This window comes from Periophthalmus magnuspinnatus, chromosome 24, assembly GCF_009829125.3.
Source record: "Periophthalmus magnuspinnatus isolate fPerMag1 chromosome 24, fPerMag1.2.pri, whole genome shotgun sequence".
NCBI classification, from domain to species: Eukaryota; Metazoa; Chordata; class Actinopteri; order Gobiiformes; family Gobiidae; genus Periophthalmus; species Periophthalmus magnuspinnatus.
The window spans coordinates 17,720,435-17,838,304 of NC_047149.1; the positions used below are offsets into that span (position 1 = coordinate 17,720,435).

A 117,870-nucleotide genomic window follows, 5' to 3' on the forward strand; every position below is an offset into this window, starting at 1 on the left:
ATCACTGTTTATGTGACTGTAAGTACAAAGGTCACAGAGTAGAATTAAACATATTAACCTGTGGGAGAGACTATTGATCCACAAGAAAAAAAACCTTAATACTAGTGCAGGCAAAAATATAGCATTTAAAGACTTTTCCATACAGTTATTAGTGTTACAGATGGGACAAAAATGGAACCACTTTACTCACTATACTGCAATAATTAGCCTCAGCAAAGATAATTTCATTTTGTGTCACACTATTTTTGCCTTTGTTAAAACGACTCAAGATTTAAATGATATAAAAACGATGAGGGAGTGAACTACTTGATTAAGGGGTTATTGTTATGAGCTATGGTATTAATTAAGTCGTTTCAAGCCTGAATCTTTCTTAATTCTTTAGGGGTTCAAGCGGACGATCATATCAGCTGGCAAGATACACCAACGTCTGTACTTTATCAGGAGATTAAGGTTGTTTGGAGTCAGACAAAATATAATGTTGATGTTCTATAGAGCTAGTATAGAGTCTGTGCTTAAGTATGGAACGGTCAGCTGGTTTGGAAACCTGACTGTCAGATCCTCACACTGGTAAAAGTGGCTGGTAACATAATGAGTGTGTTTAATCGGACTGGACCACACCATCTTTGAACAGTCAGTTGTGAGACAGGAATAACACAGGTATAAAAACGTGTTCATGTCCCAGTCCATAAAACTGAATAACGCCATGGGCTGATTGTGTGGATGTGTGATTATATATTGCCTAATTCTTTTTGTTTTTTGTAAGTTAAATTTGACCATGTGGAGATGGAAATAAATGAAAACCTGAGACCTGAAAACCTAATGCAATATTTGCTAATCATGACTGAAGTCTTTGTTCATGTTTTTTAAGGCTATTAAACGTCAAGTGTGACTCGATTCAAAAAAGTATCTACAACAGTGAAAATAAAGTATATGACATTACCAAACAATAGCAAAATATGAAAGAAAAGTGCAATGGATTAAATAAAATATCTGTAAAAGTCAGTAAAAAGTTGGATTTTATGTATGTATATTAATCACACATTACCAATGGTGGAACATAAGAAAGTAAAAGTAGTAAAGTAACGTACTTAAGTAAAAAAAAAAGAAAAAAAAAAGGTATCTGTACCTGTATCTGTACCCCCCCTCCCCCCACCCCACCCCACCCGCACGCACACACACACACACACACACACACACACACACACACTTCATCTCTCAAAATCAATACATTTGTAGCTTTATAAAACCTCAAAATCTGTGCATAAAACTTTTACTTTTTACTCTATAAGTACATTGTTAAAGGGGTGCTTTAATACTTGTACTTTTACTTAAGTGTATTTTTCATGTGATACTTTTACGTGAGTTGTTTTGTTTTTTTTGTTTTTTTTCTATGTGTACTTTTACTTAACTAACGAAACTGAATACTTCTTCCACCACTGCACATTACAGAGTATGATCACTAAGCTGCACCATCCCAATTCCAATTTTACAGTTTGTAGTTGTATGGCACTAGAATAATCAAACCTCACTGTATTCTTCCCTGATATAGTTCTTAGTAAAGTCCTTATCGTGTGTACGGGGGGCTGTCATTCTGCCTGTCGGATGGTAGATCAGACCGAGAGCCAGACGAGAGCCGGAGGTATAATGAGAATGAGAGCGCTAAAGGACAGCGGTCACACCTGACAGGAGCCGGAACAGTCTGACAGAAACCGTACTGGTGTGAAAAAGATAGTAGAATCATAAAGAATTATATGTATGCGGACCACTCAAATGCAGGATTTCGTATTGGTGCGTTCACACTTATCTCTGTTGGGTCCTGCTTTAAGCCCACTTTAGTCCTCATGCTGGACCTGATTTGGTTCTGTTCTTGTGCCATAGCCCTGGCTTAGTTCTGGCCAGGACAAGTTCACAATTTAGTTACAGTTTAGTCCCAATTTTGATGTTGTGTGTGTGTGTGCAAGTCTGAACACACCCAATAACTGCATTGACGTAGATTGGCTTTGAGCAACATATAATTCCTTAGTAATTACAATAAATTAACTTATTTTCATAGTTTATGTTGTGTTCTTTAAGAGAGAGATAGTGAGAAGTAGAAAGCTAAAGGACAGCGGTCAACCCTGACTGGTCCCTTTGAAAAATCTGATCGAAACAACATTTTTAATCTACTGTTTGTTCATTTCGAAGTTATTTTAAATGCTTAATTAATAAGGCTAATTGAAGAGTAAATCTTAAGACGTGTAAATGAATTATACATGTGGACTTTTGAAATTAATAGTCTAGATTTTTGGTATTGCCATTATCTTATTAACATTCTTTTTGTTGCATTCTTAAATATAATACAGAAAAGTGACATAGTGCACCTTTAACTAGTCCTATATGGTTTAAGTATAACTGGCGTCTGCATTGATTGTTTTTAACCATTTGACAGAGGCACAGATGGGACCAGTTAATGTGTATTCATTGACCTAAGGCTAAACATGTTTTTCCACATAATGAATCCATATCTTCCTTATTGTTGCGTCCTGGTTCAACCTCTGAGATATTGTCATGTTTAAGTGATGTGGTCAGGTCCTGAGGGGAGCGGCCATCTTGTTTACGTGTTGTGTAGATTGACTGGTGATGGAGGGGCAGTGTCTTTGAACTCCCCTCTGCTTGTCACTTGGACCTATCATTAATGCATCCGTCTGCCACTCTGCAAAGACGTCATGGTGTCTGCTGATCAGACTGAGTTATACAATGGTGGAAAAGCCAGTGCACTCTGTGGGTTTCTCTTTAGATGTGTCTTGCGTACGTAGCTTCTTGACGTGCGTTTCATACAGAAGACATTTTTACATAATTACAGGCTGACCAGACCAATGACGACTGATTGATTAGATTCACAATGTGTAACTTATTCTAGACACTAAAATCAAGTAATGCATGTTGTAATAACTGCTGTGTTGAGCTGTTGTATCCTAGACTATGTGACTATTACACATTTAATATGTGTAACATGTACAATACTGCAATGTGGATCAGAAATATTTATCCAAAGAAAATTAAAAAAAAATAGCAGCTGTAGTAGCAGCAGTAGTAGCAGTAGTAATAGCAATAGTAGTAGTAGTAGTAGCTGTAGTAATAACAGTAGCAGAAGTAAGCTAGTTCAGAAGATCTTGGTTTAGCTTGGAAGAAAATAGGGTATTTAATGAGACAGACAGTGTTTGTAGTGCTGAAGCGTGTTGTGATTTACAGTGAACACTATTTACAATATTTACAGTTGTACACCATTGATGGTATTGAGTTTGTAAATGAACAAGAGTTCAGTGAGTTTAGTTTTTATTCTGAATGCACCAGTTCATATAATCCACAGTGTCCAAGACCAGCGAAGTTCATTAGGTTTGCATAAACTGAAAATAAATGTCCTGTTACGTTAAAATAATATTACTCACTTTGAAAAATAAGTACATGTATGTATGTGAGAAAAATGTATTTGTATTTGTCACTGAGGAAGTGCCCTGAGTGTGGTGGTCAGTTTAGTATCACTGATGGTCCTTACATATGGAGTTACTGTTAATAATACACTCTCACTCAAGTTTATTAATGCAGCAGCATTAATGACCTTTCCCAGCAAAAGAAAATCACATGACCATTTCACATTGCGCTACACTGCACTCCAGGTAAACATTAAATTCTGGAATTTCTGAAAAAAATAAAATAAAATCTAATAAAAATATCTGAAAATGTTTGAAAAGTTCCTGCAAGTTTATGTGAGTCACATATTTATATGCTCACAATAATCTGATTATTATCAGATTTCTGGAATTGTGCGCTTTTTAAAATGACATGGAAACCACAAATTCTGATGCTTAAGCACATCAGATTTTGTGGTTTATGCGTCCTTTCAATAATCACACAATAATCTGATTTTGAGTGTGCATGCAACCACAGCCACTGTTTCTCTTTTTTACAAGGAGTGATCCTTTGACACACTGCACAGCACACACTTACATAAATAATCTGATCTATTATCAGCATCAATATAAAAAAGTGTAGCCTACCGTTTCTCAAAATATGTTACATAACAGTAATGTGCCTGACAACTAAAGTAAAGCAAAGCTCCTCAGTTTAAGTGTTCAAACTCTCTCCTAAGTCTGAGTGTGTTGTCATGGACATATAGATTAAAAGTGTCATGTTAACTGGTGTCTATATGTGTGTCCACCTCCTGCTGTTCTTCATGTCTTCTCTCTCTCTACCTCAGCGGGCCCCCAGGAAGCACAGCTAAATAAAGCAATCATTTCACCCCATAATATATGCACTGCTAATGCTAAGGCACTCAGCCATTTGTACAGGAATTAAACATGTTCTCGATTCAAAATTAATTACGTGGTAAAATGAGTGCAGTTGTTTTCCTGGTAAATCCTCTCTGACCTATACGTGTTGAGTAGAAGATAAATGAATACAGGGCTGACAGGGAGAAGAAATCGCCCTGGACTTTTCAGTCTGGACCGGCCCCCTGATCACAGCAATTTAGAAAACAAACAAACAAATAAACAAAAACATAAATAAAACATGACATTTTTAATGTCAGTTAAAGACTAAACTTACTATTGTAATGTGTGTGCATCATTTGATTATAACTGTTGAGATCCAAAACAGATTTTTAGATTGTTTTAGTAATATTATGTTATTGTTGTGACAAAGTCTTTTCTGTGGCAGTAGACAGACTACAGAACAGCCTCCCTCAGCTTGTCAGATCCTCTCAGTCTGTACTGCAGTTTAAGACTAAAAACTAGATAGGCAGGATATCTTTGTGTTTTATAGTTTTATTGTTCTTTGCCTATATCTGTTTTTCTTGCCTTTTGTGTGAAGCACTTTGGGCAGTTTTAGTTGTATTTGAAATGTGTTATATAAATAAAATTGAACTGAAGTGAATATTGTAGCTGGCATGTATTTGTTGCACAGATCCTACTGCTTTTGGCTATTCTTAATAAGCAAGTGTTATTAATTGTAATTAAATGTTGTCGTTTTTTTAAATTATGATGATTGGTAGAAATTAAAACAAATACTATATAAAATAAATAAGTTTAACAGGTCCTCCTGTAGGACCCTGAGTGTGCTTGTTGTGCCTCTGGATACTCAGAGCACACTGTCATTGTCAGAGTACAGCAGTGGACAGCAGTGGACAGCAGTGGTCTGAAGTGGTCCCTAAACATCCTTTTTCAATGAGCTAAACATAACCAGAATAACATGAATGTGTTCTGTCGATGTAAAATAAAAACTGACGTGAAGAGTGAAGAGTGTAGAATGCTTTTATGGGCTTGGAAACATTCCTAGTGTTCACAAAATGCCTTGATTACAGCGTTATTTCAGTGAACAGGCTCAATACCAACAGTAACTCTGAGCACGCTCACATCAGCCTGCCCCTGTCGGCTCTGGGTGATGAAGGACTGGGCCAGGACCACATTCGGGCAAGGGGCTGTGTGTGAACTCATGGTAGAGAGTAAACAGCCACGGAAAGCTGAATAAGAGCGGGCCACTTAAGCCATTCTCAGGTCCCATAGTGACTGGCCCAGAAAGCCTCAGTCCACCACAAACACTGTGGGAGCAAATGACCATAAAAGTGCAGAAATATCACTTTAAAACCTGATTGCAAAGTTGTTGTTTTTTGTTTTTTTTTCTAATCATTTAAAAATATTTCCATTATAGATTCTATTTTCTAATAATGCATATCTTTGAAACATTAATTATGATATATTTCTCCCGCCTTTAATCTGGACTTTACTTTGTAGATCACCAGCGCACATCTTAAAGGAGACATATTATGCAAAATCAGTGTGCTTTTAAGCATTTCTCATGACATTACTCATTGATTGATTAATGCATGTTAATATAATCCTGTATTGAGCTGCGCTGGAGGCTTTAGTGCTCAGGAAATTAATGTGTGCAGATGTACATGCAAATAACATAATCTTAATCTTAATAATTTTATATATTCACATATAATCTTTCACAGTATGACATAAAACTCCTAAGCATGTTTTTAAGTTTCTATTTCCACAGGATGCATTTGACGTGACAGCTCTAGAAAGTTACATACTGTATCTTTAAGCATTTTTGCCCCGTAAAATAAACTCCAGCTCTCAGATCCCAAAATTCTTTTGCAATCACAGGTTTGCTGGTGATCAGGTGCAGAAGGTGAACACTGTACTTGTGTATGGCTGCTCTGATGTGATGAGCTGCAGTTATTCTGAGCCACATTAGACATAGAGCAGATTATAGTGGTCAGACCTCGCTCCCTCTGATTGGTCTGTGCCTATGGGGACTCCAGCAGCACTGTCATTTCCACTGATGGAGACGATGGAGTCTGGCCTTTGAGGTGCAGTTTTTGACCTGTTCTGTGACATTTTGGTCAGAAATTGTTTTGTTACTTTTGTCTGTTTTATTAGAGAATAAACTGGAAACAAATGACTAAATGGTACTGAATAGAAACGAGATATAAAATCACAAAATGCCAATCTTAATGCATCACTTAAGCGCACATAATGTAAGTAAACAGAGACAACTTTGATTTAGGGATTAGCTCAGATGGAAGAGCAATACCAGTTCTAACCAACGTCATCGCTGTGTCCATGAGCAAGGAACCTTTCCTGAGTACGAATGTGAGAAAGTGGACAAATGGGACAGATTCGTTCAAAACGCCATTGCACGGAAAGACAAAGAGCCATTCAAAGCTATTTTAAAGGAGTTAAAAATCCAAGGCATTATTTATATGTTTGATTTGGATCCAGACCAACATGAGTGAAATTAGCAACTCAGCTATTTCCACCGCTCACTGGTTTGGACGTTCTTCACACCTCCCACCATTTCTGCTTGAGGATCGGTTTTACGTAACTTTTTCCCTCGGAGCAAGTGTCAGTTTTGTGTGGGACAGCTGCCATACTGTTCCTGACTGGAAAGAACAGGGCTTGAATAAAACATTATTAGTGACACGGGGCAGTCTAAATAATAATGTAAGCTAGCACGGAGGGCGAGAGATATGCTAATGTTGTGGTTGGGAGACAGTATGAGGGAGGACAGTAGCTCTGTTGGTAGAATGTTTGTCCACTGGTCTGAAGGTTGGCGGTTCAAATCCTGCTCTCGACGTAAACATCATCGGTGGTGTGCTTCCACCTGCTACAGATGAATGCTGGTGTTGTGTCCTTAGGCAAGACACCCATCCCAGACAATCCATCTCTGTGTGAAAGGATGATGTAAAGAGCTTTGACTGCCTTGAAGGTAGAAAAGCACAACTAAAGAAGCAAGACCATTTTTACTTAACTGCGTGAAGAAAACAGGTACGGCTCCTTTAACTAGTCGTTTTAGTGCAAATAAACGATCACAAACAGTGCAGCCATGTTGTGTCCATTTATTTTGACTGTAACTAGCTTCAGTGATATAACTATTACATGATGTCCAACTTTTTTTCTTTTTTTTTTTTAACCTAAGGCAAATTTTGGTCATGCAGACAGCACACTATTGAATAAACCATAGCCACACCTAATGGAGGACCTTGTCCTTTGCATTGCATCACACCAACTTATTCCCAGAGTTACACAGTAGGTTCTGCAACTCTACGGCTCCATACATTATTTAGTTCTGAGAGAGGAGGGTCCGTGCAGTTTTACAGATAACACACCTCCACAGAAAAGTAAGTAAGTAAGTAAGTAAGTAAGTACCACAAACGCAAAATTTCAAAAAATTTCTGCTTTTGTCCATGGAGATACTATTACTTTGCTTTGAGTGTTCCACAGTATAGTATAACTATATTGCTGTATTGAATTCGTTCAATTACAGGGGTAAAAGAAAACAGAAACTTGTGGTCTCACTTCTCCACAGATCTGGGTCTGTAGAACGCTATAGGAAAAGGGATAACATCTCCAGACAAACAGAAAAGTTACATATAGCATCTTTGAATCAGGTTACCCATTTTATATTGGAGACAATTTTGACATTGGGTTAACTGATTGCATTTTCATTCTGTAGGTTCTTCGGGATCAATTAAAAACATAATTACTGTAAACAACCTTTCAGAATGTTTTATTTTTAATTTTTTAATTTAACCTTTATTTAACCAGAAAAGTCCCATTGAGATTACTTATCTCTTTTTCAGGGGAGTCCTGGCCAAGACAGCAGCACAGTTACATTACACACATACATTTCAACACATCATAAAATGGATTCTTAAAAGCAATTACAAATCATAGACTAGATTTCCAAACCTTTCAACATAGATTTAAACTGAACTATTGAAGTCAGTTCTTGTAATTTCAAGAGTTTTTTTTAAATTATTCCACGTTGAAGGCGCAGAATATTGAAATGCCACTTTACCAGTCTTTATGCGGACACTTGGGACAGAAAGAAGCATGCAGTTTTGTGATCACAGAGCATAATGTCCATCTGTTTTATGTTGAATATACGTGCTGAGATATGGAGGGAGCAGACCCATAATCCCTTTATAAATGAACATGTACCAGTGATTTATCCTGCGAGTGTCCAGTGCTACCCAACCAACACGTGTGTAGAGTTCCCAGTAGTGTGTCCGAGGCTTACAGTTTGTGATAAATCGCAGAGAGGCGTGGTAAACGGAGTCCAGCAATTTTAGTGCTTGGGTTGGGGCATTCATACAAATAACATCTACATAATCTAGAATGGGTAAAAACATTGCTGCAACAAGAGAAACATAACTTGTTCCTAAAATAAAAGCCAATTTTCAGTCTTAGCTTTTTAATCAGTTGTTCAATGTGTGTTTTAAAAGAAAGACGCATCATTTAAAATACCTAAGTATTTAAATGATTTAACTGCTTCCATTTTTGTCCCTTGAAGAGTAACAACAGTAGGAATGTTCTGAGAATTACTCTTTGTCTTTGTGAATAGCACTAGTTTGGTCTTGTCTGCATTTAAAGAGAGGTCTAATTGTAAGAAAGTGTGCTGAACAATATTAAAAGCATTTTGAAATGAAACAACACTGGTGGCAAGAGTTCTGGAAAAACAGCATAGAAGTGATAATTTGTATCAATGAGATCTTGGCCAAGATCATTAATATAAATAGAAAATAGGAGTGGCCCCAAGACAGACCCTTGCGGCACTCCTTTTGTCACAGAGAGAGTATCAGAGCACATATCATCTGATTTAGTACACTGAGATCTATCTGTGAGATGGTTGCAAATCCTTCCAATTGCTGCAGCAGATAGTGTTATATTGATCAACATCTGTTTAAGTATATTGTGATTCACAGAATCAAATGCTTTTGACAAATCAATGAATAGCGAGGCACAGTGTTGTTAATCTACAGTGGTAAAATAGATGCCATGTAAAAGTCCTGAAATATTACAGGCTCTTTTGAAATGGACCAATCAGTGCTTAGTTTTTTAGTAAGTGGTTTATGTCGAGACCTGTACTGGATCCGCCAACCTTCAGATCAGTGGACAAACACCATGTTACGCCGCTTGGCCTCCAGCTCCTCCTACAGACAGATATGTGTTGTTCCTTCTGCTGATCTGTCTCCATATGCAACTTTGAATCCTGCCATTGGTGTACTCCTCGCAAGCTGGCATCTGATTGGCACCTGGGCCTTGAGTGCAATTGTGTCACGATCCCTGTTTGTCTTGTCCTTTTTTTTGTTCTTTCTCCCCTCCCTTCTGTGTCTGAGCCTGGAGCTGAGGCAGAGATCTTGGCTCCTTCTGTGCACACCTGGAGCACACCTACAATCAGCTGCACCAGGGGAGGATAAGAGGAGCCAGGACCTGACACTCGAGCCAGATCGCCTGCGTACCTTTGTGGTACTCCCTGCTTGGCTCAGCTCCTGTTTTTTTTTTCACTCTTTGACTTTGCTAAACTGGAAACTTTTGCTCCTCACCAGATTCCGCTCCCTGGACCCTCTCAGCTCTCCCGCCTCCGTCCCTGCTCTTCTCTACCGGTACTGTCTGTCCTGCCTCAGACTCTGCTACTCACGCTCTACCCTTGGACCACGGCAAACACCCCGCTCCCGACTGACCCTCTGATCTACCATCATTTTTGCACTCTTGTAAATAAACACTGTGAAAACCTTCCCAGAGTTCTGTCTTTTTGGTCCCTCCTGTCAGATGTTACGACAGATTGGTGCGACGTCCCAGAGCCTGGCCACTCCTGGGTTTCCACCTGCGGCTGCCACCCCCTGCCACCTACACCTATGAAACTTTAAACCCTGCCAAATCCAGAAACCTATAATACTTTGAATTAGTTTTGAGACTGTTTTGATCTTTTACAGTTTACCTTGCAACACTTTTCAACTCATTGAGGCTTCTTTTGTTATTTTAGTTTGCTGTGTAATTCTATTTACAATTGTAACACTCTCATTTACTTCATAGTTAAAAGAGATGCTTATTATTTACCTTTTTACATCCAGGGTCGTGTTACTTCCTTTCTACCCTAGGAACAGTTGGTAACACCACACAAACACCAACTCAGCTGCTGCTTGCTGCCCCTGATGGTTAAAATGAGGCCACTGTGCGCTATTAGCATGCTAGACTATGATGGCAGAACTCCGCCCCTTGCTACTGAAAACTGTGAAAATTGCATATAAATTCAACCAGCAAATAATTAGAACGCTAGAAAAGTGAGGAATAACTTTGAACGGCTTAAACTTGGGGATAAAGAAATATGCTTCAATTCAAAACTGCAACACTGCAAAAAAATGCATTTTCATGAGTTAAATCTTGAATTCTGGACAGCAGTTTTAATTTCAAAGTCTGGACTAGCGAAGATTTATTTCTTTGAAGGAAATAGATTATTACACTTATTTCAAAACGACTTGTTTCAGTTGGACATTACGTTTTATTTCTGGCCAAATTCTTTGCCGATTTTTAGGAACCTGTAGCCTACCTGATTGTTCTGTAGTTTGAAATTAAAGAATAAAGTACTGAAATCCAGACCAAAATGTGAAAATCAAACCATTTTAAACAAGATAATAGATAATAGATAATCCATTTTTGCAGCGGATTCGAGGCAAATCAAGTTTTAACAAGCCTAGTACTGAAAACCCAAAATGAACTTTAACTTTTACCAGCACCCATTTTTTTCAGCTGAAGGAACTCTTTGTAAAACCCATCTACAGCGACAAAATAACAGACACTATGGGATTGGTGCGACAGCCTTATCAAAGCGCACTCCTGGCCCATTGTGCTCACACATTTGGCACTAACAGAGAGCAGTGGGCCAGGAGGAAGATATTTTAATTAAACACGTCGCTTGCATCACTCAGACTGTCCCTAATGCACCCTGAAATCTCACTGGTGGCCCATCTCACAGAACATCTCCATGGCCCCTCTAAGTAATACAGAGACTTATTGATCCGCTTTAAAAATATCACCTCGTTTGGTTGATGAGAACAGTTTTATTCAGTAAGGTAAAACATATGTGCATGCTTCTTTCCTGTTATTTTGAGTATTATTATTTTGTTGTGCAAGTTTATCAAGCTGTCTCAGTTAAAACTACATTACCTGATTTTCAAACCTTGAAAGAAGGAAGTAGGCCAAGTATCTACTAATAATCTACCAAACTCATCTTTTTTCAAATGTGAGGTTAGTTAATCAGATATACTTATGGCTCTATACTTCTGGGTTTGCTAATGCTACATATTCAAGTCTTAGATGCAAACAGCATCCAGTGATCCAATTTTACAAAATACTGCATTACATAAAGGTACATTTATTTATTATTGACTCAGATAAACTATAAAGTTGGTGTGGTTTCTGTTTTTTGCTTTAGTAAAACACTTTTGCAGGTTTATGTGGAAGCTGTATGGAAGTATATGTATATATGTATATACATACACATTTGAATCACATATAAGTGCAGAATAGTTTTCCTTGTAGCTGCAGCAAGAGGACTTTTGATTGCGCTTAATAAGAGCGTCTGTTACAACCGCCATCATAATAACAGCCAATAATTTAATAACATCTAATAACGTAATAATTTTGGCCAATTTGCTTCAAGGTGAAAGGTCATTGATGTTCATTTTTTATTCACTGGCAATTATAATACATTCATAAAATACTAATATATATTTCTCCAGTCTCAGTTGTGATCGTGTTCCGTATTCCTGATTTTTAAGGTCTTTATTTTAAAAAGTTTGCAGAGGTCTAAAGTAGTACCTTCTGATTTTGAAGCCTCCTAATCACCACAATTATCACTTTTCACACAAGTCATCAGGACTCTAAAACTCTAAAAACTCACCTGTTCAATCTGGCATTTCCCCTGTGATTTTCACCTACATTTTACTGTTCTGCATCTAAAAGACATTTTGGACAACTACACATAAAGTCAGAAACAGCCTCACACACAGTATTTGACAATAAACTGGTGGCACAGAAAACAAACACAAGTGGATTTAACCCTGTCCATTTTGGAGACCCAGCTCGATGACCTTTATTGACCTCTGTGGAGTGATCTTAAAGCTTAACGAAGAGCGAAACAAATCGACCCCAGTCCAATCAATGGCCCTTGGTTATATAAAGCTTTATTAAATAAACACTCATCTGTTGCCTCGACAACCACATGACACGCACTCACCTTTTAAAAATCCTTTACTATCCTTTTGAATGAGACAGTATAGAAAATGTAATGTTTTAAGTTAAAAGTGCACTATGTAACTTTTCTGGTAGATGGTCTAGCGCCACCTGCGTGTCTATATCTCCATGGAGACCCGTAACTTGGCGATCAGGCAAGTTACAGGTCAGATCTGTGGAGGAGTGACTTGGCTCACACTAAGAATGCATGCTTTTCCAAGGTATGGTTGAGCAATTCAAAACCCCAGTAAGTTAATTATTTGCAGGATGCACATGTGTAAAAGCAAATAAATACAGTTATAAGTGTAGTGCATACACAACACCAGCAGAGGGTGCAAGAACTCCACCTACTGATACTCACAAGAGTGAAGCATGTTTGAATCAGGAAATAAATAAGAGCTGTAAGCGCTGAAAGCATGATTTTTGTTTTATTTGTTTTACTCTTAAACCTTGTGTTGAATACTGTGAGTTACAAACACTGAGGTAAACTTGTTTCTCAGTAAGAACAGACAGACAGACTTATTTTAATATTTCTACACTGGAACCTGCTACTTCGGTTACACGACACAGCTCTTCATCTTCAGGTTGACACAAGGCCTAGTAATACATCTTTTCAGTGACTGGAGGCACCTTTTAGTAACATATTCTATCTTAATGTAAACAGCAAACTGTATATCCATTTAGGACCTTCATGGACAGCTATAAGTACTGGAAAAACACTCTTGAAACACAACGCATGTGCCTGCTGTCTGTAACTTCATTCACCTGATCAGATAAACTTTTTTCAACTCTCTACCTGCTCTGCAATCTCTTCCTTCACAATTACAAACACTGAAGTTTCAGGTTTATTTCAGATCCAAAAGTAGCACACAACTGGTAAGCAGCTCAACTGTTTATTGTCCAGGCTAGTAATCAGGTAAATGTGGTAAGTATCAGGCTGAGGAGGTCCAGAGATGCAGGTAGGTATTGGGCTGGCAGACAGGTTAGAGGTTGGAGGTTGAACACAGGATAAAGCAACTGTAGTACAAAACCCTCTGAAACAGTTAACTTTGCTGCGCCAAAAAACATCTACTAACTCAAAAAGCATCAACAACAAACTGGCGGGGACTGGATAAAAAATAAAATAAAATTCTTATCCTGCAGATAATGAAGGACACTGGACCCAGGTGAGGTGCGTCAGCCGTCAGATCAGGTCAACCGACACCCAGGTGGGACGAGAGACGGACAACACAGAAAAGATGGAGAGACAACAGGCGAAACAGCAGAGTGGAGGGTCCTGACATGAAGTTTGTCAGCTGCTTAATGAAGGAGAGTGTTAAAATGATCAGACGATATAGCAGTTACCATGGCAACACCCCATACACAGATAGTAATGTGTGATCTGGAAAAAACAAATGAAGCTACTGCACAATGGCTTTGGTTGAGGTATTTTTTGTCCAAAATGTCTAAATGTCCCTTTTGATTTCACGGTGTATTGTTAATATTTGGAACATCCTGTCTCTGTGGAAAAAAACGATATAAATGATGCGTCCAACAATAAAATTTACTTATTAGCTTAAAAAAAAGACCACACACGAAAGCATTTTAACCACAATGACCTGAAAAACGAAATAAAGTTCTATTAATGTGGTCATAAAGCACATGTTTCAAATGATAAATAAGCTAAAATAAATTATGGATATTGTTTGGTGCTCAAAAGTACCTTGAAATGTTAAACAGTGGGACTTAAAGGAATATCTGCGGTTGAATTCATGTGCAGCAAACGTGCCTCTACTGTGACTTGAGAATCACTGTCATAGATAAAACTGTGGCTTATATATATATTACAAATACAATACAGCACTTTTTCACTTTTGATTGGTTTAAAACGTGCAGTTGCGTGCAGTTGTGGTACATTATTGGTGTAAAATTACATAATATACCATCAAGCCCCATTCATAATTATTCATGACAATAATAGATATGGTATAGTTTGGGTACTTCGATTTATCATACTGCTGCTGGAAATGGAAGGAGCCAAGAGCCGTCCAATCAGAAGCCAGGATTCAGAGCACACAGCTGCATTGACTATTTTCAAGGAGAAATGAGAAGGAGTGAGGTGTTTCTCTACTGCCACCAACTGGACAATGTAGGAAGCAGACAATTAATCGATTATGTTTTTCATATCAACTTATATGGTAAAAAATAAATAAATAAATTAAATAAGACGAAAAATTTGAGCAATCTGACTAAACCAAAGAAAGAAATGAATGAACCAAGGAAAAAGCATTTTACTTGATTTAGTACTAATGGCCCCTTGAGCAAGACACCCAACCTCAACTGCTCTGCGGAAAGTCATGTTATTTTATCCCACAAAACATCTGTTAAATAGGAAATGATGAAATGGAAAAAAGATGGTAGATAAGTCCTATAAATACATGTGAGCATAATACGGTTGTGTGTTATAGACCAATGATGGTTGTGTTGATTCTGCTCCTGGCTCTGCCCCTGAGTCTGAGTTTAGAAGGTAAGTCTCACTGACACATTATCATGAATAATGCAAGAACAAAATGTTACCTAACAGGAAACCTACTGAGCTATATATTAAACAAAGTAGCAAGGGTCTTTTGATATGTGAGGATAATTTCTTTTTTTTATTTTATTTTAATATTGATTTGTTGAAATCATGTGAACACATTCAAACAGGTGATTTACAGCATGTTTAGAAAAACTAAGGACAGTGTGCCTTTGATCACATTTTTGTTAACGGTAACAGATAGAAAAGTTAAAAGTGCATTATTTCTGACTGATGTAAGTGATTTCCCGGTTTTGTGGAGTTTAACATAAATTTAAAGTAGACATATATAAGTTGCAGAGAGCTAGATAATGAGAGACAATTGAGGCGTTTGAAGTGGCACTTGATAATCATGAATGGAATGAGGTCTATTGAAGATACAAATGATTCCTGTAATGCATTTCTTGACACATTTATGTTATTGTATGAGTATTATTGTCCAATGAGGAGAGTCAAAGTTAAACATAAAAGTGGACATAATCCATGGACGACAAAAGGTCTGGAAAAAAACAAGTGGAAAGAAAAATCTGTTATATAAAAAAACAAAACAACCAACCAAGGAAAATTTAAACAAGTACAAACTGTATAGAAATCGACTAACTACAATTTGCAATGCAAATGTTTAAAACAAATATCAGGGCAACTTGGTCTATACTTAAGGGGGTGACTGATCAGCCTAAACATTAATACAAATAATGAAAAATGATGCAATGTAACTGACAACTGCTAATGAATGTAATACTCTTTTGTTCATGTGGTGGCAAACTTAACAAATCAAATACAACAAACCCGTCTGACATATTAGAAGTGGTCAGAAAAGGGTGGTCAGAGCAAGAGATCTACAGATTGTCACAATATTGATGTGTCAGTGATCAAGGAGGTCATTAAATGTGTAGTTAAGCCTTTAACTTACATCTGCAACAGTTCTATAAACTTCATTCATTCACTCATTCAAAGGGCATTTTTGTCATAGTGGCACTGATTAAAAAAATAAACTTTTATGAGATTTCTTTTGTAGATTACTCATATAATGCATTTTTTTTTTTTTATCATGTAATGTTTTCATATAAAAATAAGACATTTTAAGTGTAAAAATTGCCAAAATTGACCATATGGCCATAAATCTGAAAAATGGATAGAGCCATGTTTTGATTTCTTCCTTTATTTTGTTGATATATTAAATACACAAAAAAAAAAATCCAGAGGAGATAGAGATATCAAAAAATCCTGCAGTATGATCCGTCAAAATTTTAAGTGCATGATTGTAAAGTTTGGTGTATGTGAGTGGGACAGGTGCACCTTAGGCCCCTGTGGGAGATGCAAAATGAAGACGGGCTTTGAAGTTAAAATGTCCATTTAAATCTATGGATGCAAGCTGATTAAATGAAAAAATTAAACATCTTTAGGGACAGAATAAACAAACAATAAAAGCAGTTTGAGTGTGTGGACTTAATGTAGATTTTTGAATGTCAAAACTGTTCTTTAGTAGCACTCTTATCAAACTCACCAGATCAATGCAATGAGCTGGTGCCAATTATGACAAACTAGTCAGTCTACAGTTGCTATTTTAGATGTATAGCTAACCTTACGTCCATCTCCCTAGTAAAATAATATTGGCATATCCTTGTCATTAATCATTTCAGACACAATATCTGACACAGTCAGTGTGCTAGTCTTTTCTCCTCACATCAGCTGTGTGTGTTTTACAGACTCTTTGAACATGCGCCTGGTGGGTGGAGCCAGCCGGTGTGATGGAGATCTGCAGGTCAAATACTTGGACCAGTGGACAGATGTGGCATTCTCCGAGTTTGTTCTGATTACAGCAAATGTAATTTGTCATTATTTGACCTGTGGCACTGTAGTGTCTCATGAGAGAAGGTCCAATGATACTCATTTGGCAGTGCAGCTTAACCCATACTGTCCCAACTCCAGATACAAAACAATATCTCACTGTGTAGAGGCTGTCAATGTGTCCACCCAATATTACTTTAGAACCACTTGCTCAGGTAACACACTGTCCGACTTCAATGCTGCTTCTTTTAATCATTGAATGCAATAAAGTGTGCTGTGTCCAGAGTCCGTGAGCCTGGCTTTGGGTCCCACAAAGTGCACTGGATCACTGGAGTTCTCTTTGAACAACACCTGGAGTTGGGTCTGTGAGGAGGACTTTGACCTGAAGGATGCAGAGGTGGCCTGCAGGGAGTTGGGCTGTGGAGTTCCTCTTGTCCTCCAGGGGGCATTCTATGACCCCAAGTATGTGATAACGAGGCACGTGTTCCAGTGTAAGGGCCATGAGTCTCTTCTGTCGGACTGTCCCAGGTCCACTCCAGCTGAGAGCAACTGCCAATCTAGAAAAAATGTAGTGTTGCTCTGTTCAGGTAAAAACACCATGTATATCATGTTCTTTTTTTTCCTTCTATTCTTTTATCCTTATTCTGGACGTTGCCGTGGGCACCACCATCGTCATTCAGGTTGCATTATTTTTATAGGTTTGCTGAGCTTTAAGCCATGGTAGAATGTTGTTACCTTATCAAAAAAAAACAAAACAAAACAAATGATTCTAGTGAAGGTGTATGGACTTTAAAAACACAGTAGAGCACCTTCTGTATTACAACATCACATCACATGATGAAATGGAGTGTTTTCTGTTAGCGAGAAGTACTCCTAAATACACACACTTTGCGTTTGTTTTAAACATGCGTGAAAGAAACAAAACACAACTCCGGATATTTTTTTTGACTAGGAAACATTATAACATAGATCAGAAAACAGCATAATATGGGCTCTTGGGTGGGGTAGAATAAGGTGAATAACTTTGTGTTGTATGTCCACAGAACCAGTGAGGTTGGAGGGGGGCTCTAGTGCTTGTACTGGGACAGTGCAGGCCAGACATAGAGGCCTGTGGAGACCTGTGGCAGTCAGTCATTATGGACTCCCGTTGGTTGCAAAGGTTGTGTGTCCTCTCCTGAACTGTGGCTCTGTTGTGTCATTTAAATTCAACCATTTCTTTCAGTATAAACCTGTTTGGGCTGTGCCATTTCGCTGTATAGAACAAACAAAAGACCTTAGACAGTGCATCTTTGCAACTGCCGTCTCCCGTTTAAGCGCAGTCTATGTGGAGTGCTCAGGTAATGTCATAATGGCCGGAATGATGATGCAAATACGGATTTATTGTTAATTTGGGATGTTTTTCAGGAAAACACAATCTGCATCTGTTATGGTCGGTCCCTGCTATTGTGATCATCATTATTGCAGTTATCCTAGTGATTTTCTGCAAAAGAAAGACGTCTTCATTGAATGGTTTTATAATCTACAACTTCCTATTTGCTTAACACCACAATGAGTCTAAATTGGGCAATGTTTTCTTTTTAGCTCCAGGACAGAACATTATGACAGAACATTACCGACCAATTAACCCTGAGGTGAGCACATAAAAATATAACGCTCCATTCACACATATTCACACATAGTACCGAGACAATCACTGGGTACAAAATGACAGAAATCTCATTCTATTCACACGCAGCAGTTGCAGATCATTGCCGGGTCTGCTTTGTTCACACATGACCTGGTTTTTGGCTCGTTATTCACTCAAAAGCTTTTCTTGAATATTCTTGATACTTTGCCGGAAAATTGCCAGATCAATAATCCAGAGAAATCAGGTCTGGCTTTGTTTTCTGGGTAAATTCTCTGGTTACAGTGTGAATGGGGCTATGTTTCCATTATAAAATGTATGGACACTGACATAAATCTATAATATGAATCTTTTGTCAGAACGTGATGTGCGACAATGCTTCTGAAGACCGCATCTACCAGAGCCTTGGGAAGGACGCCGTGGACCACGAGTATGTCCAGCTACGCCCACAACCCCATTACTCAAAACATGAATAAATAAATGCAACACAATATGATCTATATCTAAAATAAATGCTCTTATTTCTTTCAAGTGCAGACAAATGAGTGAGATGTGTTGAATGGAAAGTTACACTGAAATAACACACTTTGGAGGTTAGAAATTTGGCCTTGACGTAGTAATGGAGAGGCTGTTGGTTCTGTCTGTATCCAAATTAGGAGTGTTGCCAGGGCAATTAACCATTTAAAGCAAAATATTTATTTTTTTTAAGGTGGGAAAAAGTCCCCAAAATGTTGCATATAACAGGAACCTGAAACCCATGAATAGTGGAGCTCGGGCAGCAGAGGTTCAGAACATGTTGTAGTCTGTATCTGTTTAATAATGATAAACCTAAAAAACCTAATAAAGTCATTTTGTAAACTTAAACATTGTTCTGCATGTGTGACTTTTAATGTTAACCAACAAATGAACCATAAAAAGCTGAAACGTTGACGTGGTATCTTTGATTATAATTGAACCATGTGAATATTTGTCCATTTTTAATTTGTTTATTATGTTTATTATCTTTATTTACTTTACCGTGTCTAGCAGTGTGGATAAATGTGTTTTGTTTTGGGTTTTTTTGTTGTTGTTTTTTAATAAAGTTATCTTATGGCATCTTATGATTTATGACACTGCATATATTTCCAGTTACCATTAAGATAATTTATACTGCTCTACTTCAGTTAATGACTTATACTCAAGGACACACTTTTTGTTTTATTATTTTGATTTGTTTATTTGATTACTTTGTTCCACCTGACACGTGCGTTGTGAGTTTTCTTGTGTCCCATCAGCTCAGAGTTATTTTGGGGCTCAGCTGTCCTCAGGACCCTCCCCCATTTAGTCCCTGTCCCTCTGTCAGTCCTCCGCTCTCCTCTGAAACGGTAAGACCCTTTTACAAGCCTCAAACTAAACTGAAAAACTTCTATAGCCACAATTCTAACCTTACACCTATAGTTTCATTTCTACCATTTAGCAATTTTCAATCCATTTTCCTCAAAAATATTTGAAATGAATATTTGTTTGTTTAGTTTATTTGTTTCATTCAGTTCTTTATCATAAATGATTATTACCTGCTGTATTTTGTATATACTTGTATGTACATGTTGAATTTAAACAGACATGTGTCGGCGGATGGTGAGATTTCAAAATGGCCGCTCTTGCTCAATGGTCTTGCTATAAATATTCTGCCATGTCACAGAACGACATGTCTGTCAGGTTTAGGAGCTTATTAGAGCTTTTGAATTGGCTTTATATGATTTATGACTGTATGTCCCTGGATGGCCTCAATATAAAGAGTGTAGTACATACAGACTCACTGACACAAGATCTGAAGCTGGTTTTATAGCTACATTTTATTTTTAAATTATTATTTTTTACTTTCATTTGCAGTGTTTTACTTTGTGTTTGATGTCACAATATTTATTTGTATGCAATGCTCCATACACAGCTGTGTTTCCAATGCTATTATACTACAGCATCTACAGGTTTTCAGCAAAAAAAAAAAAAAAAAACGAAAAAAAAAACAACAAAAACCTATGATCTACTTAAGACATCTGAAAGACTGGTCAAACATATACTCTTGTGTGTGGATCATTTGCAGTTAACTAATAAATAAACAGGCTTTCTTGTTTTAAATTAACTTAAAGAAAATGCTCCTTTGTTAAAGTATATGTGCTATATGTGCTGTTTGTGAGGAGTACTCATAAACACTGTTTGTAAACACTAAGTTACTGTATACTGAAGTATTTTGACCTTTCATTCAGATTTGATTTCCTCTTGTTTATGTTGATCCTGAGATCACGGGTCAATGGGTGGAGCTTAACTAGTCTTTATGGGGTCTCCTTACCGCATCAGCAGGGGTTGATATTTTGACACTATCAGGTACAGTACTGGCATGGATGGGTGGGGGTGCTGAGTTCCAGCTTGGCCTTATATGGGACTCCCAGAATAGTCCTGTGTGGCAGCTGTGGGTGAGGGCTGCAGGCTGTTCTTCACAGGGTAATTATAACTGATACAAGAGAGCGGCACGGCAGCTCTGAGCGGATCAACAAGACACAATATGGCTACCAGAGAAGGTTTTTCAACAAGCATACTGTGTCAGTGTTTGACTCAAGTACATAAAACACTGGAAAAAATAAATAATAAATACACTTTTTTATATAGTTGCTGTTCTAGCTATACAGTATGTTTAGTAATTGTATCCATATATGGTACAAGTATTCAGGGAAGTGCAGAACATCATTGGGCAACACTGTATCACATATTCTTTAACCACGTACATATTTAACCCATAAGAATGAATAACATCATGGACTATAACTCACACATCAGCTGCACGCACACAACAGAATTAAACTGGCAAACAGACAAGAATGTTTCCGTTTAGCAGGAGCCAAAGTTTGGCATCAGTCTTTACAATGGACGGTGATACTTGCACCGAATTAACCCCTGGCCACAATAACCCCAATAATAAACTATTATGTGTGAGATAGACCTGAGTAAATAAAAGAGTGATATCCATTAGACGAGTCCATAAAACTGTATTCACCGCAGAGACCGTTCAAAAGGGATGAAGCGTGTGTGGTCCAGCGCTGGTTTGGACGATTATCTTGCTAGAGTTAGCTGTAGTTTGAGGTTCTGCTGTAACTGTTTCATCAGTATCACTTAGTATCATCAGGGAGGAGATAATCACTTCCTTTCTCTAGAATATCAAGATGAATACATATATATGACTACAGCAAGGGCCTTTTCCTATAGCTTGAAAATGAAAGCCACTTAAAGCCATGAGGTTTTCAAATCAACCCTGCATGTGCACATTACATAACTGTGTCCTGATTTGGCTTATAGTTTTAATGATGTTTTACCACAGACTATGGAGACTTCAGTGAAGACAGCTGAAGTGGTGCTTCCTCCGGACGTGACAGAGTGCACCCTGATGGAGGAAGAGGAGACTGCAGCCTGCGCCCCCTACAGTCCCGTGGACGAGTTCAGGAGACGACTGGACGAGATCGTGAGCAGCTACAGCAAAGGCCCCAGCGTCCTCGAGCAACAGGTCTCATTGCGATAGGATACAATGGATCTATTGAACCTCAGCTTCTATTTGTCTCCGTGGAAATGCCATTGATTTGTCTACAGTTTTCTGCAGTATGGCATTGAACTTATTTATCTCCATGGAGACAAGTCGAGTCAGAGCTATGTCTTTTGGCAACTCCCATCAGAAAGGTTGCATGGTTATCTTTAATGAGAGTGCGTTTGATTTAGAAAGATGAGAATGTGACCTGCTGTTGGCTCAGAGTAACTGGGAGTGTTTTACTGCTTCATTTTATGTGCTCAGAAAGTCTAAAAAGTCTTACCCGCTTTCTTATGTCCTCTACGCCTGTATCGTTGTTAAGTTCCGTCTTGAACTTGTAATTTCATGTACGTTTTGTTTGATTCCTCAGACTTGGGTTGAATCAGACATGGATAAAAAGAAGGACGAAGAGGACCACAGCATCACACTGGAAACAGGTGAGAAAAGATTGAAATGAAACTGTTTCGGGGTAGAGAATTGTCCTTCTGTTGGCTCGGATTCAGGACAGATCTAGTTGAATAAACCCTAACAGCTGAGGCAGTTTTCCCCATTGACATAATAACCACAGTTAAACCTGCTTTAGCCCATCACAACTGGTGACATCAGGTTTAACTCACACCAACACTTTGTATACGACAGAATTAGAAGTGATGACCAAAACGTGTTCTGGCAAATATGTAATGAATGTACCCACTCTCTGATATCAAATCCTATATCAAATATAGATTACTGATGCCATTGTGAGTGAGATTTGTGTTCAGCAGGTGTTTTCGTATTCAAAGACACGCCGGACTGGCTCACTTGATCAGATATTAATGCTGTCCTGAAATGATCTCTTCTGTTTAGGCGTCCTGTCCTCAGATACCTATTCACTCTCATATCCACTCACTGCCAAACAGTGACAAGCACTGGGTTGAGTAAATAGTGCAAGAGGCGAGAAGTAGCATAGCACGACTGGTTCTCAAGATTCAATTCTCGGCCTGGTGAAACCTGACAGGGCTTCCGCATAAAATCTCAATGGGACTTTCCTGGGTAAAAGATTAAAACAAAAGGCTCATATCGATGTGTAATGGGCTGATACAGATCATATTAGGTCATATTTGGTCACCAGGATTACATACAGGTAAATTGTCCTTATGTCCAAAGTGTTGCTGTCCTCCCATGTAAAAGAGGCATAACGTAGGATCAGTTGCTTGATTGTTGTCTGTCTGTGTGCCCTCACAGAGATGTCACTAATCCAGCAGAGTCTGAGCCAGCTGTCGTCCCCCGAGGAGAAGCTGCAGGACCTTGTCAAGAAATATGCTGAAATGGTATGAGTGATTCTGGTACTCCGTCCTGTTCTTATCCACAGACCTTTAAACTCACCTGACTGTGTCCAGGCCTCCCTCCGCCGCAGTGATGAGCAGAAGCTATGTCAGCTCCAGCACAGGTTCAGTCGTCTGTTGGATGAGAGGCAGCAGCTGCAAAAGGAGCAGAGGAACAACCTGATGGCCCGCAGCAAACTGGAGACACTGTGCAGAGAGCTGCAGCGCGAGTATGCAGAGCTCAGGGTGAGGACAGGGACAAGTGTGAAGAAGATGTGGGCTGGGGTTGGCCTGTCTGTTTCATGGAGTTTGACATTAAATGTGCCTATGTCCATGGAGACAAGCAAGTAACAACAGGCCAAGTTACAGGTCAGACATCCAGAGTCGAGACCCTGCACCAAAAAAGTTACATAGTGCATGTTTAAAGGAGTCAGATCTGGAACTGGTAAAGTTGAAGATTTTAGGAGTCCATAGAGGGACAGTTTGCAGTAAATGTTCAGGAGATAAAGTCAAGAGAGATCAGATTGAGATGGTTTGTAGGCAGATGGAATGATGTATGCACTGGTTAGAAGACAAAGCTGCCAGACAGAGGACCTAGAGGAAGACCAACAAGGAAATTGAAGAATCTAGTTTGTGATAGGAAGTCAGAGTAAAGTAGACTCTTCGCCCATATTATAACTGATTTGATTTTAGGAGGAGACCATTGAGCGCTGCAGAGAGGATGAGAAGAAGAGGACTGAGATGACAAACCACTTCCAGGAAATGCTGACAGAAATTCAGACCCAGATCGAGCAACACAATGCCCGGAATGACAAACTATGCACAGAAAACAACAACCTGACAGAGAAACTGGAGAGCCTCATGAGCCAGTGTGAGCTCAGGGAGGAGGTGAGAGGACACACTTGGTTTTATAGTGTTGCTGTATTATAGAGTATCTTTACTATCTTATAGTCTTATAGTTTCTTTTAATGAAGTGTCTTCATAACTAAAGATTATACACTGTTTTGTCTTGTTCAGAGTTTGGAGAAGATTAACAAACACCGCGACCTGCAGCAGAAGCTGACGGAGGCCCGACTGGCTCAGTCCAACGCTCTGCTGGTTGAGGCTGAGGAGAAGCACAAGAGAGAGAAGGAATATGTAAGTCACTTTAATATATTACACTATTACCTTAGGGGTACAGTATAGATTCAAGTAAATACAGTAGAAGAAAAGAGGGAGATTTGACGCACTCTGACTTACAATAAATGTCCATTATGTAGGCAAAGTGACAGGCATGTCCACTTTGCAAACTTTGTTGGTTAATGGTCTGTCACTGTCTGGGTGAGTGTTTATCCACCGAAGGTCAGTGGTTTGAATCCTGGTCCCAACATAAGGCATAGTTGTGAAAATGGTCAGATTCTCTGGCCCACAGATTGAGGATTCAAACCAAAAACCATAATATCTTCCATGGAGTCCAGCAGGTGGAGGACCCTCATCAGAAAAGTGCAGCCATAAGATTAAAGCCATATATATTCAATTCATAACTCTAAAACAGCACAAAAATACAATACAAATTCACATAACACACAACAATAAGGCAAAAGATGCTTGTACATGTTTAATTGATTATCTTAACCATATTGATTTCTACAGCACCTTTATTACTTCTCCAATACAAAGTCCATTTAGCAGTGTAATGTTTGGCCCATAGATTGACTGTGTGTCTCTGTCACTAGCTTCTTAGGGAGGCTATTGACAAAACAAAGAAATGCTTCGCTATGAAGGAGCAGGAGCTGTCCATGAAGAAGAAGGTAATCTGCCTCCCTCTCTGTGTTGACTGTGTCTGTGGTCTTTTCTATAGTTACTGGTTCAGGCTGCAGAGTGGAAACTGCAGACCCAAACGCTCAGAGAGCAGGGGACTGTCATGCAAACGCAGGTGAATATGTAAAGAAAACAACAACCATTCAGTTACAATAGTAGAATATGTAGCGTTATTACTGTGAGATTTGTAGCCTACCAAAATATAGAGAAAATGCACCTTAAGATGTTGTATTGTACAAGCTCTATCGAATATTTAAAGACACTTTAGAATGTCTTGTACAGTCTTCATTTTGAAATATAACTTATAAAATATAATTCTGATGAGACCAAAATGCTGTGATAATTATGTGCATATTAAAAGGAAATTCCATCAATTCCACCTTCTGATGCTTTTATTTTGAAGGGTCAGTTATTTGTTGCTTTTGAGTTAATGTTGTTTTTGTTGTCTAGCCTATGAATGCACATTAAACCTATCAAACTAATGCTTTTGGTTTTTTCTAACTCATAGCTTCCTGCTGATATTTAGTATTTATTATTTATTATTTATTTAGTAACACTTTAGCACATAACTTTGTAAATTATATTCTATTTTAAAGTTTCAATACCCTTTCCCTCCGCCCCCTCTGTTAAATGTTAAGTGCAATAAAAGCTAACTCTTGAGTAAAACTTATTGAAATGCATGGGGTTGTCTGAGGAGCAGCTGGAGCCACATCTCCGCTGCTTAAATTCAACATGCTGAATTTTAAGCTTTTTCTGAACTGAAAGTGACCCTGGCTAATTCTAATGCTAATGTGCTTCTCCACAGCTAGCTCTGTATGCTCAGAAGTTTGACGAGTTTCAGGGGACTTTGGCCAAAAGCAATGAGATCTTCCACCGCTTCAAGAAAGAGATGGACACCGTGAGTATTTAGAAAACATAAAAGTTAAACAAATATTTTAGAGCATTTATTAGAGAATTTGCCATTGATGGAAACTTGATTTCAAACATGTTTTTATCCTCACTCCTTTCTGTCACTGTGATATTGCTCCATGACACAGAAACTGACTGGGACAGTGTCATGCAGTTGTTTCCTGATAGTTCTCCAGTCTTTTACTATGTGCTTATTTGTCACTCTTAAAAATGCACCATGACCATGGAAGTAGAATCAAATCTTGAACACTAACCAAAGATGGGTCCATATTGTTTTCATGGCCTGTGCTCATTGGCACGAAATACAAAAAAAAAAAAAAAATCTAGTTGCTAAAGCAGAGCTGGCACAGGAGCAGAGCTGTCACGGGCTGAAACCGGGGTTAGGCTAAATCCATAGACGGTATGTATAAATGGACATAGTTAACCTGCCAGTTGCTGCATTCCAAATATCAAGTGACCATGGGCACACTTCCAGATCTATTGACTCAGGCCTCAATTCACTTTGAATTGAAAAAATGATGCCCCTTTCTCCATAAATACTGCTGTCAGGCTCGTCATTTTGGTCTTAAAATGTTCATATTAGCCCATTCTACTTGAGCCTGGGGTTTTTATTTCACTATTTCGCCCGTAAATCAAGATATGAACATTAATAACAGACCAATGAGGCCCCTTCTTTCACCAAGGTTGCTCCGTTAATATTAGCAACAGATTGACAACATTGATAAGCACCCACTCCCTGCTAAACCAGCGGTGTGGGCAGGAAGTGGTGTTACCTTCAACACTCTCGCTCCTGATTGGGTCTTCGGTTGCTATGATATTATATGGAAATATGGAACTCTGCTCCAAATTCGCCCTAACCACTAAACTCGATGAGCTTCATTTGGCTAGAACCAAATGCTCTGGGTGACGTCACACTCCTAGTGTGTCCCACACTCCACTTAAAGTCTATGGCTAAATCTTACAAAGATAACTTTTACGAGCTTTGAGGATTAAAAAAATAAAAAATAAAATAAATAAATAAAAGTTCATGTTGTGGAAATACAGAAGAATCCTTAAAAAATCCAACCTTTGTGAAAGCTGTGCTCTATGAGAGAATTCTTTCTGGGGAGCTGCAGGCCCGATGGAGCAGCCACAAGTTGATCTCACGTGGGGATGGAGGGGGCGTATCTTATCCATTTTTATTACAGATCCATGACAATGACAAAGAATTTAGTGTCTGGGATTGGGTCAGGTAGCTGGTTTCCCATGATTCTTAGTAACAGTGTGTCTGATTGAATGAATAAGGTGACCCTGTCAGTAGGTTCTGTATTAGTTATTGCCCTAGAAAAGCAATGTCATGTTTTACAGGCCCTTTAAAGTGGACTTATTATCAGTGAGGGGATTTTTGGCTCTTTTATGGGATCCAAATCTATTGGAGCCATTCATTTTAAAGAGCTGTTGAAAAGACTGGCTCTTTTACTATTTATTTATATGACAGAAGCCACAGTGAGAACACATTTTATCTACAAACTAATCACAGAGAGAAATGACAAAGTCTCAGAAACGCTTCAAACTGAGAGTGGGAGTGTGTTTACCTTTTGAAATTATGCATAATCTAAATAAAACATTATACTACCAAATGTGATTTTTGTGCTAAAAGCTCTCCCTCATGCTGCCTTTTCTGTTTCTGTGCTGGTTCTTTTGTTGGTTCAGCATTAATCAGTGTAAAAATGCATAAATTCTAGAAATAAAAAGATTTGGTTTTGTTAAAAAATGAGATCCGATTCTAATAGTTTACATTAGGGAACTGTTCAAAAGAGCCGACTTGCTCCCCTTTTCATTTCCCCTCTCAAAGTTGTATTTAGCATGATTCGTTCAAGATGTAATTGCTCTGATCAACCTCCGTTTTCACCTCTACCGGTACACGCCCACTGCTCTGTACATACATCATTCTCCAATTTTATTTTCTTATTCAGTGATACACATAGGATTCGGCAGCATCGTGTAGCCATTTTTGCACAAATGAAGCTATCCGTCGAAGGTGCTGACAACTTTGCAGCTCTTTATTGTAATGACGTTTACGCAGACATCTTTTATTAAGTCGTTTTAGAGCAATGTTGTGATTTAAATGTCCAAATTGTAACATAATGATCCATGGGGTGTCATAGATTACAACTATATGGTAGACCCAAGCACAATAACTAATAACTCACAATGACTTAACTGGATGTGTGTCTTTTCCTGTGTAGATGTCTGAGAAGATGAAGAAAATGGAGAAAGAGTCTAACCTGTGGAAGACCAGATTTGAGAACTGCAACAAGGCCCTGACAGACATGCTCGAGGAGGTAGGAAACAAACAAGTCATTAGAAGTACAGGCGGAGGAGTCTGGAAGGGAGAGATAGTTACAGTATGTCGAGTTCTTTTCTGTTGAGTGCAGCTCCCGGCTCAAACTCACTCGCCGTATACTTTTCCCTTTACTTAGTGAGTGACAGGTGGATTTAGCCAATGGCAATATTCAGCAATTACGTCTTAAAGGAATTATAAAGCTAAAGTGTACATGAATCCTTATGAAATTAAACTTTTTTTTTGCCTTACACCCACCAATTACAAGAATTACTATGTAACTTTTCTGGTATGAGTTCTGCCTCCCACTTGTCTCCATGGAGATCTTAATGCTTCCCTGGAATGTTCTATAGAATGTCAATTAATTTCTATTTTTTATTTATTCATTTACAATTATCCTTATTGTGAGCAGGCTTGCCTTTCCACAGATCTGACCTGTAACACGGCCAAGTGGTGTCACCTGCTTGTTTCTATTAAAATAGATACGTTTGATGTGATATAGCATAATATACAACATAATAGTGCACCTTTAATTAACACTCTCACTTGTTCAAATAGTATTTTCTCTGTTTCTCATGTTTGTTTGTTTTTTTGTTTGTTTGTTTTTTTATACAGAGAACAGAAAAGGGGAAAGAATACGACTTGTTTGTCTTGAAGATCCAGAAGTTGGAGAAACTGTGCCGCACTCTTCAGGAGGAACGTAAAATCCTCTACGACAAAATCAAAGATGTCCGCAACTCCAACGCCAGCATCCCAGCCAAACTCGGCCTTCCTCCCCCCGAAACAGAGAATATTTTGACCCACGAAGACATCGATGAAATGCAAAGTCAAGACCCAGTACTGACCCAGGACATGGCCCGTCTCAAAGAGGAGCAGGCCAAACTTCAGCTGTTTGCAGATTCCCTGTTTGATAACGACGATGCTGTGGAAGATATGGTCGAAATGGACTTGGGGGAAGACGACAAGATTGCGTCTGCGTTCGCCCAGTTTAAGACCAAAAAGGAGTCAGAAGAAGTTAAAGACGATGTAAAAGAAGAAGTAGAAGCATCAACAACAAAGAAAGAAGAGAAACAAGAGGCTGAAAAATGCCCTCAAGAATCAACACAAAAGGAGAAACCAGAGGAAGACACAAAGGTTCAACAAGACGTAACTGAAGCCGAAACTGAAACTACTCCAGTTCAGGTTACAGAAGAAAAGATCGAGCCACAAAAAGACATAGATCAGACAAAACCCGAACTTACAAAAGTTGAAGAGGTCAAAGCCGAAGAGGTCAAAGTCGAAGAGGTAAAAGCTGATGAGGTCAAAGTTGAGCAGATCAATGTTGAAGAAGTTAAACTTGAAGGCAAAGTTGAAGTTACAGAGAAACCTCACGAAGAAACAGCTTCAAAACCAGCATCCGAAAACTCAAGTGAATCCTCCAAGAAGCAAGTGCCAAAGAAGAAAAAGAAGAGGAACAACAAGACTGCTAGCTAAAACCAGGAAATGTCCCACTGTAGACTCTGTGTGTTGAATCCTTTGCAGTTTTGTGAAGGTTTTATAAGTTAAAGCAGTTTGTCCCAATGGCAAAAGTCACTGAGGACAGACAATGGAGCGACTGTTTTTCACAGTTAAAACGTGTGAGGTGTAAAGAAAGAAACTGTTAGTAAAATATGAAACTTTGCCTAAAAAGCAAAGCACAAAATGTAAAAAAGAAATATAAAGGAGTTTTCAATAATGTTACTTGTCGTGTTGTTATTAAAGCATTAAGTGATATGCATTAGCCTTTACATTCCCATTTTTCTTCTTTTTTTTTTTCTTTTTTTTTAGCAAGAACAAAAGCCCAATAAGTCCAGTAATATCAAATGTCCACTTGATGGCACCATTTCTGCACTAAACCTCTCTTAGAGTTCAAGGTTAAAATGTCTTGCACTACAAAATTACTACCACAAGAGGGCAGCAGTGAAAAACATTTAACCCTCCAAAGTAGTGCTGCAAAACTCATGGAAAAGAACAAGAGAAGGAGCTTTTAAATTAGTTTTGAGAGTACAAAATACTACTACTGTTAATATTTCTTCTCAACTTTTTTTGCACAACATGTATGTATTGAAATAATTGTCATTTTTGTAGGATAAGCTATATGTATTACATCATTGTCTAGTTTCAAAAAGCCCGCAAGTAATCACTTAGTCTGATGACAGATTTAATTAAGCCTTTTAAGTGACACAGAGGAGCTAACAGAGGGAGCAGGAGATGAGTGCTGCTTTAGAGATAAAACCATAGCCGAACAAAAGGACTCTTAACGGCAGATAAGGACTTAATAAAAAGCAGAGAGAGAGAAGGAAGGAAGGTTGAGACTGAAGAGGGCTACAGAATACGACTGAGCTATGACCCCGGGGTGGAGATAAGAGTCCACTTTAAACCAGGAAGAGGGATCAGAGACATTCAAGATGGCCACCGTGTGTGTGCTGATCCACTTCACTTGATAATGACCATGTCTCAATTCGACAGTTACACACTTCGGACTACCGTTCGAAAGGTGCTCCTCCATGTAGTCTCCATCGACCGCAAATGCCATGTCGAAATGGGACAGGCCAACACCATGGAGCATACGTTAAACGCTGTCTGGCCCTTACGTTACATCGCTTAACTTATGTCGCCCTGGAGCTGTGACGGCTGCTGACTAATGAGCTATACGAGTGGTGACTCATGACCTAAATGTGTAAAATGAACTCCGAAATAATTGCAGTTTTCTTTTTAATTCTTTATTATTTCATTGAAGAAGAGTCAAGGTAACATCGTCGCAGATTGAATGAAGTAAGGAATTAATCTTTCCCTTTGAATATCAATAGGCAAATATAATGTTCTAGGTGATTTTTTCCCAATTGTAGCCAGTATTACATAACTTTAAGAAAATGTACCTTGTTTCGCCTGTAGAAGTCACATGCAGTGCATGATGGGATATAGCAGTGCGCGAAGTGTGCTTGAATGCACGCTTCGATCATGTCCGATCTCCATGGAAACGTTGGAAATGCAGGGTGGATGAAATGGGACAGTGTTGGTGAGCCAGAAGTGACGTAAGTGCTCTCCAAATGCAGCCGACAAAGTGTGAAAACGTTGAATTGAGACTCGGCCAATAACCACAGGGGTTGTTGCCAACTAGGGTAAGGCCACAGCTTTCGATAAATCAGTGGAAAAAGAATGGCACGGTGGCAGAGTAGTTAGCATTTCAGCCTAATCTCAGAACTATTAGCAGGAAATATTAGGCAAAAGCATTTCTTTCTTCAATCTTTTAAAATTCAGTTAAAACTATGAATTGTTTATAAATGCAAAGTTGACAAAAATTTACAAAAATGAACCTCTTAATATGTTTTACGATCCTGATGACAATATTAAAACAATTTGCAGTTTGTGCCTTAGTTTAACATTGAGTTGTTTATTTTTCTCAGTATTTCTCTGGTACTGGGGTCTCAGCTAAGCACAAGTAGCATCTCTGTTAGCATTCATCTACTGAGACACATGGAGCTTTGGGCTGCACTGCTAAAAGAAGCTCAAATGACTCACTGTCACCCTCTGCAGGTAACACTGAGGAAGACATAGAGGAATAGCTCTTGCTGATAATTATTAACACAATTATCAGCAGTAAGATAAAGCAGACCTATTATATAAAGTTTACTTAACCATGTTATAGCTGTTTCCTCTCACGATTTACTCATCTGAATTTGTATTTGGAGTGATTTGTGCATATTTTAGTCATCTTTAATCGCTTATTTTCAAGATGCTATTTTGCTGATCAACTCCTGTTTTCACCTCCACTGGCATACTCCCACTGTTCTATACTGACTTTGTTCTCCAATTTTATTTTCTTAATCTGTGGTACACATAGGATTTGGCGATGCTGCGTAATCATTTTGGTATAAATGAAAAAAAATAAAATAATCTGTGGCTATCTATATGGACGGGCTGATAACTTTGTATTTCTTCGTTGTGATGATGTTTACAGCAGCATCAGCTCTCATTGGGCACTGTAGTTTTCTAACATGGAGTCAGCGGACTTGCATCTTTTATTAAGTAATTTTTGGTAAATATTGTGATAAATGCCCAAATTTGAACATGGCCCATGTTTGTCATAGATTATAACTATATAGCAGACATAAGCACAATAGGTGTTTTTTTAAGTGACAGTAAAATATTTAGTTAGTACTTTTTATGATTCTGTTGTGCCAAACTTGTTTTTCATGTCAACATGTTTTGAGCAAACCTGTTCTTTGAAAGTGTCAAATGTAGTTTTGCATATTGAGACATCAAAGGGAATTTGTCCTTAGTCGTCTTTACTCAGAAGATTCTCAGAGGATGTGAAGTCAGCCTAGTACTTTTAGAAATCTGACAGAGCTAATATGATCAAACTGTTTCTACTGCAGACGTGAAACTATCCCTCATGCGAGTATTAAGTCTGAAGGAGTGTTTAAAAAGTCCCTGTTAAAGCCATAGACTGGATATATGAATACTTCTTTATACAGTCTATGGTTAAGGCGCTCTTATGATTCACTCTACATATATTATAGCTGATTATATAAGTTTACAGTAATTATGCCTAAGAAAAACCTTACTGCAGTGTAATGGTCACATTTTTATACAGCACTTTTCCACCTTCAAAGCACTCAAAGCGCTTTACATTAAGGAACCATCCACCCATTCACACACACATCCATCACACCAGTGTACACAGACACTGGGGGTGAGGTGGGTTAAGTGTCTTGCTCAAGGACACAATGACAGCATCCATCTGTGGGAGATGAATCGCACCTCCAACCTTGCCGTAAACATCAACCAATGATGTTTACGTCAAGAGCCAACCTCTGGATCAGTGAACAAACTCTCTACCAACTGAGCTACTGTCACAGATATGTATGTGGGACTATAAAAAAACAGAACCTGCAAAATGAATAAATACAATCATTTAATAGCAAGTGTTGGAAGGCGACAACATCCACACATGTTATGCAATTTATTTACATAATAAAGATGAAAGTATCCAGTTATACTATTTGTCAATGATTCAATACAAGCAAAAACAACAGTAACATCTCCATGGTAACAAGCAGGTTACGGACCTTCCACCAGAAAAGTCACAAAGTGCACCTTTAACATGAAGAGGATGCAGCTTACGGTGTATAGACTTAAGTGAAGGAGGAGGGCATCACCTTATGACATCATGTGGTGGAACAGAGCATCTCCAACCCTTAAATGAAACCTAAGACAACTCCAAGTACGTGTTTCATGAGAGAACATCATTACAAAAAGTTCAAATAAGTCTATTCAGCAGAACACGGGCCCTTTAAAACCCACAAAGTTTACCTCCGAGGACCAAAGCCTCCCTTTGAGCCCGTTTTATGTCCAGTGGGTCCCCTGTAGTCCAAATCCGATGTGCTAACAGTGTGAAAGCAGTGAGTGTGAAAGGTGCTGCAGCAGACGCATTAGTGCTGAGCTTTCCTATCCTTCAGCCTGACTTTGAACGCATCGATCTTCACCTGTTCCTCATTATCCACACTACACTGACTCCGCTGCATTTACACCTTTATACTGTATTACACCTGCCCCATTGCTGTGTAATAGGGGGGAGCTTTAGGAGCCAATAGCTTCCAGATAGGGTTTTTTGATGGATCCCAGAGGAGAGACAGGTAGTAGTATTAAATATGAAATTGCGTATTACTATGGAAAGGAATATAGGCCTGCAGTATACTGATAGCTGGAGGCATGATTGGCAGCGGCACAGTCGACAACATTCGCATTATTTTACATTGCTTTTTTATTATTATGTACATCTTAGAGCAATACCAATATCCATTTGTACTAGCCTTTCATGCTATATCTCTTGGTTCAATAAAATTCAGTGTTTACAATTTTTTTTTTTAACCGAACTCAGCATTCCATATATCTTTTTTTTGTATTCACAGGAGAAGTCATAGCAGTTTTCTTACCTCATATGATGCCTTTTAAGCAGATCTAAAGCTTCCCCTCTTTTATTTCTCCGTTCCCTCCAAGCTGCTTAGAATTCAAACATGCAAGGTTTTTCAAAAAAGTTGCACTGCTTAATAGTAGTAGTAGTAATATCCGAGCACATGATTTGACAAACCTGACTGGACCTGACTGGACTTTGAACCCCCCTCCTTCCTCCTGTACCTCCGCACATCGACAGTAAACCATGGGCCGTTTGCGCGTGACACTTCTCAGATGGGTTTCCAGTGTTAATGTGTGAAAGTGCTGAGTGGACTGAGCGTTTCATGCTCAATTTCCTCCTCGTCTCCTCGTTTCCTTGCTTCCTTATTTCCTTGTTCCCTTTCCTTTAATGAAACCTCAATAAGAGCACGCAGCGGCTTTATCAGTTTTAACCCAATCACGGCTGGACACTATTAATAGTCGGTTAATGGAAAGATTGTGTAGAGTGAAAATGGGCTCTGTATAGTTATTACTGACATATAGGCAACCGCTCCGTCTATATTTTAGGAAAGTGCAACATCTGGATTTAAAAAGACTTTGAAATTGCAAAGAACTATCTAAGTGCCGTTTGACAGCACAATATGTTCCTAAAGTTACACAACATAACTTTTCAGATAAAGAGCCCGACAGCTGGTTGTTACTGCTTGACCTACAATGTTTTGGAGTATAGCATTAAACCAGAGGTGCCCAAACTTTTTTTTTTTTTTTTTTTAAATCAAGGGCCACATCTCAAAACATATTCGAAGCAGAGGCCCACAGACCGGTGATCAATGCAGTGTGGTGCTTTATACACAGCTTTGACAGAGCCGCTGTGTATTAATAAGGCTTAAAACACATTCATTTTAGGTCCGTATCACACCGCAATGTGATGTTTGAGGTTATAGTGGTAGAAATAGTTTGATTTGCTGCTAAAAGTACTGCTTATGATCAACTGGGCCGGTTCAGCAGGACGTCTGAGGGCCAAGAAAAACTGGTCTGAGGGCCGCATTCAGCCCCCGGGCCGTAGTTTGGACACCCCTGCATTAAACGTATACCTAAATCAGAGTCAAGCAGTTGATGCCACTAGGCCGAGTAATGGGTCAGATCTGTGGAGAGGTGAGCCCATTCACAGTAAAATGCATGTTTATTATCAACAGAAATACCTGTAATTGAGTAAATGGAAGATAGATCATTTTAATTAATTAATATTCTATGGATATGAGCAGGTAGCGTGCCCCCCCTCTGTTACATAAGGCACATTTAAAGGGCCCATATTTCTCTATTTTCTGAGCTATGTTATAATGTTGTTTCGTCATCAAAAACATACCTAGACCTTATGTTTTTGATGACTTAACAACATTATAATATGGATTAAAGCTCACAAATGTCCATTTTGTGCAATATAGGGTCTTTAAAATGGGTGATGAAGGTAAAAAAAAAAAAAAAAAAAACATGTACGCAGTATGAAGTATGAAGGCCAATGCACTCACCATGTTAAAAGCAATATGGTCTACTAGTTGCACCTGTATAAAACTGAAGAAGATAATCAAATATAAACCCCCCCGCTGTGACATTTTATCGATAATCACCATTTGGAATAAACAGTCTACAACCAATTTGCCACAGACTCATAATTTGCTGTAACCTGTTTCCCCACTGAAGTAAATTGAACTGTGCTGGTAAAGGGCTGAACTATTTCACAATCAGGGCTGCATCTCCTGCTGCCTCCATTACATAAGGCACAACCTGGAACCATCTCATTCAATTATATCTAATATTAACTTGTTTTTCCTGGAGAGCGATAACCATCTGAAACAAGTGATGCTCCACAAGGCACAGAAACTTCATAAAGAACATGGTAAAAAGTCAGGATTCTCAAACTCAAGATGCATTCTAGCAGATAAATACTCACGTTTCAGGGCTGATTATTTAAAGTGCCTTCCATTCACACATGTTTAACACTCAAACCCTGCATATTTAGACTGAGTTCTTCTCTCAAACTGATAAAAAATACCCTGTTCCACCTTGCGATGTCATGTGGCAATACAGGTAGTCCTCCACTGTGTTTTAAACTCATTTGGATCATTTCAGCTCTGGAAATGCCCATGTCTGTTGAACTAAAGTTAAAAAGAAATCTTGAAAACTTCTGCTTCATGACATCACAAGATAGAACAGAGTATGTTGCACTTTGGACATGTGTGAATGAAACAAAACACAAATCAAGGTATGTTTCTGAGGTGGTAACAACCAGGACCAGGCCTACTCTTTAGGGGGCCCTAAGCAGAATTTGCCATTGGGGCCCTCACCACTTCAGTGCACAATATTCATATTTGACAAAATTAAGACAATCTTAAACAGTTGCAAAAAAGACTGAAAATTATAGAGGCTCACAAAGGACTCACAACAGCAAAAGCCACAAGTATAACAGATTTCTGGTGAATGTGCTCCAGTTAAATAAAGTGGACTTACATTTATCATTTCGAAGAACTGAACATTAAATAATGCATAACATCTAGTAACTTCAAAGAACAGAAGCAAAAACAGGATTTTAGGATCACATTATTTTGATTGTTACTGTTTATTGTCAGGTTTTGGAATCAAAACTGAGTTAGGAGACATATTTGTACAAAATTAACGGAAATTTAGTGTAAATGCGCATATTTCCGCTGTGACTGTGCTGCCTCTTAGTTGAGGCTCACAGCTCATCTCTCAGCTCAGTGCTCTGGTGAGGAGGTGATCATAAAGAAGCACATTAACTGTTCTGCAACTTAAACTCAGCTTTAATCACATGTGACTGTCATATGAATGATAAAAATATTTAGGACTAAAAAGTTTGTCAGTTTCTGTTCTGTTGTAGAAGAACAGGCGCAGAGGCTCGGGAATTGTTCTGTAGATTTTCACTTTACAGTCGGGTTAAAGGCAGCGTACAGCAATATTCAAAGCAGAATCAAATGCAGAGTCCAACAATTTGAGATTACACCAGTGTTTTAAATCATCCTAGAGTGGGTGTTACGCACCCTGTATGAAAGAAGTGTTTGTAAAGAAGTGCGAAATGTGACCTTGGCCAAAATGTAACGTTATGTCTGAGTTTTCTGTGATGACAAGAAATGACACTGTTTTGTGGGAAACAGAACATTTTGTAAGCACTGTAATATATTTGTATATTGTTCACAATAGTATCATGCTAATATTGCTAAGTGGCTCTGGTGATTATTTGCTTGTGCAGTGACTGAACAGACCGAGGTCAGGGCTTTAAAAAGACGTGCAGCATCAACATATTGGTCACAGTGTGACCGTGGTAAAAGTAACAGTCACTGTTATGCTAACAGTTAGCTCGTTAGCAGTTAGCTTGGGGTGCAGTCTGCAAAGACAAAGTGTAAATATTACAGCCAGGTACTTATCTAAATAAATGATATTAAAATTACACCTAAATACATTGATTTCAGCTGAATTTTAAAACAGCCTCAAATAAGTGTTCTAAGATAAAAAAACAAAACAAAAAAAAAAAAAGTCTTTACTATAAAAAATCCTATGAAATTAAATGAATTCGATTTACCTCTAGAATCAAACACCTGTAAAAATAAAAAAAATACAAAATCGGTACTCGGTATCGCACAGCACATTCACAGGTTGTTCTTTAGTTCATCAGATGTAACAGGTTTGTGTCATGATCAGTGTTGATGTGACACAGGAGCAGTGACACTTTAACTACACTCACATCATCTGATGTTTGGAGACAGCCAAAAACAGACAGTGTACAGTGACAGTGACTCACCTGCTGTCCTCATGTCCTGTCTGCAGAATGATCCCCGTCCAGCTTCACTCTTTTGTCCTGCAGGTCTCATGGTGTAAAGTGGGACACATTTCGAGTCTTCTCTGAAAAGTTCTTCTTTCCCCAAAACGATCTTCCTCTGGACTCTTCATGCTTTGTCCTGTACTTTAGATAAACTTAACTTCACTAACCTTTTACTTTGTAAAACACTCATTAAATGTCCCTCTGCTGCCTCAGAGCTCCCAGAGTGCACCTGGAGGGGAGGGGTCCAACATGTAGCTGTCCACACCACTGCCCAACTCAAAAAAATGTAGGCAGAACATATTTAGCTACTGGAAATAAAACTAGTTCTAGAGGGATATGTAGACCAGTATAAACACCGAGCACCATTTAGTTTAAAAAAAAAACTTTAGAAACATTATTTTCAAAATAAATGTATGGGCTCTTGGGGGCCCTCTGGTGGCCTTGGGGCCCTAAGCAGCTGCTTAGTCTGTTTATAGGCTGGACCGGCCCTGGTAACAACATCCCAACATGGTGTGAAGACTCAGTTTTGTGTAATATAGGACCTTTAAATGAAGTTGAAGACCAGGTACACTGCAGTTTTGCTCAAATTATTCCTTTTCCTCCATGTTTAGATCCTTACACTTGTTAATTTATGTTTTGATTTGTTGTATTTTGCCATGCCTTGCCTAATCCTTCCTGTTTCAGCTTATAAATAAATACGGCATTTGTTCATCTAATTATTATTTTGTTCAGGGTAGCACCAGTGGTATATATCATCATGTGTCAAGGTGCAGTTTGTGAAGAAATGTGGAGGAAAAAAGTTGGAAAATACAGGAAGTAGAGGAAGGAATCCCTCGATCTACTATATGTCATGAATACAAAAAGTAGGGTGAATTTACACACAAGGCACACAATTCTCTGACAGTTTAAAGTTGATCAAGATAAAGGTGTTGTCATATATTTGTAAGTTCTAACTTTTATGAAAATTAGAAGAGTTTGGAGCATTGTTAACAGCATGGTTGACTAGAGAAAATAAGGCAAGATTTTAGCAATGTTTTAGTAAAATGTGTAGTCTAACCTGTCACAGAAACATTTACTTATAACCTGTAAAAAACACAATGTAATAAACTATTTCATAATCTTCGATGCATATTCAGTCTTATTTGTAAATAGGGATTCCCCAGAAAATACTCAAACACATTCTCCATGGACAGTTTCTTTATAAAAAGGATTTGATAATTTCCATAGACGTTTTGCATTGAACATGCAAATGAGGAGCAGATGGTCCTTTCACTTCACCAGAATCTTTTACAGACAATACACACGACAGGCAAAGACAACACGTGCAAATCAAAATAACAATAAACCAACGGGAATGACTGTTTCTGAGCTGAACACCAGCCTGAAGACAATACTCAGGGATTAGAATCAGCTAATTGTCTGAGTCACCCACCGCTTTCGTGTATTTACCAGAAAGTGTGACGCAAAAAATCCACAGTCGTTTTGAATTGAATTAAGATACATTAAATTTTGTTAAAATGGCGATTAGTTAGTAGCTGAGAAGGACAATTTAGGTTTACAGTGACACTAGAAAAACAACAAAGTGAAACAAAAGATGTGGAGTTTTGAAAAAAAATACCCAAAAATAGTTTTACATTTATATTATATCATTTGGAGGAACTGTGTCTATGTCTCTTGGCTGTCCCTGCTGTCCCTGCTGTCCCTGCAACTCTGCCCCGAATAAGAAAACGGATGGATGGATTGTATTATTTGCACAATTTTTCTCAATGATGGACAGGTTAAGACCCATAAGCAATGTTTAAAAAAAAATCAAAATGGTGTAATACTAAATCGAAAGAAATTTTAAAACAAAATTTGAAAAAAATGTCACCTCTGTTGTTCCAGTCCCGTAAAGTACAAGCGGATGCACCAGAAAATCAAACTAAGCAAGTGATTTAGTGCTTCAAATGTACTATTACCTGTAGTTTTAAATTTTCCCAGCTTGTGATTGGCTCTTAAACACCTCTCATGTTGTTGATCTAAGTGTGAGTGTGAATGGTTGCAGTTTTGTGGCATGGCTGTTTTCTGTTGCTCGGAGCGACAGTGAGGATCTTGTAGCGTTAAATGAAGTTTAGAGAGTGTGAAGACCAAATCAATACTAGATCAATACTGCTGTCTTTTTCTGTCCCTAAACCAGGACCTGAAGCACTTTTGTGGGATAGAGATGTTTGAGGAAGATAAATATTTTGGGATAGACCTGGCAAAAAGTAGACTGTAGTTGATGTTTTAAGACTTTTCCTTTTACAAATCGTATCTTAATGTTAGCTTTGATCAGCAGTTTGAATGCGCCATAAGCTAGAGCAGATTTAGTTTTAGTGATTGGCCACGAGATAATAAAATTTTATATCAGGAGAAACTGGCCCGTGTTACAACAACAACCACTTAAAAGACCATTTTAAGTTTCCAAAAGCAAAATGTAGACTTGACATTACTTGTTGCCATAGTTACATAAATTTTGATATACTAGCCTTAAAGTTGCACTATGTAACTTTTCTGGTGGAGGGTCAGCAACCTAATCGTCTATGCCACATGTGTCAAACTCAAGGCCCGTGGGCGAAAAATGGCCCGCTACGTCATTTTATGTGGCCCGCGAAAAGGTAAATTTAAATGTATGACTGTCTTAAAATATCAGTTTATCAGGAGAGACACAAGTTGCACAGCCATTTTTTTCATATCTATGCAAATCCCTATGCAATATTTGTAACTTGAGTCAGTAATAAATACAGAAACAGTTAATTAACAAGATTAAAAAGCAGTTGCATATTTTTTTACATTACATTTGGTTACATCTAGTTACATTTATACTGTCTTAGTTACATCTGACCCCATTTTGTTGATGTGGCCCTCTGTGAAAATGAGTTTGACATGATGTTATTGCTTTGCCTGGAATTTTCCACTGTATTGAAGTTTGTATAGGTTAGACATGCTTAATGCCTTACTGTGGAACATGCTAGACAACAACAATATCATCTCCATAGAGCCAAGTTGAGTGACATCCACAAAAGTTAGATTGCGCTCCTTTGAAATAACATAAATAATTTCTGCTGTTGGTCTATACAGTTTCTTAAGAATAAACCAGAAGCATCAGAAATGTCCAGTGGCTTCAAAAGTTTTATAAAAATCACGTTGGCAGAATGTCCAAACTTACACAAAAGTGGACTAAAACTTGTCTAAGCCGTTCACAGTTTTTTGGACATGGTGTGGACATGCGGAGGCTGCTGTAGATCAACTGTCTTTAGTGTGAGTCACTCCAGTCACATTCTGTTGTGTGGGCAGTGAAGCGACATCTGCAATTACACTGTCCAGTCCATTGTGCCATGTTTGGAGTGATCGGGAGTCTAGACATCCCCGGTATTGAAAAAACTTGATTTTTTTTTCAATATATTATCTATCTTGGACAGAGCCATGTTGAAATTTAAAGGGCCCAAATTACACTATTTTCTGATCTGTTATAATGTTGTTTCCTCATCGCAAACAGACCTGGCGTTATGTTTTGTTTCATTCACACATGTTTAACACACAAACCTGCATATTTACAGTAGTTCTTCTCTCAAACAGAAAACACTCTCACTCTGTTCCACCTTGTGATGTCATATGATAATACAGGAAGTGCTTCAGTGTTGTTTTAAACGCAATACACTTTCACTAGAATCATGTGGATTATTTCAGCCGTAGAATTGCCAATCTTCACTGGCCAAAAGGTAAAATGTAGCTGTTAACTTGGAAAATTACCACTTCATGACATCACAAAGTGGACAGAGCATAGTGAGTTTTGGAGATAAACAGACTAATAATAAAAGGTTACTGAAATATGTGTGAATGAAACAAAACAGCATTATAATATGACTTAAACCTCACAAGAGTCAATTTTGTGTAACATAGGCCCGGTCGCCCGCTTGTTTCCACGGACGCTACTGCTCAGCCTGGAATGTTACACAGTATACACAGTATCCATTAAACACATATAAATCAATGGACACACGTGGCACTATCAGGCTAGGTTACATGTAAGATCTGTTAAGAGGCAAGCCTGCTCACAGTAAGAATACATGTTTTTCAATGTTTACATAGACAAACCCAATGCAATACTGTGGAACATTCTGGGCAAATAAATACATCTCCACAGACACAAGCATATGTATCTCTAATGGTTAAATATGGGGTCATAGGTCCAAATATTTATAGAAGGAGGTGTGCATTTCAGTAGGAGCTTTTTTTTTTTTTTTTAAGAAAGTGAATCAACTTCTAAAAATTCAAGTTGAAATGCCAAACTTTGCAAGTCAAATGAAATAAAGTACTTGGATTATTAGCATTTGGAAAAGGGGCTGTTTGCATGAATCTCGCCCACAGTCAAGAACGAGCAGCGAGGGAGAGGATTATTTCTTGTCTGATTAAATATTTTTGGAACCAGATCTCTCTTAATGCTTCTAAAGGCCAAAACATGCTGCTTGTGATATGGCAGGTTTTGCATACATTTCCATCCGTCAGTGTCTTAACGTTTTGACAAAGTTCACAAAGATGGTGTACTTTGTGTTCAGTATTGGATCCCAGTGCCTGTAATTCACATGAACATAATATACACTTTATTTCACGGGCTTTACATGCTTATTGAACCAAATTAAACAGGCCCTCTTACATTTACATTACATTCAGGACATATTATGCTATTTTGAAGCCACATACAACATTTGTGATGAAAAACACTGGAACACTAGCGTCGCTTACACCTTCAGTTATTTATTTATTTAATGATCTTTATTTAACCAGGATAATCCCGTTAAGATTAAGAACCCTGTCCCTGGAGAAAACGTGTTTTTCGTGGTAAAGGGAAACTGAAGCACCTCAAGGAAACATACGCTCGACCCCTAAGACCTTCGTGCTGTGAGGGTCTCGATATTTCCCTTTAGCTGCTCAGAAACAATCATTCCCCTGGTTTTAAACAACAAAACACACATTTAGTTCTCCCTGAAGAGTTTTCACACAACACTTATAAACATTTTGAATTGATGTCTGCTCCTGTCGTACTGTCCAGGTACTGCACAAGGCTTATCTCCGACAAACAGGCTCTCCGAACGCAAGGTATTTTTCAAGTTACACAAAAACAGGTCCTCGGTGTGTTCTCTATTGGCTGCGATCGTTAACATCAGAAAGCACCCAGAGCAGCTTTTCAACCTGCGTATTATAGTGGCAATAGGGATTTTACTGTGGATAATCGTTTCCAAGTTTAATGTAGACTCGTGGATGGCTGAGGGATTGCACAGACGTAGACTTGTATTGAAACTAGAGTTGCACAGTGTGTCGCACGCTAATCAAAATGGCAAGTATAATTAACAAAGGCCGACTTATGAAATTACAAAGGCTGGAATTGTTATGTACTAAAATGCATGGGATAGTTTAGCAGTTCATATACTTAAACTGTGCACTGTGGATACTTATCAGAAAGATCGAAGTTACGCTTTTCGCTCCAAAGTCGTGCAGCTCGAAACTGTTTAGAAAGTCGTACGCAAAATGGACAAGGCACCCCCGCTGACATTCATGTAATCAGGCAAAAGCTAAAACAAAATAAAGCGGATAAAATGTATTGCACAAATAAAAGTCTCCATCTTTGATTTAAATGGACTTGGACTATGAATAACTGAGATTCAGGAGCAGGACCACACCTCAACCTCATCCTTCTTCTGTCTAGCGAAGCACAGCTCACATCAACCACAGCTTTAATTACCCAGAAGCCCTATTTATACAGGCCTATCCCAGGAAAACCATCTTTCAGCCCAAAGACCTCACCATCTACAGAGACCTGAATCGGCTGGGCGTCGCTATCCAGCCTCAACATCCATTCAGATCGTCAATATATAAATTTATCATAGACCGTTGTTTTGATGTGGTCCTTGCTAGTGAACTAAAGGCATTTTGAGTATGGCATTTTCTTTATAAAACCAGCCAACACTGTAGTTCAGACCTCTTAAGGAAAAATAAATAAATAAATAAAACACTGATCTGCCCCGCTGGCTGTAAATTCTAGTCTCCAGTCTCTTGCAGCAGCATCAACTGTCTATTTAATATCTTGAGTTAACATTTTAGAGGGGACTGTATATTTTTCATGGCAGCACTTAGAAATTCTTATGGGCAAATTGTTTTTCTCAGTTTGAAAGGTACAGCAACCAGTGCCAAGAAATAACCCTAATGCCACTGTAAGCCTGTCTGTCCTCATTACCATGGGCCTCTCTTCAAGACATCCACCAATATCAACACAGAACACATTTGAACCACAGCCACAGTCACGGTTCACCTTAAAACGGATTTCTGTCTTTTCTTTGTCTTGGGAATAGAAATCACCATATGCATGTAGCTTTAGCCGTAAGTTTCCTATAGTATCTGCACATTTAGTTAGTCTGTCCATGCTGCCATTTTGCCGTCTTTCTTGGCAACATTCGGAATTGTATACAGTGAATTTTAATAAGATAAAACAAGCGTAATTTCTTCACTGTTCGAAGCGGTCCATGTTGGCCAGTGCGAGAAGTCCATTTTCAAGTTTTTTCCAGTTATAGCATGTATCTTAGCCGGTACATGCTAAGCAGTACAAACACAAATTAGCTTCGGTCCATCTGTTTGACTTATGGACTTTGCTGTTCCATGTTGTCAAGGAGTGTGTCTTTTTTCATAAATTGCAAATTCTTTATGGATCTCCAAACTCCCAAGTAGCTATCACTCGCTTTTTGACCACTAGGGGGTGCATTTTCTCTATGCAGATGTTCCCTTTGCATTTCTAGCATTTCCGTTTCCGTCATAACATTCGAATTCAAACTACCTTCCACATTACCGGTCAACACTTGTCCGTTAGCTAAGTCACTAATTGCTACTTCTCCTTCCGCTTCTATGTTTGCTCCATTAGCATCGCCATTTAGTTGCGGTTTCTCGCTATACGGCTCTCCGGGAAGTCCGCCATCTTTGCCTTCGCCCTCCAAATCTTCGTAAGTACTTTTTTTCTTAGTTTCGAAATATTTGACGATGCAATAAGTTATGGAACCCACTGTGTTGACTACCACGCCGCCGATGAATAGCCGGGTTGGAGCTACGTCGTTGAAAGCTAGCATGCCGACAGTGATGGTCGCGATGCTCTTGACCACGCCCACGAAGCTGGTGGTGACGGCGGAGTTGATGTAGGTGCAGTGCAGAGTGGTGAAGTTCATAGCGCAGCCGATGAAGATGCAGAGGATGAAGATGCAGGTGACGGGGGGGTCCTTCCAGCCCTCGTAGGTCCACATGTGAACCATGTCCAGGGAGAGGATGGCACAGATGAACAGGACCTAAAGTGTCGCAAAAGGAGAAGGAAATATGGTTTAAAAAGTTAGGTTAAATCATCACGTCTGTAAGAATTATAGAGCAATTTCAGGATATGTATGAAACTGGATTAGGGTGACCAGATGTCCTTATTTACCCAGGACAGTCCCAGTTTTGAACCCAGTGTCCCCTGTGCCAGCAGATTTATCCAGAACCATTGATTTGTCCCAGTTTTATACAAGGAATGTCCCAGGCGTCCACATTTTTGACCAAATTGATACTCACCAACATTAAAGTAGAGGATATATTGTTATTTTTTTGGCCAAAATACAGAAAAAAATTGCATAAAAAGTAAAGAAAAGTAGCCCCTGATTTATTTATACAAATCATGCCAATCCGGGTGTGTCCCAGTTTTGAATTTTTTGAAAATCTGGTCACCCTTAACTGGATAAACTATCTTGCACTGCCAATAGAATAATATAATCCTTAGAAATAATTGTCTTTGATATGGTGTTTGGTATGCCAATTTGTGCTTCTACATGTTTATTTTACTTTTCCAAATGGTTAATTGCTATGGCAACTGTCCTAAATGTTTATCATTCTGAAAGCCATGGATAGAGGAAAGCACAAACACACATATACAGTCCATGTTTAATCGCATTTGTAAAGGCGTGATTTCATTTGAAAGCTCGAGTATGTGCAATTACAACAAACTTCTTATATTAATGTTGCCGTGCATGCTAATAATTCACCTTGTGCAAGATAATTACCACTACTGGCCCCAATAATCCTGTCTCAGTTGTTAAATTTGAGTCATTAAATGTTAATCTGTGTAGAAATACATGCAGCTGCAGACCATATTTTAATCACAATACTTGCAAATCCTCATTGTGTTAGCGACAATTTATAATACTGTGTGAATACGACTATAGCATAAACCTTTCGTTGGAATATTTACATACCATTATCGTTGAGTTTGTTTAGTTACATGCACATAAAACTGCTTTTTTTCTTACCGGTGATGCAGTGCAGGCGATGGCGTACTGCGCGGTCAGGGGTCCAAACTCACTGTCCAGACTGGTCTTCTGGATCAGGACCAGGTACGAGGCGTGGATTATTACAGCCAATACCCCAGTGACGTATCCAAATGGATCCCCGGTCAGATCTCCAGCACCTGAGCAGGAAAGAAAGACTTAAACACCTGCAACACCGGTCAAAGAAACTCAAATAAATGCTTTCGAGTTTGTATGTAACACCTCAGATAGATGATAACTTGAGCATAAACATATTTCTTACACTACACACAGCATTCTTCAAAACATCACTAGACTTTAAGCTGATGCTGATGCTTAAAATGATGTTTTTGTGTCACGTTGCACATTAAATTGCTGTTTTCTACTCTCTAATAGTAGGAAACACAACACTGTTCCACCTTATGATGTTATGTGGTAATACAGGAAGTGCCCACTGCGTTTTAAACTCCATACATCTGCACTAGAATCATTGATGATTTCAGCCCTGGATTTGACAGATTCTACTGAACTAAAGGTAAAGTAGTGCTGGAAAACTACCTCTTCGTGACATCACAAGGTGGAACAGAGCATTTAGAGGTTTGGAGATCTAGGCAGATAAATGATAAAGGGTGTGAATGAAACAAAACACAACTCTGGGTATGTTTTTGAGGAGGTAACAGCATTATAACATGACGTAAAGCTCAAAAAGGGTCAATTTTGTGTAATATCGGACCTTTAACTAGTTAGTTAAACATCAGTTCTACATAGTTGGTTACATGTTGGCCTAGTAGATCTATTTTCATACCCAAACCTCTACTTCCTCACTGACCGCAAACATATTTGGTCATTCACTTCTCAAACGGAAACCACCTTACCAGTTTCTTTTAGAGTCACCCTGCTTATCCTCCCTCCTCCATATCTCACATTTCTACAGCACGGGAACAAACAAGATTATCATTTCACAATTTTACAACTTCCTTAGAATTAAAGCGTATCCTCAAATAATTGCCATGTATTACACAAAAAGAAAACCATCCCCATCACCTCCTCTGAGCCATGTGAGGATTATCTAAGCGTAAAATCATATTAGTCTATTTTGATTTTTGTTTATTTATTTGTTTATTGTTGGCTCCGTCTTCGAAAAAACACATTATCCCTACGTGATATCTTCTTCCCATGTCGCCTGAGTAATCCGAGGTGGCTTATAAAGAAGCAAATATTACATCCCTGGTACTGCAGATTATTGGAAAGATCAGCCGTGATAAATGCGTCCATTAGCTCGATACTCAGCATATTTCACAGCTCACGTTTGGAGCCCCCTGCTGCAGCTGGAGAAACACTGCAGCGGAGATTGATTGGGAGGATGAATTATACGTAGGTTTTTGTTTATGACTTGGAGATCATTAGTGTTAATGGAAAGCAGGAATCCGCTGCCAAGAGACGGTGATTAAAGTCAGTGGTAAAAGTGAAACAGAAATGGGGAAGATGCACAGGGAAGAATATAATATACAGATTAAATTTACATATATTATGAGTTGAATGTTTGACGAATCTGGAAAAGGGGTCAGAAGAGTTAACAGTGCAGCTCTGTGGCTAACTGGGTAATGTTTGTTTAGGGTCATTTGGTATCTCCAATCGGATAAAGTTTATATTTAAGGAAAAGCAATTGTCGACTCTATAGCTATAATCTATGACATCTATGGATCATACAGTTATAATTACCACACTTTAAATCACAATATTCATTTAAAACAACTTAATAAAAGAAGCAAATCCACTGAAAAACTGCTTTGCCCAATGGGAACTGACGTTGCCATAAACATCATCACAGCAAAAAGTTGGCACCTCTGATGATTAGCTGCAGATCATGCTAGCGGACAACAGATTTTTTTTTTTCATTTGTACTAAAAGAACCACACAGACGAATACTGCACGTGTCACCGGTAAGAAAATAATATCAGAGAACAAAGTAAGTACAGAGCAGTGGGTGTACAGCTGTAGCGGCCAAAACGGGGATTGATCGGCAATATGGTGTCTGGAAAACAATCGATTTAAGATTACTCAAACATGCACGATTCAAACTTCGGATGAGTAAACGGGGAGGGGAAACAACTATATCATAGCGGAGGGTCAGATCAGTGGAGAGACAATCCCATTCACAGTAAGTATGCGTGTTTTCCAAGGTATTTTTGAGCAATAGGAGTAGATTTTTGAATTTTAACGGCACAAAATCCAGGCAAAGCAATAACATATCTATAAGAGACAAGCAGGTGGCGGACCCCTCATCGTGCGTCTTTAAATGCTGTCATTGCATGTAATCAATCATTCTTAAAGTAGCTGCTCACAGAGATGTTGCCCACAGATGTTTCTTACAGTGTTGCTTGGAAAATAAAGCAAATGGATCCAAATGGACTTGGCCCAGTGCCACAGTAGAAACAAATGTGTCTTCAGGGCTAGTACAAGTGTTCAAACGCTGTAAAAGAAATAGTGATTTGGGAAGGACATCCAGTCTGCAATAGCACGACTAGATCCTACGAATACAAGAACAATCCCATAAAGACACACGAGCTTCAAATCACACAAATATGAAATCTCTATAACTACTGTATTCACAAGGTCACTCAAGTCTCAGGGAAATGCCTCCTCCTGCTTTTTATTGAGTTTATCAGGTGGCTAGCTTTAGGACCTCACTCATTCATGTGTATTTATGAGCTACAAACAAGTAATTATTATTCAAATGCTGTCATAAAATAAATGGATGAAGTTCCAGTTTCAGTAACATCTAAAAACAAACGCTGAATATGTGAGACAGGCCTCTACTTTGTCAATCTTTAAATCCAGGCTCAAAACGGTTCTGTTCTGAAAGGTTTTTACGCTGCGCTCTTGGTAAATACTCACAGGTTTATATCACGCTTTTCCACCTTCCAGTCACTCAAAGTGCTTTACGCAGACACTGACGGTGAGGTGGGTTAAGCATCTTGCCCAAGGACAAAACGACAGTATTCATTTGTGAGAGCTGGAATCGCACCGCCAACATGTGGGTCAGTGACGTTTATGTTGATGTCAAGAGCGGGATTCGAACTAATGACCTTCGGAACAGCGGACAAACACTTTACCAACTGATCTACTGTCGCTTCTTCTCTTTTAAAGTTAATGTTATGATGATTATTTATGTTTTGATTTGATTGGATTGTGATTTTAATGTCTTTCTTTTTCTGTAAAGCGCTTGGTGTACAACTTGTGCTGTACATAACCAGGATATATAGTAACTTACTTATGGTAGAATAGTCAAATAACAGACCTTAACAAACCTTAACGCAAAACTTCACTGTACTTAATGTGAAAATTCCCAACGGCAACCTTGAAGCATAGCAGCATAAAAGCATAAAACAGCCAGTATATATAGTTACCTGCTTATAAACTCTGACTCTGCTTATAAAGTATAATTAACATAATGCAAAAATCATGTTTACCAGCCAGAGCAGCTCCCCCAGTGGTGATGAGCACAGCCACCACCACTCCGACAGACGGGATGCCATTCCGGAGCACACAGACCCCAATGCTGAGTGTGAAGAGGGGCAGGCAGCGCTTAAACACCACGTACATGGGCAGACTGAGGCCACGCAGGGACCACAGCGTCAGGGTGGACTGGAGAGTGGACAGGATGCAAACCGGTGCAAAATCCTACAAGAAGAAGAAGATAATGTGAGATTTAGACGTGCGGTGGCAGAGTGGTTCATGCTCTTGTGTTAGGATTGAAGATATTTATGAATGGTGTGTGTGCTTCTTATGTAAGCGTGAGTTTCATTAAGAGACAAAAATTGGGTTTGGGGTGAAGTTATGACTTTCTAGACTGAAATATGTGCAAGATGAGGACAAGTACAATTAATATTCTGTATGTTTTTTTTTTTTATATGAATAATGTGAATATAGGTTTAATGGAAATACAATACAATCAAAATGGACAATGTTCTGTCTGTTCTGTTTCTCGCCTCAAAGCTGAATCATGTAACAGCTGAAAACCACAAAAATCTGTAAACTCGTAACCACACGCTCTCCAGTCACAAGCTACTCTATTAAAACTTGGAAATCACACAAAAAAATCTTTGTGAAATGAAATTGTCCAACACATTTATTTTCAAATATTGACGCATAAATTCCCGCTTTTCCTTTCCCCATAAACATAATGGAGCGGAGAGAGGCAGTCTGTCAACCTGTCAGTCGCTCAATTAGCCAATCACTCAAGACTTCACTCACTCAATAGACCAATCAGACGGCAGGACACTTGAGCTGATCACCGCCAGTTTGTGATCAGCAAGTCACATTTTCATCCATCAATATCTGTCATCGTCTGAGACCGGTCCACTAAAGGAATCAAATATACTGCAGCCTTAAACCTATAAAACCCCCCGGATTTTATGGCACACTTCAGGCAGAAAGGGATTACACGCAGCTAATAGTGCATTTTAAACTAATGTAAAAAGACAAAGGTGGGTGGAGTGTATTTTAAGGAAATTAGGCAGCAAATGGACTGAAACAGAACAGTTCGAAGACATGTGAATTTGAAAATACATGTTAAATTAATCTAATTAGCCTGTATGAAGGCTATAGTAATATTTTGATGATATTTTGATGATCATGCATAATTTCACAACTGGATGACTTGGTTTGAGGTCAGTAAACTGGAAGACGTTATGATGAAGTAAAAATAGTACATCTGTCTATTTTCCCTGAGTATAACTTTGGGATATGAGGCAAAAATGTAGCTCTAGTGTGGCTCAGACAACTTACTAAGTATCAGGGGACGATGGGGAGCAAAAGCGTCTGTTTTCCCGGGTCCCAGGTTCGTAGGGGCCCAGAACTGAACCCTATTCCTGTTAATTTAAGTTAAAGGGGGCTGCATGTGAGGTTTCTTGTCCCGGGCCCCTAAATTTGTGTCGCCGGGCCTGTGTAGTATTAGATAAATTCAGTTGATTTGTATTGTCTGCTGTTTTTAACATCATAACATGTATAAATACAGATAAATTATTTTAGATGTGGGAGTGTTTTGCACATCAGTTTGCTCTTGTCAGTGCAATACAACAGGAATTGCATTATTACAAATACAACATGGAGCAAAGTTGGAATCAGTAAAGGTGCACGGTGTAACTTTTCTGGATGAGGATCCGCCACCTGCTTGTCACTGTCAAAGTGATAGTGCTTTGGTAAGAATGGATATATATATATATATATATATATATATATATATATATATATATATATATATATATATATATATATATATATATATATATATATATATATATATATATATATATATATATATATATATATATATATATATATTATAATAAAAAAATAAAATAAAATAATAATAATAAATGTAAGATAGAAAGGTTTAATGTCATACTGTGGGGCATCCCAGGTAAAGCTTTAACATCTCCATATAGAGACAAGCAGGTGGTGGTGAACTCTCCTCTAGAAAAGTTACATACTGCACCTTTAAGTTCAGAGCTCGTACCTTGCAGAGTTGGAAGGTGAACGGCGGAACGGAGATCCTCCCCGTTCTCCGGAGCACCGCCAGAGTGATGGCTGCGGTGCTGCTCGTGAGGAACTGGATGAGCGTCAAAAAGCCGAAGTGGTAGTTAGTGATGAGAAACTTCAGGAGGATGTTGAGTGATCCCGAGAACACGCCATGTGCCACGGCCACAGAGATGCCCAACCAGCGGGTCCGCAGTACGTCCATGTTGCGCTCTGTCCCCGCGTGAGTGTGGATGGAACGGAGAGGGTCAGAACGAAGAGATTACGCACGGCTTTTACGCACAGCTGCACAGACGTTTAAGTGATAAAAAGTAAATTCTGCGCACGAGCAAATGTTAAATGATCTGTCGGCATGTTTAGTTTGAGAAAATAAAGGAGGAAAAAACAAAAAGCTGTCTTCATCCACGTTTTAGTGCGATAAACTTTACGTCATAGTTCTTCCACAAAGGCGCTCCAAACTAAACTTCTTTTCTGTATTTGCTTTTAAAACAAGACTCTAATGATACAATCTCAGTTAATAACTTGTCTTTTACGCATTTAAGTCTCGATGTTCCGCTGTGAGGTCCCACATAAAGTAAACGCTCTGAGACACAGGCGCGATGTGAAATATGACATTTTGCCGCAGCGACTGTTGGCCCAAGAGAGAGGGAGAGGGAGAGAGAGGAGGAAGAGAGAGGGAGAGAGAGAAACAGAGAGGGAGAGAGAGGGAGGGAGAGAGGGAGAGCAGGAAGAGAGGGAGAGAGAGGGAGAAAGAGGAGGAAGAGAGGGTGAAAGAGAAACAGAGAGGGAGAGAGGAAAGAGAGGGAGAGAGAGGAGGAAGAGAGAGGGAGAGAGAGAAACAGAGAGGGAGAGAGGAAGAGAGAGAAACAGAGAGGGAGAGAGGGAGAGAGAGGGAGGGAGAGAAACAGAGAGGGAGAGAGGAAAGAGAGGGAGAGAGAGGAGGAAGAGAGAGGGAGAGAGAGAAACAGAGAGGGAGAGAGGAAGAGAGAGAAACAGAGAGGGAGAGAGGGAGAGAGAGGGAGGGAGAGAAACAGAGAGGGAGAGAGAGGGAGGGAGAGAGGGAGAGCAGGAAGAGAGGGAGAGAGAGGGAGAAAGAGGAGGAAGAGAGGGTGAAAGAGAAACAGAGAGGGAGAGAGGAAAGAGAGGGAGAGAGAGGAGGAAGAGAGCAGGGGAGAAAGAGGAGGAAGAGAGCGAGGGAGAAAGAGGAGGAAGAGAGGGAGAAAGAGAAACAGAGAGGGAGGGAGAGAGGGAGAGGAGGAAGGGAGGAAGAGAGGGAGAAAGAGGAGGAAGAGAGGGTGAGAGAGAAACAGAGAGGGAGGGAGAGAGGAAGAGAGGGAGAGAGTGAGGGAGAAAGAGGAGGAAGAGAGGGAGGGAGAGAGAGGAGGAAGAGAGGGAGAGACAGCTAGAGAGAGAGACAAAAGGAGAGAGCTGGAGAGAGGGAGAGAGAGAGAAAGAGGAGGAAGAGAAAGAAAGAGAGAGAGAGAAAGAGGGAGAGAGATATATAGAGAGTGAGAGAGAAAGAAAGGGAGAGAGAAAGAGGAGGAAGCGTAAGAAAGAGGGAGATACAAAGAGAGAGAAAGAGAGGGAGAGAGAAAGAGAGAGATAGAGGAGAGAGAGAGGGAGAGGGAAAGAGAGAGAGAGAGGGAGACAGAGAGAGAGGAAGAGAGAGAGAGAGAGAGAGAGGAGGCGGGGAAGAGGGGGTGGACCCGGGGATGTCGTGAGTGCTGAAATCCCGCGGTTTGGGGGGGTTTCTCTTTGCGTTCACTTCAGTTTAGTTCAGTCGGTGCTATGAGCTAAGGAGCTTTCATGGAAACACAGGAATCTCAGCCAAAATGTAGGCTACAAACACTGCAAGCTATAGTACAACTTCAGACTTTTTAGGTAGGGGTTGAATAAACAAGCGGGTTATTGTGCCTATAGGGCTTTGTTGTGCTAACTTATATATTATGTCTATCAGTTGTGTGCCCTCAGGACCTCGATGGGCATCTGCTTAATCTATGTAGGTGCCTGAGATCTGGGTGGGCGCTGTCAGCATCTCATACTCAGCTTCATTCATAAGGTTCAACAAGCAATCAGACATTCAGATCAGATAGTACAAAAGTAAGCTAGAACAACTTCAAATGAGGAATAATTTGGTGTCATAAGCATCATACATAATGAAGTAGCCACAAAATGTATTTTATGCAAATCCGTTGTGAAAAGGAGAAAATGTATAGTTTGTGTAGGTGTGGTATAGAGTGGAAAAGAATAAGACCCGCTGTGGAAATCAGTGCATAACTAATCGCATTTTCATGTTATAAGAGTTTAAGTTCCTTGAAAATATTGATGTTTTATTGACTTTCACAACTTGAACAGGTCGAGCAAAATGGTTGAAAGGGATAAGAAGTCTTTTAGTATTTTATCTGAAAAGCTTAATAACAGTGAACTTACCTAAATCGATTATTCCCTGACCCCTGCAGCACAGTGCATCCACTTTTCCAGTGTTAATTGATTCCACTGGAGAAACTGATAAAACTCTAATGTGTTTCCAAAGCCTGTGCAAAGATTAAATGAACGAGAGAATGAAATGATAAAGGATTAGGTGATAAAGTTTTTTAATAAAAGATAAAGTAATTTTACAAAAAAGATGCCAGAAAAAATATATATAATAAAGGCATCCTCCAAAGTGGTCTATCGTGCCCATATATGGTCATGTGAGGGACATAGGCGTTATTTTCACACATAACATGAATAACTAAGTCCCCATCATCCCGTTTAGTCAGAGGAACTGACCATAGCTTGAAATCACACAGGAAGAGTGGCTGAACTGCATTTAAAATTAGCACATACAACTGACGCCCAAAAACTCTAATTACAGTAAAGTCAAGTCAAATGCATTTAAAGCACATTTAAAAACAACCACAGCTGCCGAGTGCTGTACAAAGGAAATATAAAGTGCAATTTTACATAACAACTCATGCAAAAACACAACAAAACAATACAATACAAATGCCCCACTCAGCTTGTGTTAAAAGCCTCTGCAAACAAATGAGGTTTCAACAAAGATTATAAACTATTTAAAGAGTGGGCTGTTCCAGAGTTTGGGACCAGCTTCAGCAAAAGTCCAGCCCAGTTTTTAGCCGGGACCTCGGAATATTCAAAATCATCTGGTCTGCTGAAAGTTCTACTGGGAACATGGACAGAAAGAGGCTCAGACAGATACGGAGGGGCCAACGCATGGAGGCATTTAAAAACCATCAACAGAATCTTAAAATCAATCCTGAAGCTGACAGGGAGCCAGGAAAAATGTGCACATATTTCCTGATGCCTGTGAGTATGTGTGCCGCAGCATTTTGGACTAACTGTAAGCAGAGACACACAGAACATTAGAGGCCAAGAAAGACATGCCGATAGCGAACCCCTTTGTTAGGGTTTGTTGTCTCTCGGTTGAGCTCCCTCTCCCCTTGTGTTTGTTCTCTGCAGAGCTGGTGTGTGAGGGAGTTGTGGCTCGATCTCCCTGCAACAGTTGGGCACACCTGCAGCTCATCCAGGATCAGCTGCAATATAAAATCCCACCTGCATCCGCTTAGCCGCCAAAGTATTTCATCTCATGCGGTTGCGCTCTGCTCTGAGAAGTTTAGCATTATTTACTCAGTGCATACTACTAATACTTACCTTCTATCCTGTGCCCTCCATCAACACAGCCGGCAAAACCCTGTAAATCAGGGCTGTCCAAACTACAGCCCAGGGGCCAAACGCAGCCCTCAGACTTATTTTTGTTGGCCCTCATGCCTCCTCCTAAACTGGCTCAATTGATCAGGAAGTTTTTTGGGGTTTTTTTTTACCACAAATTGAAGATATTCTACCTCTATAACCTGAATAACATCACACTGCATTGTGATACAGACCTAAGAATAATCTTCCAAGCTTTATTAAAGGTACAATGTCTGGACAAGTTTGGACACCCCTGCTGTAAATAAACGGTTAAAACTCGCCTCCCTCCGTCTCTGCTTTGGGGTCCATGTTACACTTTTAAAATATTCCAATACATGACTTGCCATATACATTTTTCACATTTTCTCTTTACACATTTATTTTGCTATCTGAAATAAGGGGCGGCTTGAGGGGCACTAGATTTCCGTAGAATAGTCAATGCACCCCCATAGCTCCCTCGAAGGTTTTTGCCCCATAGTACATCCAATCTTGACTAGGAATGTTGTTCATAATGAAACTCCAATAAAAAAGAATTCCATATTAGCTTTTATAAATCACTACAGGGGTTAACTTAACTAAACATGGTAGGATCGAGGGGTAAGCTGCATTGTTAAAAAGCTCTAAATCGACATGTTAAGTGGCAAACCAACATTTAAGACCTTAGCACGACCTTAGCTCCTCCAACAAAAATGTCTGGCGCCGCCCCTGTCTGGAACACGTCTTCTTCAAACATCCAGGAAGTGTCAGTACTGTATTTTGAGCAATGATTTAGCTTTTTTTCATTGAGATGTCAGTGTCCATCCCAGCTGCACAAACGTCCCCAGACAACACCGTATATACTTAAAAGTTCCGTCGTCGGTGGATTGACCGTGGGGACATAAGGAGCGCAGTGCTGGCCTTATCGAGCAAAGACCATTAGCTTCCAATTAACACAGAAATTAAGAGTAGAAACAGTGACGCTTTCCACAAACGGACCGCAAGCAAATTAACACATTCTTTATGTACCACGGATTAGGGTGAGTAATTTCATTTTTAAAGGTAAGGATGAAGAAAGGACTTGCTCTTTTTAAATTAAGGTACAAAGCAATAGATATGTTGAAGGTTAGTTGTAGCTAACTTGTTCAATAATTACTATAACCAAAGCTCGGAAGCCAAACACAAAAGGCACCATAACAGGAACAGCTTAATTTCATACTTTTACATTAGTAACTTTTCAACCTTTAAACCCTATTTGTTGACACTCCCTACTGCTAATGCCTATATAAATATCTTTGAAAAGGTGTTGATGATGGTAATAATAAATACCATACCAAACAGATGTCACATGACCGGCTATGGACCAATCAGATCGCTTCGTGCTGATGATGCCACGTATACCTCCAAGTGCTTCGGAGTAAATCCCAGCTGGAAAACCCCAGTCTCCTTCACATTACATTAGAGCATATTCACAACAGCCCACGTCCCCAGGAAAGGAACATGTTAACAAAAATGTACTGCTTGAAAATGCAAGATATTTTAAATAAGCAGCTCCTGAGGTCAAAATAAGTCAGATATGATAATCAGAAAGTGAGCAGTTCGCATGACAGTTATTGTTAGCGTTACTGTGAAGGCAAAATCTGCTCTAAAAAGCGTTTATAAACTTAACGTGGTGAATGATTAAGATTTTTAGAATGCATGAGGTACAATAAATGGGCAATAACTTTGTACAAAATGAAAGTGCTGTTTTTCACATTTTAAGACAGTAAAAATCAGACCTTTAATAAATAATATAACAATAGCAACAACTGAAACAGAGCGCAATCAAACACATTTTATTTGAAGGCACTGTAATCTGTGTGCTGAAATTAAATGTTTGTCTGACACATGTGTGATATTTAAAGATACTAATGACATTAGTCACAACTGACATTAAATTAGTAATGATAAGCCACATAATATATGAATACTGAAGGAAAACTCACTGTGAAATGAGCATACGAGCTTGACAAACATCTTCTATTCAAGTGATTTAAAGTACATTAGTTAGCTCAGGATTTGAAATTGTCCCCCCAAAGCAATCGTGGATTTTTAATTACAATAGTGGAATCTTAAGTGTTGGTTGTCCATGTCCTAATGTTAAACGCTGACAGCAGGTAGACTGGCAGGTGTGTAGATCTTCACCGTCTCATCCCACGCACAGTCCACCACCTGCAAGAAAAAACAAAAAAAACAAAAATGAAAATTATAACATGACATGCAATTTATGGCTGCTTCTTGGCAAATCAAAAAGCCAATTGTCATGATGCCTGTAGTATCTGTCTCCCTGTGTGCTTTCCCCTCCCTCACCTGTCTGAGCCTGGAGCTGGGCGGAGTTCCTTCTCCTCCCGCATGCACCTGGAGCGCATTAGCGCAATTACCTCGACCTGCTGCCGAGTATTTGAGGGCTCGGCAGAAGGCACTCGGGGCCAGATCGTCTGTTTGTCTTTCCCCCTGCCCCCAGGACCATCTTGGACCAGAGACTCGGTGAGATCGCCCGCATGTCAACATTCCTGCTCTCGCTCGTTCCTGCTCCTGCCTCTGCGCTCCAGCTCCGGTACAGTCACCCCTCTGCCTCCTGGCCTGGCTCCCTCTCTCTGGACTACTCCGGCTCGGCCTGTCCTCGCTCTGGTCCTGGCTTTCCCGTCCCCGCTCTGCACTACGCCCGTCTGGTCTGCCTCCCGCTCCCTGGCTCCCCGTGTGTGTTAAATGAACTATTAAAAGCTGTAATTCACCATTTTGTAAATAAACACAGTCAACTTGCCCCGAGTCTGCACTCCTTGGTCCGCACCCGCACTAGCCGTTACGACACCAATACAGACAATAGGGTGTGTTCATGTTTTGATGTTGTCCTAATATCAGATGGTGGATAAGAGCCCATGGGAGATGTCTGTTTTTGAAAGAAATATCCAAATATAAAAAAATCCACAAACGCTGACTCTTTGACGATTTTTGTTTGAGATTGGCTGCACAAACTTGCTATATTAATCTCACAGTGTTAAATCCATTCAACTGATAACAATCCCACTTTTGGATTTGAATAATGGCACCGCTGTCTGAGGCTGTTGTGCAAAAAATATTTCACTTTTGTTCATTTATCCTGACAGAACTGACAGAGAAGACAATGAACTTTGTGTCAGTTTTTGTTTCATGTGGATAGATTACAAAGAAATGAACCGTGACTCTGCAAACAAATGGGATAACAATTTTGAACTTTTGTAAACTTTTGTAAAAAAAACTAAGAAAGTCTAGCTGTCCACTGAAGTTGAATAGTCAAAATAAATCCAACAAAGTGGACTGGTGTAGAATGGCCCTTTGTTGTAATAGATATGAAACAGTGGAGCTCTGTTTTTGAGGAAAATGACTAAAATTGTCTGCATCTGGATCAACAACCAGAGAGCTCACAAACAAGTCACCCTTTCATTGTTTTTATTTTTTATATTCTACTTTTCATTTCACCTTTTTTGTGTGGCTGTTCCAGTGAGCTCAAATACAGATTTCGTGATCATTTTTTACTGTATTAACTCAATGAGAGGTTAGCTATGTCCGCCAGCAGGCCTTTGGCACACTGAAGAAAATATGGTTGCAAATCTGCGTGACCAAGTAATGCACGATTTCTGTTTTGAACTATGTGTAAGGACAGAATGCAGCAGGGATTGAACTGGCAAACCTTGGGTGAGTGGGTTGTTGCCTCGAGTCATCTTTATGTACATGAAGAGTATTTACCATAGAACTACAGGAATGATTTATATGCAGTGTTAATGTATAGGAAAAAGGTCCATTATGTTATGTTATGCTATATATGAAAAACAATAACAAAAAAAAAAACTTAATCTGCATCAATGTCTATTCTATACATTCAGGATTCATGCTTTAGATACTAATGCTATTCCAAGTACAGGTTGGCCAAATACTGTCTACAAGATAATCGGCACATTATATAGTAGATGCACAGTGTGAGGAGCTGGAGGAAGTGTCTGGGGTGCTGGAAGTCTGGGAATCCCTGCGTAGACTGCTGCCCCCAACCCAGCTCTGAATAAGCGGAAGAAAATGTATGGATGGATGCACAGTGTGAAAACTGATAGGTATAAAGAGATATTTGTGCAGTTTTTGTAGCTAACTTTGCAGTGTCTTTACATTTGTGCAATACTTGGACTTGTCTGTGTAATCCCTCAGTTGTCCAGGTATGATCCTTGACAATATTTGGACCTCAACAAAGGCATTTTTGCACTTTTTGGGCATACTGCAATACTGAAATAGCACATGATTATTGTTACCTTGATAATTACTATATTTCCTTATTGTTAAAACGTCATTTTTGTTGCCAACATTACACTTTAACACTTGTGTCAGAATAATTCCATTTGAACCTACAATGCATCAATACCCCTCCTTTAGGCATCTCATTCTTAACTCTATCCAAAGCACTTCCCCCGATTCTTAGATCTGTCTCACATTTTCAGAGCATCAATCGGATCTTTAAAAACCATATCCGCTCGTGTTTTACGCCTTATTATGTTTGTGACGACTCCATCACGTACGCGTCCGTTTGAAATGGAGAGAAACAAGTGTAGCGTGAGCAAGCTGGAGGGGAGATAAGAGAGAGAAAGCAGCGTGCCGTGCAGCAGATAGACACGTCCCGAACAGGCTTGTCACCAGAACATACCCACATCCCATTTGATTATAGACTACAAAGGCGGCGGAAGGGGGCAGCTGTTTAAGAACCTGCGACAGAAGGTGGGTGGCAGATTACAATGAGGAGGGAATCTGATAGTGAGAACAGTGCAGAGTCCTTAATGTATCTTGTTGTAATACAATAAAACAAAGACAATAAAATTAAGATAAGCCCCACTAATTAAAAAAAAGTATGACAACCCCAGAGTGCCTATATGAGCCTATATAAGCGTAACTATTAGTCCATATTTGACCACCACAGCCTCTTTCACAGTGTTTTACTTGTAACATATATATGGAAAACAAGTGAATTTATTTAATTTATGGCCTTGTCTACAGAAAAAAACTGAAGAGTGAGTTTTGTTTTAGCAGGCCTAATAGCTACTGATGTCAAGAATCGTTAGCGGCTTAGAAAAGGATACAATTATCACAATGAGTCTAATCAAGACGGATGGGCTCAATGAACACTTCTGGATAACCAACAGATTAGAATCTCATTGTCCACCTACATAGATAATCTTCATGATTTGTTCCGCTAATCCTGTTACTCGTGCTATTTAGCAGTAGGGTCTTGTCCCTGTATTATTCATTGCGTTGAATATGACAGCTCTGAAGTACAGCCTGGTTTATCTGCTCTCTGACTGGTTGAGTCAGCTCTTAGATGTTAATTTTGAAAACAACGAACAACTGCAGCCACAGCCCTGGTCCTGTGCTTTTATTGTGGTTAATGTCAGTCTAAACTACAGCTACACAAGTACAGGTCTGAATAATGAAGTTTTATTGTATTTCTAGTCAGAGCAATAAGACAAAACGTTTAAAATAATATCCCGATTTATTTAGAATTGATGGGTTACCTGCTGTTTCACACTTCTGTTGTAAACTTTAAGAACAGGTGTGGAACAAGGTGCTAGATCATAGAAAAGCACAGTGACAGCAGCTACACTTTACAAATGGACTCTTATTGAAATGTCCAGCTTGAAATAACATAACCTCCACAACACCTGAACCCCCAGCTATGTTCCACAATAAAGCAATAAACCTATCAATCTTGCTTGTACTGCTCAAGAATATTTGCATTCACATACATTCGTCTGCACAGATCTGACCTGTTAGTTGGTCTTGTGACATCAACAGCTTGCCTCCATGCAGCTCTTTAATGCAATACTGTGGAAAATTCCAGACAAAGCAATCACATCTCCATGGAGACAAGCAGCTGGCAGACCCTGCTCTAGAAAAATACATAGCGCATCTTAAAAAATAATTAAATATCCACCATTTTATGTATTTTTAATGTATCCAAAAATGACTATAGCATTATTATTGAACTTGACAACCAAATAACAGCCTATTAAAGTAAATAATAAATGCTTAACGTTTCAGGTATAATTTCCCTATATTTAATCTACATAATTAGAAGTAAAGAGTCTTTTAAAGCCAGCATTATATTACTACGCTGCACCTCCTTCATGTGTCCTCTATTACGAGACTTATTAGCGTTTCTAATTGTGCCTGTTTCATCTTGTTCATTAAAGCCCTGCTACAACAGACTTTAAACACTCCTTGTTCCTTTCATTTCCCTTTGGTGCGTACCTTTCTCTTTGCTCTCATCCGCCTTCCTCCAGTTTGGCTCAAAGTTAATTAAAATGGGGCATTCCTCTTCTTTCTATTAGCTGAGTCACTCTATGCTTACTCATGCTGCCTGTGACGTTGTTTAGCCTTGTAGACCTGCTGATTTGGAGATAGAGCCAAACACAAAGTGGACAAAGCAACACTGTGTTTTCAAATGAAGACGTGTACTGTTAAAGCTGAGTGCAGTGACTTCACTAACAGGTGCATTAAAGACCATGTATGTAACATTTTTCCTTGTACTGAATATACTGCCAAATGCAGCCATTTGTTAAATATAATGACCGTTGTATGATTACCGCATCTCATTTTGATTTTTTACCAATAGTGCATATCAGGAACCCAAAAGTATGTGCTAGAAGTTGTTGGTATTGTGTCTATTAAAATTATGACAGACAGAACTGGTTCATTTTTAATGGTTTTTAATGGTGAAAAGTTATTCTTCATTTTCTTTATACATTTGCAAGTGCTTTTCACAACTTTGGCGGCTGTCGCAGTAAAGCTAACAACAACTAGCAGAGTACATTTCTTGATGATGGTAAACACTGGTAAGCGCTTTATGCATTTGTGGACAGGCAAGATGTCTGGGCTTTTCTCTCTGGAGATAACTGGAAATAACAAATTGTTTGTTTCCGCTGTTGTGACGCTTCGACTAATCAGATTAAAATTTGCCATGACGTTCTGTATTTTCCTGAACGCTTTTAGCGAGAGCCGTTCCAGATTGGTAAAAGTGTAAAACTCAGAGCACTACACATCTCAATCTGGTGTGAGCCATGTTAGATCATTTGGGGATGTGGACTTAAATAAGTCTATAGAAAAGCTCTAAGGCCTGAAACAATGGAACCAGCACACACCTATTCAATCAGGTCCCAGAGCACGGTGACTCCATACAAGATAAAAATGCTCACAATAATGGAAGGCAGTGAGTGGTGTCATCATTAGTGCTGAAAACATTCTTTCTCAGACCTCATGACCTCAATTACACTTTTATAGACAAAGCAATTTGACCATAACTACCCCAACATCAGGGCATCAATAGTGCTAATAAGCTGGTTAATAAGACACAGGGACAGAGGGCGAGTATTGAGAACTTTTGGCTTTGAGCTCCTTAGCTTTTAACTAGCACAGCGCAAAAGGATGGAAGGCAACATAATTGTCCTAGCTCTAGTAAGTAATGTACAATAGGGTGCATGGGTGATATTCACAAAAAGAAAAAAATATATGATTGTTGATTGTCTTATCCCAGGATAATGATTTACTCACAATTATAATCTTGTAACTATACTTAATTTTGAAAAAAATATTATTATTATTACAGACAATATAGTCAGTATTGAAATTTTTTGCTTATCTTGAAAACAGCCCTTTCAATATAACTGACATTAAACTATATTTCCCACCTTCACACAAGTCATGTTTATCTTTATTTGCCAAAGAAATATTATTAACCATCTGTGAAAATCTTCATGATTAACATTGGTTTAGTTTCTGCCATCAAATAAATACTTTTAACATCAGTGTATGTCTCATAATACACTTGAATATAAGCTTGTCACAACAAACTGGTAGATGAGATGTGTTAGATGTGTACTGGTTAGAGGGGTAGACTGGAGGTATTGGTGATACTTGGCAGTAGAGCTGCGTCCTTCGGTCCTCCCGCTTTCCGGTTAAAAGTTATTTTGGGACACACCTCAGATAAGAGTTTCCACTGCAGCCTTCAGGGACGTCATGGGGGAGGTGGATTTTCACTGTAACTGGATTTTAGGAAGGCGGCGGAAGCAAGTACACCCCAGAAGGTTTCACAGTGGGGGGGAGAACATCTCAGATTGAGTATCCTACTTCAACAACGTGTACTGATATATTTTAGATAATTGTATAACTAGGTAGTATTTGGGATTTGGTAGAGATCATTGGTAGAAAGTAATAGATTTAGTTAAAGGTGCAGTGTAACTTTTCTGGTGGAGGGGTCTGCACATAAGTATATATGTCCATAGTGACAATCAAGTGACGTCACTAGGTCAAGTTACAGGTCAGATCTGTTGAGAGGCGACCAAATTCATAGTAAGAAAGCTTTTTAAGTATTTCTATCAATTAGAAACACTTGCCATTAAATAAATGCTAAATATAAAAAGGTTAATGGCCCAGGCAAAGCATTGACATCCCCCTGGAGACAAGAAGGAAGATGGTGGATCCTCTAAAAAGTTACACAGTGTATCTTTAAGTTTGTCCCTCACTTTTGTAGAATGTTTCTCCTTAACCTACTTTATCATTGTGTTTGGTTGCTCCAGGACTAAAAATGCTATCGCTTTACTTTCAAAAGCTGTTTGGACCTGGGGTAAGGGAATCTGTTTAAGACAATGGCCTGAAAGTCAAATATGTAATATGACTTTGGTTCCAGTCTGCTGCTTTTTGAGGACATTAGTGAAAAACCCACACCCCAAAAAACTAAAACAATCTAGGTTTGACATGGTTGGTACGGTTTTATGCGATATTGAAAGTAACAGTCCAGATATGTCTCCACAAATGGGTTATAAAACTATGGATAAATCTATGGAAAAAGCTCAAGTGTAGTTTCACACGTGGGAGGCAGTGGTCCCGTCGTCTAAGCATTCGCCTGGGAACAGCAAGGTCGCCAGTTCTAGTGGATGCTGTATAAATGTGGCAAAATGGATCTTACGGACTTACGGTTGATTGCTGTCCAAAATACAGTATTTTACTGTCAAATGACCATATCAAAGCTATGTGTGTGCGGGTAAGGTGTGAGTCTGCAAAAAGAATCTACAAGGAGTCTATTTTCCCAAAACACTGCAGCGGCCCGGAGCAGTTTAAAGGTCATTAGTGTTATCGCAGGAACCCATGTGAAACTGTGCTGCCTTGGCCAAATATACACCACAGCTGACGTAGTTGGTGTAAAAGTCCGTAAGTAACCCTCAAAATATGAGCCAAAAGCACCAGGCATTAAAAGTAACACTGAACTAAACCAATATGACTCAGCCAGAATTGGGGCTGTATGGTTTGAATATTATTATATTACTGAAAAAAAATGTGTCCAGGAGAAATGAAAAAAAAAAAAAAAAAAAAAAGAAAAGAAATATGAACTGTCAAACTACTGCATTTCACATTTGCACAGGGTTTAAACCACAGGGTCTTTATGCAGAATAACACAGAATATTTAGTTGTTTGTGGGGGAAATTCTGATGGTTCAAAAACTGCTGCCTTCGAGTTTTGTTAATTGCATTGGCTTGATTGCAACTGATTTGATTCATTAGATTTATTTTGGTATCTAGCCAAATATCAAATCACCCCGACAAAAACAAAACAATCAACAGAAATAAATAAAAACTAAACAAGGATTTAATCAGGTCTAAATTACAGCTAATCCTTAAAATTGGCATGTTTTCGCAGACATAGCCATAAGAAAGTTTGTGCCGTCTAAATTACCCCATGCAGTGTAGTTACCGTTGAATAACTCAGACTTGACCCTGGCTTTAAGTTCATTTGAAACTTTTCCAAAAACAAAAAAAACAAAAAAATCTGGCACTGATCTGCCAATTGTTGCTGTCCAGAAGGTATACATCCATCTCTGGTTAATGGTACGTTCGGTGGACGGTCAGAAGAAGAGCGTTTGTAGTTAATGGGCTATAACTGCGCAGAGAGCTGTGGATCCCCAGGCTTAAGGCTCATGCTTAACAAACCACTTTATCTGTCTCTGCTGAAAACACTAAACAGTTCAACTGAAGTTTAGAGTTTGGTCAACAACTTGATAGTGGGTAATACTCGATGACCAACCAGAGGGCATTCAGTTCAAATCAAAGTCCAGTCTAGGCCGCCCAGGTTGGAAATAACTGACATAAACCACCAGATAACATGTTTATTTATTTGATTATAGGTTATATTGAATTGAAATGACCTCATTTTCTTTTAATATGTCACATAATAATGCTTCAAATAGGTATTGTGATATTGCAACCTGAATAATGACGATTAGCTCAATTGGTAGGGTTTGTCCACTGATCTGAAGGTTGGTGGTTCAAATTGGTTAAGCTGTTGTTGTGTCCTTGGCAAGACAGTTAACCCTCCTTGTTTCCAGTATTTGTGGTGTATGAATGTGTGCTTTGAGTGCCTTCAAGGTGGAAAAGCGCTATATAAAGATCCTTTACCATATTAGTCAGCTGATCAATCTTGACATCTCTACTCAGTCTACTCATGGTCTATGGCTTGCTGCAAAAGAAAGCTATTGCAAACTCTGGTGTACGAGTCTGCTTAATTACCATGCATCTAGTTCACAACAGATGAAATCAGGCAAAACATATACAACCTTTTTCGAGTGTAACAATAACCACCAGCCTAACACACCCCCATATCCAACTGTGATACACTGTGAATTCTGACAACTTCCCATCGGCGCCACTACTCGCTACGACTACACGAGCTGCTGTTTGTTTAGTCAGACACTTTCCCACACATTTGTCCAGTGACTGAGCTCTGACCCTCCTCCTGAAAAGCAGAGGGACAACACAGATCTGTCCAGAGTCCGAGAGGGAAGTGAACGTGACACGAGTGGCCTTTTCAACCAGAGCCTTTTTAACCCGATGTGTTTGAACGCAGCGTAGTGTGACACTGCGGTGCTGTGTGGGAGATAACCCCAACAAACTGATGGATGGCCTCATTTCAACAGATCCGGCAAAATCTACCACTGATGTAGACCCAGCGCAGAGAGACAAAAATAGAAATAGCCTTATTACGCAAGGAGTCTACTATATTCTTTGTGCAAAACTATAAACTATACAACTCTAAAATCAAAATGGAGGTTGTAAGTCAAATATTTATGTGGACTTGACTTTTCTTTTTACCCTTTTCTTGACTGGGTGTAAATTCACATGGAGCTGTTAAATCTGAACGTGTACCTAAAGTATGTAAACTGTGTAAAAGGTTATGCTACATTGCACATACTGGTGAATTCAAGACTTTCACATAGTTTGGGAGATGACACAATAAGGATAAGTAGCATTTACTATAACGATTTGAATCAAGCATATTTGATACTAGTTCATGTGAGGTTGTTGTCATAAAGAAGATTAAATCAACATGTCTCTGTGGTTTTAAGAAACGCTAATTTGTTTGTCATAGTCACACATAACCACCTCTATCAAAAAACTTGACTTGCCCCCAAACAAGCTTCCACCTCCACCCTCTAAGGAGAAGGAAGCCCCTGGTTTGATCAATGTTCATCCAATGTTTCTCTCCCTGATCTAAATAAAAACACACTCATCATATTGTATTCAGAGTAAGTTGATTCCCTGAGGAGACTCTTGAGTACCTGGTTGGGGATGTGCAGGTTAAAGTCCAGTCCACACACAAACTCTGAGTGATGCTCCAGTGTCTCCAGGAGAGGCTGAGGAAGGCTGAAGTCCCAGAATCTGGAAACACAGACATACAAATGATTAAAGAGATGGAGTGAGCTAAGTATCAAAGTCACATTCTCCTTTTGGGGGAGAAACCAATTCCTCTTCCACATGTGACACGTGTTCACTATTTTAGGCTAAACGTACTGCATAAAGCTCTATCTCTTTTCTTTAATCGTTAGTGAACCAAATTAGCAGGGTATCTTAATCTGAATCCTCACACCGCACTTGAGGACAGTGAGTAAAACCACAAAACATGTTTTCCAGTTGCTTAAGAGAAACAAATGTCAAATTTCAAAATGTAACTTTCCCACACTGCACTGAATGTATTAAGTTGTGTTGCATTCAAGTTAAAAAATTTCATGTTTGACTCACGTTTTTTGAAAGAAATGACGAAGCTAAAATCAACAGTTACAGTTAAACCAGAGTTTTTTCAACTGTGCTGATAGAGAAGACAATGTAGTGCTAGTTTCCTGTAAATAGATGAATGGTTAAAACACAAAGTCCACCAAAGAATTCTGACCTATCCTCCACCTCAATCTAACTTAAAAGAACTTTTAGACTTTACTTTAGACTTTAGACTTTTGTTTTACTGAATCAAACACTGCATTTGTTTCCGTGGCCCCGATTCCCTTCTAACATTGAGAGGTCTAGCTTCCCGTCACGCAGCGGTTTCGATCTGGTTGAGACTTCCTACCAACAGTAAATCAGACTCTTTAATCAGGACCATGAGCTGAGGGACGTCATGTGGCTTTTAACTGTGGGATTATTACTCTACCTCTTAATGCACTGAACACAGCACAGTGACACTAAACTATTCATTTAAACCAGGGTTTCTCTATCAGACCAAACTTCATTACACAGAGCCATGTTTTACTTTGCGCTCTGGAGATGGATGGGCTGGAAAAGACTGGACAGAATGGTTTCCACACACATGTTCTTAGAGGAAGTGAACACAGCAAAAGGGCTACAGTGGATTATAGTTCAGGCGAGGAAATAAATCACATTTTAATCAAAAGTGTGATTCAGTCATGTCTAATCGTCAGTGATATGCTTGGGTCTTTTTAATCAAGAGGTCCACAGCCAATCGTCAGTAAAAGCTTGCGGTTTGGAGTTTGGAGTGATACACTTATTACAAAGTATTTATGTGTTAAATGGCGCTGATTAAAAGTCTTGCTTGTTAATATCCAAAGCTATTGTATTTAGTTTTCAAAAAAATAAAAAAAGGAAATTTTGATCAATATGATCAATTTAGATAATTGTTTTGCCATATTTCCCAACTCTAAATGGACCTCAGTGCTTCAATGGGGAAAATAATGAATTGAATGGACCACATGAACTTCCACATGATGATTCCAAACGGGATTCCAGGAACGGACAAAAACTGCAGATGGCATTTGATTTTCAAAATGCATCTTGGACCAAAATGTACACCAAAACATCAGTCTGTGCAAGTTGAGCTTGTGTTTTGAATCCCAAGTGGTTTGTGAGTGAAACTGGCTCAGTTCCTTGTTGATGAATGGTCTTTAATCTGTGGAGTGCTCTGCTCTTTGCTAATGAAGCTAAACTTGAGCATGACTAAGCACTGGGCGGCTCCTGCAGCTGTAGAAATGATGACTTCAGGCCTTTATATCTTCATTTAGATGAAAAAATATAGAGGCTAACGTTTTATTAGTTAAACTCTTTGTCAAAATGCTGCGTACAACTAAAATCTAGCCATTACAACTTGGCCCGTGTCAACTCTTGCAACCACTCTAATCTATTTGAGGACACGGTATTCACTGCTGCCACCGAGGTTCCGGAAATAATGTTCCCATTAATTTCTTTACTGTTGTTATGCCCTTTGGCAAGTCATTTATGCCCAAAATAAATTGGCTTTCAGTATCGATTTCATGAACATAAACAATACATACTCTGAATTGTTGCATTTAACACGAAAACAACCCAATTTATACCTCCAAAGTCTAACCACTTTCATTGACAGACCAACCAAACCATGACTCGATCTCAATCTGGGTAAAGTTCGATAAATTACCCTGCATCTAACTGAATTTTTTGTAAGATTTTGATGACTATATTGTTCACATTTTAAGGTAACTGCATCTTTAATAAAAACTGTATTTACATTTTACTCAATGAATAACTTACACCACATCTTCTGAATGAAACCAGTGAGAGTTGCCAGTACTAACCAACAAACAGGAGTTGATTTACACCCAACACTTACTCAATACATAATATCTCTGAATGGCTTCCCTCCCCAGGTGTCCATCACTCACTAACTCTGCCCTCTGTACGTGAGTGTGCCTTTTAATACCGGCCTAATGGAGTTGAATAGGGGCTGCAGTGTTCCCACTAAAAATGATTTAATTACATTTGCAGAGTGGATGGGTGTCTGCGTGCGTGCGTTTTGCTGCGTCAGGATTTTTGGCAGAGGTCTGGACCCACGTCAGACCAGAGACCGTGGACCAGGGAAAGACCAGAGCCGAGCCATTAGCTGATTGGCTGCAGCTCGGTGTCGGACGGCTGTAGTTTATTGGCTTGCTCTCATCTCTTTGTCTCTCCATTTCCTTAGATCCTGTCAGTTCTGTATCATCAGGTTTAATTTTAGCATCGGACGTAAGCGGTGTTTCCGTTCATGCTTTTACAGGTATCCTCTGCTTCACCTGTTTCAGTGTATTCTATGGGGTATGACCATCACGCACACCTATTATAGTGAATGTGCTTACATCTATTGCTTATAGTCACAGCTACTAAGTCTAAAGGATGGTACAAGGAAGGTAGGCCTATCATGATAAGTACTATACTGACTTATGGCTCAATACATAACACATGATGGATGGAACAGCATTTTTGACCGTCAATATTTATAATGGGTACTTTTTCTTATACTAGGGAGGACTGTACTATGATTAGATTTGAGCTGAAGAAGGTTGAATAAATAACTTCTATTCCTCATCATAGTGTTTCATTTTACCATCTATTTATTACATTTTGTGTCAGTGGCACAAATTTCTTTCAATGTTATCATTAATTGTCTATAATTTCTTCAGCAATATAACGCACTTCAAAATGTGTTATCGTGACAGATCTAACTACAAGCACACAATAATCTGGAGCAAGTGCTTCCTATCCATCTCAAGGATTCAAGATACAACAGTTATTCCCTAAGCTATTTCAGGGACCCACAAGAAAGTTGACTCTATTTAAAGGAAAAATTTGCTTAATATTGTCCTCTAGTGGCCCTGGCCCTGGACCACACTTTGGAAGTCGCTGCTGTAGAACATAATGGTGGGTGGGATGAAACGCAAAAAAGACAAGATGATTATAGGACCCACGAGAACAATTCAAGATGAGATTTTGACATAACTCCTAATATATAAAGTGTGAAATCCAGTTAGCAGTTTTTATGCATTTTATTTAATATTTTTGTTGTCAGTATTATTATATCACTGTGTTTTGGAACTACAGCTTCTTAAGGAGGTGCAACTCACTAATGCTTAACCCTTTTTTTGTCCAATTCAAGTGTAAACAGGTATAAAAAGAAAAAAAAAAATCAAAGATACAATCACAATCTTGTCTTGTGAGATCTTGTGGCATGAGATCCTGTCCCATCTCTAGTGGCTACAAAAGAAAAATGTCATATACTTTGTTACTTATGTGGCCCAAAATGCACACAAAAGTCTCTGAAAAGTAGTAGCTTCACTTGGAAATGCAAAATGGCTCACAACTGTGCCACTATATCCTTCATGAAGATGTTGCATTAACTCTTTTAAGGTGAATCTAGGAAGTTAAGCTACCAAACGCATGGCCTGTTTTGCTTTAGACTCTTATTACACCTTTTGTGCAATTCCTCAAAACAACTCATTCATAACAAGTTTTCCACTGGTTTTACAAAAGCGTCATGCTGCATAAATACGTCAGCGGATCCTCAGAGCCTTTGAATGTAATGGAAGAACCACACTGGTCAATGGGACACGGGAACAAAAGGCAGGAACGGTAGAAAGGTGAAGTGATGCTAATTACAAACGGATATTAAGCCTGAGCATACACAGAGGACTAGAGTTATCTAAAACAAACATCTAACAGTGTGCACAATGATGGAGGACACAGAGGGAAATGTAATACTACTGAGAAGACCAGGCCCACGACATGTCCGACCACAATGTGATAATTAACTGCAATAAATCAACAGAGATGACATAATTACATTGAGTGTGAGATAAGGTCCATATGTAGATAAAATAAGAAGCTAATCTTAGCCTTGTTAGCAATTTACAAAACAATAGACTGAAATAATTCTATGACCGGATTGAATATAAAATTTTATATATCACACAATTACTTTTATTCACGAATTCATGATTATAATGTTGCATATCCAAGAGGTTCATTCATACTATAAACAATAAACATTTTGCCTCCCCATCTCCATTAAACTTTATGGGCCTATCAAGCTAAAACCCATTAACGGGCTGAAATATAATGCCATTATTAAAAGGTTACCATGGACAATATCAAATGTCAAAGAGCCAAGGTTATGTTGGTAACCATAACAAGGAGACAGTCTGCTAACTGACCACTGACTGAAAGTGTGGCGGGTTGCGGGACTCACCTGGGTCCCGCAACCTGCCACACTGACCTCGGCTGAGTGCGTCTAGGTGAGGCGTGGGTCTGCGGAAAGAAACTACAACATGTCTATTTATCCCAGACACCGCAGCCGTCTGGGTTGGTTTTCAGGTATGTGTGTTACTACGTGAATCTGCGTGAATGTGCATGAAACTGCATTGCCTTGTTCAAATACACACTGCAGCTGTCACAGTTGGTGTAATAGGCAATCTGTAAGTACGAACCGACCCGCCTCGCAATCAGTATAAAGTCGATGTAACAGTCAGTACATCATTGGTTCCATAATATTCCAAATACACTTATGATAAGTTAGATTTGAAATTCTAAATTGTAACTAATAAATGCTTTGGTAGGTATACAATATTATATATGCAACATTTTAAGGACTTTTTTTCATTCGTAACATATTTTGCTTTAAACTTGTTAATTGTTATGTTGTAATTTTTCATCACTCTGAAACCCCTAGATAAATTAGTACCTATATTTAACTCCAATGCTGTCCTGATATCAAAAAAGTCCATCTTTGTTTTGAAAGGGCTTTCAAATTCACAAATGAATCTAAACATGAAGTAATATATGTTATAATAATAATGTTATGTAACAATATCAATACATATAGTTTAAAGTTAACAGACATCAATGAAAGTTTAGCCATTATATTTCCCTGTAATATTAAAAAAAAAAACCCAAAAAAAAACATATAAAATGTAAATATAGCCTTCATGATTCACCATACATGTGATTACTCATATGTTTTGTCTGTTGTTTACCTCAGAGAGTGCACTATTGTGAGTCTTTTGTACGCTGTATCTCCAATCAATGTTCACCTGCTCCCTGTATACACCTGTGTACACCTGCTCACACCTGCGGACTTCCTGCTCCTGGTTCCAAACACAGGACTGCGCTCTCAATGAAAGAGCTGCACGTACAGGTTGCAATGCAAATAAACACGTAGTACAATGAGTGGGTAATGACGACCTGCTATTGAGAGGAAAGGAAAACCCAAATATTGTTCTTTTGATGCTGTGGGGAATCGGAAATGACCGATCCTAATGTAAACATAAATGCTTTTCTTTGCATTGTTTTGGTGTCATTTGATGATAACTACACATTAATTAAATACTTACATAACAGGTTAGGACTTAGGGTATTAATTAAGTAGTTAGTAATCACTCTTAATAAATTAGTTCATTATGAATTAAGTGTTTGTTCTGGCTTTATTAAGGCTATCAAAACTGTTGTTATTCTAAAATGTTACTGTTTTGTGTTCATTTTAAACAGACTCGTATTTTTATTTGTGATGCATTTTTGTTAAACCAGTGTTTTGTATAGAAACTAGCTTTGTCACATAGACTCCGCAGGTGAGGGCACAAGAGAAGATAGACATCAGACTACAAGCTTAAGTCTCATTCATTCATTTTTAAATAAAAGCAAATTACTGTTGGATTTTGATACTGACCCCTCATATTATCATAAGGCTTAAAAAAAATATATATAGTGAATAAATAAATAAATAAATTCATTAAAAAAATTCTCTGGTAAGGCCCATCTTTAAAAAAAAAAAAAAAAAAAAAGTAAAAATGGAAGGTAAAATTTACTGCTGCATTTTACTATACTGATATACTGAATTACTAACGGTTGATTTATGCCTTCAGTTTTGGTATAGTAGTGTTGATGAGTGGTCAAAAATAGTGAGTATTTATTAGAAATCTTAACATGCTCAAAAGCTCAAAAAGTTGCATTTGATTAAAAAACAAAATGCTCCAAATTGACTCCTTCCTTCTTCCTCATCTAACCTGCATTAGACATTTTGTACCAGCCCACATAAGCCGCTCTTCCTCACAGATAGGATTTGATGAAGAGCAGCAGTGCAAATGCTATCAGCGCAGTAATGAACGAGCCTGGTTTATCTCACCGGAGCTAATAAAGAAGATTAAATTAAACACGTTAAGAGCTTAAGAAATTCACCCATCAAGTTTTCAAACTAACCCCCTACGATCACTCACCGAGCAGTCAATCTATCTTCAGTCTTGGTCCATTAACGCTGGAACCACAGGGTGAAAATGACTTTTAGCATATTTAGAAGGCTTACAATAAAGGATGTTATGGCAGTATATATGTTTTCCTCACAGAGTGTGTTTTTAATGTAGTTTTGAGCAATAAAAACACCTGTAAGATTCTGCTTAAAGGACCCATGTTAGGCTGTTTTCTGATCTAATGTTGTTTCGTCACCACAAACATACTCGGAGTTGTGTTTTGTTTCATTCACATGTTTAACACACAAACCCTGCATATTTTAGCTGAGTTCATCTATCAAATAGAAAACATTCTGTTCCACCTTGTGATGTCATGTGGTAATGCAGGAAGTGCTTCTCTGCGTTACATACACCTTCATTATAATAACTAATTAGATCATTTCAGCCATGGAATTGCCAATCTCTAATGAAATAAAGGTAAAATGTAGCTGTTAACTTGAAAACTACAGCTTCATGTCATCACAAGGTGGAAAAGAGCATTTTCAGCTGTGGAGACGTAGACAGACAAATAATAAAGAGTTACTTAAACATCTGTGAGTGAAACAAAACACAACTTGAGGTATGTTTTTTAGGAGATAACATTCTAACATGGCTTAAAGTTCACAAGAGTCAATTTAGCATAATATGGGGCCATTAAAGCAATAGCAGCTCACTGAAACAAGCAGGTGGTGTATCCTCCTCCAGACAAGTTAGTACAGTAATAAACCACATAAGCAAATGTGCAGATGGCAAGTTGGCATTGAATGATCTGCAATAGTTTAACATTGTCTGCTCAAGACTTACCGTAACAAATATTTGCCTTTTCAATGTATGTGTTTTTAACTGCAATATTTACTATTTGATTTTCTTCTGTACAGGTGAACCTTCCTGAGCTAGATAGAGATGGTCAAATAAAGAATGAAGGAAAGGCCATTTCTCAGGGCTTACATCTGTCAGATATGGTAGCACGTTATATGTTGCGATTAGTAAATTATGATGTAAGTATGAGCTTGCAGATCATTTCCACAACATATCTTCAACTGTTAATGTTTTAAAGGCCAGAGAATGCGGGGAAATGTCTGGGAAGTGGGAAGTCCGTATATCTCTTGAAATGCTACAGGCTCTAATTAAAAGGAAGAATGTGAAGCCTCCAGGGACAAAGGAACAGTGGAAATCAGTTCACAGTAGCTGCCAACAGAGCACAGCAGTCACATCATATCACGTCAGTCAAACATATACACTATCATAAACTATTTAGCATAATGTAATTCTTATTGATTTATTGTGACAACAGAGAGTCCAGATCCACAAAGTACGAAGTATGACTGAAACATATATGACAGGTTAGACTACAGGTTTCACCGAAATGTAGTTTACCTGAAAGACTTGAATCCACTTTTAAGAGCTTTTAACCATGTCGTAGATGTTTCCCCTTCTCATTTACCGTCAAAGTTGTTTTTGGAGTGATTTGTGCATGTTTGAGCAATCTTTAATCACTTATTTTCAAGATACCATAGTGCCGATCAATCCCCCTTTTATTTTCTTAATCGATGATACATGAAGGATTCGGCAGCGTCACATAGTCATTTTGGTACAAATAAAAAAAATAAATGTAATTCCACTACCCACTAGTGTGATCTGCAGCTACGCATTGGACGTGCTGACAGCTACACGGCTCTAATGCAGAAGTCAGTGGGCTTCTTTCTTTTATTAAGTCATTTTAGATGAATATTGCGATTTAAAATGTGAAAAATATGAAAATATAATGATTCACGGGTGCCATAGATTAAAACTATACAACACATACAAGCACAATATGGCACCTATTTGCCAGAAAAATGCCTTGTGAATAAATTGTTGCTGCATTTCGGATGGAATTGTACACATTGATGGCATAGATACCTCCTATAATTTTTCACCTTTTTTCTGATGCAAAAAAAATAATAAAAAAAAATCCATGCATTATTTTTTGCCATCTCACGTAAAACTATGCCAAATATTTAACACAGGTAGAATCCCACTAAACAAAATATGCTAATTTTGATTTTATATTGAAAACATTTCCCATTTGTGCCATAACTAAAAAAAAAAAAAAATCACAAATGCATGTGAAATTCGACAGACGACCAGGTGTGTTCACTGCTTCCACAAATGGTTGAAAATATAACAATTGAATAAATCATGCTATAGCTGTAGGTGTTTTAAATGACACAGACACAGAGTGATGGTGGCGGCTGTGTTGACTTTCAGATCTCTCTGCTTCAGGGTTAAGTACATTCTCTTTTTCGCTGCTCAGAACTGGAGCCAATGAATGAACGGATCAATAAAACACACAGTTGGCAGCGGGCCACTCTCCCTCACATCCATCTCAAATGCTTTTTTCCCTTTGGCTTTTGGTCTATGTCGTTTACTCCACGATGCATTCAGGTGCAAGTCGTTAAAAGCATCGTTTGCCTCAGCATTAAACGACGCACGACACTGTGGGTTTACGAGGAAACACAGCTGGATCAGAACAGTCCAAAACATGTTCTGTGAAATTGAAGCTGTTTTGATGACATAGTGAGTGCATTGCAGAACACAAAATAATAACTTTTAATTGTTATTTGTGTCATCTCTGGGGACTCAGTAGTGTTAACGATTAAGTCAATAAACTGAGTTAACATTATAAAAACAGATTTCAGATAGCAATGGGCACCTTCCAATGTTTTTCAGGTACCAGCACATGATCAATACCTCAGTTTTAGAACCGATTCTGTTAATTATTATCAAAAATGTCAAAACAGAACTACATATGTTCATAAATTCCATTATATTGCACAGTATTTGGAGAAAAGCTGTTGTTTTTATGGTTAATGTATACTATAAATTGGAGAACATACAGACAGTTACTAGCGTCACTATACATTTTATAGTGACGCTAGTAACTGTCTGTAGAGCTCTCTCCGGACACACAAAACATATTCTCTCTGCACTAATTTTCAGTTTCAATTCAGAAGTAGTCATATCAGGATCAGATACAGAAGAGAAATATACAAACAGAAACTTCATAATGTTCTACTTTATCTCCTGATGTGTATGGGTTGGGTTGACAAACATATTACTGACTTTATATTCATTTGTGCTGACCATAGACTTTACATATAAACGGCCATAGCTAACCTGCTAGCCGTTGCTTTCCAAATAGGAAGTGAACATGGGTGCTCTTCCGGTTCCCTCGGCTCTGGCTCCAGTTCACTTTACACTGAAAAATGTCACCCTTCTCTCCATAACTATTGCTGTCAGGCTCGTCATTTTGGTGTTAAAATGTACGTATTAACCCGCTCTACATGATCCTGGTGTCTTTATTTCGCTATTGTGTCTGTAAACCAAGATATGAACATTAATAACAGACAAATCAGGCACCTTCTTTCCCCGAGATCACTCCTGCTAGCGTTAGCAACAGGTTTGATTGACAGTGTTGCTAAGCAGAAGGAAGGGGAGTTATCTTCAACAGCCTCGCGCCGAATTGGCTCTTTAGTTGCTATGATACCCGCAGTCAGAATCCAAATTTGCCTGTTTAACCGCTAGCCTCGACGAGCTTCATTTGACTGGAACTGAACGCTATAGGTGACGTCACACTCCCTTAGTCCACTTCTTTATACAGTCTGTGGTGCTGACAGGGAAGACATTGATCTTTGTGCCAGTTTTTGATTAATCTGGATAGATATTAACCATAAACCAGACTCTCGTGAATGCTGTTAAAGTTAATGCTAATCAAAGCCTCTATTTCCAGTCATAAATGTACTTCGGAATAACCTGCGCTTGCTGAAATTAGGTTCCCAAAGCTGTGTCTCGAGGCCTTGACTTACAGTAGCAATTACAGAGAAATGGCCAGGTAATTAATGTATATCCTTCACAAAAATGAATAAAGCTCCATTAACTATACTCCATGAAGCGTGAAGGACAGTCCTGTGTGTTATCATATGGGCAATGGCTCTATATATCTGGCACAGAGATAATCAATTCACTAAAACGGTCTACATTCACACAAATTAAACATATAATTAATAAAAGTATCGTAGAGCTATCTCGCCATGTTACCTTTGAGGAAATCCTTAACTTAGACAATACCAAAAATATAACAAAAATATTTATATTTTACTGTATTTATCAAAGACTAAGCTAAAAGTTTTGCCACAGTTACTACATATTATCTAAGCAGCTCTTAGGTTGTAAATGAGACCAGTGTGTGCCATCTGCATCTAATTATAAAGTTATTGTTGTTGTTTTTTTTTTGTTGTTTTTTTTTTAAATATCCTCAGAGTCAGGACGTGCACTGTCAACATGCTAGTTATTGTTAGCATTACTGTGATTGCAAAACTCCAATCTGTCCTCTGAAATTTGTGAAACGTTCTTATAAATTCATCATGGCAAATAGTGAGGATGGTAGGAATGTGTAAGGTAAGTGAGGACTACCTAGACCTCTGTTTAAAATGAACTAGTTTTGTTTTTCACGATTAAAGACAGAAAAAAAACAGATACAGCACTTTTAACAATCCATCCATCTTTGATACACTTTGATAAAACTAGTTATCTTTTAGATCTGTGGAAGAATCTCCCTCAAAGAGACGCAAAACGATTAAAAAGTGTGGAAATACTGGGGGCATTGGAGCTTGAAATGATCCACATATTAACAGCTTTGAGCTCATCTACAACACACATTATCAGAGGCTGTTCCCTGACAAAGGGACGGGCACTGCTCCATGTACAGATACACAGATGTAGACTGGGGTGAACTTTAATCTCCTCAAAACAAAGGATTCTGACCCGATCTGACCCGAAGATGTAACTGACCAAGAGCAATTATTTAATCTAATTTAATTTTCATTCAGTGTCACATGTCGATAGTGTCTGATGAGAATAACTGTGATTTTTGCCCCTTGTTTTAATCTAAAAAAAAGTCAAGCGTACAGATGGGGCGAGAGTAGCTCATTTGTTAGCGTGTTTGTCCACTGATCCGAAGGTTGACGGTTCGAATCCTGCTCTCAATGTAAAGAGCTTTGAGTGCCCTGACGATGGAAAAGTACTACATAAAACTATATGCTAAATAAAAATGTAACCATCTGACCATATTGTTTGGGTAGTTTTTTTCCCCCCATGTAATTCTTTTATGTTCAGTTAATGTTGACATTTTAAATCGATTAACTTAAAATCCTAGCTATTTGTCTATGGTTCAAAATAAAGTAATTACAAGGGCACAAGCCAACAGTTCATTTTATTTTTTATTTTTTGTGTGTAGTGTAGTTTTTATCCTTCAAAATCTCTTACCTCACAGTAAAGTCGTAGGAGCAGGATCCCAGCACAGTTTTACTGAAGGGAGAAAACTGCAAAAATTCAAAAGAAACATCAAGTTAATTTCGTGGCAAATTAGTAAAATGAGAAGATGGTAATAAAAAAAAATAGTAATAATGACTACTGCTGGTTTAAGTGTTGGTCATTATTATATCAGGAATGGAAGATTTTTAGTAATGTACTGTAAATATATTCAAAAGCACAAACATCCTAACCACATATTTATCCACAGTTATATTCAAAGCAAAAATCAAACAAACATGAAAGCTGAACCAGCCCACCTCCCCCTGCTGAGTCCTGTGTTCTGACGTCTCATTTCTCAGCTGGAGGAGTTCCCTGGTCTTTCAAGATTATGCAAAATCGACTTTTTGAAGCTTTATACCGTGTTAAACATTGCTCCCTAATCAAAAACATGCTTAAAAAGGTTTTATATGCCATCCAAGCATGTTTGAGTAATTGTGTGTTCTCTCCCAGGCCCTATTTGAACCCTCCTTACAGTTAGCAGCACGATTCTGGTCAGAGCTCTCCATGCTCCCACATGACATTTTTTTATAAATACATAAAAGCATGATACAAAACTGTGCACTACAACTTGACAAATTTCATGTGATGTCTTGTGATAGTGCTCTGAAGGGGGAGTGACTTAGTGCGGAAAACAAAGGAAGAGGGGTGTCAAAAACAAAACTAAAGATTATTATTAAGATATTAAACATGTCAATATGTTGGTTTTGGCAAATATAACCTTCTCAAAACAATAAAAGGTAACATGGTGATCTATCTAATATGTGTTAGCGTTTAATACCCCATAGAAGAGGAATACCCCATCTTTCACTAAAACACACACGTTTAAATTCAAAGTGAAATGCATCTCTGAGACAAATGATCTCAGATGTTTTTTGAAGTTTCTGTCCTGCTGAGCTTTACATGAAACTGTGTTGACACAAAAGAAAATCGGGGTTTCAGCGTCTGTTCCTTCCTGAAGACAATCGTTTTTTCATTTTCACCCTTTCTATTGAGATATTTTATGTTTCACCAAATGGGGTGCTATTGTCCTGTTCAGTCTTCTAAGGTTTAGATGAAATAACTGAAGGACAAAATAACATGTTTTTTTTTTTTTTTTTTTAATTGCTCAAACGGACATACTGCAGTCTTAATTTGAACGATCTGTAACTTGACCGGGTGGCATCATCTTCTTGTCTTCATAGAGATAGTTTAAAGGGCCCGTATTACACTGTGTTCTGATTTATCACAAACAGACCTGGAGTTGAGTTTTGTTTCATTCACACATATTTAACCCATAAACCCTGCAAATTTAGGCTGAGTTTTTCTCTCAAACAGAAAACACTCTGTTCCACCTTGTGATGTCATGTGGTAATACAGAGAGTGCTCCAATGTGTTTTAAACTCCACACACCTTCACTGGAATCATTAAGATAATTTAAGCCCTGGAACTGTCAATCTCTACTGGACTAAAGATAAAAGGGAGCTGTTGACTTGAAAACTATCACTTCATGACATCACAAGGTGGAACTGAGCATTTTCAGCTTTGGAAACGTAGACAATCTAATAAGGCAGGATTACTCAAACTAAACAAAACTCCAGGTATGTTTTGATGAGGTAACAACATTATGACATGGCCAAAACCTCACAAGAATCAAATTTGTGTAATGTAGGACCTTTAATGACATAATGGAAAATACAAGCACCTTTAAAATCAACCTACTGCAATTCAGACAAATATTTCTTTCCTTCACTAAGCCTTTGTTCAGCAGCATATTATCAATAAAAACAATATTGTGGTTTATCATAAATTTTCATCGGTGCATAGGTTTTCTCTTATGTCAGTATCGTTTAATTCTACACTCAAAGAAAGAGTGTAGTAGACATCTTAGTTTAACTCAATGTGAGAATGGCCTCTTTAACACTAGATTGCATTGTGTGTGTTTTGTGTGGAGTTTGCAGATCTGTTAAAGCGGTTATCGATTCACTGGAGTAGCACCAAGCTTCAGCTCTAACAGATAAGAATACAGAAAAGAGAGAGGGAGAAGGGAGGAGGGAGGAGGTGGAGTCACCCGAGAAAATCCCTGGTACAATAAGGAGACGTAATGTACTGTATCTGAACCAAATCATTTTCTTTAACTCAAAGTATATATTCTCTATTCTTTCAACTGTTCGCATGGATGCAAGCTCTCAAGAAATGTATATAAGATAAGCTATTTTAGAGTGACAGTGTGAGTGATTGTGATTGGAGAGGTTAGATGAATGGGAGCCAGATTTGCTCAAACTGCCTTAAGAAGACATTATATTTCTTCAAAACAAAAAAACAAAACAAAAAAACAATATATTTTTATTGGTATATTTTGAGAGTATGATAAAAATGTGAATGTCCCCTCAGAGTGGATTATACACAGTATTACATAGTATATGAATGTGGGTGTTGTGTTTTCTTGGCCTCTTGCTGTGGTGTGACATGTGTCTAATCTGTGTAAAGGGCCTGAGCTGCAGACTGCCCCATTAGCTCCATTTAAGGGGGTGTTTTGATGCTGTCATGGCCACTGCCTTGTAGTTCTGCATAAATACGGTTTAAAACCTTTTCTTTCTTCCTTTGTATGTTCAAAATTTACAACCTATATAGATGTGGTATAAATATTATTGAATTCAAGCTCCCATTTTATAAAAAAAAAAGTGCATTATTAAAATATGAATTAAAAGTCCTATATTACACAGAATTGACTCTTGTGAGCTTTAAGCCATTTTAGACTGATACCTCCTCAAACACATATCAGGTTTGAATAATCCAGCATTTTATTTTATGTCCAAAGCTGAAAATGCTCTGTTCCACCTTGTGATGTCATGAAGCAGTAGTTTTCAAGTTTGCAAATACCTTTGTTTTTAATTCAGCAGAGATCGGCAATTCCAGGGCTAAAATCATCTGAATCATTCAAGTGAAGATGTATGGAGTTTAAAAACACAGTGGAGCACTTTGTGTATTACCATGTGACATCATAAGGCGGAGTGTTTTTCACAGAGTGAAGGGGATTTGTGTGTTAAACATGTGTGAATGAACTAAAACAACCTCTGGGTATGTGTTTGATGAGGACACATTATAGTATTAGAAAAAAGCCCTTTAACACATTTGTACATGTTCAGTAGTAGTGGTAGTAGATATGGCCTCTTGGTGTACCTTGAGTCTTCTGATGGCGTAGGTATGTCCCTGTAGTTGGCTCAAAGGTTGACGGACATTTCTCAAATCCCAAATTCGAATGGTGCAGTCGACTGAGCCTGTGGCCAAAAGGTTCTGTACCAAGGGTTAGAGAAAAACAATTCTTTAGTTGCATTTTTGAAAGTAATATATGTATATGTATATGTATATGTATATGTATATGTATATGTATATATATATATATATATATATATATATATGTATATGTATATGTATATGTATATGTATATGTATATATATATGTATATGTATTATATGTACTATAATGCATCCTTCACTACACTTGGATAGGCAATTACATAAGTTAGTGACTTGGAGGTGCTGTATAACCGAACCTTCAATAAAACAACCCTTTATGTAACCATTACAGGTCTTTAAGTGACTGTTACCTGGTCATATTTGCACCAATCACAGCTCAGTATTTCTGTCTTGTGTGCAGGAACAGCCAATCGACAGAGAGCGCTCTTCACGTCCCATATTCTTAGTGTGCCATCACCTGTAAATGAAAAAAAAAAAATTATACATATATATATATATATATATATATATATATATATATATATATATATATATATATATATATATATATATACACACACACACACACACACACACACACACACAGACGGCTTTTAGTTGCAATTAGTTTTTGGGAAATGAAGGTAAAGCAATTTTGGTTGCCATATACCATAAACTTTACAAACACACACACACACTGGGCAAGCGAGAGACTTATTTGACTTGGTAGACATTTCACGAAAATGGTTATTAGAGAGAGAACAATTAAATGAAACAATAATAAAAAACAAAAAGCACATTTATACCACAGAGGCGGTGTTTGATAGTAGCATTAACTCCAGTGTCTACACAAAACTTTCCTCATTTCAGGGGTCAGTTCCTTTGAGTTCCTGCCAACGCACTGCGACACTCATTCAGCCCGACTGCTCCATTCACTGCAGTGGTACCTCCTATAACGTCACTGCATGATATCACTGCTTTTATATTGATTTTAGTGAGTCCATTTACAAACTGATGGGGCTATTTAAGCTCAGACTAAAACAAAATGGTTATGGTTAAATGCACAGAAAGTGCTATTTGGCAACACCTCAGTAAGATGTAAGCAGTATTGGATTGGCAAAAAGGTGCACTAACCTTCTGAGTACATCTTCTAAAATATTAAACTTATCTATATCTCCATGGAAACAAGCAGGCCGAGTTCACCTGTGGAGAGTAGACCCTGCTCACAGTAAAAATCTGTGTTTGTTAAAGGTATATTTCAACACCTGTAATTAAAACTTTTAATTATAAAGCACTTTTCATACAAAAATTGAATGTGCTTTCCAGGTGGCAGCATCTATTCATTTTGAACAAGAAAAGTTGTGAAATTAGACATTATTCTCTTATGAAATTACTTTGACCCAGGTCGCCCTTTAAAAAAAGATTTTGATCTCAATGAGGATTTGTCACCTGGTTAAATAAAAGCTAGGACATAAAGAAATAAAATCATGTCATAGATCTAAAGAAGCACTTCTAAAAATGATTTGTCTGGTTTCTAGCCATTTTTTCTTTTTAAATAAAGTTTGCCTCAAAGGTCAGACCATGATGAAACAATGATTATATGGGTACCATGAAACTTGGATTCATGGATGTATAGTACAAATGATGTGATGTTAGTTACTGTTAGAAGATGCAGATATAAAAGTACAGTTGAGTTTACAGGAGGATTAATGTCAAGAGTAAAGTAAAGGTGATGCAGTTCTGCAGCAGTCACCCACCTCTTCACTCCCACTCTGTTCTGAAGTGATACTTAAACCCATTTAGAGCTGTTTCACTCAAACTCCCTAAAACACTGCAGCGAGAAGAAGGAGGAGGAGGACTGGACCTAACACAAGCACAATCCTGTTACACACAAAACACCAGATGGGAAGCTGCATTACCATTACCATTAATCTTATGTTCTGGTAGTGAATTAAAGTAACGCAAATGTATACAACTTAGACCACCTTGTGACCAGTTACAACGATAACCTCAGTAAATTTTTTTCATTAAACTTGCACTGTTAATTCAACCTAAAAAACCTAGCTCAAGGTCTATAGCTGGTTCCCTGGGCACTGAACTTTGGTTGCCCTCCTCTCCTGACAGGTTGTCCCCATTGTACTGAAGCATGAGCCAATTCATATAGGAAAGAAAACATAGTAATTACAAAAGTTTTACTCTGCCACTGTAGATCCCAAAACAGATTTCAGCTTATTTTCCACAATTCATGATCAATTTGGGTTTGTAATATTTGATTTAAGACCATCTAGGTATAAGCACAGTTGAGGCAAAATAGCAGGAGCGCCCAAAAACCCATTTCCAGCAGGACAAATCGCCTATTGTGCATGTAGATCTTTGTATTAACTTTACCTGCAGAGTATGACTATATTAGAATTTTTCTGCACTTGTGATGAGCTTTGCACGCTCCTCTGCTCCTTCTTTCCTCTCCTCTGTCACCTCCTCTGCTCTGGGAGATCCCTGGTTGCACTTAAACATGAGTTGTGACAGAAAACCTCTTGTATAGCTACACTGTAGCAGGAGGGGATCAGCGGTGAATGTGCTGATCTGGACAGATACAGTTTAACAGAGCGAGACCCTCCCCCTTCCAGCCCGACCCCCAACCACACACACTCATGTTGAGTTTTCATGCTTTTTGGCGACAATAGTTTGACTTTCATGCATTTACTGAAGACTGATAATATATGTACTAGTAACCCAACCTTACTAAACCCTATTTTTAACTTATTTAACCCATATCTGAACTTAAATCATGTTGTTGATCACTAATAAAGGATGCAAGTATAGGTTCCATAGTAAAAGAAAATTTAATTCAGATTGTTTTGGAGCTTTTGAAACTTTTGTTGCTATAGTAAAGGATTTATGTTATGAGGACATAATTTTGTCCCCATAAGGAAGGCTGGTCCCCATGTTGGGTTTCCATGATTCTTATGGTCCCAGCATGCAATACTCAAATAAATAAAAATACACTAATAACATGCAGAGATGATGTTAACTGTACTATACAGATTAGATTTTTACAGTAGGCCTACATGAGAAATATGAACTAGTACAGAGATTCTCAAATTGTGGGATGTGGCCTTCTTCTGCATGGAGATCTTTAGAGTTCTAGTCTGAGTAAGACTCTGGTTTAAATTGACTCAAATATAATTTAGGGTGAAGATTATTCATGTAAGTTCAGTGAACTTGAGCTCTATTTTAGGCTTTAGGCCATGTTTAGACTTCTACAACGTGATATGTTGCTGTTATAAATCTGGTTTAAATCTGGTTGTGCTTGGAAAGTCATCTATTTTTAAAATATCAAAATGTTCTCATTTTTATTTCATTTACCGTGCTCCCTACAGTAGCCTAGCACCTAGTGATATGTGTATATCTATATTTTGTAATGCATTAAGTCTTTCAAGATACACAAAAGACTTTACAGTGCATTATTCATTCCCTGACAGAAACAAGCCAATCTGCGCCATCAGTCCATCTGACCACCACCAACATTCACGCACACACTACATCATACTAGGAAAGGTGGGTGAAGTATCTTGCCTAAGGACACAATGCTCCACTTAAGAACCTGGTATTCCCAGAGGTTTAAGGCCGGCCATACTTAGCTTCTGAAATCTGACGAGGTCGGGTTTGGACAAGCCTGTTTGGCTATAGTTCTTATTTATTGACAACAAATAATGTTTGTGGGCAAATAAAAGCAAAATCTCCAAATATAAGCTACAATACATGTTTTATTCTTGATTGAAAACTAATCCTAACCTAAGGTATTGCAAACATATGAAACAGTTTTCATTTTGATCCTAACATTCATACATATTCACATATGTACAGTTGCACCTATTGTATTGTCACTCTTTTGTATATTTCCCTGTTATCAGTTTGAAACAACACAGGCCTTAGTTAAACAGGATTATGGTTTATGTAATGGGTATTTACTCTGCCTCCAAAGTGTCAACATGATCCCCTGACATAAACACCGAAGCCAGACATGGATTTTGTTTTCTTTACTATATTAAACATGCTCCTAGTGCTCTGAGCTGCCTAAGTTTTTCATTACAGTTGATGGCATCTCTCTACGCTAATCCTTCAGCATTTCAAGGCTCCTTTTCATTTTAAACCATGCTAAAGCAGGTTTTCAAAGGAGAAGCTAGCATGTGAGTGGGAGACAGTGGGTTGAGGCACAAAGACGAAGCATTCGGCCATTTTGGAGATGTTTTCCATGGATCACGAGTCGACATCTTCCTCCTCCACAGCTTATCCACAAAACCATGACCACAAGAGTCAAAGCAAAAGAAAATGTCACTGCAGACCGAAGACGAGCGCGAGGAAGACACAAGAAGCACGACATTACAATGGACTATTATGTGTCGTTACAGAGGAGCGCACAGAGGCTTTTGTCAGTGGAAAGAATGCACCATCAACACTAAAGACTGAAGTGATGCATACAACATACAACAACAGCTAAACTTATAATATTTGTATGGGTGGGTTTCCTACAAGCACTCCGGTTTCCCCTATCAACCCAAAATATGCACAATAGTCTTCAGCAAACGTAATGAGTCCCTGGCAGCACTGAAGGATGTGTCAAATAAACTCTTATCCTTAAAGGTCCTACATTACACATAATGGACTCACGAGTGCTTTAGGCCATGTTATAAACCTCTTACCTCCTCAACAACATAACTGGAGTTGTATCTTGCACTCATTCATGTTTGAGTAATCCGTATTATTAATCCGAAATGTTCTGTTCCACCTTGTGATGTCATGAAGCAGTAGTTTTCATTTAACAGCTACCTTTTACCTTTAGTTCAGTAGAGATGGGCAGTTCCAGGGCTGAAATAATCCAAATAATTCAACTGAACGTGTATGGAGTTTAAAAACACAGTTAAGCACTTCCTGTATTACCACATGACATCACACGGTGTTTTCAGTGTGTGAGAAGAACTCAGCCTAAATATGCACGGTTTGTGTGTTAAATGTGTGAAATAAAAAAGATGTCCAGGTATGTTTTGATGAGGAAACAGTATTATAATATAAATCTGAAAATAGCGTAATATGGGGCCTTACGAGGATAATATTGTTGTTGTGGAACCCGTATCATCTTCAACCTCCACAGGAGACTTAAGGGGAAACTCAGGCTGAGCTGTAACGTCTGCTGGAGGTGTTTCTGATGTGGCATCAGACCAAATTATGAAAAACTACTACTCTGACCGTGAGCGAGAGGAGCGAGGGTGAAGAGGAGAGAGACGGAAGAAGAAAGGAGGAAGAAAGAGGGCGAGAGCGGAGACATGGGAAACCCCGATAAGCTTATCATCCAGGGATGCAACGAAACCTCTGCCTCCACAGCTTCAAAGTGGCCGTAGCTCCTCACGCTAATGTAGCTAATCACGCTAATCACGCTAATGGAGCTAATTCCACGCGTGGCCAGAGGGAACGCTGTTGTGCACTGAGATAAGAGATTCTTCCATGCTCAATAACGTCCACTATTGCCTGTTTAGCCGTACTTTTGATCCAGCTACATAAGATTCAAAGGGCAATGTCAGACATTTGAGGTCCAGCTCCCTTTTCAAAATACTCCACATGGCAATTCTAACAATACCAAATAATACATATAGTATATAGCCTACAATGTTAAATATATTGAAACAAATCAAGTCAAAATGCTTTTTTGTTCAACAGACATGCAAAGATTATTATTTTTTAATTATATTCACCTGTAATTCTCATTGTAACTCAAATTTTTATGTCTAAATACCATTGTCTGCCATACAAAAAAGCTAGAATTCAGTCATCTAAAGTAAAACTAAAACATGCATCACTGAATTGTACAAAACAACCAACACAAGGGATTTGCTGAGTGCTTGTCTTTACTTCACTGTGGTATATTTCATTCCCTTTCTTAACTTATCTGTCACTGCAGGTTCACACTGGGCAGATCCACTGAGGGAAAAAAATATACAAAGTACAAGCTCGAAATCCAGACCTCTCCAGTCTAAACCAGTCAGACTAGTCCAAGTCCAGAGTACTCTATACTAGTGGGACCTACAGCCACAGTACGCAATCACTCATCTGTCACACACAAGCCCCTCCGTCCATAATAACGCCACTGACTTTCACCGCTGCAGGGAGACTGTGTAACTGGCACAGTGATTGGCTGAGGGCAGGTCAGAGGTCACCCAGGGGTCAGCATTGGGAAATAGATGTTCAAAATTGCACTGTTGTCGAATTGTTCACTTTTAATGTTCCATAGACTGTCATTAAACCATCCATCTTCATAGAAACAAGCAGGTGACACAGCCAGGCCAAGTTACAAATCAGATCTGTGGTGAGGCTACCCCACTCACAGGGAGAATGCATGTTTTTTCAACGTATTTTGGGACATTAAAATGTGTGCAATTGAAAACATGCTATATATAATGAGTTATGCAATCCCCAGGCAAAGCAGTAACATGTCCATGGAGACAGGCAGGCAGCGGACGTTCACCTGAAAAGTTATACGGTGCTCTAAATAAACTACATTCTGGTGCAAAATACACCTGCCAATTATCTAAAATTCAATTAGTTTAACATCTTAACAGTTCAAAACTTTTAAGATGTGTGCAAACACCAGCGGAATGAAAACCTGTCTTGAAAATGCTGCCAAGTTCATTAAGCTTTGTTCCATTTCACTAAAACAAACAATAAATTACAGCCAAGGAGATTCTGGACAAACAATGAATACCACCACTGTTGTCTCAGGCACAGAGCAGTGGCATTGTTAAGATAAGGTCAATAAACACTTGTTTATGGCAGGAAATAGAAAAACATTTCAAAGTGTAAACCACTTTCTTTTGTCTTTTTTTTTATGTCTTTCACCTTTTCCTTAACACCCAGTAACTATAAATGCAATGTTTTTTGTTTTTTTTTCTGTACCAAAGGGCAATTACATTTATTTGAAATTATTTGCAGTTTCAAAAGAATGATCGTACAACTTGATGGAGTGAAAACATTAAGTGGACCAACAGCTAAAATGTATATTAATATTTCTATTAATCAATATCATCATCGTTAGACCATTTAGTACTTAATTTAGCTAGTGTCCAAATAGCAAACTTCAGCTCATTTTCATTTAATAAAAAATAAAAATAAAAAATATTGTTTACCTCTAAGTATATTATTGCATTTTTAAGCATATCTTTTTTTAACTTTATGCATGCCCTTATTTGTACTTATTCAGTGTTTTTATGTTGCACTTCATCACCAAAAAAGTTCCTTGTTTGTGAGCTGTGTTCACTGACAATGGCAATAAAAGTCTTCTGATACTGATTCTGGAAATGCAAAAAAAGTTTCTCTATATAACTGAGACATGGAATTAAATGGGTATCTCTGGTCAGAAGTGATCACCATTACATAAAGATTCTGTGGTGTATATTTAGAGAGAGTGCACAAAAAGGAGTATTTAAACTGATATGATGTTTGATCAGTCTGACATGACCCACTGCAGGCGACCTGTGACAGAGAGATGAGGATTCTGCTGCTGGATAGAAAAATAATAAAGAAACTACAATCAATAAACAATTACAGGGGACCACTTCAAATGCATCAGTATGTTTTCTTTCTGGTGTAAAGAAACACGCCACATTTCTTCTTCTTCTTCTTCTGAACACAAGGGCTACTGTAGACCATAACCCACGCCAAAACAAGAGCAAAACAACAGCAGTCTCAACTCAGGTCCCCAAAAACAGAGCTGCAACTGATGAATACAAGTTTCACATCAACTTGTTGTCATAGCAACCACGTATCACATACAAAAGCAGTTACATTAACAACAACACATAAACATTTACAATAACAAACTGTGTCAACACTGAACTAAACACAAAATATCAGATCAATACACTATATATGAATTTTTCTTCTCACATGCAACTATAGAGCTGTAGTCGATTTCTTTTTTTATTTTTTTTTATTTTAACTGAATACAATAACAGGAAATGATAAAGTCATAAATTAGCATAAACTAGTTGGGACAATTGGTTAAGTTTAACAATATGCACCACTTGGGATATAGACATTCTCATAATGCCGAATTGTATAAATAAAGTTGAAACCAGAAGTTACGTACATTATTTAGAAAGACACTCACTGTTCTCACTGTATGTCATGAAATCTAACTACACTTTTCCTGTTTTAGGTAAATTGGGATTAACGAAATTATGTTTATTTGCTAAATGCCAGAATAATGAGGGAAGTTTACATACAGTAAGATGAATATGCCTTTAAAGAGTTTGGGAAAACCCAGATGATGATGTCATGTCTTTGGAAGCTCCTGATAGGTTTATTGACAATAAGAGACCTTGTGAATATGCTGCTGAAGCTGGTAAGAGTGGGTCATTATCGACAGTGAAACGAGTACTACATCAATACAGGCTGAAAGACCACTCTGCCAGGAAGAAGCCATTACTCCAAAAGAAACATAAAAAGACAGATTACAGTTTGCAAATGCAGACAGGGATAAAGACCTTAATTCTTGGAGACATCCCATCCCAACTGTGAAATACGTGGGTATTTCACAGTTGGGATGGGATGTCTCCAAAATTCCAACTGTGAAATACGGGCACGGCAGCATCATGTTGTGGGGTTGTTTCGCTGCAGGAGAGACTGGTGCACTTCACATAGATGACATCATGAGGAAAGAACATTATGTGGCAATAATGAAGCAACATCTCAAGACATAAGCCAGGACGTTAAAGCTTAGATGCAAATTGCTCTTCCAAATGGACAATGACATGAAGCACACTGACAAACTGGTTAGAAAGTCGGTTAAGGAGCACAAAGTCAGTGTTTGGAGAGGTGATCACAAAGCTCTGATCTCAGTCCTACTGAAAATGTAAGGACAGACCTGAAGAGGCATGTGCAAACAAGGTGGCCTAGAAACTTGGCTCAGTTACACCAGCTCTGTCAGGAGGAATGGGCCAAAATTCCTGCCAAATACTGTAAGAAGCTTGTGGAAGGACATCCAAAACACTTGACCCAAGTCATACAGTTTAAAGGCAATGGCACCAAATACCAATGAAATGTATGCAAACTTCTGACTTTGAAAATTGTCAAAACAAATTGTCAAAACAAATGCTTATCTCATTATTCTGGCATTTAGCAAATAGACATAATTTCAGAGAATGTTTAGTCAGACAGGGAGAATAAACAGGGTATGTGTCTTTTTATATAGTGTATGTAAACGTCTGGTTTCAACTATATGTGCTTACTAGTGCAATTCATTGTTTTAAGCACAACAAGGAATATTGACAAATGCATGCCAGGGTTTAAATGTTGTCTTTGTTATATGAGATGCAATGACCGACCACACAACTTTATGAATTCACACAATGGCTAAGATTAGGAAAATATGACAAAATATTGGGACAACCAAAACCAGATTACTGTATTGTTATATGCATAATTTAGTTTAAATCCTAAAACTGCTGAACAGAATCAGCCTTAGTAAATTAAGTTCATGTCTTTTCATGTCCTGTAATGAGAATAAAGGTGTTTTGTTGCCCAAAGCAGAGAGAATTTGCAGATTTCTTAGCACTGGTGGGAAGTCTATAGATAATCAGTGTATGAAAATGATTTTGTGTGTGGGGGTTTTGATAAGTACCTGACGCTGGCTCAGAGCTGACGGCGGAGCAGCTGCGCTTCACTAACCACTTTGGTTTAATTGGTTTGAGAAGAACGGAAATATCTCATCAGATTAACACACAAATCAGTCTCTGTGGTCAGGGCTTCAATTTAGCAGCACGCGATGATAGTGGCTACATACAGATCAATTATACATGCGCACTATGCAGAGCTGTTACCCACACAACTAAATGTCTTCTAATTAGGATTAACATTACAGTTGCCAAGTGAAGTCAAAGTTAGCGTGGTCTATCCAACTTACTCCAACTATTTTCCAAGTCTAAACATACAGATATTAAAGGTCTAATGTTACACAAAACTGACTCATGGCTTTAAACCATGCTATCATGTTGTTACATCCTCAAGTACCCTGAGTTGTGTTTTGTTTCATTCACATGTTTAAGTAATGCTTTATTATTAGTTTGTTTATATCTCTAAAGCTCAGAATGCTCTGTTCCACCTTGTGATGTCATAGTAGTGGTAGTTTTCAAATTAGCGGCTACCTTTTACCTTTTGTTCAAACAAGCGTGAATGAAACCAAACACAAGTCCAGGCAGGTTTGTGATGAGGAAACAACATTATTATAGATCAAAAAATAGCATAATATGGGCCCTTTAAGACTTTTACCTCTTAGTTTAAATTCCAAGGGGTGGATTGATAACCAGCAAAGTGAAATATCATAGAAAATGGAACAAATAAGGCACCTATGAAGAACTGGAATTAGTTTACAAAAATTCATAACTCAAAAAAAAAAAAATGTTTTGGGTGAGTGGGGTTGCCATATCTGATGCCAATAGCAGGATTTCAGATGGCATGATTCAAAAGGCCTATAGAATCCAAAGGAGATAGGGGGACAGTAAAAAGAGGTAAGAAGAGCCCCAACTTCCACTTATAAGATAAAGAAATTGTATTACATATTACTATAGAAGTTCAGTTGTTTCCTAAAGTTGTGTTGCACACTGCTACTCATCTGACAACCCCCCTCCCCAAAAAATGTCTCACCTTTGCTTTTTATAATATGGTCCACTATTCTGTGCTGTGCAACGAGGCTCTAATACAGAAACACACCTATTTGTTGATCTCATTGTGTTTGCTTGTGTCCAGAGCTGGTTCTGGTTAAATAATAGATAGCAGTCGTGCGGCACGATAAACCATAATTATACAGCATTGGATTAGATTCACTGAGCTCCAGTGTAGCCTAGAGCAACACTTTACATCAACTGTCCTCAGTATACCACATCTGATAGGGCTAAATAAATGGTTATCTATTGGCTGTATACAGTGCATCTGCTCTATTAGGGGCGTGCTGGTCGCAGTCATACAGAATTTACATCACAGGATCTCAAACTGTGCAACTGGTGCTCCTTGTGGTACACAGGGCTTTGTAGGTATCCTTAGTCTTTCATATATAGAAAATAATTTAGAGAATTATAACCTAGAATAGTTTAATTTATTTTGTTTAGTGCCACGTTCAATCATGATTTTGTCCTGTTTTATTCCTATTTAGTAAAAGAGAACTTGTAATTTAGGCTAACTTAAACCTGATTTAGTCCTTTTAGGTACAAGTTAAGCCTGGGTTTAGTCTAGTTTTACAAAAGTTACATTTAAATTCTGAATGAAGACTAAGTTTGCAAGATCATCATAAAAACAAATTAATGAAGTTATAGGCAGTCAACACCACCATCTTGTGGCCAGACAACATAAAGACGACGTGTGTATTTCTACTCATTCATAAAATATTGTAAACTGCACACATAGTTTCACTGATTAAAAACATACCTGAAGCAGTGGCAAAGCATCCTGGGATATGAGGTGACCAGATGGAGCTGTAGATGACTCCTTCGTGACCTCTGAGAGTACATAAACACTTCAGGCCAGGGTCCCACTGAATAGCAAAGAGTGTCAAATGTTAATGCAAACTAGCACAAAAGTATTGATTAAAACTGTGAACTAACCACTTTAGCCGTTTGGTCCCAGGATGCAGAAACTATAAGGTTTTCTCCTCTGGTCTGACTCCAGTCTACAGCATATACCTGTATTTTATAGACAATACCATTGCTTGTACTTGTAGGTTAACCAGCAGTCCATAATACTCTACATAACGCTTTGTAATATAGCAAAAACACAACTGATTTCCCTTTTTCCAAATATGGAACATACCTCCTGTGTGTGTTCTTTGGTCACTCTGAGTGGAGCGCTATGATTAGTCGAATCCCAGAGCTGTAAACTTCCATCTCCACCTCCAGCCACTAAAACATGTTCATTAGATTCACTCCAGGACACATCGAACAAACCATCACTCCACTCCCAACTGCAGACATACACAAAAACAATGAAAAAGTTCATTATTAAAAATTGGTGCAGCTTCAACTTGAAAGCAGTATTCATAACATAAGGAAAAACTCAGCTTGGGCTAGCCTAATGTTTCTTGCTGACCAGTCCTGCTGTTAAGTGACATTTGATTGAGAAATATGTTAATATTGTATTTTGAATGTTGAATGTAACAGTTTTCTTGCTCTACCAAATTGTTGAATATGCTGAATTAAACCAATTGAAGCAGAATATCCATGTATTTATTTTTATTATTATTACTAAACCTGAAACTCAGTAATAAAACATTCTTCCGAAAAGTGGCAACTCAAAGTAAAGTGTGCCTTAAACAAGTGTGCCCTGAATGCATCATGAATGAATTGAGAATTACCTTTGCACGAGTGCAGTCCCTGTTGGATTATCCTCCAAGACCAACAGTGTGCCACAACCTGACAGTATATTCACATATGTTACTCCTTCTATTTTATTGTGATACATTATTTATACCTTTGTCCTGCAGACAGATACTGACCTGCTATTCCATAATACTGGGAGGCAGCACAGGCCACTCTGTTTGGGATGAATGGAGAGACTTCAACAGCGTAACCATGACGCGCTGGACTCCGGAAAACCTTCATCATCTTCACAAAAAGAGGCTGCAAGATGTGAATGACATGGACATGGTGTAGAGGAGATATTCATGAATTTAACAATGAGGATACATTAGCAACAATACCAAACCAATGGACAATTTAAAACAAAATATTAATTGATTTGAAATCAACATTTTGCCTGTAAACAGAAAGCTAAACTCGATGAATAACCTCTGACCTTATCGTTCAACGAGACTGAATCTGAATCAATAAAAGTCCAAACTAGTAAATAAAGCTGTATTATGAAACTTTGACATTTGAAGTCAAGCTTTGGAAAAAAGTAGAGATTATCATAGCATCAAGACTGCTAGAAAATCTATCAACATAGTGGATTTATAATGGAACATTGAAGAACAGTGTTAGTTGGGGGAAGCTTGTAGACGAAAAGACAAGATCATATTGTCACTTTACCAGAAAGGCAGGATTGTTCTTAGAAATGAGATGAAATGTCAAATCCGTAACACAACTGCATTAGATACATCTTTAATTTGTTGTTTTAAATGTCTATTTGCAGATTATACACCCTGACATTTTACATTCGTAACCACTTCCGTGTTTTGGTCAGCTGACCTAGGAGACGGCCTGTGATTGGATGTAGGTACCCGAAGCCTCCACTGGAGGGAGACACTGGCCCTGTTTCAAAAAGTAGGCTTAGGCCAGGTTTAGGACAAACTGTATTAGGCAAAATTGACTCTTGAGAGCTTTAAACCATGTTAGAATGTTACCTCATCAGAAACATACACAATGTTTTGTTTTGACTTATTCAGACATGTTTGAGTAATTGTTTATGTTTAGCCTATCTACATCTCCAAAGCTCAAAATGCTCTGTTCCACCTTGTGTTGTCATGAAGCAGTTGTTTTCAAGTTAACAGTTAGCTTTTACCTTTTGCTCAGTAGATATTGGTATTTCCAAGGCTGAAATTATCCAAATGATTTTAGTGAAGGTGTATGGATTTTACAAACACAGTGGAGCAATTTCTGTACTGCCACATGACATCACAAGGTGGTACTGTGTTTTCTGTTTGAGAGAAGAACTCAGCCTAAATATTCAGGGTTTGTGTGTCAAACATGTGTGAATGAAACTAAATAAAACTCCAGATATGTTTTTAATGTGGAAACAACAGTAAAACATAACAGTGTAATATGAGCCTGTTAACAAGAATTTCATTATTTGACTTGCAGTCATTCAAACTTATTTCACTCAAATGGCTAACAAGCCTGATCTTTTATCTTCTTCTGCACTAAAGTGTGTTGGAAAGTGCAAATCATTTGATTCATGGATCATTCTTTATTCAACTTAATTCATGTTCACTTTTCAACATCAACATGGTAATTAGCTAATTAGATTTCAATTCTTTAAATTTTTTAACTTTTTAATCATATTTCAATGTTTGTTTGTTTTTTTGTTTTTTTTTATCTAAGTAGGCTGCAGTAGACCTTTAAAGTAATATTATTTGAATCTTCATTCTAAAAAAAGGATAAACTGATTAAACAACATGCTCCTCCATATTTATTAACCTCATCTACAGTCACATGACTTCCTGTCCCTCTAAGATGGAAGTCTCAATGAATCCTCTTTTATGGGATCTTTTTTTTTTTTTTTTTTTTTTTAACTCTGCTCCAAACTTTTTTAGTGAAAAAAAAACCTGTGTTGTTCATCTCAGGGGAGATTAACCCAGAGTTAATTGAAGTTCCTTTTTGAAAGTACAATCAAGAGAAAGAATATCACATCTTATACTGAGAGCAAAATATAGTCATTTTAAAGTATTGCATTTGACAAAATGAAATTAAAAATGTTTTCAAGAGATAAAAGATCTGGAGGTGGATTGCCTCTAATATCTTCCTATAACATTGACGTCACTCATTCAGTGGAACAAAAGACTCATTACTAGAAAGTAGTCAGGATGTATTTAATCCCAGTTCCCTTTTAAGATGTACCACTGATCATTTACGTACATACAAAAGTTCATAAAACAGTATGTACAGAGATATACATTAGATACAATCCTAACACATTACAGGGCACAGAAACCTGTCTGTGGCAGTGAATTGGCAGATAGTGCACATCATATTAAACTAAAACAATTAAAAAGTAAAACAGTATGCGTGACCTTTTTTATACATTACTTTGTATGCAGTTACAGAGTCTGTGATTATGATTTTGCCACCTGCGGCTTGAGTACACACTTTGCATGTAGGCAATTGAAAAATTATGTATATAAGTAAAGTTATAATAGAGAATTCAATGCCCTACAACAAGGTTAATTCATTTAAATCTATGTTGGGATCTTGTCAGTTATTTGAGTTTGGACATTGTAGTTTAAAAAGGTCAAGATGCTACAGACTCACAGTTGGTAAAAACATTAAAAATAATAACAATAATAATAATCCCATCAGTTCCTGTTGACTTCCTTGGGATAAAATTGATTGTAAGTTGATGCAAATCATTTGTCCTTAATTTACAATGTATGATTTACATGTATGAATTTTGCCTTAAAGTTACCATCTGTAAGTTTCCCTCACCAGGCCTTTGTTCAGGCTCATCGGTGAGCTCTGCTCTTCCTCTGTCAAACCAAAGCAGCAATTTACATAACATCTAGTGGTGATATGTGAGAATGCAACATCGCCAGGTCAGGTAGTCTAATTATGGGTTGTAGCTTTAATGCCCTTACAAGTGTAAATCTAGTCAAGTAGTGTTTGGAGTAGTTGGATAAATGATTTTACAGAAATAAGTAAAGACAATGCAGCATGCAATCTTAAAGCCCCCAAATTAAAACTTAAAAAATCTAATTTATGAATACAAATACAGATAACATTGACATGATGTGTCATCTCTGTGGAAAATATCATAGAAGTTCATTGATAAAAACTTAGCTCTGGTCCCTTACATCTCCATTTAGCAGCCTTTCCCTTTCTTCTTCACTGGTCTGCTCCTCTTCTCCAGCGAGTGAAGCACAACATGGTATTCTGGCCATTATGGGGCGGTGCAGTCCATTGTACAAAGCTGTGCCCAGAAGAAGCACCAGAAAGCCTAGCACCTGTAGTCCGTGGAAGTGCTCCCACCCCAGTGCTAAGCTAACCGCCCAAATGACTAAAGTACGGAGGCTGTCCAGGACCATTCTTGTAGTGGCACTTATTTCTTTGGTGACGCTGATACCCGCAAAGTTGAAGAAAGCGATGCTGACCGTGTTTCCGAGCAGAGCCAAGATGATGAGGGGCTTGTGTCCGATTTGGCAAAAGGCATCCAGGGCGTCTTCCAAAACTTGACGAGGATTGCCCGAAAAGCTCCCAACAGGAATGAAATACATGGGAATGAGCAGGATAGACAGCACAAAGAAGCCAAAAAACCCTGAAACATATGAAGAGAATATTAGAAAGAATGCTATAATTTAGAGTGAAAACATTTTGCCACTCATCCAAGTGGCTTATTCAGTTCTGGTCAGATTGCTGGTGGACCCTGCCTTATATCTGTCTGAAGGGATGAGCTTTTGTTTACAGTTTCTTTTTCTTAGCTAGGTCTACTGAGCTACACGAAGTGTGAACTGAGGCATATTTTGCCTAATTGTTCAGGCCTCTGCTTTCATAGCAAGGCAATGTCCAATAGCAATGTGGCTGAATTGAAGAAGCTCCTTGGATGAGCAGCGAGACATCTTCAGCCAAAAAACATTTTGTCCAGTTGACAGAATATTTCTTTTGCTATGGATCATACCGTACAAGTGAGGGATTACACAGACAGGGTTCTGATATGGCAATAAATCAGCACAATACATTATATCTATAGTATATTCAAAGTATAAATAGTGTAAATAAAATGAAAATGAGATTGTACCTTCAGTGCCCACAGCTCTCAGTGGGTGTACATCATGTTTGTAGACAAATTTTTCTTCTAAAACCATTTGAACAGCAGCTATAATTTGAGCCATGATAATCAACAGGTCACCTGGTCAAAAACAGGAAGAAACAAAGCGACAGGTAAATAAACTATTGTATTAACAAGCAGAGGGACTTTACTGTTAACATGAATCTTTTTTCGACATGCAATTATTAAATTACATGATTATTCTTCACCTGTGATAACATCGCTGAGTTTGTGCGAATCATCCCTGTTGCCACTGACAAAATCGGCAAGCCCCACAATGACCAGACCTAATATGGTGATGAGGATCCCAACCCACTGACTCGTAACCAGCTTCCTGCCCAAAAATGCCACTGACAGCAGCCCGGTGAAGATGATCACAGCTCCCCGGAGCATCTGGAAACTGGACGCACTCGTCATGTTCAGAGCTGAAAGATAGTAATCCGTTATTTAAAGGTGTAAAATGTTCACTGTAGGTATGGGGAATACAGTGGTCCTTCGTTTATCGTGGGGGTTACGTTCTAATAATAACCCTCAACGGGTGAAATCCACGACGTAGTCAGCTTTATTTCTTACAATTATTATATATGTTTTAAGGCACGAAGGTCATTGATTGACAATGGTCTACAGTCCCTTGGCCAATCAAGACGCAGAACACAATGTGTGTTTATCGGCTATAAAAAAAGTATGCAGAATTGCACAAAAAAAATTGTGAAACATCGAAGCCACGAAAGATGAATCGCGTTATAGTGAGGGACAACTGTAGTAGAATATGCAAAAGGTTAGTTAATTCAACATAAATGTGTAATATATACATTTTCTGGTGGTCTACCACCTGGTTGTCTTTTTTGAAATATTATTCCTTTGCCTGGTATGTTACAAAGTATGGCATTAGGTATCACAATAGGAGTGCATATTTTTCCAAAGTTTTTAGCAATTCAAAAAAACACTTCTAGTTACTGAAAGCAATAATATATACATAAAGGCCAGCAGTTAGTGGACTTCTGCTATGTAATTATGTCACACCATAAAATACAATGTTCAATGTTTTTCATTACTTTTTTGGTAAAGATATTGTTGGGGTTATGTTATACTTACCCACATACATGATGGAGGTGGCGGTCATATCACACATGGCTGGAGGGAAAAAGAGCAGAGGGTTGAAGCTCTGGCCTGGGTTCATCTGAGAAATGGGTCTGCGCCGGTCCTGACACAGGAGCAGGTAGAACACGGCCAGACAGCAGAACTCTCCCAGAAACATACCCACTGCCTACACAAGACAAGGGAGACAATCTGCAGGTTATAATAATATCTATTATCTTTAAACAAAAACAAAGTCTGACAAGCCATCATAATCTTAATCACCAGACAAAATGACAAAGGTTTTTTATGCAATACCTGTAAAAATGGATGAGAAAAACTGTGTAGTTCAGCATTTTTTCCACAACCCTTTGCTTCAAACATGTCCGCCCACCTGAAAAAGACATGACAGAAAAATGTGTGCTTAACATATTTTAGAAAGTTATAATGGAAAATACATATATACACAAAACTAGTTATATAAAACCAGTTACAAATGCAAATACAAAAAATGCTTTCACTTTCTCTTGTATTAATAACATGGAATTAACATTTCTTTTTTTTTTTAATTTCTTTGCAAAATGAACCAAGTTCTGTAAATTCTATATGCAATTTTAAAGTCACATTTTTATTTTTATTTTACTGAAGTGCTTATCATTGCATAATTGCATTGGCTTTTATAGACAGTGGTCATGTGAGCCTGTCTGACTCAGAACACTGTTTAAGGGAATGTGCATTTAAAAGTGATGAATCAGCCTCTTCAAAATCACTCAGGAAACTCAAGTAGACTTCTACAAGCACAACTGGATTTAGATGTCCAGCCAATGAGAAACTCTACCTGATTTTGTATAGAGGAACAAGACACAACTTGTACACTCTGACTCACCAGTGCATGTTGCATTTTAAAGTCATTTGAACTTTCAGTTAGACAAACCTCAAGGACTAGGAAACTCTGACATATCAGATTATTGCAGAAGTTAATCAGCTGAATATCAGATTTTACAGCTGTGACGGTGCACTTTAGAGGATGTGGAAGGCAAAAATTTAAATATTTTAAAAACGGTGGCATGCAATGTAAGAAGTGTCATTGTTAGCTGACCACAGAAACAATGTACACAATATTTTAGATGATATCTGGAGAATATGAAGATTTGTAATATGTTTGGCCAAGAAATGTAAGCAAAATACAAGAGTAATGGTGAAAAGCTGTGTAAAAATTAAGAAAGTTGTCTCACATGAAGTGACTTATGCACACAGTTGTGTTACTGCAGTTTCATAAGGTGTATTACCTTGTGTTTCTAGGTGTTGTTTAACTGTAGTAAATGGTGGGATTTGGAGAAATGGTCTTTTTGATATCTCAGTTCTGAAAAGTGTAATTCCTGACAACAAAGGCATTGACTGGAAGAGGCTGCAGAGCTTTCTTGCAGTGATACACTATCTTTAGAATATTTGGGTTGAGATAAGGATTCTTGTTATCTTATTTTCTCTTGAGGAATACCTATCAGACTCTCCTTTAAACCGCCTAAAAGGTACTAGTCTATTGTGCTGCCACTGCCAACGTGTAGCTATATCAATGTGGCTAGTGCTAATGTCCGTGTAACAACTTTGTAACAACCTAAAAACAGTAAATGCATGTTGAATAAGACATAGATTCACTTCTAAAATCAATGCTGGACAATGGCCACGAGTACACATGAAACCCATTTAAGCTAACAACAAAGGCATGACTCTCAAACAGATGTAAACACGTTGAGAAAAAATACTTACTTCGCCGATAAAGTGTTGATAGAGCCGGTTGTTAGCATAAGTCCGGCTAAAAACAGTTGGTAGTTTGTCCAGGCCATGGTTAAAAGTCAGAGTGGGACAAAGGGAGAAGACAGGAGCCGATCCCGGGTGTTTTTGTGAGCTCTGACCCAGGATTGTGCTTAGATTTTGGGGTACTCTCTGCTGTAAATACCACATGACCGCCCGGAGTCAGCTGACTCTGCGTATTGCGTCATCACGGTGCGTAAAAGGCGCGCTGCTTTTTATTTATTATTATTATTATTATTATTATTATTATTATTATTATTATTATTATTATTATTATTATTATTATTATTATTATTATTATTATTTTATTTTTTTTTTGCTTTGTTGTTTGTTTACTTGTTGTTGTTGTTTTAATGGCTGGAGCAAGGGGAAAAATATTCATAAAATAAACATAAAAATCTGGGGAAAAAAATACAATTAAAACATTTAAATGATTAGTTATTTTCTGGGTGTTATTCCTTGTATTTTAAACTATAATCCAAACTTCTCAGAATATGTTGACTAAAGACTCAAAACTGATTGCTTCATTCATATTGATTGGAGAAAATTAATGCATTTTCAAAGATAACCAGCAGAGGGCACCAATAGACAAGATTATGTAGCCTTTAATAAACACCAAGGTTTGACAAAAGATTTGTGAAAGCACATTCGCAGTCAAAATCAAGATACCTAGAGAGATCCTGGCTATAATAATAAATAATTTTCGAACTTGCAACACAGTAGCTCAAATAAATTGCATGTAAAAATAATTAAATAGCCTGTGATTTACAAATATGGCATAACATCAAAATCTGGCCAATGCAGCAAGTGGACTTAAACAGCCACTGTATTTCAGTCTATATTGTAGTGAGTAGTAATATTTGAGTATGAAGAGGGTTGGACTATGTGTGAAGTGTCCATGGGAACCAGCTACAGCTCAACTGGATCAGAGGCAATGAAAAGGTTAACAGAGTAAAGGTGACATGTCTGGTTCAAGCCTAAGGATAATTTGGTTCATCTCCAGCACTGATGAAAATGCAACATGCAATGCAACTGTACTTGTATAACTTATAGAAGAAATTTTGTTCTGACAGTGTCATTTTTATTCTGACTGAGTTTGATTTGATAACTTAAAGATGCACTATGCAGCTTCCTGGTGGGGGTCTTCCAGCTGTTTATTATTATTATTTACTTAATTATTTCTCTTTAGTCTGCCATTAAACATATCTGTGAAGCAATGATTTTACTACGGTATGGGCGTCATTTTAAATAGCCAAAAGCTCTCAGTCAAACCACTTTTTAACAATAACAACCAGTGTAACAAGTCCCAGTGTAGAGCGCTTAATGGAAAGTATGCTATTGTAAATTTAAATCAGTCACTGAGAACAGCCCTGGTTTATTTAGAGCCATCGTTATTTTGATTGAGTGGAAAACTTGCAAATCCCCCATGAATTTGTCATTGTCTGAGTCTGGACTTGGACCTGGTTTGGATTCCTGTTTCCCAAGTATCTCCTTCCATGGAGCAGATCCTCCTCTGAGCCTGGTGCCGTCTTTGAGGAGCAGAATAATTCATGATGGGGCTATGGTGTACACAGATCAGACCCCCTGACATCGCCCTGTTACGTAACACACTTCAAAGATCACCTGCTGACAAATGTAATTAGTTATTAAAATCACTGGGCAATAATCTTATTACTGGAGTGCTTACGTGGCTCTTTCATCGTCCTCAAACAGAGACCAGATTAAACATATATGACAGGGCTTATAATTGCATAATCAAAGCAGATACGAGGATACAAGATTTAATCATTTAAAAGTGTCACCTTTAAACCGACATGCATTTTAATGACGACGTTCTTGAAGAGGTGGCTTTAAAGTCATATGTCAATGTTTGCAGGAGAAAATGCAATATCATGCTTAAAGGTGCACTAAGAAACTTTTATGGTGGTGTGGGACAATCAATATCCTTCTTGTTTCCATGGAGATGTTATTGCTTTTCTGGAAATGTCATGCAATATCACACTAAACAATTTGCATTTAGTAATTTACAGGTATTTTCATTGCCCCAAAACATGCATTCTTACTGTGAGCAGGGTCACCTCTCCGCAGACCTTTATCGTAACCTGGTGGGGTCAAGTTAAATGCCATATGGAACATTTCAGGCTAAGCAGTAACATCTCAGTGAAAAATAAGACACAAGTGATCTAAACTCTCCATCAAAAACAGTGACACATTGAACCTTTAATATTGGTGTCATGCTGGAGAAACATGAATAAAATAAAACAGTTGCACAAATAAAAGTGTGATTTGTTTGAAACGCAGTATATGACTTCAATTTGAGTACTTTATCTTATTGTTCACGTCAAATTAGCATTCAATTTTCATTCAGAAAGATCAATACAACTTGAAATGAAAGTGAATAACTAATAATGTCACTATTATTTGAAATATTTGCGTTTCTTCTCAGAGTAATCATCGCACTACTCATAAAATTTCTGTACATATTGTGCATAGACAAATAGGTCGATGGATTTTGGTGTCGTGCGTCACACTAACAGCCGGTGTCAGTGAAGAAACAGCATTTAACCTCATTAACTCTGAGTTTAAGCTCCAGTAAGTCTACTCTCCAGCCTGACCACCACAATCAGGCTAATTGACTTTCTTTACATGAACCCCTCTGTGTCAACAATATCACCACGCTCATGTTTTTCATACTTATATTGTGCGTTGTGTCTAGGAATAAGTGAATCAGAATACTCCTATTGGTAAAAATGTCCTCATATCTGCTGATTATTTTCTATTTCTAATGTAAATACAGATGTAATGAAGCCAAAGGAGGGATGTACGTTTACACGAGCGTCATAAAAAGTACAACAGATTTTGGAATAGTTTTAACAAAAAGAACTTGGAACTCCACATGCAAATGATTTCTATTTTGTTTTTCAAATATTGATACTGATATCAGCAAATATCCATTTTGGGTCACAACAGCTAGATAAACATTGGTATTGGCTGAGCAAAGCGGACCAATAGAGGATACTTTAATACTTTCACATAGCTCTGTGGTGTTTTCATAGTTTTCTGTGAAGCACTGTGTTTTTGTTGTTGTGCTATAAAAGACTTTATGCACAGCAGCACACTAGCTAGAAAACATAAAAATAAATAACCTATTAACATTTTTAAAAGATTACCCAATTATTTTATATGTACAGTACTTCAGTTTTAATATTTCTATTTATTATTTGTTTTAATGGCCTATTTATTATGCCTCAAAAGCATTAAGTATTAAGGCACAAACATGCCTCTTTCTAAACACAGCAGTGTCGTCAGGTGAACTATTCATTTTATTTGTGTAGTTTTCTGCATGTTGTCAGTGACATCCACCTACAGCTCCCTCTCCACCGCCTCATCTTTAAACATTTATTCATGTTAGCATGACTCAGCAAAAACCTCAGACTAAAACTGGACAGGAAGTAGTGACGCTAACAGTGAGGTTACTGGGTGCTCCTCTCATATGATGGTCATATCACTGTATAATATGAACATTACCTGAGCCCTGTCTGTCAATGACCCTGGAATCACCATAACCTTTGTCTTATCCTGAACACTCTTTACAGTGGAGTTTATACTCCACATACGTCATAGAGGGTTACTATTTGTCCCTCTCATTTAGGCACTAGTCCTCTTTTCTTTCATAACTGCATGTACTCTTTATATCACAATGAAACAGAAGAGCTCATGAACTGCTTGTGGAAAACATATCCAAATAAGTAGAGTAAATTGGGCACTTAATCGTGTAGAGTCCAGGACCAGTCTACTGTTGCTGGTTACAAAACACCATTATATGATACTTGACTAAAGAGCAAAGCTCTTCTGTCCTGTCTCTCATTGTAAACATGTAAATGAGACGACCACAGAGCACACTACATAGTCAAATATTAACATTAAGAGTAGCAGGTCTTTAAACCATGGACCACTTCACTTTTGGGCAAAATAATCAACTATGATGTAACTAAACACAGAATATCATTGACCAAGGACATCCTGGTTTCATTTATTCACAGTTTAACTATTAAAAATATTCTGAAAACACCTATGAGTTGTACAAAACTAGTGGTGGATGAAGTAGTCAATGTTGTTACTTAAGTAAAAGTACAGATACATTGGTAAAAAAGTTACTTAAGTAAAAGTAAAAGTATCACATGAAAAAAGTAAAAGTATTTAAGTGCCCATTTTAAAATGTACTTTAAGAGTGAAAAGTACAAGTATTTCAAGTGTTAAATATAGTGATACTGATTAAAAAATATATACATATTTTGGTCAACTATAGTAATAAAAATCATACAAATATTTATTTTTGTTTGCTCAAAGCTGAAGCTCGATGTCTTGAAAACTTTAGTGAGGATGTTACTACGAACATGATAAAAATAACCCTTCAAATCATATGAAAAATACTTTTTACTTTTCAGTCCTGTTCAAAAAATATAGTGTAGTATAAAGTACATATACCTGCTCTCAAATGTAGTGAAGGAAAAGTCAAACAGTACAATAACTCACTGCATGTACTTTCCCTTCCAACACTGTACAGGTCCATGTAGGACTCACTTGAACAAATTGTAAGTTATGCCATACTTTATTGTAACAAATATTTTTTTTCTCATGCAAAATTGAATCACTTTTTAGTTTTCCCGTTCTCTGTCAGAATCCAATATAATAATGCTGAGAGCCTCAGTTATTTCCTTTACTTATGATGATTCATTCATCTAACTCCAATTTACTCTTAACATGATTAGCTTTGACTATTTCACCGATTCATTTTTCTCTGTATTGCATAGTCTGCTTATTTCTATCATGGAGTAACATTTGTCTGAGCAGAATAACAGTAATTATCAATATGTGACCTCTGGAGTCCATCTTGGTAACTCAGTAAAGGTCTGATATAATCACACTCAATGTAAAAAAGTAAATGTATCCCACTTAAACTTTTCAAAGGTCTGCACAGGTGACAAAGGAATGGCTAATATCAAAGCAAATTTGCACTCATTAGTGAATGTGTATGAAAGAAAGAGTATCTGCATATTTGAAACTCAGTGTTTGTGTGTGTGAATAATTTGGTATGGAAGTGTGTGTGAGCTGAATGTTTTTTAGAAATGTCGTATTTGAATGTGAGATGTGTATGTGGGATGTATTTGATATATGTATCATAGATTTACAAGTTTCTCATCCATCTACATCAAACTTATTTTTACTAAACATCAGCCTGTCCAGGGACTACAGGTGGAAATTAGTATTTATGCTATAACCTGGCACCAGATATCTCCTGTTTTCTAAGGTCAATGTAATGTTGTACACTGTCCCTGTTTCAAATAAAAGCACCAAACCATACCATACCATACCAAACATGGACCTTGGACGAACAATCTCACCTCACTATAGCTTTAGAGCCGAGCAAACTGTCCCTTTTATTCACATCAAACCCTTATTTGCAAGTGTGCCTATAAATGTGATTATAATTTGTTTCATATGACACGTGTGAGTTGGAGCAGATCTCTTTTACGATCAGAAAGTGACGGTAACTTCCCGACTTCCCGACACAGACATGACACTCATTCTTTCCATTACTACTGGAAGTCACAGTTTAAAAGAACATTTGGCTCCGACTCTTGCAGGTTTGACTTACAGCTGGCTCCGAAATACTCCAAAACACATGTGCACTGTTGTGTGTCTAGACCATTGTTCAAGACACTGACTTTTTGAAGATAAGGGTAAATGGAAAATGGGCGCTAAAAGTACTTTACATCAAGGAATCGCACCGCCAAGCTTTATGTCAGTAGCTCTGACCGCTCCCTATCGAGAGTGGGATTCGAACCACTAACCTTCCGACTTGGCTTGCGTTGATGAATATGTTAAAGCTTCACAACACAACCTTACTAGTGTAGGGTCCGCCACCTGCCTGTTTCCATGGCGATACTATTATTTACCTTGGCTTGGAACCATTTGTGGTGGTGTATTTGCAAGCAACTGACACCACCAGGTCAAGTTACAGGTCAAATCCGTGGAGAGGTGTCAGAAAAGTCGCAGAGTGCACCTTTCCGGTCTCCTTAGAAACAGAATGCAGGAGTTAAGTAGTTAGTTTGTGTTTATAATGAGTCATAAAAGTTCATAATTCAATCTTATACAGCTCAAATCTCATTGCAGTACAGAAAAATAACCAAACTTTTCCAGCTACAGCAATGAAAAAGTCTCCATGATAAATACTGACCCCAAAAAAGTATTGTTCCATCTTTTACACTGTATATTGAACAATAAGTCAATAAAGTATTTAGCTTTGAAGGATCAGAAGCCAGTCTGACAATCTGAAATGTGGCTTTGTGACAGTTTTTGCCCCAAGAATGGTGTTTTTATGACAGGTTGGGTGCAGTTGTTCTAGTTGCATTTCTGTCTGTGGGGCTGCGGTCCACTGTATCAGCAGAACGCCCGTCTGTCACCCCACATCATGTATATCAAAGTGTGTGTGTCACTGCTCCTGTCTGCTCATTCAAACCACAGCCCCAACTATGCAACAACAATGTTTCAGTGATTTGACTGATATTGTGTGAGTGATATTTGTTAAAAAGGCCACAAAGGGTGTTCGTATGATTTTTTTTCTCTCCCCTGATTCATGCTGTTGTTATGCAAGAAACCTTATTATTTTTTTATGTGTATATTACTTTTTAAATTATTTTTATGTAATTTTTTATTTAGAAAAAGAAAATACAAAAAGCTCTAAAATCTTGACCATCTCTTGAATTCAAAATTGCAATTTTGATTTGTAATATATATTTTTTTCTGTATTCCTAGAAAAAAATGTACATTAACAATTATTTATTTATATTTATTTATTTATATTTATTTTTTATTTAGAAAAAAAATATAAAAAATATATAAAATAAATTTTTTACCAGCTAACAAAAAACCTCCAACTCAAAACAAGATAATTCTGAATTCAAGACATTTTAACCCTTTCATTTCTCCCCCGATCCAGCGTTTCACACGAGTATCCTCTTGGTGACTCCTGCTGTGTATTTTGGCAAGTCCTATCACTGTGACTCCCTTTGATTTGATACATGCACTACCCTTGGCCGTGGGTAAGTACTATGATTGAAATAGGTCTCATTATGACACAGTGATTTGGCATAGCTCCAGATTCGAGCTCCCATCGAAGGAAGAAGTGCTCAGAGCTTCGGAAATGTTTCTGACTTCACATCGCATCATCGTCAAACTCAGAGAGCACTGGCCCCGTGTCACTGTGCATTAGCTGTCCTGTATTAAAATGGGTGGGAGGCTTGGACCCGCCCCATGTGCCCACCCCCCCTTACCCCCCTCCTCCTCCTCCCATGTTTCTAGGGGCAGTGGAGAGATCCTTGGTGCAAGTTGGATAATCAGAAGAGATAAGACGTGATAGTGTTAGTCTACTCCAGTCAGTGTGTTAATGATGTAAAAAAGTGTGTGATTCAATGAACAGTGAAGCAAATGTGACAATAGTTTTTATGGAGGTAAACGTGTACAGTGGTCCCTCGCTATATCGTGGTTCACCTTTTGCGATTTTTTTTGCGTGTTCTCCTCCGTGCCGTGGCTCTCGTACAGTACAGAATTTACATAAATGGATCGCAGTGTGACTCTTAAGTGCTGTATGTTTGCGAGTTTTCTCCCCGACAAAACCCACAATGTCGATGAAACGTTCTGCGCCGACAAATTTCAGAAACGCTTTGGACGTAAAAAAAAGGCGCCTCTGCAGATACCGCTGGAGCAGAGGCACGTGAACAACAAACTTAAAGTGATTCTCGACGAAGACGGATAAAATATACGAAGGTTTGAACTTTGAGAGTGTTTAAACAAGAGACAAATGTCAGAAAATGCTAATGCCTGTCTGAGAAAAGTGTATAAAGTGTGTGGTGAGGGTTTTTACAGCCTTAAAACATATAGAATAATTGTAAAAAATAAAGCTGACTACTTCACGGATTTGTCTGTTGTGACTACTGTATTAATCATGAACAAGGATGAGTCTTGAGAAGCTTCCAAAATCCGAATCTGAATCTCAAATTTGAATCTGCACAATCTGTGAAACTAGCCTCAGTACTAGAACATATAATATCTTCCAATTTTTGAAACATTTAACGGCGTTTTGTCTGATTTTTACTGTTGTTTTAAATGGTTTGAAGTGACCCAATGCTATTCCTTACTTGCCTTATGCATTCTGAGCATCCTAATTACTCACCGAGATGAGTTTATAAGCACTTTTCACAACTCTCAGAGCGAACTTTGCTGCCACGTGCATGCTAACAACCTTGGCATGTGAAGCGCATCTTTTCTGATTCTCGGACCATGTAACGCTTATACAATAAATCTCTCAAACAAATGAAAAAACCCGGTACAGGCCCTTTAATTTTCCGGACAAATGATTTCTGATGAAAGGATGTGTTTTAAAGATGACAAGATAAAAAACATCGAACACAATTTTGACATAAGACGGAACAGGAAGATTGATCTGTTTTGCGTGAATCTGACGTACGACAGAGACACGAGAGCGGAGGGTCACCGAGCTGACCTCCCTAATGTCCTGTCCGGTCTCGTCACAGATAGCGTCCTGGCGTAGAGCGATGATCTGTAAAGCACTAAATAAATACGAGTTACTGAGTTCCGCTTGGTTCACGTTTGTCTTTCCCTCTCCAGTTCTGTATTTTCTGCTATTTGGCTGAGCAATCATGACAAAACGCACTCATGTTTGCATCTATTTTTAAATCCAGAGGTTCTCAATCTGTTTTGTCTCGAGTGCCCCCTTAAAAGCTTCATCTTACGCTCGATGTGGAGAAGCGATTCTTTAGAAAATGTTGCTATTATAAGCTACTTTTGATCAAATGCATTCACTTTCAGCTTCATTTTGCATCTGAAATCTGATTAATTTGCATTTTTTTCAGACTAGGACACTACTAGCAATTGTCCAGATCTAACCCATGCTTTCATAGGACAGGTTTGACTTTTCTAGGGGTCGGCGAACGCGATGATATATTTTCGTTCCATTCCGTTTAAGTACGCTGACTTTGTTCTCCTCGAATCTCCTCAAGAACAAGTGCCAGCAGCCTGTTTGGACACAAGAGCCTGAGCAGAAGATATCCAAGAGGCTCATGGGAGGAGGGGGGGGTTAGAGAGGAGCGAAGGAACAGAGGGGAGAGGAGAAGGGAAGAGGGGAGAGGAGGGGAGGGGGGCTGCACCCTGAGGTCACCATGGTTACGTAACAGCAGTAATGTCAGCCCAAACCAGAACATCACCCAGCTGCTGTGGCTGCTGCCTCTTCCCTTCACATCAGGTCATATAATCAGATTTTGGGGCGGGGCTAAGAGATGGAAAGCGTTGAGGGGTCAAGGAAAGGGTTGATACTCGAGTATGAGCTGTAAAATGAAACAGATGATGTAATAAAAATAACAGATTACGCCATAAACCGGATTAAAATGACTTGAGTTCACGATATAAATCTTCGTTTCTTAGTTTAGTGGTTCTGTTCGGGTTAGAAAATGCCGTGTATTTAGTTATCGAATGTATACGATTATTTCAAATGACCTTGAAGCCAGATAGAAATATGAAACACGTTACATCATCTATGCTAGACCTACTCATAAAGCAGAGTTGTTATAGTATATTTACACTCTGGAAGTTGTTTTTGGAGTGATTCGTGCATGTTTGAGACGCCAATCAACCCTCATTTTCACCGCCACTGCTCTGTATTTACTTTGTTCTTCAATTTTACTTTCTTAATGTGATACTTGTAGGATTCGGGAGCATCGTGTTGTCGTTTAGGTACACATCTATACATCAGAACCTGCTCCTTCCAGGCTGTTGCTCCCAGACTCTAGAACGACCTCTCACTCTCCTTCGGTTCACTGGAGTCTGTTGATGTTTTCAAAAGTCAACTCAAATGATCTTATCTGGTCAAGCGTTTTAAGTTCCAGTAGTTTTTTTTTAGGGTCTGCTGTGACTGCCATGTTTTTGTAGTGACTCTGTTGTAATTGTGTGTTATTTTTATGAGTTGTGAAGCACTTTGTGACTTCTTTGTCTGCGGAAGGTTCTGTACAAATAAACTTTACTTACAAATGAAAAAATAAAACATAAAAAAAAGAAAGAAAGCTCCTACTCGCTACTGTGATCTGCAGCTATCTGTCCGCAGGAGGGTCAACGGCGTCACAGCGTTTTGTTGTGAGGATGTTTACAGCAATTTCAGATGAATATTGAGATTTAAAATGTCAGGAAATTATAATCAGAGAGAGAGAGGGAGACAGAGAGAAAGAGAGTGAAAGAGGGGGGAAGAGAGAGAGAGAAAGAAAAAAGAAAGAGGGAGAGAATGAGAGAGGGGGAGAGAGAGTATGTGTGACAGAGACAGGGAGAGAGAGAGAAAAAAACAGAGAAAGGTATAGAAAAATAGAGAGAGAAAGAGAAAGCGAGAGAGAGAAAGGCAGATAGAGAAACAGAGAGAGAAAGAGAGGAAGAGGAAGACAGAGCGAGAGAGAAACAGTGAGAGAGAGAAAGAAAGAAAGAGGGAGAGAATAAGAGAGGGGGAGAGAGAGTATGTGTGACAGAGACAGAGAGAGAGAAAGAAACTGAGAGAAAGGGATAGAAAAAGAGAGAGAGAAACAGAAAGTGAGTGAGAGGGAGAGAAAGGCAGATAGAGAAACAGAGAGAGAAAGAGAGAGGAAGAGGAAGACAGAGCGAGAGAGAAACAGTGAGAGAGAGAAAGACGGAATGAAAGAGAGAAGGAGAGAAAAAAGCAGAGACAGAGAAAAAGAGAGAGAGAGAAAGAGGTAGAGAGAGCACGAGAGGGAGGGAGAGAGAGAGTGTGTGTGTGTGTGTGTGTGTGTGAGAGAGAGAGAAAGTGAAAGAGCAAGAAAGAGATATAGAGAGAAAAAAGAGAGAGTGAGAAAGAGAGAGAGAAAGAGCAAGAAAGAGATAGAGAGAAGGAGAGAGAAAAACAGAGAGAAAAACAGAGAGAGAAAGTCAGAGAGAGAGAAAGGGAGAAAAACAGAGAGAAAGAGAGTGAGAGAGAGAAAGACAGGGAGAAAATGAGAGAGAGAAAGAGAGAGTGAGGGAGAGGAGGAGGTGTCTTTTGCCCTCACACCTGCAGCTGGTGTGTGTATGGCGGGGGGCAGACTCTTGACTTTAAATCACTTTCATCTAATTTACCTCTTTTCTCTTTTAATTGCGCAGGTTTTTCCGAAACACAAAAGACACTAAAGACACTAAAGACAGGGTTGTTTTTTTTTTGTACATTTAATGAAATATTCACTCACACCAGTTAGCTCATCGTGTGTAATCCTATTTTTACTTATATAACTTATTCACTTAGATAACTTTTATGTATTTATTTATTTGAATTGTTTTTTTAATATAATTCATGTGAACATTTTTGTGTACTCCGCTCATTCTCAAGAGGACGGTTCACGTGGCCACAAATCACCACTAATGCCATTACTGCGAATTTCATAACCATAAAAATCAATACAATTTTCACTGAACCAAAACAAAACCTTTAAATGCGATTAGGAACAGAAATGACTCGATGTGGCAATGCTTCGTCTGACAGAAGAGTGTCGTGAAGAGGGCGATTTGTCACCTGTTGTACCATTACATCTTAAAGGGAATGTTCTGTCTGTAAGTGTAGATAGAGAGGAAGGAGGGGAAGGAAAACACAGTGCTGGCTCCTAAGTGGTTTCAGACTTCAGAGAGAATGAAATGGTCCAAGCTATACTATAATGTCAGCAAATGGAACAAGACACATTGTAAAGGTGAACTCTGATGGTAGCTTAATGGGAGCTTAGTGGCAGAGTAGTTAGCGTCCATCAATAAACCACTTAAGCCTTGATATTAGTCCCAAAGTCTTTATTTTGATTAGTCCCTTAGGTATTGGTAGTTGCGGTTCTTAGTCCTGAAAAATCTCATCAGTTCTTAATCTTGTTTCCAGTTTCTATTTGTCGTTTAAGTATAAAGTTGCACTATGTCATTTCTCTGTTGGGGGTCGGTAACCTGCTTGTCGCTATGGAGATCTTTTTGCTTTTTTTCCACTGTATCTATCTTGCATTTTTTTTCCTTCAGTAGCGCTAAAAATATCTTCGAAATCTTCAATCCCGTCATGCCAGTGGTCTCTTTTCTCCACAGATCTGACCCGTAGCCGTCTCCATGGAGATAGATGTTCAACACCATATTGTGAAAAATTCTAGGCGAAGCGTGAACAGCTCCAGAGAGACAATCGTGTGGCGAATTCCCGGAAAGTTACGTAATACACGGAGTTGAAAGACAATAAGTAGTATGGATTTGAGTTTTTCTGTTTGTTTTTTCCATTTATAAAGTGAATAAACGTGTCCACTCCCAACAAACCCAGGTCTAAAGTGAAGTTACTGTCGGGTTAAGTCAAACTAGAGATCGCTCGCCTAATAAACGACACGCTACATTATCGATTTCCACTCAACATAACAAGCAAGAGATTAACTTTTACGTGACTCATTTAAACACATGGATTTTTGTTAACTTAATACAGCAAATAATTGTGTTTTACCGTAATGAAATCTTATATAACCCACTCGTTGAAAAATCTATTTGTCTCTAAGCAACTGTCATCATCTAACGAAGCATTGATGATCCATGTAATTGTGAAGGAAGAGATTGCAGAGCAGGTAGAGAGTTGAAAGATGTTTATCTGAGCTGATGAATGAAGTTACAGACAGCAGGCACATGCGTTGCGTTTCAAGAGTTTTTCCAGTACTTATAGCCCGAGAAAGGTACTATCTATAGAAGGCTTAACCATTTTGTATACTGTCCATACAAGGTCATGAACGGATATACAGTTAGCACGTTATGTCACTGAAAAGATGTATTACAAGGCCGTTTATCAGCCTGAAAGTGAAGAGCTGTGCCATGTAACCAAAGTAGTAGGTTCCAGTGTAGACATCTTAAAATAAATCTGTGCTGCATCTTACTGAGAAACAAGTTTACCTCAATGTTTGTAACACAGTATTCAAGAGTTCAGGGTTTAAGAGTAAAATAAATGAAACAAAAATCATGCTTTCAACCCATGAGGCATCGCAAAGAAACTCTTACAACAAAATAAATCTCGGGTGAGTTTTATAAGTTTAGGAAGGTTGATACTGACGAAACAAAAATGCAGAAAATGTGAACGAAAAATGTCTTTATTGTACTAAGTTTATTTTGAAAGATTAAGTGAATATTTTTGCTTTTCCACATAAGATGAGCAGAACTTTGTGACAATATCGTTTGCAAAGTTTGTTAAAAAGAGTCATATGAGTCACTACGTATGAGCTTTGGGATGAGAGCTGATCGGTTGTCTCAGGGTGGTCCTTCTTCACTTTTCCGTCCAGAAAAAAATACGTAATTTATGCATTTATGAGAGCTAAGAACTGGTTAGACAGATGTATGGCCTCTCCAAACATTATGCATTAAGACAGCTGCAGTACGTCCAGAACACTGCTGCTTGGGTCCTGACTAGAACCAGGAAGTACGAGCGCATAAGTGTTGTCCTGTCTGGCTGCCCAAGCTGAAATAACTCACTCTCTTATTAAAGGTGATCACAAAAGTATTTCAGTTCAAAAGTTGTTTACACTTGATGTCCGCCATGGTTTTCAGTGAGGAGTGTTTTGCTTGAACTCTGATTTGTGCAATCATGTAATCAATTATGAGAAGTGGGCTCGCAATTATTGATTGATTGAAGCAGTTTGAGCAATTATCCCAAAGGGGACCATAATTGCTTTTAAAAGTTGTTATATAAAACTTGATCGTGGTATCTAAAGTAACACATTTAAACAAGTAAAGGTAATTAAATTGGCTCTAAAATAAATTGAGATAGAAGATCATCATCATGGTAAGATAAAAAGTAGGAGTGAGTGCACCACAGCTTGGGAAACTCAGGTATAGACAGACAGATGCACGCTGACTGATAGTACATAGTTTTTGGTCTAATGTTACCTAAACAAATACCATATTGACAAGCCAAACTGGTTATGCAATGACCCAGCAGACGGCTTCAAAGAAAGTCCGATAAGGCAGGAAATAATACGTCAATATAAAAGAAAAACACACTCCAGACTACATCCTCCATGCCTGATACTGCGTTCCTGACAAGAGGTTAGACAACACAGTAGTGCTATCTATGCTAAAGTAAACAGCGTGCAGTTTGACAGTCGATTTTGTTTGGTTTTGTGTACTGCGAAACCAAAGCACTCAAATAATTTAAATGAATGAATAAACAGATGTGTCTAATTTTGGATTTTTTCTGATAAAGCCAGTCTAGTTTATCTATTCAAATTGGGTATAGATATGACAGTGAGTTATTCCTGGACAGTGTTTGAGGGTTACATGGTTTAATTTTATTTGAATTTATTTAATTTAATGTTTAACATGCCTGTATATGGTACATTACATTACACAAAGAGATATATATGTAGATACTGTATACTGGTGCTCAAAAGGAGAAGATAGAAGTTTAGATAACGTACCGAGCCCTATCTCTCATTCACTTTTACACTGGTATGTAGTTAACGCACTTTCAGCCTCTCACTGTTTACATCTGGAGTGCTTATGTAGAGTGCATATAATATATAATTGATTTATTTAGTTTTATCGTTTATGATCGTACAACATTTAGTAAACCACAGCAGCACTGTAAACACACATACAGCTGGTTCTGTTTGAGATTCAGGTAACCTCATTTGAATTTTCACTTTCACTTAGGCTCAAACAGTGTGCTTTCAGTCCGTTAAATGAATTTTGTTTCCATCTGATGTGCGACATATTTTGAGTCCTCATCCACTTCCTGCACATTCTTCACTGCTGAGCGAGGTTACTGATTTCTGCATATGTTTTACATAGGTTATACTCAGCACATATTATGAGTCTGCCTGCCAAGACAAGGCACTGCTGCATTCATAATTTATCATTTCAGGGGAGGTACTGCGCTGACCATGTGCAGTTCTTGGTTGCAAAATATAAAATCTGAGGTATATGGTTTATACAACAGCCCCATGGACATCTTATACAATAATTTAATCCTGCAAATAACGGCTGATAAATCCACAAAGTTACTATGCTGTGTCTAAAGAGTAAAATAACACTGATATTATCTGAGGTGGGTAATAATCATTTAACTTCACCAAAACTGAAACTGTAAACATTAGGTAAACAAGGTAAATATCTGTGTAATTATGAATAAATAAACAGTAAACACAGACACTATAGCTCCTGTTTATGAAACTTGGAAATACACAATTTTAACGCTATACTATGGAATATTTCAAAGCAATAACACTTTCACGGACCCTCCATCAGAAAAGTGACACATTGTGCATCTTTAAAAAACACCCTTACATATACTACCATCTAAAATAATACAAATATGATTGAGAGCACGCCCTCGTTTACAATAGCACAGTGCGACGTTCACAGTGTTATATAAATTCAGACATGCAAGTCCACCCCGCTCTGCTTAATAATTCATGAGACTAGTGCCGTACTGTGCAGTAAATCATGTTAGCACGCCGCGTATAGCCTACTTTACACAAGCAGCACATCCATGTTCTTGAGGGCGGCTAGACACAGACCATGGACCAAAAATTGCATCAGGAATTAAACATTTGAATTTGAATAGTAGTTATAATGTTTTTTTTGTAGAGAGTTGTCATTGAGAAGCTCATTAGTGAATGGAAAAACTCACACCCACTGCACAAGGAGGCCACGCAGTGATCAGTGACAAAGACTTGGGACAACAGATTACTGTCA

At 38.3% G+C, this 117,870-nt stretch overlaps 4 protein-coding genes across 6 annotated transcripts; 1 reads left to right on the forward strand and 3 right to left on the reverse strand.

Moving 5' to 3' along the window:
• The first annotated feature begins 19,830 nt into the window (after positions 1-19,830).
• Positions 19,831-30,137, forward strand: txlnba (taxilin beta a). 2 transcript variants are annotated; one of them, XM_055232266.1, is made up of 11 exons: positions 19,831-19,896; positions 21,885-22,067; positions 22,456-22,522; positions 23,310-23,395; positions 23,465-23,635; positions 24,083-24,277; positions 24,407-24,526; positions 25,105-25,179; positions 25,995-26,087; positions 28,327-28,422; positions 29,037-30,137. In XM_055232266.1, exons 2-11 carry the CDS (start codon positions 21,888-21,890, stop codon positions 29,892-29,894), a joined length of 1,941 nt encoding a protein of 646 aa, XP_055088241.1. In that variant the 5' UTR covers positions 19,831-19,896; positions 21,885-21,887; the 3' UTR covers positions 29,895-30,137. The 2 variants fall into 2 exon arrangements, with proteins under 2 accessions (XP_055088241.1, XP_055088242.1); XM_055232267.1 differs by lacking the exon at positions 25,105-25,179 and adding an exon at positions 25,230-25,304.
• A 14,567-nt stretch (positions 30,138-44,704) lies between these two features.
• Positions 44,705-52,252, reverse strand: slc35d3 (solute carrier family 35 member D3). The gene is made up of 4 exons (XM_033991101.2): positions 52,027-52,252; positions 49,979-50,189; positions 46,509-46,666; positions 44,705-45,518 (listed from the first exon to the last, which is right to left on the reverse strand). Exons 1-4 carry the CDS (start codon positions 52,249-52,251, stop codon positions 44,826-44,828), a joined length of 1,287 nt encoding a protein of 428 aa, XP_033846992.1. The 5' UTR covers position 52,252; the 3' UTR covers positions 44,705-44,825.
• Positions 52,253-57,582: 5,330 nt separating this feature from the next.
• On the reverse strand, positions 57,583-95,875 carry pex7 (peroxisomal biogenesis factor 7). Of its 2 annotated transcripts, none has more exons than XM_055232272.1 (11): positions 95,742-95,875; positions 95,210-95,318; positions 95,069-95,126; positions 94,528-94,678; positions 94,323-94,400; positions 94,147-94,252; positions 83,046-83,152; positions 82,618-82,731; positions 79,411-79,466; positions 67,375-67,474; positions 57,583-57,926 (listed from the first exon to the last, which is right to left on the reverse strand). In XM_055232272.1, exons 2-11 carry the CDS (start codon positions 95,316-95,318, stop codon positions 57,855-57,857), a joined length of 951 nt encoding a protein of 316 aa, XP_055088247.1. In that variant the 5' UTR covers positions 95,742-95,875; the 3' UTR covers positions 57,583-57,854. The 2 variants fall into 2 exon arrangements, with proteins under 2 accessions (XP_055088247.1, XP_033846717.1); XM_033990826.2 differs by having other exon boundaries at positions 95,210-95,333.
• Positions 95,876-97,255: 1,380 nt separating this feature from the next.
• slc35f6 (solute carrier family 35 member F6) lies at positions 97,256-108,001 on the reverse strand. Its single transcript, XM_033991208.2, has 7 exons — positions 107,992-108,001; positions 102,034-102,197; positions 100,585-100,660; positions 100,285-100,456; positions 99,399-99,614; positions 99,160-99,270; positions 97,256-98,679 (listed from the first exon to the last, which is right to left on the reverse strand). Exons 2-7 carry the CDS (start codon positions 102,108-102,110, stop codon positions 98,201-98,203), a joined length of 1,131 nt encoding a protein of 376 aa, XP_033847099.1. The 5' UTR covers positions 102,111-102,197; positions 107,992-108,001; the 3' UTR covers positions 97,256-98,200.
• Positions 108,002-117,870: the final 9,869 nt, after the last annotated feature.

Bases quoted from the DNA above. Each gene is read 5' to 3' on its own strand.
- txlnba (XM_055232266.1), top strand. From the start codon at position 21,888: ATGGAGACTTCAGTGAAGACAGCTGAAGTGGTGCTTCCTCCGGACGTG. The intron at 22,523-23,309 runs GTGAGAAAAGAT...GTGCCCTCACAG, and splicing joins CAGCATCACACTGGAAACAG to AGATGTCACTAATCCAGCAG. The intron at 26,088-28,326 runs GTGAGTATTTAG...TTTCCTGTGTAG, and splicing joins TCAAGAAAGAGATGGACACC to ATGTCTGAGAAGATGAAGAA.
- slc35d3 (XM_033991101.2), bottom strand. From the start codon at position 52,251: ATGGACGTACTGCGGACCCGCTGGTTGGGCATCTCTGTGGCCGTGGCA. The intron at 50,190-52,026 runs GTACGAGCTCTG...TTCTTCTTGTAG, and splicing joins TCACCTTCCAACTCTGCAAG to GATTTTGCACCGGTTTGCAT. The intron at 46,667-49,978 runs GTAAACATGATT...TTTCCTGCTCAG, and splicing joins TGGGGGAGCTGCTCTGGCTG to GTGCTGGAGATCTGACCGGG.
- pex7 (XM_055232272.1), bottom strand. From the start codon at position 95,318: ATGATGAAGGTTTTCCGGAGTCCAGCGCGTCATGGTTACGCTGTTGAA. The intron at 94,401-94,527 runs GTATGTTCCATA...TATAAAATACAG, and splicing joins CCAAAGAACACACACAGGAG to GTATATGCTGTAGACTGGAG. The intron at 83,153-94,146 runs GTATGTTTTTAA...TTTCATTTACAG, and splicing joins ATGCTTTGCCACTGCTTCAG to GTGATGGCACACTAAGAATA.
- slc35f6 (XM_033991208.2), bottom strand. From the start codon at position 102,110: ATGGCCTGGACAAACTACCAACTGTTTTTAGCCGGACTTATGCTAACA. The intron at 100,457-100,584 runs GTATTGCATAAA...TGTCTTGTGTAG, and splicing joins TTTCTCATCCATTTTTACAG to GCAGTGGGTATGTTTCTGGG. The intron at 99,615-100,284 runs GTAAGTATAACA...ACTATCTTTCAG, and splicing joins CACCTCCATCATGTATGTGG to CTCTGAACATGACGAGTGCG.